Raw genomic sequence first — 139,964 nt, 5'->3', positions numbered from 1 at the left:
CGATATTTCACAGGCAATTAGGGTTGTGAGCAGATATATGCATGATCCTGGAAAGGAGCATTGGCAAGTTGTGAAATGGATTCTGCGGTATATTATGAACACCGTAGATGTTGGTTTGTTCTTTCAGCATGACAAACAAGATGGTCAGTGTGTAGTTGAGTATTATGATTCAGACTATGCAAGTGATTTGGATAAGCGTCGATCAACTAATGGTTATGTGTTTACATTTGCAAAGACACCAGTCAGTTGGAAGTCCACCTTATAGTCAACAGTGGCTTTGTCTACTACAGAGACAGAGTATATGGCAGTTACAGAGGCTATGAAAGAGGCAATTTGGCTTCAAGGGTTGCTTGGTGAATTGGGAATGGAACAGAAGCACATCAAAGTGCATTGTGACAGTCAGAGTGTTATTCATTTAGCAAAGAACCAGATTTACCATGCAAGGACGAAGCACATCTATGTTCGATATCACTTTGTACGAGAGATTCTAGAAGAAGGTGGAGTCATAATCCAGAAGATTCGGACCACTGAGAATCCTGCTGATATGTTGACAAAAGTGGTAACTGCGGTCAAGTTTAAACATTGTTTAGACTTGGTCAATATTGTTACAAATTGAAAAATGAATTTGCAGACACTACTGAAGATTGGATTTTTGAGAGATGTGTGTGGAATTTGTCAAGGTGGAGATTTGTTGGTTTTTTGGCAAAATCCCACATTGGTTGTGTATAAGGAGGAGGGGAAATTCTTTTGTTATAAATAGAGCCCTCCTCATCCTTAGTTAAGCATCCCGCAAATATAAACATTCTTATATATAAACATTCTTTACTATTAAAGGATATTTGTACTCTTTTTCTCTTTGTAATATTTCCTTCATTAGTGAAATATTACTTTAGTAGTGTTCGAGGACATAGGCATAATTTTGGCCGAACCTCGTTAAATTTTGGTGTTCTCTTTTATGTCTATTTAATAGCTATTGTCGGGTATAGTTGTTGTTAGTTATTGTCTTATTAAAATTACTTGTCTTGGTAGTTATGTCTAAGGAAAGTGGGTTTTAAGAGGGATCATTGTGACCCCTCCTCTTTCCTGGGAATCTACCTTGGGGTGATTTTTAGTATAATCGTTTTCACACTAGTCACCTAGATAATAGTTTTCAAGGTGAATTTGTTATTATTGGTGAAAATTAACCCGAATTCCACAACAATGCATATTATGTAGACGTAACTGTTCGAACTCGAGTTCTCTATAAAAATAAAATTCTCTTTTAAGACCGAATCACACAATAGAATCAATTAGGTACATTCATTTACAATAATTCAGTTACATATGTGATCCTGATCATATTATTTTAATTCGTGTGATATCTCAAATCAAATAAAAAAGTAGAATATAAAAAAGTAAAATACATCCTGATCATGTTATTTCAAATCAAATGTAAAAGTAGACTATGAAAAATGTAAAATATACTTACTATTGACTTTAAAAAAATAAAGAGAAATCATCTTTTTTTTTAATTATGGGTATAACTAACTAAAGTATTATAGGACAACTCCCACTTCCCCATGGCACGTTATATGTTATCCAAATGACATAGAATAGAATATACCCTATTGACATGTAAGATGAAAATTGGAAACCCACAGGAACTACGAGGCTTCACGAGCTTTATCATGTTCCACCTAACACCTTAAGCCACCTGTGTTCAAGATTTACCCTTTTCTCTTTTTAAGAACAAAAAATTTGTATTTTATTTTCTTAAAATAAAATAAAATCTTTAATCATAAAAATTGAACAATAAATTACCTTAGTACATACATAGCTTGCTTTAATCATAATTTTGTAGTCATAATACGAATATCCGTAAGCATTTTGGTTTATTAAATAAGTCTGCAAATATTTCTAATCAGGAATGTGACGGTTGATGCTATTAAGAGCATTCTCGAACCGACGGCAGGATTCGACTCTAATCTCCGTGCTCATATCATTCTCCGGTGCAGGATAATAATCTTGTCTAAGTTGAACATCCCTCAGTGTTGGGATTCTCAGCAGGAACATCATCAAGTGTTCATTTGCTGTTCCATGAAAGAAGAGTTTCCTTAGGCTCCCACATTGAGCCAGCAACGCTGCTGCCGGGAGAAAAAGGCTTCTCTGGTTCACATCCATGTCTTGTGCCGGCCAATAGTTGAGCTCGTTGAGGTTCAAAATCTCGATTCCGTTGAAAAAGAACCTCTCCCACAAGCTCAAATCTGGGTACCCCGGTGGAGCTGTGAGAGCATAACCTATGACTCCACTGCAGTCGAGGAGCATCCTCGAAAGACTCGGATAACATGCCAAGAAACGCAGACCCAATGAACCCATGCATGGCCTACGTTCATCGCTGCAATCGCCTTCGATCTTTATTTCTATCTCTTCCAGTGATGGACAATCATCTAAACCCGCCATGGATAATGGGGTGAGCAGCTCACCTACAGCAATCCAAAGGGAAAGATGATTTAGCTTAGACCAAGTGCTGGAACACAACGAGTTGTCGTTTCCGACATCGTGGGACTTGCTTTTCTTCTTCAACATTGTTTCTTCCGAGGAACTAGCTGTCTGGATTTCTAAATTTTTAACACTTCCCCACACACAATCTATGTGGAGTCTTTCAATCCGGTCTCGAATCGGTTCCATTGCCTGCAACGATGAAAATGCGTTGAGGTTTTTGCAGGAAGAGATTTTGACATCGACCAAAGTGTTCCTAAGAACATGAATTAATTTCCATATTCCTTTTGCTGTGATTTTCTTACATCCTAGGACCTCAAACTTGGAAAGTCTTGGACAACCTATAGAAATGGCTTCCAAAGAGTTATCGGTTAAATCGGCTGAATTCTTGATCGACAAAGATTCCAACCCGTGGCATAGGGCGATCCCATCTGGTCGAGAATCTATGCCACTGCAGATTCCATGGAACTGTCCCAGCTTTAATGATTTAAGACTGGGGCACCTGGAAGTAAGCAACTCCAACGCTGGCCAAGCGTCCCTAACATTGTGGCAAACATCGAGAACCAACACTTCAAGCAGTGGCAATCCGGCAAATACATCACCGAGTATAGCATGGCTGATACTTGCATCTTCAGATGTGAAACCGTCGTCGTTCGAATCGGGCCGAACATTGGATAAAGAAGTAGCATCAACAAGGTGAAGTAGTGAAAGGCTAGGACAATTTGATGCAAGAGCCAACAAAGTTTGATCGCTGACAAATCCCACGAATCGGTGGTCGAATATGCATGTTGCCAGCAGTTCACGGAGGTTTGGACAGGAAGCAGTAATGGCTAAAAGCTCATGGGACTTGAATCCCTCAGCTGAGGAATGTTTGAGGATATTAAGCCGAGAAAGAGAAGCTGCAAGAATGGGGTACGCTTCAATAGCCGGAGGAAGATCCTCAGTCCAGCAATGAAAATGCGAAATATCGAGCGTTGAAAGCATTTGACAATGCTCGAAAAGTGCGACAAACTCGGTCCCTAGAGGTAGCGTCGGCAAACGTTGGTGCCAACGTATGAGCTTAATATGTCTTAAGTCAGGCCATTGGGGAGCTAAAAGATGAAGAGTTGAAGGGTTCCGGATATAAACAACCAGAGAAACGACAGATGGAAATGCACGGCGAAGAAGTTGGGCGAGAAGAAGTGGGTTTGGGGAGGAATTGAGAAGAGGGTGTCCCCAGGGGGATAGCAAAGAGAGGTCGAGATCAGTAACGGCTCGAAAGCAAGTCGGGAGGAGGAAGAGATCACGGACGTTGCCGCGGAGGGCGAGGGATTTGCGGGTGGAACGCTCAAGCAAGTGCCATTTGAGACACACAAGGGACATGGCATTGCGAGTGCGAGTATCAACAACTAAGGAGAATATGGTATTGAGAACCACGTCGGGAATGTCAAGAAAATTAGCATTGCTTAAGGTTCCAGCCATTGTTGTTTGGCATATACCGCCTAGGGGGGAGAATGCATATATATAATGTTGTGAATAACATCGGAGAGAGAAATACGTGGAATCTCAAACTTAATTCTATCATTTGGGGTGTATGGCAACAAAGGCTATATCAAAAGACAACTGTATAAACCAACATAAAATCATCCCTATATTCTTACAAATTAGATGATCACATATTCTTACAATATATTTTTAGATAAATACATGTTTGACATTCGAATTTATGTATATTTCTTACTTGATACTAAAAGAATTTTGCCGATATGACATCTTAACTTACGAATAATTATAACTATTAGTGCACCGTTAATGTCATTTGTTAAGATAACATAACCAGTAATAAAGTGTAACATGGTAAAATTATTTAAAAATCTGAAAATAAAAAATAAAAAAAAATTCATTTTTTCAAAAATCAAAATTTTTAAATATAAAATTCAAAATATTTAAAAAATATAATTTGAGAAAATATTTTTAAAAATACTTTTTATTCTTAGATTGAAATTTTCATTATTTTTATAAAATAATTATTTTGGACGTTGTCATTTTAGCGGATGACATTAGTGGTGAACTAATGATTATAACTATTGGCAATTCCATATACCAAAGTAAGAAAAATAGATATCTATATAATAAATATATATATATTTGATCCTTTTAAAAATTATAAATATACATTTGATATTATAGTAAAAGCTTTTTGAAAAGTAAATGTAATAAAATGAGATAATCTAGTTCACTTAATCTTGAATCTACCAACACGAAACAGAGACTTATTATATCTTGTAATTATCATATTATAGTTAATTAATTAATTATAATTTAGATTTATGTAAGATTAATTAAATTATTATATATATATATATATCACTTTATTAATTAACCAAAAGTTCATTTATAAAACTAGCATAGCATATAAGTTCATTGTTGTTGTTGGATGCTTTGAAATAAATAATCATACTTGATGAATAGTCAATTGATTTAGTAAGATGAGACATTATATTACTTAAGCTTTGATTCCTAGTATGAATGGAGTAAATTGAATTAAGAGGTCAATTCTCATAATGGGTATCTTGCTGAATCTGATATGAATTAATCGAATAATAAAAATCATATATTAGTAGTTAAACTAAATAATCATTCATGCATGTAAACAATTAAATGGATGGAGGTTAGACAGAAAATGGCCTCCAATTTTTTTATAGAATAGTTCCATTATTGTACATATGTATCTTTAAAATTGAAGTGAGTGAATATGAATAATGATGGTCAAGAAGCCAAAAGAAAAAGTAGGTACGTAGATGTGTGTGGACAAGAGAGAGAGAGATTGAAAATAAGTAGTTAACTGGTGGGCACACAAAAGAGGGATCTTTCATGTGGTGGGAAAGTGAAGATCAAAAGTGAATAAAAAATTGGGTTACAATTAAAAGAAGCAGTGCAGACATTGGTAACCCTAGGAAGTGCAATGTGAAGGTCGGTCCAATGAAAGGGAGGAAAGAGATGACGAGGAATCTGGATATTTAGGAAATAAAGAGCAATCTTCACATACATTGAAGGAGGTCGTCTCCTAAAAATTTTCAGTTATCATATATTTTAGATATTTTTTATTAATAATTTATTTTTATTCTTAAAATTTTATAAATTCATCTTTTAATATAAAATTCTTCGTTTATCTTTAAAAATCTGTGGGTTATGGGAGTTTTGTTGACTACATATACAGGTTTAAAGTTTATTTCACAGCACAAGTTTCAGACGTGAGAGTATGCCACTTGGCTCCTGTAGTTTTAGTTCATCGTCATCCACTTCTCAATTATGCCAATTCCCTTTATTCCCTTTTTCTCTTTTCTAAGTCTATTTGTTACCTTTTTTTGTGTGTGGATATTTCAACGTCTATATTTCCTTTATTATTACATTTTAGTTTTCCATGGTGAAAAATGTATATAGATAGATATTAATCTTGAAAGTGAAATCAAAAGAGACACTTCCCCTTTATATAAGGAATATATACTTTTTCACTTCTTGTCCGAGAACATTAATGGACCAGTAATGTCAGTGTACAATCTTCAGTTGTCTTTATACATTTCATGATTTTTTAGGGCGTAAAATTAAGTAATCGTGCAAGTTTCAGTCAGATCTTGTTAGATCGGGTAAATCGGATAAATGTTAAATCAGGTTAATTTGATGTTTCGACTCAGATCAGGTCGAGTCCAGATCAAATCAGATCGGGTCATTTTCAGGTTGATTTGACATCAAGTTCAGTTTGAGTTCAGGTCGGTTTACTTTTAATTCAGATCGATGTCAGTTTAGGTCCAGAACAGTTAAAGACCAAGTTAATTCAGGTTCGGATGAACTTCAGGCGGATCTCGTTCAGATCGGGTCACATCATTAGCAGATAAAATTCAAGTAGGATCTTTATCAGATACGGATTGAGTTCAAATCGGGTCAATTTTTATTTTTTGGATTAATTATTTTCGTCTTTCACGAACATTGAATTGCAATTGGTAATTGTATATGATTTAGAGTAAATTACTAAGAATATAAATAATCATAGATCAATTTTATGAAAAATATAAAATTAAGGAATAAATTGAACAAATATGAAATTATAAATAAAAAATTAAATAAATTAAGCAATACGCATTGATTAGGGACCAAATATAATAATTTTAAAATGTGAGGTTGAAATTAATATAGAAAATGAATAAATTATACTCATTTAAAAAGTTATGGGCTAATTACAAAAATATAAATAAGAATGGGTCAAATTCATATGCAACTATAAATTTAATGACTAAATTGAATAAATATGAAAATGAACTAATTAAAATTTAAATAAATAAATAAATAACACAAAAGAATGAAATGAAAATAATTGTAAAATGTGAAGCAAATTTGAAAAATATAGTATATTGCATTCATTTTAAAAGTTAAGAAAAAAATTATATGGTTTATAATATATATATATATATATATATATATATATATATATATATATATAGTTTATATTAATAAGTTATAAAATATATAGTTTATATAATGCCAACGAGTGTTGGCACAAGTGGTTGTGATTAAAAAATTTGAGCTTGTAAGGTCAAGTTCGAATCCCGTCACCGTCACACTTGGTGGACAATATGTAAAGTCCTATATAAATCTCAATTAAGTCTTAGGTATGCCCTGACCCTGGACTAATAGAGTCACCTCTAACCTAAACTTTTGTGTTTATATATATAGTTTATATAATTATATTAAAACTATAGTTATATAATTATAAATAACTATATATATAAATATATAAACTATATAGTTCATATAGTTTACATATGAACTATATACTATAGTTGATATTTATATACTATATAAAATAATTTATACATGTATAATTTGTACTATATAAATTCAAAGTATATACTATATGTATGAATATTATATAGTTGAATACATTAATTAATAAACTATTTATATAGTATATACTAAATATATAAACTATATATATTATATAGTTTACATATGAACTATATATAAAAACTATAGTTTATATATAAACTATATACTATATATGATATTTATATACTATATAATATATATATAGTTTACGTATGAACTATATATATAAACTATATAGTTGAGCTCTATTTTTGACGACTCAACGAGGAAGATGATCGGATCGATGCATGGGTCCCACACATTGGCGACGCGCAGACGAGGTCTCCGTCCGATTGGAATGCGCCTATGGAGAGTGCACCTCCTTTGGATGATGAGATCTTAGCCATTTGATTCAATCTTGATTCAATGGTTAAGATTAGTTCTTGCTTTTTCACTTGGATGCATGATGTGGCTAAATGGGAGCCATTGGATCTAGCTTCTCATCTAATGGCTCACATGAATTTATGTTTCTTTCACATGGATTGAAGCAATAGTGACCATTGGATGAAGGCTAATCGTGGAGATTAATTTGTATTTGTTCATAAGGATTGTTGATGTCATCACCTAAAAAGTACACTACCATAAATGTTTCATTTTGACTTTTCAAAGCATCAAAATTCGCCAAAAAACACACAAAATCAACGGCTAATGATTAAGTAATTTAGGATTTTTTAAATATTTTTTAATATATTTTTTATGTATATATTTGTAACAATGTGGGCTATTTATTTAAGCCTTTGGAAAAACTATGTAAATGGACTATTATTTTGGGTTTTTATTAGTTAAAATGGGCTATACTAATATGGACTATTTATTCTAACATGCAAACTATATAGTATATACTAACTATATAATATAAACTATGTAATATACTAATTATTATATCAAATATAATATGCAATTATTTGATATGAACTATATGATATGCAATGCAACTATTATTTAATATGTACTATATAACATGCTAATTATTATTTAATAGGCAATCACCTAGCAAAAATTATACACTATATGATATATCTAATATGCCAACTATATACTATATACATATTATATATTATACACATGCCCACACATTTATTATATTACTATATTATAATATGAAAACCACCACATGTCACCACTCGGATAAAATAGGCGATGACAGATACAAAAGCTCGATGAAGAAATTTCTAGTAATAAAGTTAGGCTTTTATCCTTATAAAACTTTTGTTATAAGATCTGAGAGCTTAAAAAACACTTTGTTTTTTTTTCATTTTATTGTGATTTTATGGTATTCAATTGTAATAAATAAAATGTTATTCAAATTTTATATCAAATGTTATTTACATTATCAATATCAATTAAATTCATCTTTTTATATTATGTTTTATATATGTTATAATTGATAGATAAATTTTCTTTACATAAATTAAACTATATAATTTACATTTAAAATAATTTTACTAACCATGTTCAATGCCAATAAATTATTCTAACTTGTAATAATTAGAATTAATTTAATTAATAATGTTCAATACATAAATTACTTGATAAAATAAAATTAATGATTTTATTGAAGATTTATAATATGTCAAGTCATGTAAATATCATATCAGATTAATAACAAGTCAGATCATTTACAAGTTAGGTTCATAACATATTAGGTTGAAAACAAGTCGGGTAATACCAGTTATTTACTAGGTCAATCTCGGGTTCGGGTTCATATTAGTCGGATCCAGGTCGGGTTTGGGTAGCATATTTTCGATTCAATTCGGGTTCAGGCCGATCTCAGGTCGTGTGCAAATCAGGATCAAATCCACAATTTCCAGATCCAACCCGAGTTCAGGTCAACATCAGTTCCGACTCGAGTCGGTTTCAGATTGTCACAGCACAGGTCAAAAACATTTTTGACTCGAGTCGGTTTCAGTCAGTTTTACAGGTCGGGTCAATTTTTTACACCCCTAAATTTTTCAGCATCAAATCTGTATTTGTGTTGTTTTCTGTGATACATGCCTCACAAAATTATTTTGGATGGTTGATTTTTGAATATTCATTCATCATATTTATTTTCGACAACAGTTTTAACCTAAAGAATTCAAGATATTCATATCTTTGATGTCACAATCACGAACAATCATTAATTATAATCTTTGTGCAACTTGACAGATGAATTTTTCTATCTTTATTTTTTATGGCGATTTTCATTTGCACTTCGTATCACTTTCTAAAAGTTTATCAAAGCTACTGATATTACTTTCTAAATCCAGTACATAATTAACATTCGATATGATAAAATGGAAACGTTGAATAAAATGTGTGATTCTATAGGAACATTATAATGCAAGATTCAATAAGATTTATGTCTTTGTTTTTCACTTGGAAAACGAGGAGGACACCTAAATTACTTGTATGTATGCCGATTGTCTAATTGTATGGGAAATATTCAAATATATCCAATTTAGTGCAAGACACTTTAAATGCCAGTTGAACGTTGCTCTGATGCTCTGTGACCTGGACACGTCCAACGTACTCGAGAGAAATAGATTAGTTGGATAAGATGTTGATGGTTTGTGACCCAGATCTCACCGTAGATACTTGACAGTAAATGTCATATGGATGTTTGATAATGATATTATGTGACTCAAGTCTCATCCAAATCTTTTCAACCACTCTAACATTGTCAATTGTTTCATTCACGATGGTTTTCATTCGATTAACGTAATCATCGATTTTTTTGTGTTTTTCATTCTCAGCATATCAAATTCAACTCTAAATAATCGTAAACATTACAATAAGAAGCAAACAATGCAGCCCATGCTCTAGCTCGCCGATCTTTAAATTCAATAAGTCTCATCCAAATCTTTTCACCACTCTAACATTGTCAATTGTTTCATTCACGATGGTTTTCATTCGATTAACGTAATCATCGATTTTTTTGTGTTTTTCATTCTCAGCATATCAAATTCAACTCTAAATAATCGTAAACATTACAGTAAGAAGCAAACAATGCAGCCCATGCTCTAGCTCGCCGATCTTTAAATTCAATTTTGTCAATGTATTATAAATTTGAATGTCCCAATTATATTTCAAATATTATAATTCATGAATTCATCCTTATTTAATTATTATAATGTCCTATTTTCAAATTAAATAAATAAACATGCAAGTGAAGCAGAAAGAATTAAGGAGTTTACTAAAAGATAAGGAATCTTACCTATTAACGAGTTTAGAAACAAGGAAATTATGCACCACACAATAAATATATCCTACATTCTTTTCGAATATCACTTTCCTATTTTGTAAAACCCTATGAAAGAGCCTGTTTGCAAGAATTGTTCTTCAAAATTTTGGTTTTGTGTAAGTCGGAGGCGGAGCTATTACAGAACTAGAGGGGGCATGGCCCCACAATTTTTTTAGGATAAAATACACATTTAGTACCTAAACTCTCATTTTTGTTCTTTTTTAGTACATAAACTTTCACTTGTTTCAAAATCATACCTAATGTTTACTTTTTGTTTTATTTTAGTATCCCTCTGTTAAAAATTAAGGTACTAAAATGAAACAAAAAGTTAACAGTGGGGTATTAAAATGAAACAAAAAGTAAACGTTAGGTATGATTTTGAAAAAAAATGAAAGTTTAGGTACTAAAACGAAACAAAAGTGATAGTTTAAGTACTAAACTTGTAGTTTACCCTTTTTAAATTATATATATATATATATATATATTTGGTATAATCATCGATATCTAATTTATTAATCGGTTAATCTGAATAGGGTGTTGCAGAGGTGAGAGCGACACTCCTAATCCAATTTGCACCATTCACAAACGCTAAGATTTTAACTCCTAACCTTGTTAAAGGGTCAAATGCCTTATCTCATTATACCATCTTATTGTTGGTATATATTTATATATATTAAATTCTTTCTTTGGTCCCTTAAAAAGAGTATATAATAAGTTATTAAATTTAGTTATCCAAAAAATTATTCTACCTTAAAATTTGAAAACTATTACTTTAAACTTTAGTTATCATTAGTTAAAAAAGAGTTAACCTTCATTTATTATTATTATTATTATTATTATTATTTTAACTGAACGAAAATATATTATGTTTTGTTATTTTTTTATTTCAAGATAAAAAAAAATTATCTTTTTTTTTAGTTGTTTATCTCCTTTGAGTTGAATACTTCAATCAAGTAATTAAGTGTTCAACTTTTAATTTCATTTCAGTTGAAGATAGTAAAATATTTTAACCAATACACATATTTTTTAAAATAACCTTCAACAAATAATGTTGAGTTCCGCCATCAGTGTAACTATTAACACTGGTGTAACTATTAATTAAATAAACTAAAAAGGAATGAGAGGTCGAATGTATTTTTAAATAATATTATGCAAGAGTAACTTGTAAAGTTGAGTTGGCAATATATAGTATAGTAGGATACTACTTGTCAAGTTGAATAAAACACAATGAGAATGACAAGCAAACATGATTGGATTGGTTCATTTCAGACACATTCCCAGACAGGGTTATGAACAGGTGCAGATCATGAGCTTGATTGACATGTCTTGTCCATATATATTACATCTTTTTATGGGGTTCATTTGCAGTAAATTAAGGGAGATGATTCGTGATTAATTGATGAAGGATTCATGACAATTTATAAGGAATCTCGAAAACATAGGCCAGTGCGATTTACTTTTATTATTTAATAATAATGAACTGCGTACATAAATTATCTGTACTTGCATTTATAATTTCTTTTCAGTCGTTTCCTCAGTTGTAACTAACTTTACAACTGAACAACAAAAACAAAACTAACATAACAATATTATAATATAATAAAACAAAATCAATAAAAATAAACATAAGTGATAGGAAAAGAATAAAAGGAAATTTATCTGTTAATGGAAAAAATCTATTATTAACAAAAAAAATTGTGAATTAAAAATAAAATAAATTCCATTATTAAATAGATGAAAAGATTTTAATTAACAATATAAAGATCTGATAAATGGTAAACCCATAAGGAAAAAAGAATAATGAAAATAATGTACGAGAAATATGGTTCTTCCCCTCTCCTATTAATTCTATCATAATCAAATAGGAGAAGAGAAAGAGTTTAAATTGTAGATTACATTCTTTGACTTATCCTAATCCTATTACGAAATAAAGATAGAATTTAAATTATAAATTACATCTTTTAGCTTATCATTATCTTATTACGAAATAGAGATAAAATTTCAATACAAGTAGGAATGTCATTCATCATTTTTACTTTTTAAGTATCCAAATTTTATCAAAATTATTGGTTTTAATTCTAATATGCATACAACACATATTTTAATTAACAATATTTTAACCAACCAAAGAATGGGGCATATCCACAACAGCATAACTTGGATTAAGACTAAATGGCTTAGTAGAAAATGAGGCAGATTTAGTAAATTGGAAAGGCTGATTGAGTTTTTTTTAATAGTATGCGACGTTACGAGGTAATATTCGTTTAAAATTTTCTTAATCAATTGATAATGTACATCCACTCTGCAGACACAGTTGTTTGAACTCAAGACCTCTAAGGATAATAAAATTCCCTTTTACCACTTAGGTCATTTGCTGAGTTCTAATTGAGCTTGTTTTGATTACATGAATGCCTTCATTGTTACAAGGATAGAGTAGTTTGGCAATAAAAGCAAAACAATTGCTTCTTTTCTTTCTCATATATTTGTTTTTGAAATAATTATTTGTCTACTCTTGAGATAAAGATCATCCAAGGACAAAGTTAGGGAGCTTACAATGGTTTTGGCCCATAAAATTATAAAATTATATAAAAAAATCTCTCTAAAATATAAAATTATTACTTTTTAATTTGTTTATTCTTCTGCAATGATATGATTACGTTTTTAATCTTAATAAATTATAAAGTTATAAGCTAATATAATAATTAAATTGCATTTTTATTCCTACAAAAATTGACAATTCAATTTCGATTCCAACATATAATTTATTTTTTTAGTAATAAATTTAAATTTGGATATTCATCATCTAAATTCACCTTACTTGTATAGATAACATATTTAGATTCGAATATTCTCTTTGCTTTTTAGAGTGCTTATTATTTTCTAAAAAAATTATAAAATATGATTTTTTTAGTCACGTCATATATCCAACATATAACTTAATTATTTTGAATTTTGAATTGGATGGTTTTGGTTGGAATTAGATTTTAAATTTACAGATTTCAATTATATAAGAAAATTGTACACCTGTTGCCATCTCTAATTTAGACAACAAGATTTATTTTTAGAACCCTAAAACAATGAATTTGGTTTTGAGGTTCTTAAAATTAGGGATAGTTGTAGGTATGAAATTAATGCCCCCCCCCCCCAACTATGAATTTTTAGGTTGCTGTCTTATGAGTTAAAGACTTAGGACCATTTGCTTTAATCTTGTGGGAAACCAAAGAGGATGTCTGAATGAATCATGTTATCTTCCAGACATCTTTTTGTGCACTTTTTATTTCACAGCAGTATTTGTTAAATGATATCTCTCAATCATCGACGTTGAACACTAACACTCTTTTCGTTCTTGGTGTTCGAACCCAATATCTTAAGGAATAATAATAATTCCTTAACTACCGAGGTCGCTTGATTCGTACATCTTATTATGTACTTTATCTTATCATCATAATTATGGTATTTTATATTTATTCAAATTAGACTTCAACTCTCAACTACATATAAATAATAATTATGTAAAAATGGATTAAAAGTGGTTATAAAGAATTTCATCATAAATATATCAAATACTTATTTTATATAATACAAATTTATCATGTCATATTTGATATCATGTTTAATATTGTCGAGTCTGGTTTAAAATCTGCGTGACACAAAACAGCATGGACCAGTACTGTTGCTGGTGGATGCCCCAAACTTCAATATCACATAAAAGTGATGGCCCAACTTTACTGGGCTCAAAGTAAACTCTACCATTTTGGATTTATTTTTTGAGAAACTACATATATAGTCACCCACTTATTCATGTGGTTTCGTTTTAATCACTCAACTATTTCTTTTTCAAATCATACCTAACGTTACATTTCGGTCATCCTTGTTAAAAAATTAACAGTGATGTTGATATGTTACCATAAGATAATACCACATCATCATTGAATTTTTTAAAAAATATCACATCAGTAGTTCTATTTATTTTTTAACGGTGAATGACCAAAACATAACGTTAGATGTGATTTTAAAATGAAATAATTGAGTGACTAAAATAAAATTGTAGGAATAAGAGGTGACTAAATACTTAGTTTATCCTGTATATATTGTAGGAACGCAGGCTCTATAGGCAGAGTTTATGTTAATTTTTTAATCTCATAATTCATTTTTCACAGCTGGTCGGAGATTTCATGTTAACATTTAGTTTATGTTAAGTATAATTATTTTTAAATAAATAACCTATTTTTTTTTTATTAAAAATGGGAAAATAATAAAAGAATTGAGTGGTTTCCATACCTATCAAGCCTGACTATAATATCTTAATTTTAAAAGCTATCTTTCATTGTAATTAATTAGGTTTCTTTCTCCATAAAATGAAGGAGACAATTATTGATGCCTTGAAAGAAACAGCTATCCACCCATATATATATATATCCAAATACAAATAAAATTTAAAATAATGAAATAAAAAAATATGATTTTATAATTTGTTTCCTCCCCTCTTTTTATTGAATAAAAGAAAGCTTCGATTGCTACTCTATATGTCCTTGGAAAGAGATAGATAAAGGTAATAGATTATATCAGGAGTAGACCACACATCCCTTATCTTTTTAACACATAGAGAATGTTCTTTGTTGGTCAAAGACTCAAAGCTCAGTGATATTATTTTCTTAGCAAATTTGATAAATATATGAAGAGTGTATCACATTTTATTTATAATGAGTGTCATGAAGATATTTTTAAAATCCTAGTATTAATCTTATGTTAAATGCATAAAATGAAATTATATATAATAATCTAAAAATATATTTCAAATTCTCGTTAGCAAAATCCTAACAAGTAACAAATATATATAGCCTTTTATAGAGTTCAAAGGAATAAACAAAGACCCGGAAGTTCAGAAATAGTGTTGAAATGAAGTCGGCCACAATTGGGGTTTTGCTAAACAACCCCATTGATAAGGTTTGGTTTCCATTTGACCCCGTCATTTATCACTTATCTTTTATGCCATTTCTCGAGTCCAAAAAGAGAATAATTATGGGTAGACAGGTGACTCAAATAAGGGAGGAAGTATTCGTTAGTTGCTTTTATTTTAGGTAAAATGTTAAAATTAACTTTCAATGTTATTAAAATTATCATTTTGGTTTTTATTTTTTTAGCATTTTGATTCAAACGTTTCATTTAAGGAGAAAGGGTTTCTAATATTTGAAAGAATATTTATTTTAGCTCTTATTCTTCTTTTTTTTTTTAAGTATTTTAGCTTGCAACGTTTCATTTTTTTGGGTAAAAAGACCTATTTTGGAGCACTAATCGTGTGTTAATTAACTATTTCTATATAGAGAGAGATTTTTTTAACCCAAATGAAATACTGAGAGTTAAAATGCTCCAAGAAAAGAATAAGGGTCAAAATAATCATGTTAATAAACGTTGAGGGTTAATTTTGACATTATAATTTTATTTTAGCCACTACAACTAGATATACGATATGAGTGAAATTTTGAACTTGAATTAGATTTAAAATTTGAAAATCTACATATAAGATTTAAATTGAGTTAAAATTTGATCTCGAAATAAGAATAAAGTATAAAAAATTGATTAAATTAATAAAATTTTTGTATCAATCGTGAATATATTTAAATTTGATTCATTCCATTCGACTATGATCAAGTTGAATTTGATTTTTTTAGTCAAATTGACTAACTTGTAGGCATAGTGTGCCTCATATACATCTCAAACCCTAAATTAGCTAACAGTAGAAAGAATTAAAAAAAAAGGAAAAAGAAGGGATAAAAACGATGAATTCCCAAGAAAGAGTAAAGTGATTCCATCTCTTCTCGTGTCTGAAGGATATGATGTATAGCTAAACTTTGTCTGCCAGTGACTTATATTACCAAAATATTTTGTATTCGACGTGTGTGTAAATATATAAATGTTACAAACGAATTGAGAATTTTCGATATATAGTAGAATTCATTGAATGTATTTAGTAGTAGAAAAATATTATTTTTCTTAGAAGTTATAAATTTGAGTAACTGTGTCTATAGAGTATGTTATCAATGATTAAAAAAATTATGAATATATATTATATTGTAATCACTCTAAACTATTTAGTATATATATTAAGGATAGTTGTATTATATAAATGAGATATTCATATATCATACATATTTTTTTCAAAATATATTTTTATCACCGTCGCCTTTAAAACAATTCAATAGAAAGTGGTTAATTCAATTTATGTATTGTGTTAAATAATAATAAAAAAGTAATTTGTAAGAAATTAAAAATATATAAAGAAGATTGTGATTAAATCAATCTTCAGACATGAATTGATTTGTTTAAGATGAAGATAAAGGGGATTTGGTCCAAAAACAGCACATGTTATAAAGTACATCCTTTTGCCAATGCGATTGATGTGTGATTAAGCGGACCCAATTTTTATTTATTTATTTATCATATATTAATTAGTAATTTGTTTAATCATTGTTAAGGTGATTGGATTTGGTGAGCTAATTTAGCAATTTTGCCAAAGATTCTTTCGAAGAAAATTCAATGGACCCTCCTTTCTCCATGCTATCACATGTTGCCCACTAACATCTACATCTGAACCATTTATTTGGTAGGGTCCTAGCTTGGATGGGACATTACTAGGATCAAATAGTGTTTTTTTCCATTAAAATTAAATAGTGTTTTATTGACTGTTAACCTTTGTTTAATTTTCAATTTGGTCATACCAATTTTGATTATAGACCCCCACAAGTGAAAAATGGAATTATAGAACATCAAATCAAATCATTTAATACCCTCATTTTAAGGGATTAGCTTGAATTTTCTTTTCTTCTCCTTTATGACATGGTTACTTGGAAAAGAATCTTTAAGACCACTGCACATGTGGAAGGGGAACTCAAAACAATCACTTTCAATTTGAAGATTTTGATCAAGGTAAAATAGAATTTAGGATTTGAGTAAACTAAATTTTGGATATAGTAATAAAGTATGTTGTCTTTTTAACCATAAAAATTAAATTTAAATAATAAAAATCATTATACTTTTTCTCGGATCTCTCGAGAAACAACAATCTACTATCATTTTTTTCGTCTGTCAAGCATTGAAGCCTTTGGAATTCTTTGAAGTTCTCATAATTCCACTTCCTCCAAAACTCTATATCCTCCAGAGGTCTACATCTCCTAGAGTTCCTCGAAGCTGTTAGAATTCTATGTCTACATGCAATCAAAAGTCATTTGATATAATCAACGACAGACTCATATGAACTTTCAAAACTAAATCTGCTGTAAGGTGGTCATATCCGTTCAACCTACCAACATGTGAGTAACCATTATGACTCTAGTCTAACACCGACAATAAAAGTCACTATAAAAATCCTATGCAAGACTCAGAAGGAAGCTAGCCTCTTTATCTTCTTCTTGAATTCCTTTTTCCTAGACTTCACATAAATCATACGATGTTTACCGTCAATAAATCTACTATTAAATATCGATTACAATTCTTTTGTCTAAATAAAAAAGAATAAACCGTTTACAATCGTTAAAACTTAAATATTATCATCAATAAATATAATACTATTAAAAGAGATAATTATGCATTTTGAATATAAACTGAAGTGAAGGTGAAATTTGCCATAATAATTATGGTAACAATTTTAGTCGAAGCATTGAAAAAAATGTGAAACCACAAAAATAACTCTACCATCTAAACCTCACTTTCCAATGAAAATCACAAGCCACATGATATTGCTTGGGGACATTGGAAGATCACAATTCACAATCCCCTCTCAAAAGAAGATTTCCCTAAACCCCAATTCTCCCCATCTCCCTTCTCACAATACCCAATTTTTTAAAACTCTAAACAAGGCCTGTCCCCCCCCCCCCAAGTCAATTAGCTTACTCATCTAATGTTAGTGGCATTTTGGGACTAGGTGTCCCGAGTTGATTGGACCATATGTCATAGGGACCCCCTGGAGGAGGTCTTGTTCTGGCTTACTTGGCAGTTCCAATCATGCACCAACATGTGTCATAAGCTCTCTAACCTATAGCAACATTAAACAATGGATCCAAAAAGGCAAAGTACAGACTACGGTGCAATTATTCATGGCATAGATTTCATCCAAAGCAAGTGAAAAGAATTCCCTCAAAAAAGCAGAGAAAAAGGAAACCTTTTAGCTTTTTTCTTCTTTAATGTGAGTGATTTCCAACTCTCTTTTGAGTTTAGCTAAGGTAAAAGAAAAAGAGATTTCTCTTCTTATATTTCTCTCTTTCATTCCCTTCAGTTTTCCTCCCTCTTTTCTTCTTTATGAGATACCACAATAGAGAGAAAGAAGAGCTATGAAGAACACAATACGGTGCTGCATCTCTTGCATTCTTCCCTGTGGAGCACTCGATGTGATTCGAATAGTACACATCAATGGCCGCGTCGAAGAAATCAGCGGTACTATTAAAGCCGGCGACATCATGAGGGCTTACCCTAAGCACGTTCTTAAGAAACCCTCCTCCTCTGCTGCCGATGAAGGTATGGTCCCGAAAATCATCGTCGTCCCACCCGAAGCCGATCTCCAACGCGGGAAGATATATTTCCTTATACCACTCCCTTCCACACCCGAAAAGAGTCGATCAAAATCGACCAAGAAGAAAAAAAAAGACAATCTCGCCAGCAACAACAACGACAACGGCAGTGGCGGCAGCAGGAGCAGACACCATACTAGTTACAGCCGAAGCAGGAGCAACGCTGACAAGAACAACAAACAACACGATTTCGACGACGAATCTTTTAGTATCGGATCAGTATTTAAGCGAAATACTATCCGAGAAGCTGTCGACGCAAAGGGATCGAAGAAGGGGTCGAGTTGGTGTGTGGAGACCTCACTTAGAGAGCATCTCCGAGTCTCCGAACGATGGTTGATCATCATCAAACTACACAGTGACACAGTGTTATATTACTTACTATTACTGCTGCTACTGTTTTTCTTTTTTCTTTTTATAAAAAAAATGGGGTTTTACAATCTTCTTCAAATTTAAATCTGATTCATTTTTAAACACCCAATCATCCGTTAGGGTTCAATCAACAAGCTGCTTATTTGTTTTTATTTCTGTATTTCTATTAGTTTTATTTTGAGTTTTTGTATATAGGCATAGAATCAAAATAATATTGCAATGCAAGAGGGACAAGGAGAGTGAAAGAAATGAAGCTTAAACCTGGAAACTGTGGTGAGAATTCAGACAACACATGCAGTTGTTATGGGATCTTGAGTCCGGCTGAGTTGCCGGGTTTTTAAGTGTCAAATCTTTTAGAAGTTGTAATTTTTGTAAATGCTGAGACATGATTATTTCTGGGTTTTCATTTTTATTTAGAGTGGAAGTAATAATTGTCCGAGGGAATGAATGAGTCGGATAAGTAATAAATTTGGTTTGGGTTGAACCACCGAGTTTAACTCAATTCATACACTTCAAAGATTAGAATCTTTAAAAGGGTTAAATCCAAAGGTGATTCTTCGTCATTTTGGAAATGATGATGATGCAAGGACTTTGTCACTTTCAATAACGGAAAACTTTGAAACAATTACGCATTATGTCATCAAATTATGGTTTTTATTTTAAATTATTTTTTATTTTTTGAATATTTTAATTTCATCTTTACATTATGATTTTTATTTTAAATTAATCTTGTAACTTTTGAATATTTTAATTTCATCATCAAACTATGACACTCATTCTAAATTGATCCCCAAACTTTTGAATCTTTAAATTTCACCCCCAAATTCATCCAAATACGTTTAACCTAAATTTTAGAGTCATTGCATCACATGTCCTCAAATTATAACTCTTATTTTAAATTGGTCCCTAAATTTTAAATGTTCCAATTTCATCCCTAAACTATAACTATCATTTTAAATTAGTCCTCAACCTTTTGAACATTTCAATTTCATCCCAAACTATGACCTTCATTCTAAATTGGTCCTCAAAGTTTTTGAACATTCCAATTTCATCCCAAACTATACGTATATACTGATCACATCCATTGTTAATGAAATCGTTAGGCCAAGTTATATTATTATATATTTGAAAAAAAATAAAATTTAGGTTAAACTATGGTTGAAATTAATTTAGAATGGAAGCCATGGTTTGAGGATGAAATTGGAACATTTAAAAGTTTAGGGACCAATTTAAAATAAAGATCATAGTTTGAGGATATATGATACAATAACTCTAAATTTTATTTTGTTTTTCAAACATATAGCAATATAGCTCGACCTAATTGTTTTATTAACAAAGGATGTGATTAGCATATACCCATTGAATTGTTCAAAAAAATTTAGGGACCAATTTAGAACGAATGCCATAGTTTATGGATGAAGTTGAAACATTCAAAAGTTTAAGGACTAATTTAGAATAAAGAAAAAAGGGAGATTAAATTGAAATCTCAAAAAGTTAAGGATAACTTAAAATAAGGAATATATTTTGAAGACGTGTGATGCAATTGACTTAATTAAAATTATATTATTGAAATATTTTTTGACATTAATAATTTCTTATTATTTTTGACTATATTTAATTCCTGATTTGATTCAATTTAGTCATATTTTTAGATTTTTTTTATCATTTTAGCTCTTGTATGTCATGTTTCATATAAATTAGTCCTAACATATAAATTTATTTACATATGTATTTTTGTTTTATACTTTGTATTTTTATAATTCATTTTTATCATTGTTAGCATTTTTTAAAAGTTAGTTATTGACTGCAGGTGATTATTTTTTTCTTATTTTTTCATACTATGTCATTTGTTTTTCTTTTATCTTGATTTTTTTTTCAATTTAAATAAGAATATATGTCCTTGTGACTTGTTTTTCTATGTTCTTGTGACACTCTTTTTGTCTGCTCTTGTGACACATTCTTTATGGTTTTTGTACGTTTTTTGCCTAAATTTACGGTTTGTTTTGGTGCTCATACAAAGAGTCTCACAATATTTATTTTTTGATTGATTTCTCGGTTGTCGTATATAGTTAAATCTCCTCTTTTGTAAAGGTTGTCTGTCAATATAATCATAATTGTGTAGTGAAGCAGTCTGCCAGATAGTTTTGTTCACTCACCATTCTTTTATCACTTCTTAAAGCACATCGTTCGATAAAGACAATGAGTTTTATAAAGTTCATTAGGTTCTTTTGATGTATGATGTCATTCTCAAGAGAATGTTTCATATTTTCTTTGGTATCTTTAGGTATATATACGAGTTTTTGGTGATTATTGTCCCTATTTTTTTCTCTATACTTGGGAGTATTGTAATTTTGATTCATTCTATTATTTGTATTGATGAAATCTAGTTGACATTATTAAAAAATAATACTTTATTATTTCAAAGGTATTAATTTTGGGTATTATTGGGTTGCTCTAACATTTTCATGTATAGCCAACTTTCGAGCCTAATTTAGATTTTAGTATTAGATGCATATCATATTTAAAAGTGTTTGATTATATCTGGTCTAAAACGAACTATGACGACTCTAATCTTAACAAACTCTTTAAAAGTTCAATTTTTTTGGGACCGTCATAAATAATTCCGAAAATGATTGCAGAAAGTTTTAGGCAGCTAGAGGGGAAAAACTTGTATTTTGCAGAGTTAATTGATGTAAAAAAAAACTGAGAGAAAATAATTATTAATTCAACAAATGAATAATTGTTGTGTTCCACCAGACAATTTGGAAACCGGTGAATGTATCTTTTAAATAAAAAATATTCCCATCAATTATTGATTGTCCTGCTCTCTTATACAATATTTGGCTTAAAGGGAAAAATAATTAAAAAGTGAGAAAAATTGCAAGTTTATACAAATAAAGTGAGAAAATTTGAAAGTGTATACGAATAGAAAAAAAATAAAGCTACTTATATTTAATCGATAATCTTCGGATAATATTAATAGAGTTGAAATTAATTCAAAGAAACACCCATAATCATTTAGGTTTTATGAAAATATTAGTACTAAAAATTGTTACTCGAATTAAATTTTGGCCCGATTCAAAAATTATGTGATGCATTAATTTAAAAAAAAAATTAAAATTAAAAAATGAGGATCTGTGTCTGATATGGAGGTGATACGATTTGTTGTGTTCCAATATATATATATATATATTATATATATATATGTACCCATGATTTTCATAACCATAGGTGCTCTTTGCATTTCTCTTATAGTTTTACCGCTGACATAATGAACCTGATCTATTCTATCTATAATTTTTATTTATTTAAGATTTTATTTATAAATATATGTGTTATTGTTTTATATTTTTATTTACTTATCATTATCTTGTCTGTTTAGTAACAATTAGATTAAATATAATGGTTCAATGGCTAAACCAAAATAAAGAGTTAAAACAAATGGAAATTATATATAAGATGAAGTACACTGAAAATGTTCCAAAAACTAATACCTTCCTGACCAAACCAAGCCTAACGCCTAATATTAAAGAGTTGTTTTACAGTCATGTCAACCCTAAATTTAGTATTAAAATGGGGGTCCCAACCCATGTTATGTAGGGGCAAAAAAAAATCTTATCCAAAATTTTATTTTGAAAATAATAGTTAACTACTTTATATAGGCTGAAGGCCATGGCCCCAATTTCTTAATTTTGCCACTTGTAAAGATGGATCACGACAACATTGACGATCCATTTTGGAACATTTTATCCACCGTAAATATGTTAATACTTATTAAAAAGAGAATTATAGATATAAATATGGGCTGAAAATGAACAACTAACCATACGTAATATCACTTAAAAAAACCATACACAATATCATATTATAAATAAATAAATAAAGGAATGGAGAATGTGAATTTTTATTATCCTTTTATATAACAATGTGCGCCCCCCGCCGGACGCCGCTTGAAGTTATTGTATTCTGCACCAATGAACATAAAAATAATCAATTTTTTTTATAATATGAGATGATTATTAGATCATATTTATTTAATGAATTTTTAATTATTTGACAATTAATGCTCAAATATCTATATAAATATTATGTTCAAATTTAAAATCACAAAAGATAACCCAAATGTTAAATGGTGCAATGATTAATATATAAAATGTAAAAAAAAATATAAATTTATGGTGAAACCAAAAGTTGATATTCCCTGATGTCATCCGAGTGATACGGGGGTTTTAACTAATCATAAGAAAATTAGTAATGATTTGGGGGAAACAAATTAAATTATAAGGTTTTGGTAATGTTTTTTTTTCATTCATTGAATATTGCATGACATTATATAAATGAATATGTACAAACACATTGATTCTCCCGGTTTACATAAATCTAGTGTGATCCATCAAATCCCGTGATTCAAACTTATTACGTAACATAAATATGATGATTTCAATGGTTAAAGGGATGATTGTTATCATTAGATGTCTTGAGTTCGAGCACGATATATGTAATAGTATTTGAGCGTTCATTATTAAATGATTCAGAGTCTTTCGAATAGATATTATCTTATAATCACTTCATATTAATAAAAAAAAACTTGTTATGTAAAATTTAATATTTATTCCTTCAACCTCAAGAACTTGTTCCAAAGTTCTATTTAATTTAAGGGTTTTTATATGTGGGACTATTATTCCTTTCACTCTATAGAAAAGATCACTTTAATTAAATTAATTTATTTTTCTTCTTTTCTTAGGTGATGGGGATATTTCATTGTGGTTCCAAGCTCCATAAATGACTATGGGCTCTAGCATATCAAAGAATATATATATTAAGATCATGTGATCAACTCTTTTCATTTTGATATTGATTGTGGAGCATCGCTTGTATATATGTTTTAGCTTTGATCCATGTCATGTCAATGAAATGTCACTTTTCATGAACATATTGTAGGCTATTGATTTTCTTTTCTTTTTTACAAATTACATGACATGTAATGATTGAATATAATTTGTTTTTTAATATTTGGCTTTTGATTCTTTTTGGACGTATAAAAATGTCGTTTTATGATTGAATATCAGTAACTTAATTCAGGTTTAAGATTTGTATGCAGCCACAACAAAGAAAAGTATATATACAAGCATCTTCAATCTTTGATTAAAGAAAATGATAATGAGATGGAAGAGAATAACGTCTTCCTTTTCTTGCTGTTTGCGGCAGTGATACCGCGGTTGTTGCGGGAGGTGTTTTTCGATGTGATCAAGGTTACTAAATTCATGTCGTTTAACAAAAGTTCATTTTATTTCAGTTTTTAATTTATTAAAATTCAGTAATTCCACCGAAGTTTGTTCTGTTTAAAATTTTAGTTTTACTCGGTAACATTGTCATTGATCTCGCTCCTCCATTTGACCTCATTTTGGAAATATGTACTTCTTTCCAACAAAACAAGGATCTTTACCTCTCGGATTTGGAAGAGGAAGCTCCAATCACTGACAACGAGCTTTGACCCAATGAGTAAGCCCTTTTTTCTTCAATTTTTTGTTTTTTTATACTAATCAACTCTCTTTTATGTAGATCCTTTTTTGTGATCCCATGTTTCAGCCTCCAATTTCTATATTTTCAGGGTTCAGGGATTGCGTTGACGCTGGATTTATAGAGAATAGATGATAAGGTGGGGTTGTTAGGGTTGTTGGGCATAAGATTAAATTTGAGCTATTTTGTGGATGAGGTTGAGTTTGGTGACGGGAAAAGGGTTAGCTAGATTTTTGGGGGAATAGGTAGACGCAGAGATGAGAGTTGGTTGGGCCAACGAGTCTGGGCTTATGTGAGTTGCTTTGGGACTTGGTTCCGAAGAGGTTGAACGAGCTGGGGCAATTCTCTTTTGGGGGTTTTGGAATCATGAGTTTGAGCCTAGGTGAGTTAGTTTGGGCTTCAGGTCAAGATTTGGGCCTCAAGTCAACCCGAACAAAAATGAGCGCTCACAATTATCGCCCTTTGCCAATTGTAGAGAAATAAGAATACGGAAAAGAAACAGAGCGATGAACTTTGTCTGGTTTTAAGTTTAATCTTGTAGAGATGATCCACTCCTTTACACTCGAAGATGCATTATGTTGAAATGAAGATGACCTATCATTTATACCCGATGGGATAAAACTATGAAGATAATGGTCAGCTCATTCATACTTAATAAGACTTGAAAATGATATTCTACTCCTTTGCACGTGAGGAAGCATGCTTTTATAAATGGTGGTTTGCTCATTCGTACCCAATAAGTCAAGACATGAAGAAGATGATATTCCACTCATTCTTATCCCAGGAAGTAGGATTTTCTAAAGATAATACACTCATACTCTAGAGATGATGAAAATAATATGATCCTTCATACCCAATGATGTTAGATTCTAAATATGATTTGCACCTTTGTACATGAGGATGTCAAATAGTTAAAAATGATATGCTCATTTGTATATGAAGATGTCGTATTCTGAAGATATCGTTCAGAATATTACTGGAAAGAATGAGTTGGTTAGGCATTACAGACAGTGGCAGAATAAGCTGCTAATGCCAAAACTTTTGGATGTTAGAGAACATTGATTATATCAGCTGCATCCTCCATGTAAAATTTAGCTACTTGATCCTATCGCTTTTAGGATGAAACTGAAAAATATCATTGGCAACTACAACAATTATATGTAACATATAACTTATTACAAGGACTAGGAACTATAGTCTCTATATCATTAATTAGTTCATATATCTAGGATGTAACTATATGTAATATAGAACTTATTAAAAGGACACGATTGAAGGTAAGAGAAATCTTAAAGCAGTAGCAGTGTACTACAAGCTAGTACTGCAATAGACTTCAAACGTTGGCTTTTTCGTATAACGCTCCCCTCTGCTGTTGCTTAGCTTGTTCGGTGAATACTAAGCTCATCATCCTGCACCAATCAATGTTCTAGCATTGGGATAAAACCAGTATGTATAACCAACAAGTGTTAAGATTCATCTCACTCTCAAAAAAAAAGTTCGAATCTTAAAAATAAAATTATGGTAAGAGTAATTACCAACCCTAAACATATAGCATACAACAAACATGTGAGATATAGTACGTATATAATAGCACAGCTGCGACGGTACTTAATCTACTATCATTGTCTTCAATTTTTCATTCAGCTCCCATACATACAATATAATTACTCCAGCTGTGACTATCTACAATTCTAAATTCTCATATATATTTTACCAACTTAAATGTGGTAAATAAATTTAAAAGTATAATATTCCACTAACAAATACATAAATAATTTTCCCCCTTCATTAATATATACCCTTTTCCATAATCTTTATTGTGGAATGGAGTGTACATTAAAAAATATTTATAATGTTTCTGTAAACTTCTTCTCCCTTCATTAATATTTAATTATTTAAATTTTTTTTTTAGAAAACCATTTAAATTTTGTTATGTTTTGTTAATGGTTTCCGGTCATTTATTAACTAAAGATGATTGTTATATCTCTTTCACAAATTATTTCCATTATCACTTCTTTATAAGAAAAGTTCGGAAACTTTCAAAAAAAAATTCTAAAATATCGTAAGACTCATCTAAAGGTAATCTCATAATCCCTTCATTTAACAATAGTCTAATCGTTGTCGATCTCATCATTAACTAAGTCTACTATTTAATAGTCGGATTTACTCACTTGTCAACCCATCAATATCCATCAACCGTAGGACTGACACCAACTACCCTATTACCCTGTGTCATAAACATATATACTCGTATAAATAAAATTAAAAAAGAATGGATCAAGAACCACATAACTACTATTCACCGTCTTCTCTAATCTTTCTCTCTTTTTCCTCTAGACAATCATTGACTCTGACTTTTCATCTAATCCATAAAGACAAATTGCCTATGATCACCATCTTCCTACTTAAATCAACGACAATAACATATGATTTCATCAATAAAATATAAAACATTAATAGTCCAAATGTCTCCAAAATTCTTTCAAATTCCTTTTAGTCCTTTAAATAAGCATCCTAATGTAGGGTAAATTATATTTTGACCCAAAATTTGAAAAGATAAATATATATTTTTATCTTGTATATCTATTTTATAATTCATGTTTAGAGTTTATGGTTATTCTTCTAATAATATTGTCTCTAAAATTCTAATTTGGTTCTCTTCTTGAAGTGTAATGTGTATTAACGCAGTGTTTAAGGTGAGGTGCTGTTTTAGCTAGGTGTTGTTAGTGTGTAATGTGTATAAACACAGCGTGTGATCAGATTTTTCTAGATGTTGTTTTAGCTATGTTAGATGTTTGGTTTGTTTAGGGTGAGGTGCTTTTCTTATGTACTGCCATTTTGGCTTTATTATGCCATTGTTTGGCCTCATTATAATATTAATAATATTATTGCTTTGCGGAGGGAAAAACACAGTAATCAACATTTATCAATAAATTAATTATCTCCTTTTTTTATAAAATTTTTAGTTTAATATAATAAATTAGAAAATACCTTTAATTTAAATCTCATTATTTAGAGAGTTTAATATCTCTTATAAATAATTAATTTCTATATTATAATTTCAATCAATCAAATGTCCATGTTTACATTAATTGTGCCATTAATATTTTCATTATATGTTCACAAAAAATGTTAAATAATTATAACAATTAGTACAAAACTTTGCACTTCACTCTTTTAATCCGTGTAATCCTATGTTTTTATTTTGTTCTATAACATGATGGCTATTTTAATTGTTTTGGTCAATACTATAGACCTTTTAACAATAAAAATTTAGTTAATAATCTTTAGAGTAGATGATTAAATGTGAGCTCAATCCTCATTAAGAGTAAAACTTTCTGTATCTTATATAATATTTATATTCAATATTTTCATGCCTAAATCGTTAAAGCATAATGTCAAAAATAACATTTAGCAATTGATTGTTGATGTAACTTTGATCTCTATTTTTTAATTGTTTTAATTCTTAATGTTTTAATTTTGATTAAATTTCTTCTTTTTAATTAAAAATTGTTAGTTGATTAATTGTCAATAATTGTTTCTAATGTGAGACATTGAAAAAATATTATTATATCATATCAATTATTAATTTAATAATTTAATACACTTCGTCAACAATCTCTAGAGCAGGTGGTTAAAAGCTTAAGTTGACATCTCCCCTCTCCCTTAGGTTTGGGTTCAATACCTATTATGAGTAAAATATTTAAATTAAATATGGTTGAAATTAATTATATTTATTTTATGAAAATATAATTAATTATAAAAATAAAATATTAATGATAAAAACAATAACATTATATTAATTCCAACACAAATAATCAAAATATTCTTATAATATCTTATAAAAATATTTTAAGTATGATATAAATTGTATTAGATTAGGTCAAATTAAAGACGTGTATAACGATAAATCTTCACAAAATAAATCAATATCAATTAAAAAGTATCAAATTTCATTCCACATTATATAACATTATTCCATTTCTATATGTTTCAATCTACTAATATCCAAATTTATTAAATCTCGTTTAATTTACATTTTTTTGTATTTTACAAATAAATATTGTCTTCAACTTGAGATATCTAAATTCAGTCATTTATATGTGAAAGTAAATTGTTTTCAAATATTTGGAGCTTAATATTCATATAACTTTTTTTTTATTAATCCACATCAAATATAACTTAAAGTATCTAAATCTTAATACTTTTTTAAGTTCCAATCGTCAAATTGTAATAAGAATTTTTACTTTGACTTTCATTCCATTAATTTTTAGAAAATCAATGAATTAAGGATATGATTATCCAGGTTCAATGGCCATTAAACAAGAAGATCTATAATTTTGTTAACCACTTGTTTTAGAAATAAATAACTCTATCTTATTATATTCATAATAATTGGTTTCACCACAAGAAGATTAATATGTAAAATAACTTTGGACCGCACCATGTACTAGGAGATTTTCAAGCTAATTACAGTATATAATATGTAATAAAAACTTGAATTTTAGTTTTAAAATTCCAAATCAAATTAATAAATTTCACATGAGAGTATGATATATATACCATGATGGACATTCATACACGGGGGCATAAAATCCAACAGAATAAAAAAGAGCCCAAAAAACAGGGAAAAGGTAAAGAAGTGAGAAAAAAAACTGTATTTTGAGGGGTAATCTTTCTCGTTCAGCTATGAACGTAATAGTGAGAGATGGTAAAAGAAAGTTTCTTAAGGTGAAATTACTTATAGGATGCAAAATTTTATGTTAGGAAATAATTTATAATATTTTAAGGAATTTAAACAAATTATTAATAAAAAATATTTAAAATTTATAAATGTTAAAACTTTTAGAGGACGACTACATCCCTTCGGTCCACTGTTGCTAATCATATTAACACTTCTAAGGACTCCAACGGTAAGGGTTAAAATTAGGGTTTTCTCAGCAATGGGTTTAGGGTTTATTTTCCCAATGAATTTCAATTTTGTTTATATTTTTTCTGTAATTATTCAAGAAATCTAAGAGTTTTATTCTTAAATCATCACCATCATCATCATGGCAATGGAGGAGCGTGCATATCAAAGTAAAAGGAATTACCGTAAAAAGCTCTTAGTTAGAGCTAAGAAGGGCTGGGTGCTGCTTTGACGATGAATTAGCCTCGTCCTTCACGTTGGGTTTAATTTGAATCTTTCTTCTTCTTCTTCTTATATGGAATCCCTCTGGCCTTAGCTTGACACTCCTTCACTTCAAGAGTTTTATTCTTAATCATCACCATCATCATCATGGCAATGGAGGAGCGTGCATATCAAAGTAAAAGGAATTACCGTAAAAAGCTCTTAGTTAGAGCTAAGAAGGGCTGGGTGCTGCTTTGACGATGAATTAGCCTCGTCCTTCACGTTGGGTTTAATTTGAATCTTCTTCTTCTTCTTCTTCTTATATGGAATCCCTCTGGCCTTAGCTTGACACTCCTTCACTTCACGCAAGAAAACCCGAATTGCTCCGTTTCCGAACGGGTTATTCTCCTGTGACCCGCCGTGTTCTTCGTAAGCAGCTCTTAGTCGTCCGACGAGTGCATCGAGGCTGCCCCAAGCTTGCCTTAGTGGACAAGTGCAAGGAGCACGCGGGCCAGGTTGTCCGAAAAAGACACATCCATGTAAATGGACCTTTGTCTTCCCGAACTGATCAAGATATCGAAGAAAATCGAGAACGTGGTTGCAGTTACACTGAGATATTGCAACCGGTGGCCTCTGGTTCTTCAAATACTGCCCAAAAGTGTTCCAGTCTCGGCGTTTCTGCGACTCGTACCTGCTCAAAGGAGCTGCCGGCTGATCGGGCTGGTGTTGGTGGTGGAAGTGGTTGTTTCCAGTGGATCGCGACGACCCTTTGCCGGAAACTTTAGCTATATCACCTGACATGATTAATCAGAACCAATCTTTGTTTCAAAATCAACTCTTTGGGTATTTTTCCCAATAAATGATGAAGGAAAAAAAGGAAAGAGAATAGTGCAGATGAAAATCACACCTTTGGGGTCTAACGGAGGAGACATGCTATGGGCCCTCTATGAAGGTGCTTTTGTTCCTTTTTCCCCCCCTCCATTGACACTAACTAACATATAGTTTATTTAATTCATTTTTTTATCATATAATCACCATTATTGTATATTGTCCAATTCTATATTGTCATCATTTTCATTTGATTTTTTTTCTCATGATAATACACTGTTTGTCGTCGATCGTCAGTGAAAGAAAACTTTAAGCACTAGTTTATTTTGACTTGTTTTACGGAAGGTGAAAAAACCCTAAAATATTAGCGGCAGTTAAATATTCACGAAAGAAAATTTACATGGTTTTCTGCTAAAAATTTATTAGGGTTATGTTTTATCCATGGGCACTAGAATTAAAGTAATAATGGAGCAGTATAATTTAGTGGTGTTGGTGAAAATCGATGGTTTCTTGATTTATTCATGAATAATTCTTTGGGTGGATTTGTTTTACAAGTTGATCATGTTTTTGTCTTCATCTGAAACTTATGCTTTTTAAATTTACTCGATTAAGGAGTGAAACTAGGAATATAATCGGGTTGTCCTTACAACAACGCATTGAAGTTCTTGAGCTCTTTGTATAAGGGTAAATTACACAAATGATCTCTGATTATGGGATGTTATTTTGTTGAGTCATTCGACTATTAAAAGTTATAAAACGGTCACCTGACTGTTCATATATTTCAAACTCGTCTTTTTTAATTCCTTTAAAAAATTGACAGTTGTATGAGTTGAACGTTAACATGTTGACTGGAATATAATAAAATATGATCCAATAATTGTTTGAGATGTATTTTCTGTACCGACTCTCTATTTATATTACATTGTCAGTGCTTGTAACATCATACCATCAAGCTAGTGCTTGAGCGCAGCGACAGTTCCAGTAGATATTATTAAAATATAATTATATTATATCTCAATCAGTATATTAACATCCAACTCAAACATTCATCAATTTTTTAATAGAAAATGATCAAATTTGGAACATATGAAAAATCGGGTGGTCATTTTACAACTTTAAATAGTCGGAAGACTCAACAAAATAGCACCTATAGTCGAGCGACCATTTTGTAACTTTTAATAGCCGATGACTCAACGAAGTAACGTCTTATAATTGAGGGACCGTTTATGTACTTTACTCAATAAATAATAAATATAAAAAAATTCAAATATCAATAATCCTCACGTCCCAGTTGCCAACTATTTTAATTTCCAGCCAAATTTTTTAAAAGAAAAGTATCCTAAATTTAATTAAGATGGATCGAAGTTAGATAAAGATTTCTAATTTTTAGATTGAAGTTGGGAACCAAAAAAAAAAACACTTCTCTCATCCCGTAGTCATTTTTTTATGGGTATAGAATTATCGAATTTTTATTTATTACATCCATGATATATAAATTTATACACTACTAATTAATCATATTACAATATATCATCAATATATTTAAAAAATTTAGTAATCGTTAAAATTAGATATAATTGTTAATTTCTAATAAGTGAATCTAGATTTACTACTAATATAATATATACACTATTAATACAAATCTTTTTTTTTTACTTTTAGAAAATAAAACTAAAAAAAGTTAGGAATAGTAAATGCTAGGATTCCAAGCTTTTTTTTATAGAAGTTGAGATGTTTTTTATCTATAAAAATTACAATAGTACGAGGTGATTATAATATAATATATGATTAGATTTTTTTTAAAATTAATCTAATTCAAAACCTCTAAAGAAATATTATTCCATTTCATTATTAAAATTACTTAATAAATTTATTAAAATATATCTATATTAAATTATAGAGTAATGTATAAAATTTATGAGTCAAATAGGAAATTGCATATTCTAGACAGCAAACGCGTTAGCGATCATTGGTTTTCTTAGCCTAAGACCTACCATCATAGCCTAATCTCTGTATTTCGGATCCCACAAATAGCAACCCTAAAATTAGGGGATGAAATCTTGGGGATTTGAAAGTAGCCAAACTCGTTTCCTTTAACAATTTGACGAGGGGTTCCATTGACAGTTTGATATATAAAAATTCTTATAAAAGGGTAAATGATTTATATAGAGTCAGGGACGGACTAACGTTATGGGTGATAGAGATAATGACCTCTTTAAATTTTGATGGTTTAATTATTCTTTAACCATTGATAATTTTTAGATTATTACAATTAAGTCTTTGTCTTTCCCATATTTTTTGATATGATTGTTTTTAGGACACTGACTGTTTTAAAATGATTGGAATTAAGTCTTAACTTCAAATTTATCTGGTTTAATTATTTTTTAAGACCTATTTATTTTAAAGTTAAACAACTTGTCTCCCTCATAATTCAATCCTAGCTTCGTCTATGTATAGACTTCTCTAGGTAAATTTAGAGGAATACTGTGATTTTAAAAAATGAAAAATGAGATTGAAGAGAAATTATTTAGAGAATTAATTATTGATAATTTTAATAAAGTTATTTTGTTATGAATTTTAAATTGTCGTATATATAAGAGTGATCGAAGACAAGATTCATATGTATACAACATCATTAGCCCCTGACTTGTTTTCTTTCTAGCATCTATAACACTTATTTTTTCTTTTTAGATAAAATTCTATATTTTCATTGTGGATCTTACTATTTTTATTCTCCTCCATTTTCATTCTCTAGCAATAAGTGGTGGATCAAAAATTAAAAAATGGACTCAAAATTTTAACATTTTTTTATTAATATATTCTAAAAAATTTTGAGTATGAAAATTTTATTTTCTTTTTCATTCTCATTGACAAATTAAACTAAATTGAACATTTTTCTTAAAATAATTAGTGTACAATTGTTACCCTAGAGAACCACATACATCCGCCTGACCTCTGGACGATTCAATTCTTAATATATATATATATCGAGAACTAAAAAAAAGTTAATGTTTTATAATATCTTTGAATTTGCTAGAGGATCACTGTTCAGTAGTTAACCTTACTGGTTGATTACATGATGCATCTTCCGATTGGAATTTGCTACCATAATTAAGAATTCAACACATAACCTATTATTAGAGGCGATAATGAAGTTGCTTTGGGCAGATGATTTGTATTTGGTGTAAGATAATAATAATAATGCTTCATTCATTATTCATCCATGGGGAAATGAAATTTGAAGACAGTGGACAGAAGGAAATCAAGGATATGAATCGTTTTGATTCGAAATGGAGAGACATATATGGGTGAAGTGGGTCCAAAACCCCAGTATATGCTAGTGAAATAATTATGTATCATCATGCTGTTGGGAATTTGACTCTACCTTTATAATATTGTACCACTTAATTTTGTGGTTTTAGACTCGTCTATTGCACGAATTTGGTCTCAATAATAAAAAGAAATGTTGTTTTTCCTATAGATTATAGGTTTAAACAGCTGTATATATAGGATGTAAACATATATCTTATAATTATCTCATAATAATAAAAAACAACTTATCTAATTCACTATTTTTTTTCCTCCTCTCACGTCAGGTGTTTTTTTCAAAGAGCTTCAAGTTCAATGCATGAATAAATGATAAGAAATCGCCAAAAATGGATCTTTTCTGCATACCATCGAAATGGCAAATTTGGGTTTACATGGTATTTTTTGGGTCAATTTACTTTTAGAACAGTGTTCATGACATGATCTCAGGGTGCATATCTGATATTATTTATTCCTTGTCAAGGATCTTATATGGTTTAATGGGTAAAAGACAAAGGCATGCGGACATGCCCAGCCTCCATTAATAGTTATGTGGATCGATTTTTGTACAAAACCAACCAAACTGATACACACCAAAACAAGAAAGAAATATATAAATTTGTAGAAAAATATGAAATTACTGAATATATATACTCTTGAAATTACTCAGGATATATATTTTCAGTCATAACTATCAGCCCAAAAATGTACGAACTAACTTATTTCAACTTAAGCCTCCCAGGCCTTTCAAATTTTGTAGTTTTTGGGTGGATCATCCGGATTTCTTTAATATCGTTGAGGAGTCATGGAAAGTGCATGTTTATGGTAACCCACTATATATTATGTTTACTAAGCTCAAGAGGTTGAAGGATCCTCTCCATAGGCTTAATAAGGATTGCTTTAGTGATATTTCTAGGAGAGTTTTTGAAAAGCAATTGGATATTCAAAGTTGTTGTTGGTTAACCCCACTGGGAAAATTATTGAGCAAGAAAAGAAAGTTGCAGAGGAGTTAGAGGTTTTGTGTAGAACTGAAGAAAAGTTTTTTAAGTAGAAATCCAGGATCCAATTTATCCAGGAAGGTGATCACAATTCTGCTTTTTTCTCTCGGCGGGTTAGTGCTAGGCAAAAAGCTAACACTATTCGAATGCTCAAGGATAATCAAGGTAATAAACTTGATACTTTTGAAGCTATTTCTGCTGAGTTGGTCAAATTTTTCTCTAACTCTCTGGGTTGTGTTGATAGAGAAGTGAGGTTAGGTTTGGATGACTTGTTGAGGGAAATTTTAGGGGTGGAATTGAATGCTTATATGCAAAGTTCTTTGATTGCCCCTATTACTCAAAAAGAGATTAAAGATGTTGTGTTTTCTATGAATGGGAATAAGGTTACAGGACCGGATGGTTATCTCGCGAAGTTCTTCCAAGTGTCTTGGAGAAATATTGGTAAGGATTTTTTTGAAAGTTGTGCAATATTTTTTTGAATAGTTATCTTCCTGACTCCTTTAATTTGACCATTATTACTCTAGTGCCTAAAGTTTCTGCTCCGATTAAAGCTATTGATTTTGGGCCTATTTTATGTTGTAGTATTACATATAGGTGCATCACCAAGATTATGATCAATAGATTGAAGCAGTGCTTACCTATTGTTATTCTTCCAAATCAGAGTGCTTTTTTGACAGGTAGAGATCTTGTGGAAAATGTGTTATTAGCTCAAGAAATTATGAATGGTTATGGAAGGAAATGTATGTCACCTAGGTGTGCACTAAAGATTGATTTAAGGAAAGCCTTTGATTCTATAAGTTGGGGGTTTATTTTTTAGATTTTAGAGATTTGGGGTTTTCATAACAATTTAGGGGATGGATTAAAGCTTGTATAACTAGACCTAAGTGTTCGGTGGGTTTAAATAGGGGATTGGTGGGATATTTTTCGGGCAAGGAGACCCACTCTCTCCTTACCTATTTATTATAGTTATGAATATGCTCTCTTGTTTGTTGAATTTGGCTGGGAAGCATAATGTTTTTGGCTTCCACCCTAAATGTAGAAGATTGGATTAATTCATATATGTTTTGCTGATGACTTTTTGGTGTTTACCAAGGGTGATATTTCCTCTGCTATGGTAATTCAAAGGGTTTTGGAAGTGTTTTGTAGGATGTATGGTTGCAGATGAATGTATCTAAGAGTGAATTGTTCTGTTCTGGAATAGGGGATTATGATTCAAAGGTTTGTTGAGGTGTCGGGGTTTAGAATTGGTACTTTACCTACGAGATATTTGGACGTGCCTTAGTTGCTATGAATCTTTCCTATGTTGACTGCAAGGGGTTGGTGGGCAAAATTGTGGAAAGGGTCAAAAGTTGGTCTGCAAAATGTTTATCCTTTGCAGGCATGCTTCAACTTATCCAAGCAGTGATCTTTAGTATACAAATTTTTTGGAGTAGGATGTTTTTGCTGCCTTCAAAGGTTATAAAATAAATTATTAATATTTGCAATGCTTTTCTTTGGAAAGGAATTGATGTTTCTGCTCAAAGGGCTAGAGTAAGTTGGGAGTTGATTTGTCACACTAAGTGTGAAGGAGGACTTGGGGTTAAAGACATCTTAGTTTGGAACAAAGCATGCATGATAAAGTGTTTGTGGCTGATTTTATCTCAATCTATTTCTCTTTAGATTGCTTGAGTGGAGAAATACCTATTGAAAGGGTGCACTATATGGCAGTTTCAAGTTAAGGCTAGCCATAGTTGGGCTTGGAAAAAATTAATAAAACTTAGAGATGAGTTGGCTTTGGTTGGGAATGTGCAGGGGACGTATAAATCAAGGGAAGTTTGGGAGCTGTTTAGACATAAACATGATAGAGTGCCTTGGTTCAGAGTTATTCGGGGATGGTTGCCCATTCCTCGCCACTCTTTTATTTATTGGTTGGTGGTGCTGGATAGACTGCCAACAAGACTAGGATGCTTAGACGAGGTTATCAAATAGACCCTCATGTTTGCTTTATAGTGATGAATTTAAGACGTGCGATCATATTTTTGTTGAATGTTATTATGCTTGTCAAATTTGACAATTGGTTTTGCAAGCTTGTAGGCATGATAGATCTCACAATGGTTGGATGTACTTGATTAATTGGTTGCAAAACGTTTGTAAAGGAAAATCTTTACAGGTTACTATCACTCAGTTATCTTGGTGTACGTTTAACTATTATATTTGACATGAGAGGAATAATAGGCATCATGGCAGTGGAGAATGCTAGGTCAGTGTTAACTTTTCTCAGATTAAGAATGATACTCGTCTAAGGCTTGTTAGAAATAAAAAGATTTCTAATTCAAATCCTAGTTTAATTGTTGATTGGGGCTTTTAGTTTCAGACTTTGTTGTTGTTGGTTGTTTTGTTCTTTGATTTTTTGATTAGTTTATTTCTTTGGGAATTGAGTGATATAATGTTTATTTATGTTTGAGGTTTCTTTTAGATGAATAAATGAAATTTATAATAAAAAAAATCGGAGAAAATACTATTGTCCAAGGTTGAACGATACTAATAGATCGAGACATTTATTTATATTATGATTTGATTTCTATAATATTTATATCATTTAAGTTGTTACTTTTCTTTAATATCTATATTACTACGAATTTTATTTAATGTCGGACAACCTTTAGAATCTTTACGAATGAAGGGTCTGATACGGTAGCAGTTCGTATCTTAATTAATTTGACAATTAATTATAAAAAAAAAATTCGTGAATTAAGGGTTAATTTAAATTTCATAATATATCATTGAAAGGGCGGATTTGATGAATTTCTTAATAATTTTAAAAACATCTTAAATATATAGAACATTTTTTCTAAGGAAAAAAGTGTGTAATTGCCATTAATATGCTTTGAAGACTCGTTCATTGAAATTATATGTGTGACACGAATCAATCGGAATTAATTAAGATAAAATCGAGGTAAACAAAAAATATGCTTTGGAATTGAATTTTAGCACAATTGCAGCCAACTCATAGTGAAGTGAAAAAAGAAAATTCTCTAAGAGAACCAAGTTCTTAACTTGACCTATCATTTCATGTTTGTAGTGTTGTTTCCACTCTCTTTACCCATGCTGCAAATCCTCAATTAATTTGACACTTTGTAAGCAAACCAACCTGGATTGGACCCACTTTTGAGACATTTCTTTGAAATGTTAGAATAGTGATGATGTGCCAAAAAGCTCAGCATTGCTTTTCCACGTCATGAACATGTAAGGATGGACCGATGAGATAACTAGACAATCATCTCTAATTTTAAATATTTAATATTCTTTATTAGTAATTTAATTTATACTTTAAAATTTTATAAATTCGTTTCATTTTAAATTTTATAAATATATCTATAACATAAAATTATGTATCAATACGTGAGTCCGTGATTACTTGCTTCTTGGCGCCGGTGGATACTCCATTGATCCCTTCACATGCCAACACTGCCATGCCCCCCTTCCTATTTTCATTCACTTTTCCTTTTACCTTTTTCTTTCTTTCTTTTCGTTAACAATATAAATATATATATATATATAACACCACCCTCAAACACCCTATAACCCCAAACCAAAGGAACTCACTTATCTGATCTGTTTTGTCTTTAGTCGGATCATCTTTGTGTCGATCTAAATGGTAATGGCTACCCAAGAAGCAGGGCAAGGGATCAAGCTATTCGGAACAAAGATTACGTTGCATGATGGAAGACAGGTCAAAGAAGAGCAAAACAAAGTCGATCATCTGACGGTGGATAAGAGGCCGGACAAGGTCATACCATGGCCTAGATGCAAGAGCACGGACACCAAATTTTGTTACTTCAATAACTACAACGTTAACCAGCCTAGACATTTCTGTAAAGGTCGCCAAATGCACTGGACCGCAGGTGGAGCCCTGCAGAACGTCCCGATCGGGGTCAGTTGACGGAAAGCCAAGCTGCCACCGGGTCATTGTATTGGTTGGTTCCCGGAAGGACGTTTGTATGATGAGTGTATTGACTAGTGAGGTGCAACAGTTTGAGTTGGAAGGGATGGTGTTGGATGAGTGGCATGTAGCCGCCACGGATGGTTGTCTCCAGCAAGTTTTCCCGATGAAGCGGTGGAGGACTGCTCGGGTGGTTAACCATATATTGATATTTAGTAGTAGTAGTAGTAGTAGTACTTTTTATCTTTTTTAAACTTGGTTGCAAAAGTTTCAACAAAGATTAAAAATTTGTATGAACTAAAGGGCAATGTAAATACAGGCTGATCTTTTGATTGATTACAGATAAGTTCAAATCCAGAAACCATCACAATCTCAACCAACTGAATGTATAAATTGAAAGAATAAGAACAAATATAATTCCATCTTCTACACAGTCCTTTACCAATCTGTTTTGTCAAACATGTTTCAAATGGAAAAGGAATTGCTGCCAAGTGCATGGATGAAACACACTGACCTTTTTAAATGCAATGAATGGACACTCAAAAGGGTGAGAATTGATTTGGATGCTACGCGCAAATGCCCACCACAACACAACACAACCATCCACACGATGCCAACGCCCCCACATTCCTTGTCTACCTCTCAACCGTCATGTGGTTCACAACACTTGGATATAAGTGCCAGGGATATGCTTCATTTTAGTTGAATTTATATAGACGATAACAGCAGTGAACAAGGAGACATTATTCGAATTCAAGGATCGATAGGGTCAATGATACTTCATTTAAAACTCAAGAATCAAAATAATATTTTATCTTAAGCTCAAAAGTCAAATTACATAAAAACCTCTTATACTATCGCACCACATCGTCAAACTAACTGAAATTTTTTGAATGATTAAAATGTAATAAATCAATAATATAAGTGACCAAAACATAAGTTTTTCAAAATTGATAACCAAAAATAAACAAGACTAAAACAAAAGTGATCATTCTTGATATTTTACCCTAAACATAAACATTCTTCATATTATGTTGCTGCCCGAACTCACACGAGTACCTCTATTTTAACTTCCAGTTCTACTGAACGGAAGTATCAAATACTAAAGGCGCTAGGCCAAGCTTTACTAACTGCGGTAAAGCACCAAATTTTAAGTTCACCTTCAGAATATTTTTAGATCAAACATCAACAAAGATGGTTCCTCGTTCTCGCAAATAGAAAAACTCGACAAGGTTTTACCATGGAAAAACCTCCACTCCTCTACTCTAATTAGATTGGCGCAATTCGGGACGAACGAAATCTGCATCCGGGGGCACCGATATATCAACTGTTGGTCTCAACTGTGCGCACACTTCAATAGCTTCATGAACAGGATCAGAAAAGAAGTTGCTTATCAGATCCTGGTTGATGGGAGCGCCTGCATCCACCGCCACAAATGCCTGTTGAGTTAGGATGTAATCGAAACGTGGAGCCCACTTCCTCGATCCCAATCGTGCAGTCGTGGAACAATTATCAACCATGAATGACACCCCTCGAGCATGCATGAAGGGGTTCAAGGAATCAACAGCTTCAATCACACTTTCATTGATGATTTCGGAGTAAGAGTGCCCCTTCTTTCTCAAGATCTCAATCTGGATTTTCAGAATATAAAGTATGAGAAGGAAAACGAAAAAGAACTCTTTGGAAGATGTAATTTGTCACAAAGACCAGCACTGCATTCAATTGTAGCTCGAAATGATTACCTGGGCCATCATTAGTGCCACGAAAACCCCAGAAGTGAATGGGCACAGCGGACCAAAATCATCTTTTGATCTGGTTGCTCGGACACGCTCACCAACTTTCCACATCCGTGTCTGATCAATTTTACCCATTGGGAAGGCAGGCAGACCCTCCTTTTCCTGTAAAACATTTCTTAATCAGCCATCAAGCAAGATTCTTCTTTGCTAAGAACCAACATTAAGCAATAAAAGATCATGAAATGAGGATCTGTCACAAGTAAACCGAGACAAGCAAGGACATAGAGTTACAAACATACATAAAACCGACGCCCAGCCAACACAACACTGCGAATCTCACTTCCAGTTGCAACATCCTCATAACACTCATACAGGATTTCCATGCAGGGATAATATGAAGCACTGTATGCTTCCTCAAATCGCTTTTTCTTGTCATCTGGCAGTGAGTTGTATACAGCTAGCATACCCTATGGAAACAAACACAAAAGCAGGCCACAATAGGAATCAATTAGAACTCCAAAGAAAGTAGAGGACAGAGAAAGCAACAGATATCACCTGTGTTGAAATGGTCTTCGATACAATTCCTGTTATGCACTCCACGGTATTTTTGTAAGCCAATTCTTCATCCATTCCACTCTCAACATACCTTCTAAACAAGCATTCCACAACTCCATGAACAGCACCTAGCAAGATGCCTACAGAAAGTGGCAAAAATGATGCGCTTGTGAATTAAAAAAGATATCAAATATGCATGGAAGAAAAAATAACATAAACAACTCAGCTCACCCCTCTCCCCAAAAATGTCACTCTTGTACTCCTGCTCTAATGTGGTGGCAAATGTAAAAGGAGAACCAAGGGCAACTGACCATCCCAAGGCCACATCTGTTGCTCTCCCGTCAACATCCTGCTCCAAATTAGACATCATCATTTAGGATGCTTTTTTCGAACAGGTTTAGTTTCAACATTTAATCAGGCAATAAGTGGAACACAAGAATATAGAGATAAAGAACCTGGTGGACAGCAAAACTAGCATTAATTCCAGCACCATTTATCTCTTTTCCTTGAACATAGAGTCTCCTCACAGAAGGCCCCATCCCCTTAGGACAGACAGCAATTACACTGATGTTCTTAGGAAAATCAAGCCCCATTGATTGTAAATGACCAAGAAGAAATCCATGGGAAAGTCCAAGGATGCTATTTGGTTTCATGTGGGAGAAGATCTTTTCGTAATTATCCGCCTACATCACAAAATTTAATAAGTAATGCCTCCAAAGAACAAACCAGAAAGTAACGAGTGTATGAATCATAATGCATGCAAGTGTTTGCGTTTGCAGGGCATCACAATCAATCTAATAGTTTTGGAAACAATTTTCATCAAATCATATATCTGGTCTCGGCAAGATGTCTGCCATGGGTATACAGCATATACAATCAATCAATAGTAACCATAACCAATGGCCAAACTTTTATAATGCATGAAATGGAAAACATGCGAGAAACTTAGCAACCTGCGCAGCATCAGAGATCAACAATAACACGAGATCACTTCCAGAAATAGTTTCATAGATATCCCCCAGAGTTCCATTCTCTTCAGTGAATCCTGCATCACGGGCTTCAGCAAAAGAGCGAGAGCCCTTCCTTAAGCCAATCTGTTATCAAATCATCAAAGTACATTACATTCAGTCAAATCAATTATCAATCATCAAATGCAAAAGGCACGCAGTAAGTTGGAATTTCTTTATTGTTATGAAACAAGAACTAGATTGGAGCTTACCTTCACAACAATATCTGATTTGACCTCTGCAAGAGAATCCCTCAGATTCTGTGCTTGAGCTGGCCCCTAAAACCATGTTTCAAACCGCATTAATGGAGATGAGGTAAATCAAACTCAATATTGAAGCAATAAAATCAACGAGACAAAACAAAAATTTTGGGCACATCATATTCACCACTAAAATCCTTTAATAATCATGTTATAAAATGTAAAATTTTAGTTAAACAGATCTGATCTAAAGATTTGTTTGTTTGAAGTAATTCGTTTATATATATATATATATATATTCTCATTCTCCAATACTTGATTGGCATAAAATGACTTGGTAAAGGTAATCTATTTTTCAAGTCAATGTATGAAAAATGCACTACCATCTGCATTTTAGTAATATATTTTTTTAACTTTTCACTCTAAAGTATAAACATAAAAACAATATTACTTTATGTTTTAATATTAATATAATATTTGAGTATTAATTTTTAAGATATATTAATTATTAAATGTTTAAAAAATATATATTAATATTTTAAAACAATATTACTTAATATATTTAATATTAATATAATATTATTATTATAAATTTATCAATAAATGATATTTTAATAAATAATATTGACATAAATATTATTAACTGAATTATATAATGTTTTATAATGTATTAATAATAAACATAATTTTTATAACAAAAAATTATTTAATACATTTAATTTTTTAAGTAATATTATTTTATAATAAACAATAAATACACTTGTGTAAATTTAGTCTGTCTATTTTGATGTATAATTTTAATTTTAGGAGGTTAGATTTAAAATTTAGGGTTTAAGTTTAAGATTTTAGGATTTAGGATTAGATGAGATTAATATCTTAAATCATATAAATTACTTTTAATATCTATAATTTAAAAACTTATCAAACAGAAAAAATAATTTAGACATCATCATTTAAAATTTAAACATCACAAAATAGTTTTAATATATATTTCATTTTTGGAAATATTTTGAAATCTATTTGGAATGAAATAAAGAGATTCTAAATTAAATGATTGGAGAAAAGTTAGCTTTTTGTTTATTTAACAGATAACGAAGGGGAAAATGTTGTAAAATTATAACCTGAGAACCCCAACCAATGACTCCAATCTGCTTGATTCCCTTGAAAGCATCATCCAGAAAGGGAACAAATGTCGCCCTCCTCTCACTATGAACTGCCAATTGCACAAATCAATCGTTATATGTGCAAAATTAACCAGCTGAGAACAATGGAAGAGAAACGAAATGACTTGATAAGTTATCAGTTAACCTCTTCGTGACCGGCAAGAGAGATCTTTTCTTTCTGGAAAACGAAGGTATTGAAGTCAAGTGACGTCGTCGGAGAGACTGTAGAAGGAGCAGCGTCATCTTGGCAGCGATGGCACCGTTCTTTCGTGAGACGAGATTAGAGCTCAGTGATGTCGGAATCGTCGAACGCCATGACGACGTTGTGAAGCGTGGTTTAAGGACCGTCGATTTGGACGATGAAGGAATCGACGGTACAGAAGGGAGTGAGGACTTGAAGGAAGCAGTAGTGGCGGTGGCGGCCATTATTGAAAGGGATTAAGATGAGAACTGCGAGTTAGGTTTTTATTTGTTTATTTATACACTCACTCTGTATAATTTTTTTAAATTACAATATAACACTTCATTAATACAGTGTGTTTGCAGACTGTGAAATGCCATTTCGATCCTTCACTAAAAATAAGCAAAACCATCCATTTGGATAGAGGAAATAAACGTGAAATGGTTAAATATGGTAACGGATAGAAATGTGATTTGGATTTTTCGTCTTTTATTAGGACGGAAAGTGAGGATGTCCGTTCGTTTTATCCAAGGTTCAAATAAAAATCGACTGTTTAAATTATATGTATTGTTTTAAGTGTATAATATTTTTAATATATATATATTTAATGTTTTCTTTTATAATTATTTTAATATTAATTAAAAAATTTAAATTTGCAATAATTACATGACAAGCTACATTAACGATATATTTTTAGAAAAAATCAATATTCACCCATTTTACAAACGTGACCATACATATACAATTATCTAAATTTAAGTCTTTTAAAATGAATAATATTTTTAACTACCAAGATCATCCAATAAATTCAAAGATACGTAAAAATCATTAATAAATTAAATAATATTTTTTTATTATCGCAGCACAAATAAGAGAATAAGAATTTGCAGTAACTTCTTGTAGAACCATTTCTGTTAATTCAACTGAATTGTGGGGAAGGAGAATATGTGCAAATGTCTTCTCACGAGTCATTTAGAAAATTCACAATTTTATTTTTCTCATAATACACACAAATAAAATAATAACTTGATATATCAATAATAGATATTTCTTCGACAATAAGTTTTAATCCATCTGATCTTTATGCTTTTAATTATTTATTTAAATATTAATTAAGAATATATATTTGTTGATTAAATGTGTTTGTATAAAAAAAACTCTAGCAATGTATGGAATAATAATCCCAATAACTATAAACAATTTATTATAAATATACATATAGATAAAACGAGGATTTGGAATTGCTTAGACTTTAGTAACTGATGGGTTTTGAATTTAGTAAGTAGATACGTCAATGTTTAAGACAAAATCTCGTATAAATTTATAAATATTATCTTTTATCTGACAAATTGAACCTTCATTATAAAATATAATCCTGTTTTTGTTTTCATATGACTTCAGGCAAGGAGTCAGGCCTCTTGCAATAAATTATTGTAAATTGCGGAAGCAAAGTTTCATTTTACTTTTTGTTATTACAATTTATTTAATAAATAATTGAGTAAAGTATATAATTGTTCTCGATTATATTATGTTGTTTTGTTAAGTATTTTCACTATTAAAAATATAAAATGATATATAAATATAGAATGTTATTTTATCAAGTCTTTCTATTATTAAATTTTATAAAATGATCACTTAATTATTTATATGTTTTAATCTCATTTTTTTTGTTTTAAAATTGACAATTATCTGAACTAAAAGTTAATACTTTGATTGAGATATAATAAAATTATATTTTAATGATGTCTACTGGCACTAATTTATAACTTTTAATAGTCGAATGATTAATTTATAACTTTTAATAGTCTGAAGACTCAACAAACTAACGCTCTATAGTTAATGGATGATTTTATAATTTTTAATAATCAATGGACTCAACAAAATAACGTCTTATGTTGGCCAGGATAATTCTCATATTGGTGGAGACTATCCTTCTATGCAAGAATCCATTTTACAGAAAAAGAAAGCTAAAGGGAGGAAAAAGGATAATGTGGGTTCTTCTAGTAAATTGGATCAATTAGTAGGTGGTGGAGGCTGCGACACCCGGAAGCCTCGGGATGCTACTATGGGTGTTGCAGTGCTACTAAATGAGATTAGAACTAAGAAAAAGGATATGGTTGAGAAGGCTAAGAGTAGTGTGACAAGTTCTGGAGTTGGTAATGGAGGTTCCCCCATCATTAGTTAGATGATTATTTGTTTCTGGAATGTGAGGGGCATAAATAATGTGCTCAAACGAGGCAAAATTTTTAAAAGACTAGAGAATCTTAGTGTGGGTATCATGTGTTTCATGGAAACTAGAGTTAGGAGCTCTAATGTCTCCAATGTGGTTGATGCTTTTGTTGATGAATGGAACTTTGAGGCTAACTATCAGTATATTGAAGGTGGTAGAATTTGGATTTTATGACATAAGAGGTTGTCATTTTCTGTGATTGGTGGTTGTGATCAAGCTCTGTCTATTAGAGGTGATATTTCTGGTCACAGAGTTGTTATTACTGCTATTTATGGTAGTAATAGCAGTCAGTCTAGAAGAGGACTTTGGGATTATCTAAGGAGTCTGGAGAGTGAGATTAGCCATTATTCATGGGTGTTGGGTGGTGATTTCAATGTTATTGCTGATGCCCAAGATAGTTCTGACTTTGATTTGGGTTCACACTCTTCAACTGATATGGAAGAGTTCAAGGACTGCCTGGAGGATCTGGATGTGCAGGATCATCCTTTTACAGGGCCTCTCTTTACCTGGTCTAACAAACAGGATGAGACTTATTTGGCTAGGAAGTTGGATAGGATCCTCACCAATTCCCAGTGGCTGCTGGATTTTCCATATTCTTATGTTGAGTTCAAGGCCCCTGGGGCTTCTGACCATTGCCTTGGGTTAATTTGGACTCAGAAAGAGGCTCAAGTCCATAGACCTAAGCCTTTCAAATTTTTCAATGCTGGACTACAAATGAAAACTTCTTGAGCAGTGTGAGGGAATCTGGTCAATGCACTGTGAGGGCAATGCAATGCAGGTCCTATTTAACAAAATGAAAAGACTGAAGCTTGTTCTGAATTAAACAAAAATCATTTCTCTGATATATCTAGGGTAATTGCCAAGAGGGCAGAACTGGAGTCTGTTCAACTCTCTATCATATCTGGTGCTAGCCATTTTGGGGTGGAAGAGGAAAATAAGGTCCATGCTGACTTAGTGGATCTTGAAGTGGTTGAGCTTGAGTTTTACAGGCAGAAAGCAAAGATTCACTGGTTGTAGGAGGGAGATTTGAGTACTAAATTTTTTCATCAAAAGGTTGCTCTCCATAAAAAGAACACTATTAGAGTTATTAAGAGTGAAGATGGACAATGCCATGAAACATTTGATGGTATGGCTGCTGAATTAGTGGACTTCTTTAGAAATTTAATTGGTACTACTGACCCTATGGTTCAAGAGTGTTCTCCTGAGTGTTTGAAGGAATTCTTGAGCTATATTCTGCCTGCTGGTGCAGAGAGGGTTCTGGAGAGAGTGGTTTCAGATAGTGAAATTAAAGAGGCCATTTTTAGACAAGATAAAGACAAGAACCCAGGACTTGATGGGTTCACATCCTGGTTCTTCAAGGTGGCTTGGGGGATTGTTCATACTGATTTCCTCAATGTGTGAGGTATTTTTTCCAGTCCTCCTATCTTTTACCTACCTTTAATGCCACTACATTAGTTTTAGTGCCTAAGTCCTTGAATGCTTGTATGGCTAGGGAATTTAGACCCATTTCTTGTTGCTCAGTGGTATATAAAACTATTACTAGGATATTGGTCACTAGAATTACTCAGTTCTTCCCTGAAATGATCTCTGCTAGTCAATCAGCATTTGTCAAGGGTATAAGCATCACTGACAATACTCTTTTAGCCCAGAAATAGTTAAGGGCTATTATAGAAGAAATCTTTCTTCTAGATGTGCTATAAAGATTATTTGTAGAAAGCCTTCGACTCTATTAGCTGGAAGTTCTTATTGAATGTTTTTAGAGCTATGGGGTTCCCTGCAAGATTCTGTGGATGGATTGAGACTTGTGTGACTACCCCTAGGTACTCAATTGCTCTGAATGGCAGTCTTGTGGGGTATTTTAGGGGTGCTAGAGGTGTCAGACAGGGGGACCCATTGTCCCCATACCTATTTGTAATTGCTATGAATGTTCTCTCCAGATTGCTTGATGTTGCTGCTAGGAATGGGATTTTCATATTACATCCAAAATGTAAGAGAATTTCTCTCACACATCTCTGTTTCGCTGATGATCTGCTGCTATTTTGTCATGGGTCTATGGAATCAGTGTTAGGAGTTAAAAGCATCTTAGAAAAATTTTATCATCTGTCTGGGCTCAAATTAAATGCCCTGAAAACTGAACTCTTTGCATGTGGGGTTAATAGAGGTGATTTAGAGCAGATTCAACCAGTCACAGGGTTTAGATCTTGTAATATTCCTGTCAGGTATTTGGGAGTTCCTTTTGTGACTCGTAAGCTCTCAAGGAATGACTGCACTACTTTGCTGGAGAAAATTAAGGATAAATTGAGGATGTGGTCGAGTAGGAAATTGAGCTTTTGGGGGAGACTCCGACTTATTAAAGTTGTCCTCTTTAGTATCTTTAATTACTGGAGTAGGCAGTTGGTTCTGCCTAAGGGTGTGATTCAAGACATTGAGAGGATGTCCATGAGGTATTTTTGGAAGGGTAATGACTCCCCTATTCGTGGTGCAAGAGTCAGCTGGTGCCAGATTTGTTCTATCAAATCTGAAGGTGGCTTAGGGCTAAAAAGTTTGATTGGTTGGAATAAAACTTGTTGTTTCATGCTTGTTAGAAATATTCTGGTTGGTGAGGGATCATTATGGATTGCATGGATTAAGGCATATTGCTTTAAACTTGATGATTACTGGAATGTTGAAAATAAATCCCACTTTAGTTGGATTCTTAGAAAGTTGATTAATCTGTGAGAGGAAGCCAGAGGTTTATTTGATGCTTTAGGTAGCTGGTCACAAATTAGGGGGAATTGGATTTGGAACAGAATTCAGAGTAGGAAGAGCAAAATTGCTTGGCATAAAGTTGTTTGGTTTCCTGCTCATCCTTAAATTTTCCTTGATTGCGTGGATGGCCATCCTTGATAGATTACCTACCAGGGAGAGACTTTGTAGGTTTGCTATGGTGACTGGTGCAAGTTGTGGACTTTGTGGCACTGATCTGGAATCAGGAATCATTTATGCATGGACTGTCTTTTTTCTAGGGGGTTTGGAACGCTATAATTCAGCTCTGTGGGCTGTAAATTCAGTGGCCTAGTTGAGATCATATGCTTGACTGGCTGGTCAGGAATCTGAAAGGCAAATCCTGTTAGTGCACATTCTTAAACTCTCATAAACTGGTTTTGTTTACTTCATTTGGGAGGAGCGCAATCGCAGATGTTTTAGAGGTGTGATGTGTTCGATAGATACTATTGTAACTACCATTAAAGAGGTTGTTAGAATCAAGTTACATAGACATTACATGAATAGGCTAGATAGTGTTAATAGACAGTTATGTATTGATTGGGGCCTATTCTAGATGGTTTTATGTACTTTGTACCAACTTGCTGCTTTCTTTGGATGATATACAATTTGATTATCCAAAAAAAATAACGTCTTATACCACGAGACCATTTGTGTATTTTGTCCTAAATAATTACGTAGAATATTGGCTTCGATGGAGAGATTCGCTGAGAGCAATAAGTGATGAACTAAATACACTGTATAATATTTGTTTTCTTATACAAATAGAAACATTTGGTTTTATTAGAAGATATGAAATATTTAAAATTATCATGAAATTTAATAATAATTGCAAATGAAATATATAATTAGAATATTTTATATAAATATTAGCATAAAAATTACCCAGTTAAAATTATATAAAGACTATATAAGAAAAAATATTAAAAATCTTTTTAAAAACTTCAAACAAAATATAAATACTAACGAATTCTAAATACATCGATAAACGCTAAATATTCATACCTAATTACAACCTGTAAGGAACATGCAACAAATATAAGCAAATGAGAATCATTGAAATGACCATCCAGCACAGTTAGTAGAGCGTAAGGTTTTTAATCTTGGGGTCTTGGGATCGAGTCCCACGGAAGGTATTTTATAATTCGGAGGTCTCCTACGGAAGTTTCTCTCAACCTGGTGTTGGGAGCAACCTATTATCCTACCTCCCCTTACCCCATTATATATCGGAATAAGGGTAAGCTAGCTTCATCAGAACCATCGCCATAATAAAATCATATCATCTTCCCCAAAGATATTCAATGCCCAATGTCGTAACGGCCCAGCATTAAAGAAGGCCTAAAGGGTCCAAATGCATTAAGTCGGGAGCAAGTAAGTCCAACCCTATTATTTTGGAAATAATTTGTATGTTATATTTATGTATAAATTTAATATTTTTTAAACTTATTATAAATTTTTGTCTATTTTGCTTTAAATTTTTCTTAACAGTAAATCATATAAGTAGTCGCTAAATTTTGTTGAAATAATTTTTTTCGCTTACTAAAGTTTTATAAAATGATGATTAAACTTATTAAATTGATGTCAAATAGTTATTGCATGTTATAAAATAATGATAAATGTTGATAATTTAAGGACTATTTTGTAATAGTTCAATAATTTTAGTAATCTTCAGAAACTTTAGTGATCAAAAGACTATTTTAGCATAATTTAGTGACTATTTGTATATCTTATTCTTTTTTAAATATCTAATAGATCAACTATTAATGAGTTAGGTCGTGCTTATTATTTTATTTATTTTTATTCAAAGTACGTAATATTTTGAATCAAACACATTCTTTAAAAAATGTGAAATATATTAGAGGTCACTAAATAATGTCCAAATGATCTTTTTGGTCATTTAACTTTCAAAATATAAAATGATCATTAAATTTATTAAACTATTATAAAATGGTCATCATGACATTACAAACTGATCATTAAAATTATTAATGTATTACAATTATTATAATATTATGATAATTATTACAAAACGATCATCATGAAAATTTATTAACAAAAATATCATTTTAACATAATTCAATGTGTTGATGTGAAAACACCTTCATAGCTTTCATTAATGTCCTTGTTGGTCCAATCTCTCCACATTTCAGAGCTAGGGGTGTAAACAGCCAAGTCAAGCTCGAGTATTGCCGACTTCAACTCGAACTCAAAAGTTTTAAATGTAAACTCGACTCAACTCAAAAACTCGCGAGCCTAAAATTTTCAAACTTGACTCGAAATATAATATTAAAACTCCTCAAACTCAAAAAAAATTCAAGAGCTCAATTCAAGCTCAATTCAAACTCAATTTAAGCTTGATACAAACTCAAGTGCTCACCACGTGACTACGTAAATTAAACCATTAAGTTTGAGCTTTAATTTATAAATCACTTGTGGAGCACTTGCTTCTATCTTAAAGATGTGGGATATAAGGCCACATGTTGTATGTGGGATATACTGCCAGAACTTCACCCTCTTCCCCGTGCTCTTCACCCTCTTCAACACCCTGTTCATCGGAGACTGCTAAACAAGCTTCATTGAAGCCTCCAACATCAATAATTCAACATCATCATCATCAAGATCAAGGGATACCACCTCAAGATCATCTGGAAAGACATACACAGCACGTGTAACTTAGCAAACATATTTCACCTCAATTTTTGCTTTTATCTGTTTTATTAGCAAACATTCAGTAATTCTTTTATATCTTGAGAAATATCTGATCTAATGCAAGATATTTCCATCTGTTTTTGAACTGTTAATATATCGTTTGTCATACTGTTTAACTTATCTTTAGGTCTTACTCGGCATTGGGGAGATAATTTCTTCTAGGTCCTGTCCTAAGGTATCAACCTATTGAACCATCAAAGACATTATTTGATATACAAAACTGATTTGTCTCCTTCCACTATTAGGTACTTCTGTTGATTGGTTCTCATGATAGAGAGACAAGTGGCTTCTCTGCGTCTTCTTTTGTTACGGCTATTACAGATGCTCTGAATCGTACATATGGAGATTCTCATAATTGTTTAAGAAACCTTGTGAGTGAATGAATTTAGTTACAGTTGATAATTATATCGAAAACATTTTCCTTAATTAATGACCAAAGTACAGGCATGGAGAAGACTCGAGTACGAGTACTCCCTTCAACCAATAATATAAGGAAAACAGAAAGAAGATAGGGTAATCTCATTTACTGCAGTTCATTCTTTGTGCAGCCAAGTCAGTACATCAATACACTTTTGGTGCCCAAAGATGGTGAAATCCCCATAGACATCCAAGGCTTGTCTTCCCAAGGAATCTTTGACGTGGTATGTTTGCCTACAACCATAATCCTATTCTTATCAAACCAATTTCTTACCATTTCTAATGGGAACTGACTCATATGGTCATGCACTGAGTTAGTTCTATTAAGTCAGTTTCTTATGAGGAGAACCAGTCCTAGAACTAGAAAAACCCCACTTCTATTTCCTTGAGTTCCCTGTGGAAGCTAGTCCACTATCTTCTACCTTTCTCCAAACCCCAATGTGGTGGTCTCGTATCATATGTATTTATATTTGAAACTTTAGTACTAATGACTAAGGTACTCCTAATGACTAAGGTACTCCATAACCAAAACACTCGAACAATTCTGTCTTGGCATTTATTTTTATCCACTAATTCTATAGTTTATAAGACCCTATAATTTATACGTATTTTGTATTTAAGTCATTGATTTAATTCCAATTTTGTAAGTTTAATTTTACATTTACGTGAATTTAATTATCATTCTAAAGTTAGTATATTTAGCTTAAATTAGTCCTCACATTTAGATTTCTCTTAATTTAGTCCCTGTTTAGGATTATATTCTTTAATTAGTTGTGTATATTTTTTTTTGCATGTTGATATGTTTATGTATAAGTATGCGATTGATTTATTTAGGAGTCACATAACATTATTTTGCATAATTTGTATGTTACCTTCATGTGCATAACTTAACCCCTATCACATAATCAGATTTAGATTTTAGGGTTTAATGTTTATAGTTTATGGTTTATGGTTTAGAGTTTAAGATTTATTGTAAAGACATTAATTAATCGACTTGGTATCGATTTATGAGGTAAGTATAATTTAGGGTTTATGGCTTATAGTTTAAGGTTTAGGATTTATAGTTTAGGGTTTAGGGTTTATTGCAAGGACATTAATTAAAATTTGAGGTTGTTGTATTATAGAATTTTTAATATATTTTTAAAATTTTATAATTATCAATAGTGTATTTTTAATAATGTAATTTTAAAAAATCTAAAATTATAATATAACATTTTCTGAGCTGCTCACGAGCTTTTCGAGTCGAATATCGAGTAGCTCGATCTGTCTCGTCTCATTTACAACCCTATTCAGAGCTGCTTCACAAAGAATATTCAATTTGGAGGGCAGAAAAAGCAAGAGTCGGTCAAACAAGACTTGGAAAAACATTTAAAGTCTTTGCCGCCTCAAAGTCTTGCAAAAAGGGTCTTTAAAAGAAGTGGCTTTTGCATTTTTCGATTTGCCAATGCACCACTCAATTACCTGGGGATGACATTATCATCCAACAATAACATATCTATCCTCTTTGCTAATGCTGATGCTGTTGAATATATCAAGTTCAGTGGGTGGGAATATGATGCACATTAATATCAGTAGCTAATTTTACCATGTGGAAATCCACACCTATGTTCTTGGGGGTGAAGATTTGCAGATGAAGTGAAAAATGATACTAATTTGGCCATACAGGGAGATGGTTGGAAGGTTCCTGTTTGGCATGCGAGAAAATTCCATATATGTGGTTGAACAGATTGGGATAGGAGATTTCTAAGTGGATTCTGACATGGAATTTTGTTGGCAACCCATTAAGCCATTCGACCAATCTTTTTCATTTTGCTTCTTATTTTCTGGTAAAGCTTTGAGAGATTTGTTAAGTAATGGATGGAGCATGTCAAATTTGGAGATTAGCCTGATTAAGTGGTGCACTAAGAGACGTTTGTGCCCACAATCTTCAACAATTTGTTGCCGTTTTTGTGCTATTATATTTATTAAATATTTAAGGATAAACTATCGACTTATCACTTTTCTTTTACATTACAATTTTACTTATTAAATTTAAAAAACTTAAAGTTTTAATTAATTATATTATCATTTTATCAAGTTTTCATCATTTACATGGTTGATTGTTATATTTTGACTATCGAGTAGTTAATGTTGTTAATTTAATGACATGACATGTAGACTCTTGATATTTAGATATAATACTATTTTGATCATAAACTTTAGATGTAATATCATTTTGACCACTAAACTAAAGATTAAAATATCAATTTTATCACTAAATTTGACTATCACCTTCTTTACTGATCACCGCCGTTATTATCATTATTTGATCACTAATGTTATCATTGTCATTATTTATTTTTAATTTAAGAGACAACACTGTTTCCATGACATGTCCTGTCGTGTCTCTTAGCCACCCTTATATATCCTCTTCTCTTAAAGTTTCTCAATGAACCCGTAAAAGCAGTTCATCATTTGTGATTTGTCTCTTCTCAGACTCAATTATGTCTACTTCTTCATGTTCTAATTGGTTACTTTCTTATAGAAAACTCAAGTTCTTTACTAGAACCCATAGGTATATGCAATCCAAAGCAGCAAGAAAAACGATCCTGTTCATCGTCCTCTGAGCACTCAAACAAGTTAAGAACGAAGAACAACAATGATAAAGCGGAAGATCGTCAGCTAGTTAAGGAAAAAGAAACCGATCTCGATGGTTCCGCAGTGTTGCAAAAAACAGTGAAGAGGCTTAACTTTGGGAGCTGGGAAGAGAAAGAGATGGCTGCTATAGCGATCGAGAAACTCGTTAGAGAAGACGATATGGCAAGTAAGCTGATGGCAGAGCTTGGAGTTATAAATATGCTTGTTTCCATGGTGGCTACTGAGGTGGTCGGCCGCAATCGGGCCCCATCAAGGCGTTGATCGAGCTTGCTAATGAAACTTTTACGTAAGTTTTCCACTACATATTTGTTCATGGGTCACATGTTAATCATATATTTCATAATTCTGTAATTAATCTTTCTCTCTCTCTTCTTTTCCAGCAACGAGGCTTTAATGCTAGAGGCTGGAATATTATCAAAGTTACCGAAAGACATTAACGTTGTGGATGAACAAACAAGGCATGATTTGCAGAACTGTTATCATCATTATCTTCTACATCAATACCCGTTTTTCTCTCAACAAGCCTGAGATCCTCCAATTTCTCATCGCCATTCTCGAGTCACCTTCTAGCTTTGAAACCATGGAACTTTGTCTAGGTGTTATATAACCTATCTGCAGTTTTAGAAAATGCTGGACTTTTGGATCTAATGGAGTCGTCCACACGCTCTTGAAGCTGTCTTCATGCAACGATCTTTCGGAGAAAACACTAGCGGCATTAGGTCATTTGGTGGTGACTTTGATCGGGAAAAGGGCAATGGAAGATAGTTCAATGGTACCAGAGAGCTTGATCGAGATCCTAACATGGGAAGATAAACCCAAATGCCAAGAATCATCGGCCTATATACTAATGATTTTAGCTCATCAGAGCTCTACTCAGAGGGACAAAATGTCGAACGCCGGTATCGTTCCGGTGCTTATCGAAGTGTCCTCACTGAGGAGCGTTTAGCACAAAGAGAGGAATGAAATTGTTGCAGTGGTTTAAAGACGAACGGCAAGCGAAGATGGGACCTCATTCTGGACCACAAACAGGAAGGGTGGCAATGGGTTCACCATTGCATACAAAGGAGGGTCAAGAAGGGAAGAAAATGATGAGTTTGGTGAAGCAAAGTCTTGATAAGAATATGGAAATTATTACTCGAAGGGCTAATGGTGGTGCTGGGGGTGTTCATTCTTCTACTATCAACTCATTGCTCCTCACCACAACCTCTAAAAGCTTCACTTTCTAAAATGTTCTTTTTTATCTTTGTAAAAACACTTCCGTGAACAATTAAAAAAATCCAAGTTAAGACATTTGGTTTTTTAGATAGAGTCATAATTTGAATTTTGATGCTGTGAACGAAATGAATTGAATTAAGAAAATTGTTCTTATAATGAACCTTTATACTACTTAATTTAAATTAGTTAATCAGTAGATTGAATACTAAAAATTATATAAAAGATAATTAAAATTCATTATAAGGATAATTCTCTTAATTCAGTATTTTATCTCATCCTACCAATTGACAATTGAATATATAATTTTCATTTAAGTACCCGTCAAGTAATATTCAATATTTTTAATCATCCTTAATACATATCTGATGAATTAATTTATACGTCTAAATGGTAAAACCAGTGCATTAAATATTAATTGATGAATTCAACAATAAACAAATGAAAAAAAGTAGTGAATTGGATTTTAACCGGGGCCGACTGATCAGGTTTAATTCAGGATCTTCTCTCGTCAATCTTGTCATGGCTTTCGACGCTTAAAGAAAAACCTGTAAGTGTGTTAAAAAGGTTGGATTCCCTCTCTTTTTTTTCTTTCATAATTTAGTTTTCTTTTTAGATCATTCTCAAGTTTGTGCCCAGTATGCATTAGCAAGTTTCAGAGCTTCCTGAATTGTTCATCTAACTTTTTTTTTATTCTGCTAATAACTTAACAGTTTACTAATAATAACCTTTCTACTTGTTGAGCATTTGGGTTTTCTTATTTCTTTAAAATTTTCTGCTTCTGCATGATGATTATATGATTTTTTTTGTTTCTCTTTTTAGATTATGAAATTATTCTTCTTTGGCTCAAGTTTATTTATTTTTGTGGGGTTAAAATTTGAAGCTCCGATGGTTAAATTGAGATTGGCACTTAAATGGTTTTTAACAAATTCTGTCTTCATTGTAGCTTGTATAAAATTTTGATCAGTTGGGTTCACTCATCCTCTTGAGTTCTTCAAAATCCTTGAAGCAGTTCCTCTGTATTTGACTGTTGAACAAACCTTTACCTATTTGAGATACTTTACATTGTGAATAAAAGAATTAATAGCATGTGAAAAGGGACTAGTCTAATCCTTATTGTTTCTTACTATCCATCTTAATATTTGTTTTCTTATACCAGCTTCAAAAATTTCAAAACTCTTGCGACCATTTAATTTGATTCAGTTCTAGATGTTGCAACTCAAAACAAAGATTTCCGGGTGCTTTCAATTGCTACACCGCAATTTCAGAGACTTCTCCATCTGTTTTTCCTGAAACCTTATTCCTTTCCTGGATTTGAACTAAGATCATGAGCATTGCTGGAAAGATGATGTTCCCTCATCTCTGTCTGGGAAATAAAGTTTATTCTACTTGATGTAATGTGTCTTCTTTGTACTTGGATGGAGAATTTCCCCAACATAATTCTTAAACCACGGCGTTTTGCAGTTTATATACTCCCTGGTGCATTAAACCCGGTTCTGTGTCCGAAAAAGTGAACTAACACATCCATGTTTGAGCTCAATATGGATGGCAAATCTAAAGGAATAGCTTGGGTTGGCAACATTTATCAGAAGTTTGAACCATGTGCTTGGAGATGGATGATATGGTCTGCCAGTATTGGTTTGCATACATTCTTTTGTTCTCATAAAGTTAAGTACCGATACCTTTTCTGCTTTGATACACTTTAATAAAGCTTGGCATCAATGTTGCTAATATCTCATAATGTTAGGAAACATTTCAATACGTTGTAGACCAGTTGCAGACGGTGGGCTAATGTTAAACAATTCTGTACAGAACTAATGCAAGAAGTGCTCCCTTCATCTCCTACCAATTTGAAGGAAGAACTTAACTCGTCTCTGGTGCAAAATGCTGATGTAGCCAATGAAGATTGGAACACAAGTGTTGATAAAGAACGCATTAAGAACTGATCCATGCCTCTTCTGTTGAATATGTTGAGGATACACATTTGGGTTTATCTTCAGAGAATGAGTGTGCCTTGGCTTAAGCCTGCGAGAATGAAGCTCAGAAAATTGATACTACTCTAGATGATGCCTTATTAGAATCAAAGGGTATGTATTATATCTGTCGATCTTTTCTGTTGGTAAGGTTGGGTTTATATATATATATAGTATCTCCCGCATGCCCTTTGTTCATTCCCATATATTCTGGAAGCAGTCATTATCTAAGACTCAAGGTTAGATTAAACTAATCTGTTGCATTCTGTTCTGGAACCAAAGGAAGAAAACCACCATGTTTTGTTAAAGTGATTCTTTGTACCATTGTAACGATATTAAATGGTTTTGTTGCAGAAGAGGCTAGCAATAAATCTGTTCTGAAATTGGAACTAGAAGCTGTTCCAGTTCCATTTTTAATAAACTAAAGCTTGAAGAAAGTTGCATTAGTTGACGGTAGTGAGCTCCGTTCTCTTTCTAATGAATTACGAGAACGCCAATCATTCAAGGTAGGATACTCTTACCCTCCTTAGAACTTTCAGTAAATTCAGGCTGCTCTCTAATGTTTAGCTCGGCATGAACATCCGTATCAAGATGCTCCGTTGAATCTAACATTTCATCATGTTTTCTGGAACAGATGAAGTTTCGGGATGCGTTTTCTTCGAGTCGAGGTTACCGAAGCCATACAATGAACAGCATCCAGGATCTAGCAAGGAGAAAAGAAACAGCCTTGAACTATTCAATGATACCACCAAGTCATAATCACAAGAGATGGGATTTTGTGAATCGGATTGGGAGATTATTTAGATAAAACTAAAATGGTTTTGAGAACAAACACAGACAAAGGTTATCAATTCACGAGACTAGAATTTCAATGGAGAGAATTAGGCAGTGAGTAAGCTTGATGGAAAATTGTTTTCCCTCTAAATTGCAGCATTTGCTTGTATTAATTAATCAAGTAATGTTAGTATTAATTATAAACAAACATTAATCAACATGAAAAAACCCATTGGTGGTCTCCTGATCTAATCATGTACCTACCAAACTCCATGAACGGTCCACAGAAGCTCGAAGATTATAAAAAGAAAACATTTTTATTTTACACACCCTTTTTTGTTAAAAAGAAAACATTTTTATTTTATACACCCTTTTTTGTTCACAAAAAATAGGAAAAAGATTAAATATTAAAAAAGCGTTATTTACAGAACACAAAATGTTGGAAACTGCGGGAAAATGGCTGACCCCTGTAGTTTGCTAGGACCCTTTTTCTGTAATCCCTCTCTTCCTCTTTTCCTTCTCAAAATCCCAAAATTACCCATCCATTTGCCCTGTAAATCCATGGCTGCCCATTGCCATTGCTCCTCTAATCCTCGACCTACGCAGCCCTCCTTGATCGTCTTCTCAGGTACCCTTTTCTCCGCGTTTTGATTAATAAACATTTTAAATTTAATTAAAAAAGTCATACGGGGAGGTTTTTCTTCTATGGTGGTTTTAGGTGGGACGGCGTTTAATGGCGTTGTGGAAGAGCTTAAGAAGTTAACAGTTCGAGTTGCTCATGTTCTTCCTGTTTCTGATGATGGAGGAGGAAGTACTGCTGAGATTGTTCGAGTTCTTGGTAATTTTTTTACCCATTTTTAAAGCATAACACTTATAGCGTTAATTTAGATATTTTCAGAAAACAATTCTCAGTTGACATAGGAAACATTAGTTGTTGAAGTTGTATTGACATGAAAGAATTTTGCCTGTACTTGAATTGTTTAATCAGATGGCCTTGTTTTAATTAGACTGTGTTTGGTTCTTACACCATGATTTGAAAATTTCTTTGACTTGAGATAAAAGAGTGTTGCTGAATTAATGTTACAGCTAAAATATATAAAATTTTATTTTAAATTCAGTACGTTATTCTTGATATTGTTTAGGTGGTCCTGCTGTTGGGGACATAAGGTCAAGATGTTTGAGATTGGCTGATGAAAGCACTTCTGAAGCTCTGGCTGTCCGAAGATTGCTTGGTTATCGTTTGCCTATTAATCAGCAACAAGCCAAGTCGGAATGGTAGTGTTTCCCTCTGATAATTTTTCTGTACTACTTTCATTTTAACACTATTGATTAGTCATTTAGATTTTCCCCCTCTTGTTAAGCAAGTTTTGATAATTTGATTGCTGCTTTTCTTTTTCGATTGTGCCATTTTCCATATACTCCGTTTTATTGATAAATGCACTTGCAGGCACAGCCACTTAAGAATTGGAAGAAGATTCGGATAGAACATTCTTTGTTAACTATGTCTTTTAAACTTCATTCTAAACCTAGACATGGAAACTTATTACAAATTTGACAATTCTGTTACTATTTTTTATCTTATTTGGATTTCTTTTTACTTATTAATATATATATTATTATGTACTTGAATAAATTTGTTGATTACGAGTATTATCCGCTTTTAACTCCTATTGCTTCGGATGTTTGTCTTCTGAATTTTTTTCATTTACTTGCTAGGTGGTAAATATGGTGGGAGTATTGAGTAATAGTGTGCTGAGTTGAGAATTTGACAGGTATAAAATATTGGAAGAAGAACATTCACTATGGGAAGGTGTATCAAAACCATACAGGGAAACAATTCGAGCTTTTCTGGCTTACTTTCAGAACGAGGTTAAGTCTTATATTATCATTTTCTATACCAGATTTCATAGCATTTTATCTATTATTCTTTTTTATCAAACATACATGCTTTATTTTGCTGTCTTTGACACATCTAAAGGACATCATCCGTATCAAATAATACTTAACTGTTAACGAGGTTAAGTCTTATATATCATTTTCTATACCAGATTTCATAGCATTTTATCTATTATTCTTTTTTATCAAACATACATGCTTTATTTTGCTGTCTTTGACACATCTAAAGGACATCATCCGTATCAAATAATACTTAACTGTTAACACTATTTGTCTTCTGTAATCTGCTGCATCTCCAATGTTTCATCACTCCTTGGTTGAAAAGATGATTGGAATGGAGATTAATCTATGATATCCTTGTATACAGATTCTGAGAAGGCCTATTGAATCATTCTGTTTCAGTAATGGAAGGTACTTTGTTTTGTTATATTTATACCTTGTCAAGGTTTCCATTTCAGTACATTGAAATTCTAATTGCCCCTTCTTGAATTTCCATGCCTTAAGTTTTCATGCTCTGCTGAGCGTTTGGTATTATTAGGCCTGATGTTGTAACTTGTAACTGATATAGAAACTTGTTTCAATGATTCTTGTCATTTGTTTCAATTTGATTAACAATGCATTTAAGTACTACTTTTTATTTGTTTCTGTGTTGACTGTTTTCCTTTCGTTCCAGCTGGCTCTTTCTTTTTTGCTTTGCTGTTTGTTGAGTGTAATTCGTCTTAAGAGTACTAGTTCTCGTGAATATGTAAACTAGCATTTGCTTTGTTGTTTCATCTTGGCATGGTAGTGTAGATTTGTATCAGAGTACTAGTTCGTGAATATGTAACTAGTATTCGAAGACATTATTACAATCTTAGTGACTTATTCTCCGCTGGATTGCAGCATCGGGAATTTTTTCTTTGCAGGAGCAGTATATTTTTCAGTCATTAGATGCTGCAATTTTTTTTGTTTTCACGGGTTTCAGATATCCAGCAGAAAGTTTGGTCCTCCCAGTCATTTCAACCCAACGACAGGCTCACTTTTAGGATGTCTTAACAGATGGGACAGTTATACGAGGACAATGAAATTTCCCATCCAACCAATGTCAAAGGACCTGTATAAGGTTTGTCAAGTTTAATTCATGATGAAAAGCCTATCATATAAATGTCGACTAATTGCTGCATTCCAAATTCAACTTTCAGGAATAAGATATCATAATAAGTGTGTTGATCACTGCGATGCCTTGATTCTCGCATTCTCTTTGATTTTAAATCTCAAAGATGCTAAGTTATAATGGTTGAAAAGTGAAAACTTCTTGACCTAGTGCTAAACATGTTTTTGTTTTGCTTTGGACTTTGTGGGATGGTGTGGGAATGAGAATATGGGAAGTCTGGAGTTCTTAATGTTGCTCTGCATCTGATATTTAAATGAAACCAGAATGCTGCCTGTTCTGAATTTATAATTTCATTGTTCTGTTTACTCTTTTTTTTTTTGTTCTAGCCTTATTTTTTCCTGAATTGCACCCCCTTATTTCCTATCGTTTGGTGTTCCTGAATTTTTTTTATGTGGGAGTTGAAATCGAGATGTCACACTAAGAAGACTTCGATTTTGGAGTTTTAAAATCCATCCATGGCACCAATATTCCTTGAAATGACCGTTAGTTGGTTTTCTGAATGACGAAAATTCTACTAATGATGTTAAATTTACACTTGTTAGTTCATGCTTGAATGCATCATTTTAAACTGAAACCAATGTTCCACTAATAAAAGTTAGTGCATAAGTTTCTATTGAGCTTCTGATTGAGTTTCAGATTTATCATTGCTACATTCTTACATATAGGTAGATCATCAGTTCCAGCTCTTCCATCACGAATAAAAGGGTATTCTACATGTCAAGTGAGGTACGAATTCACTACACGAGGTAATGATAGATTCTGTAGTTTTTGCTTTGTTGTATTTTGGAATAAGATATTATATATTTTTTCATTGTTTCCCTTCTTATGTCTCTACCATAATGTTCCCTACTTTTAAGTTGCATGGATTGTAATATCCACTGTTAATCTTGCAAATTTGTGTTCTTAAAACATGACTGCAAATTCTACTTGACCAGGTCTTTCCAACTGTCAACCCAGCTGTTCTGGACCAGTTGTCCAATGTGGACTGTATAGTTTATGCTATGGGCTCTCTCTTCACTTCCCTTGCCCATCATTGGTAACACTCTTCAACTTTTTAATATCTAACAAGGACATCCGCATACCTTTTTAATATGCATTACACTTTTATATCTGGAAAGACATACACAGCACCTGGAACTTACATAAGTTCTTGATGTGCAACACAAAATATGTGATTCAAAGGTTCCACATGATGGTAGTTCAGCTGCCACATGTTGTCTCTTTTTCTTTCTAAATTTTTTTTGGTGTCATGAAAACAACTTTTCAATGGATAGGTGCCATGTTGACTGAACGTTTTTGTTGCAGGTTAGAAAATTGAAGCATATTTCACCTGAACTTTTGCTTTTATCTGTTTTTATTAGCAAACATTAAGTAATTCTTTTATTTCTTGAGAAATTTCTGATCTAATGCAAGATATTTCCATCTGTTTTTGAACTGTTATATATCGTTTGTCATACTGTTTAACTTATCTTTAGGTCTTACTCGGCATTGGGGAATAATTTCTTCTAGGTCCTGTCCTAAGGTATCAACCTATTGAGCCATCAAAGACATTATTTGATATAAAACTGATTTGGCTCCTTCCACTATTAGGTACTTCTGTTGAATGGTTCTCATGATAGAGAGACAGTGGCTTCTCTGCGTCTTCTTTTGTTACGGCTATTACAGATGCTCTGAATCGTACATATGGAGATTCTCATAATTGTTTAAAAACCTTGTGAGTGAATGAATTTAGTTACAGTTGATAACTATATTGAAAACATTTTCCTTAATTAATGACCAAAGTACAGGCATGGAGAAGACTCGAGTACGAGTACTCCCCTTCAACCAATAATATAAGGAAAACAGAAAGAGATAGGGTAATCTCATTTATTGCAGTTCATTCTTTGTGCAGCCAAGTCAGTACATCAATACACTTTTGGTGCCCAAAGATGGTGAAATCCCCATAGACATCCAAAGCTTGTCTTCCCAGGAATCTTTGACTTGGTATGTTTGCCTAAACAATAATCCTGTTCTTATCAAACCAATTTCTTACCATTGCTAATGGAACTGACTCATATGGTCATTCACTGAGTTAGTTCTATTAAGTCAGTTTCTTAGGAGGAGAACCAGTCCTAGAACTAGAAAACCCCCCTATTTCCTTGAGTTCCCTGTGGAAGCTAGTCCACTATCTGCTACCTTTCTCCAAACCCGAATGTGGTGGTCTCGTATCGTGTGTATTTATATTTGAAACTTTAGTACTAATGACTAAGGTACTCCATACCAAAACACTCGAACAATTCTGTCTTGGCATTTCTTTTTCTCCACTAATTCTATATGATATGATAACAAGTTTGCATAAATATGGTTTTCTCTACAGTCGTTGTTAACTCCATACATGACCCAAAAGTGGGTACAATTTTTGATCCAGAGTCATTGATATGCTCTTGGCAATGTGTTGAGCAGATACATGAGGACAAAGAATTAATTAGAACTCGAACCTATAATTGGTTTCACGAAGAGCAACATACTTTGAGTACCATTTATCAGATTCTTCTTAGGTATGTAGAATGTGAAAACTATACCTCAGCTACTTGCCCTTCTTCCCCCCCTCCAAGATTAGTACTGTACGTTATCCACAGAAATATTCTAGTGCTGTATTCAGTAAGATACGTGCATATGTTTGGGCATGAAATTTTAATAAAATATCCATAAGAGTGGACATGATAAGCATCTCTGACCATTGTTTACCAGGGGAAAATGATGGAATATGGCATCTGATATTCTTACTTCAATGATTTGCTGCAATTTTGTCACAGGTACATCATTTGAGCAAATGATTTCCTTTCAATTTAGGGATGGGTACATAATTTTATGTTAGAGAGACAAACTTATAAAATTTTAGAAGGATGAATTTATAAATTTTTAAGGAACGAAAATATTATTAATAGAAAATCAAAGAAAATACATAAATTATATGAGAATTTGAAATTTTTAGGGTTGGTTGTCCCGTTAAGGCGTCAACCCCTCTCGATCCATTCCAGCTTCAATTAATTAATAATATCATTCAATGGCTGTATACATCATAGTCCATTGGTAATGGATGATATTCTCAGAATGTAATAAAGTGATGTACGAAGGCAAGTTGCCAAAGTATACACGCTTCTCTTTTGCTAATGATAATTGGTTTTGATTTGAATTCAAAGCCCCTAATTATATACTAGGACTTCTTAGGATTAAAGTGGCCATTGAACTAACTCATGCATGAAAAAAAAGTGAAATCGACCGTGTTTGTCAGAAGAAATTCCTCATACACCGTTTGGTTATTTTGCCATGTACGATGCACCGATCATTGAATAAATGGACCCATTAATCATTGAATAAAAGGAAAAACAAAGAGTATTCAAAATTATTTTAGTCCAATCTATCCGATTGATATGGTAATGTAATTAGTATTGAGTTTAGAAAAAATACTTTAGAAAAATACTACATATTTTATATTTCCAATGTAGCAAACATGGGGTGGTGGCGCAGTTGGCTAGCGCGTAGGTCTCATAGCGTAAGAGTGATCCTGAGGTCGAGAGTTCGAGACCAACCACTTTTGATATTTCTCAAGTGTCGTGGAAACAAATGTAAAAATTGGCCTGAAGAATAATTAAAAGATTTAAGAGTAGAGCTTTGGAACTATCTTTTCCAATTGCTGAAAATGGATAAAATCATGGATCTTGATCAAGTTTGTTACCTTGGAGAAACGATTGGTTTGGTATATGGGAATAACATATTGTTGGGATCCTTCAATTTCATAGATTGGTGTCTTATGGGCTAGAGGACATTGGAACATGTTTTTTCTCTGCGATCGATTAGCAGATTTTGATCACTTAAGAGTTTTCTCAAAGCAATCTCCGAAGGCAAGTCTCGACTCTTTTCGTCCATGGAGGAATTCTAGTAAGGTAACATATTCCTGACTTGATAGGGCATGCATGCATATCATGTTATCATGTATGTACATAGGTTGAGATTGTGATGAAGTTCAGCGATGCCCTTTTATGGCTCTTAAGAACCGTAATCTCATTTTAGTGCATCCATTTCGAATAATAAATCCACATCTCGTAGGTCGTGTTGGAGATATGTTATAAGAAACTCTATTATTGGTCGTAATGGTGTTGGATAGTTGGGACTTTATTGCTTGCAACTGCATCATGCATATGACATGACATTTATACTTGATTTTTTGTATTACTCTGTCTAAATTCTTGTACACGATTCACGTGATTTAATGACTTGATTACACTATTTCCATTACCAATAAGCACTCTTTGGAGACCCCATCAATAAAACAATTATAGTTATCTTGGCATAACATGAACATCTGGAATGGACTGTATCGTGTTCCATTTCACCTATACTTGGTGTAGCATCTATGCCCCATTCAATATATCATCTTCATCATCATCATAGGCCACACTTGTTTTTGGGATACTAATATTTGAACGCCGGCAGATAATGCACAACTCTGCTGTAGAACAATAAATGGAACATAGCTTCTTTATTCCCACTTTCATTGCATAAGCATAAAATAAATGGTACTCCCAGCGTTCCCATTACCAACATGATACAAACAAGACTCCATTCTTCATTTTCGAAAACAAAACTAAGGCTATTTCGAATATGTGCCAGATGACTGAAGAATAATGCTTAGCAATAGCATTGCTGACAAACACAAACATGAGCCAAGCTATCAACATATGTAACTAAACATCCCAAAGCAAAGCATATACATTTGCAAGTAAAACGTTGGGACAAATCATTCATCAGATATCCATAAATGCCAAGTAGAAATTAGAAAACGGCAAGTGATCAAATATGACCATGAAAATGTGGGTTTCAATCAATGAATATTGCACAAACTGAACCAACAAAACAGGCATTGTATCCTCTGAACATCATGAAAGACATCACATTTATGGAATAACACTGCAAATCAGAACACAAATGAGAGAAAGTTTAGCGCTTCCCACTGTTTGGATTCGATTTGGTGCAAAGAACCTTCCGGCCCTTAGCACGTCTGCGTTTCAGAATAGCTCTCCCGCTGGTTGTTCTCATTCTTTCTACGGAACCCATGGGTTCGAGCCAAAGATTTCCGAGACCTGTTCCTCTTGGTTTGACAAAGAGCAGCCTTTCCGGCCCTAACCACCAAGCCTCGCCTTTCTCATTCTTCACCCCATTGTTTGAACCAAAATCAGTCCCCAAAGATAACCCTGCCAACAAAATTCGAAATCAATAAATAACCCAGTTAAAGAAATCAGTAAAGAAACAGAATGGGAATTTTGTTTACCTGAAAAGGAAGAAGGGAAAGAGAGAGATGAAGAGGAAGAAGGGAGAAAGGAGCAGTGAAGAAGGGAAGAGCGAGCTTTGGGGCTGATTGCTGCACTGGGAGAGATGGAGATGTTCTTCTTGAGCCTTTGAGAGAGTAAGGGAAGCTGAAACGATTTGAGTTCTTATGGAATTAGTAGTGAGATGTGAGTGGATGTTATTAGAGACATTGAAGCCATTGTTCTCTGATTTTCAAATTTTCTTATCCGGATATCTTCTAGAGCTACACTGTCACTGCTTCAAATGGCTTCTGATAGAGATGAAACGTGATGATGGGTCGGGTAGAGAGATTGAAGTGAACTTGTAGCTCAGCCCAATCTCAGGTTAACTGAACTTGTCATACGTATTTTTCATTTATTTTATCTTATTTTTAAATATAATAACTACCATTATTACTTATAATCAAACATAAAATTACTAGATTTATTAATCCATTTATCAATTTATTTTTTATTTTATTCAATTTTTAATAAATATATATTTTTATATAAAATACTTTTTTCATTCGCATAACAAAACTTATATTTAAGAGATTAAAATTTAAGCAAAACACATTACATGTTATTAATTATATAATTATATTTTAAAATAAAAATAAAATCATTATTATTATTTAATTATATTTTCATTTATAACTAGCAAAAAAACATCGTTTATATAACCAATTAATATTGTAAATAAAACTATAAATTTAGAGTAAAATCTTATCATACCAGTAAAAAAATAAAATCCCTCAATATTTTCTATTCTTTGGAAGTATGTTCTTAAAAATTGTCATGCTTCGTCAACAAAAATTTAACCATCAGTAACAATATAAAAAAGGTTTATTTTTTAAAAATTGAAACATTATAATTTAAATTGCGAAAAAAAATCTAAAAGTGCAATTCAAAAATTGACGAAAGCTTTTTTTTCATCATGCCAAAAATATATATTTTGTTCTAATTATGATTTTAGTTAGAGATGAGCATGGGTTGGGTCGGATTTTCGTCAATCTGCTGACCCAAAAAAATATACCCTCAACCCAACCTAAATCAGATCCAATTTTTGAGATAAAAACCCGACCCTAACATGAAATAATATATTTATTAAAATATTATCAATAAAAATAAGGATTTAATTGAAAAAATAATATATAGAGACATTATTGAAATTATCCCTAAATATAAAGGTAGAATTATATATTTTCTCGGATCAAGTAAGATTTTTCACCCTAAACCCATACCGACCCGATCCAAACACAACCTCTAAAAAAATTGATCCGAGCCGAACCCGATTTTTTTAAATCCAACCCCCAATCGGGTCAAAAACCCATCGATCCAGGTCCCATGCCCATCCCTAATTTTTGTGCCTTGGATTTTTATAATACTGTTGATAAGTCCAAAATGATAATACTATTTGTTGTTGAAGTGATAACGATAAAATTAACGAGATTAATTTAAATGGTAAGCATTTTATTGTTTAAGCATGTCTCAAATTCGAGGTCTTATGTATACAGAAAATCCCCGTCAGGTGACTCACCCATGACCCACAAAGTTAAGTGTGCAACATGGTCGGTCCGTATTAGTCAGGAAAAAACATAGAGAACCGGGAGGACAAAAAAAAGTTATAACAGTAAAAATAATATTTGCTTGAGAAAGCAGCCACATCTCCAGCAAAAGGAAGGTATAACAAACATACAAATCAAAATGTCCTATAAAGAGCAGTTGATCAAGACCAACATGTGAAGAAAATTGCATACCCTACAGCTTATTAATAGCCCTTCAGAGATAAATGGTACAATTCTCGGCTATGAATTAACAACAGTCGATTTTGCATCATGAGCGAGCATAAGAAAGTGAAGACTGGAAGCTGACCTTAAAGAAACTTTCAAGATCGCAATGGGAAAATACTAGTAGCCAACATAAACTGCAGCATTGACTATGTAACAATCATCATTCTTATCTCCCATTTCTTCTACAACCACACCGCTTGAGCATAGTAGTCCTCCATCCACCACTTCAACGTTCAAGATTTTTCCACTGCATTCAACGAATCAATGGTTTATTTACATGGACGTTCTCATTTTGTCCCCAACGGTTTCGAAATGTAAATGTTCAAACTCAATAACACTGACTAATGCAACAAGTACCAGAATTGACAAAGAGAATTAGGCATGACAAATAGAATAAATGCATATGAACAAAATTGATCTGAGATATGTGATGAAGGAATAAGATCCATTGAAGAAAGCCATACTCAAACACACGGTAGTAGCTAGAAGATGAGAGAAGGCATAAGTCAATTCAGTCACTGAACTCACTGGACTACAAGGGCTGTAAGCTACTTGATACTTGCAAAAATATTGTTCACAATTTCGTGAGAATATATTGCAACAGATATCTTCGTACATTAACAACTAGAGATACTCTATATGATAAAAAGCTAGTAATCAACTAAAAATGATGTTACAAGGAATCTAAAAACTGAGGCACCAAGTTCCAGGGTGTGGATACTCACTAAGGAAACACAGACTTCACCCTCTCAATATCCAATGACTGCTGAAGGGAATGAGGAACTCCTAACTTGATCAGTAATTCATTTGCTCAAACGAGACCCCCGGAATGGATCCTGCACGAATTTCATCTAATTTAATCTAACGGAACACCAACTTTATAAGAGAGTTTTTTTTAATAGTCTAGGGTGATTACAAGATAATATCTGTTCAGAATTTTTCTTAGCCTATTGAAATGACAATGCACACACCCTGCAAATGCAAATGCAAATGCAAATGCAAATGCAAATGCAAAAGCAAATGCAAAAGCAAATGCAAATGCAAAAGCAACGGCTCGAATTCAGGTCTTTTAGGAGAACAATATTCCCTTTTCTCATTAGGCCGTTCAATGAATTCTATAAGAGAAATTCTTAAATATAGCGCGATGCCCAGAACATGTATATCATAAAAATAATCATTGAGAGGAACCATATCAATAGGCTGAATTTAAGTACGTATTTGTTTCGGAATTTTTTGGTCCCATGTGCTTAATGAACACTAAAGAGAAACGAAATAAAATCTAAAATCTTTCAATCTTACTGCAAAAAAGCTGTAAAGCCAATCCATAAATACAGCAAACATATATACCTCTCCTAAATGCCGGAATTGAATTGGAAGAAATAGCATCCCTGCATGCCCTCATTGCTGCTGATGTAACATCTTGCCTGATTCAATAAAATAATTCAAAACCAACAAAGCAAACATTTTTTTATCGGATTAAACCAAAGAAGCAAAACAAAATGGGTGTTTTAAATAATAAAAAAGGGAAGCCAGACGATGGAAGAAGACGAACCCATGTTGATCGTAACCAACACCCATCTCCACAAAAGGAGTTCATTGGTGGGGTTGAGGTGTTGCCGGCGGTGCTTGTGCCTACACTTTGACCTGCTTCCATGGTTGTCGTGGCTCTAATTGGGCGTTGAAATCTAGGAATACGAGGAAGGCCGATGATAGAGGAGAAAAGAGGAGGCTTCAACGGAAGTGAACCGTATGTTTTCCGAGTGGAGAGAGTTTCAGTAGAAGTAAACGAGAACAACTTCGAAACCGAGCAGAAACAGATACTCATCTCCTCTTAAGGCTCTGCCCCAACAAAGACAGCGAATTCTAGAAAATTTCAGCAAAATTTCCAAGTCCAATCTACTTTTTTTCCCTTTAGAGTAAACTACACAATTGTCACCAAACTTTTAAATAATTATTTAATCACTTAGTTTTAAAACTTACAATACAATAATTAAATTTCTAGAGCGCTTATATTATGGTCGTTGTCGTCAGCTGTCGGGAAAAAAAAACTGATGCCGCATGTTATCTTATTTCTCTCCTCTTTTTTATTCTTTCACCACCTCACCATCCTCCAATTTAATCCACGACGAATTTCATGAGTTAATTTTCACCATAACCTGTTTGAGCTGCAAAAGACTCATTATGGGGTTGCTGCATGTAGATCCAAAAGAAAATTATGAACATCACTAAAATTGAATTATATGATCCAAGTACTGTACATTACATTTCAATAGAAGTTTCATGTTTATTCTCTCTTCTTTGTTCATTTGCTCCTACACAGCCACCTTCTCTTCTGTTGTTCACCATTCAACTTTCGTCCGGCAGCTATGCCGTCTTATTCACATGGTATCATTCACCAACAATTCTGAAGTTTTTTCTTCCGCTCCTCTCCGATTCATTGCTTCTGCTATCGTTCTCTTATTGATCGTCACCAACATTGTTTGCTCTTTTTTCTTTCTAATTACTACTTCGCTCTGCTGTCTCATTTATCAGTCCGACAAGCGATGATTGTGTCCTTCACCGATGTCCGCTGCTATCTTTCCTCTTTTTCATGCACTACCACAATCTGTTCGCCTATAATGTTGGTTATTTGTTCACAACGGACTCAATCCTCTGGTCTTTGTGTTTCAAAATTCAATGCCATCAGAGGTTGATTTAGTTGCGCTGATTGAAATTCATGAACTACTACTATTGACAATGTTCTAATCTTGGCCTATGTTCCACTAATATGTATGTTGGATCTGACATGGTTGACCATTTTTTTCCTATTTTGGCTGTTGAGTGTTACATTGTTCATATCAATATGTAGTTAATTATTAAATCTACTTGGTAGCAGAAGTTTATTGAGGAAATGTTTACAATTTGAGCTGGTTGGATTGTTCATTCTTTCATTAGACTACGAGTATGTGTTGATTGCAATGCGTTAATGGGATTATGTGTTGAGTGTTGAAGTTTTGTTAGTATTTGTTGGATTGAATCTCTACTTCTGGTTTGATATGGATCTATTGGTTCAATATACTTTAGTGAAGTTTTATGCTTCATATTGTTGATTTGGTTTTGAGTTGGTCAGTTCATTGGTAATGTTTCATCATCTGATTATTTCTTCTACACGGTATAATATGAAACTTGCATGCTTCACAACCATGTTTGCGTAAATTAAAATTATTTGGAGAGAGTATAGAGTTTAAGAGTCTTGCCCTTCTTAACCCAACAAAATAGGAGTAAGCGGTTTGGGTAGTTAATGGGCTACCTCTTGGTTATAATTAGTAGGATATTGGGTCTAGATTTGATAATCCATTTTGGGTAGTTATTGAATTGTTTTTTCCGCTCAAGGTAAACATATATTCATTAATCATAAATAGTATCAGAAAGGACAACGTTACTTAAACAACCAAGATAGTTAAAGTATAAAAAGTGGTTGTTGTAGAAGCAAAGTGAGCAACGGCATGCGGCGTTCCATTGGCTATTTGTGACTATAAGGTAGTATTTGTTTATAAGTTTTCTTAATAACGGACAATACATACCTAGCAAACGCAGTTACTCGAACCTGAGACATCAAAAAAGAACAACACTCTTTTTAATTACTGAAACCGTTTAATAAATTAACACTCCTCTACTTTTTAAACTAAAATCTTTAAACACATACAACCCCATTCACCGTACACACTAACCACCGGCCATTCATCAACTCTAACCATCATACCGCCTTTCTCACACAAAATCCTACAATTATGGCTGGATAATGGGAGATTGGCTGCAGGTGGAACTGCACCTTTTAAAGAAGAATCATGAATATCTCCAACTAACTCAAAAACAATGGCCCCATTAATCATTCACCCTCCAGAAGAATTTATGTTTAGATTGATCTTTAAGTTTCAATTATAGCCAGTAACGAGAAGAATTTATGTTTAGATTGATTTTTAAGATTCTATTATAGCTTTAAAATCCCCCAACCCACAGTATTATAATCACTTTCACATGCTAAAAACACAAAGTTAAAAGAATATGTTGCTACACTAAATCTTTCTAAGTTTCCTTGAAAAAGCAAAGTTGTTGGCAGCACTTAATATCAAAGGTCCCCCTTCCTTGCGTTATCATCGGCAAAGGAGTTTGATCATAAACTCTAATTTTCGAAATGTCTAGGCAACCAGGCTATGTCCAGTAATCCACCATATAGACTTTATGAAGAATTGACGGAAAAATGAGTTACGGTGATATTCCACAATTCGTATCTTTTGATTTAAACGAATAAGAAAAAAGAGTTGGAAGAGATAATGAATAGAGCATGAGTTTGGAGCTCTCTTCTCTCAGTTTGTTTACGTGGAAGTTTTGGCATCAGGTAGTAGTAGGATGATTGGGTAAGTCTTAGTCCTAGAATTGATTGTTGTTGATGAGTTGACAAAGATAGATCCAACTTTAGATAGGAAACTAATAATGGGATTGACAGCGATCATGTCGAGACTATAGTACGACGAAGGACATAAAACTTCGATGATTGTTGTTGATGAGTTGACAAAGATAGATCCAACTATTAGATAGTCAAACTAATAATGGGATTGACAGCGATCATGTCGAGAGACTATAGTACGACGAAAGACATAAAACTTCGAAGGTTTTAAAAAACTCTGAATAATTCAAAGTTCGATAGACGAATGGCAACGAGGTATTGCTTGCGGAACATATGCATAAAAGTTCTTTTAATGGTGACATTCTCGCAACAATTATGCCCTTTGAATAACTTGTTTGTGATAAATATAGCAGCCGGCATTGTATTCGCAAACATCATTGTTTTTTCCCCCCCTCCTTACAGCGAAAACTAGGATGGGGTTTCGGGATTCTGAAGCTGAGTATGCTATCAGAGATCAATTTTTAGCTAGATGTAGAACTGCAGATATATTTCTGTTGCTGGTTTTGGTATTGAACATGGCACGATCTGGCTTTGTCTCTCAGCTTGGAAAGCCTTCATCGTTTCGACATCGAATCCTCCGGCGAACTGACACAAGTAAACAGATTCGTAAGCCAAAAACAGGAAATCAGGAGCCCTTTTGTTTCAAATTGTAGAAATCAATGAGTTTTATGATTAACCTGATGTACACGGAATGCAAATCTAACACCTTGAACATCAGCTCCTTTTTTCGGGTCCACCCCCAACAGCTTCCAGCTCTGCAGACACTCGTCTCATGTACTTCATCGCTGTTTCACCGACGCTAGCTTGATCTGCAACAATTTATTTATGACATATTAATGAGTTACCAATACCAAATGCAATACATCATGTAGAAAACGCTCGTTTTCCAGTCCGGATATCGGTAAAGAAAGTATATCGGTCCGGGTCCGACACTTACACTCGATTTCAGTTTTATTCTTTTTCCCATGAATTCCACATAGAAGAAACAAGGAAATGTGTTTTGGTTCACGTGTAGGCATGCACGCTTCCGCATTGAACATATTAAATTACCTGACACACAATTCCAGTTCAAGCATCCAATCCATAGGGATATGGGATCCTTGAATCTGTTTGCAGCGGATTCTCTCATCGGGACAGGTTGTAAACCCATGCTCTAGCCTGCACCCCATTAACAACCAAATGAGAACAAATTGTTAAGAAATAAAAGGGATAGTACATTTAAGGTCATTAATTATTAGTTTAGTAATACACAAGTCACATTTTAAAGAGTTACAATTTAGTCACTGAATTAAAGCAGGAGTTTAAAAAGAAACTACATACTTTTCGAGTAGAGTCTGCATTTTCTTGAGAGCCGGAGTGCAAGGTTGCTGGGGATCATCACGAAACGATGACGCCTCGGATTCTAGTTTCTTGAGATCACAATACCCAAACGCCAGCCTCCCGCAACGCATCGGCCTTCTGCTCCGGCCAGTCAAATGTTTTAGCACCGCCCTTTCATCCACCAAAATCAATAACAAACAAACACTAATAATAATAAAAATTATCAATTTAATCTTCGGTATAAATATATGCCCGAAATGAATATACTCATCAAATATTTAAAATATTAATAATAATGTGAATTTAATATAATTCGATCGACATATAATTTATTAAATAATAAAAATGGTATGGATAATGTGACATAAATGTACCAAGTAGGAGAGCTCATCGTCCAGCCATTTAACAAAAGGAACAACGTCTTCAATATCTGTAAATGCAGCATTCTCAACTTCTTTTATCAAAAACCTTATGAATTCTCCTTGTGTTTCCACATCTGTCTTTATCTGTTACCAGAAAATTATAATTATACTAAAAAGAGAAATCAATTTAAAATGTGCTAAGGACAATGGGGGCAAATATGTACGTTACTCTTGAAATTCAAAATCGAAATTCAACAATATTACTTTTTTTTATTGTATTTTTAATATCCCGCATAGGATGTAATGCTGTCTTATCTTAAACATGTAAACCAAAACGAAACTATGAGAACCATGCTGTCGGTGGCATTATCGTAAATAAAATGACTAGAAACTCACCGCGAGCAAGTAAGCCGACCGATTCTCGATCTCCCCGATCATATCCCTTGAATTAGAGGTTGTCGGTAAAGCCTCCGGCACGCTACAACCACCTGCCTCTCTTTTTGAGTCCCTACGCATAAGGGTGATAGAACTCCACAACCTCCGGAACTCTCCTCACCTTAGTCGCTATTGTTCTCGTCCCCTTCGCAGGCGGCGGTGGAGGTGGCGGTGCCATAGCCTTCATAGGAGGTGGCGGCGGGGGAGGAGGTGCAACTTGCTTGACTGCTGCCACTTGTGCCGGATGAGGCGGTGGAGGTGGAGGTGGTGGTGGAGAAGCTTGCTTCTCCGTGGAATCAGAGCTACATGGTGACGAGGATGACGACGACGAAGGTCTCGGAGGTGGTTTTGGAACTCTAGGAACACGAGATCTGATATTAACACTGGTCGACTCAACGAGTTCGTCCGAGTTACTCCTCGAGTGTCTGAGTTTCTCCGTTTCAAGTTCTTCTCTTTTGAACTCCAAGCTCTCAAGTTTCTCATTATTCACAGCACTGAAAACAATGGAGTTGGCACATTTATTGTGATTACTATTTCTCTTCAAATTCTTAATCAGATTTGATTTCGCACTAATTTCCCCTAACCCTGAAACTGCTGCGAAGACGAAATCAATTCGTCGCTCTCCGCCTTACTATTACGTTCAGAGCAAAACGTGGCCGTTTTCTTCAGCTCCAGTATCTGTTCCTCCATTTCCCTCACTTTCTTCTCCCTCTCCCCCCTTTCTTCTTCAACCTTTCCCTTCATCCTCCACCTCTGTTTTCAACTCTGGTTTCTGTTTCTCAACTCTCCACCTCTTCCAAAGCTCGCTCCAGCTCAGCGTTTTTAAAGACGATCTCGTTTTCCAGGACGGGAACAATGGCCACGGACTCTTTCAAAAGCTTGTGCTCTAGAAGCTCTGTTTTGAGCCTGGACTCTCGTTCCCTTAACTCTTCGACCAACAGGAGGAGGTCGGTGATATCAGGTGGACGAGGTTGGACTTGGGCTGAGGATCGAGGGAAGTAAACGCCGAATGAACGTGAGAAACCTGGCTTGTGGAAGTGTTGGTTTTGTGTTAGCTGAGCTTGGAGATGAGAATGGTTGTTTTGATGGAGCTTCATGCTTTGGGGTTGAAGATGATTTTTGCAAACCCATTGCTAATCTGAGCTTACCAGCCACCATTGTCTTACAGTTTTTGTATGATTTGGGGTTGGATACTTTAATTTGTGATGTGTAAAAAGGGAAGGATACCAGAATAACGTCCTTGCCTGGTTGGCTTTTGAGAGTGAAGCGTTAAACTTGGGAATTTGTGAAGTTTGGAAAACAGGGGATGAAAGAAAAAGGGACGTTGAGATAACAAGAGAGGGAAACAACTCCAAATTAAAGAACAAGAGTTAGAAAGGTACAAAATATGGAGGAACGGTCATCTTTGCTGGATCTAGTTTGAAAAAGGGAAAAGACAACAACAAAAATAAACTAAATGCATTTCTAAACAGAATTATTCAAATATCATTTTATATTTAATATAATAAAATTAACTGACTTTATTCTCATATGTAATGAGGTAAGAGAGAGGTAGGGTAGTAGCTTGGCCCCCAACGCTAGATTGAGAGTAACTTTCGTGAAAGACCTCCAGTATGAATTTCCCATCGTGGGACTCGTCCCACCTCAAAATTAAGAACCTTGTGCTCTACCAACTGAGCTGGACAGGCAATTCTTTATATTTAATATGTTTTGATTAATATATATATATTGAATATGAATAGAGGTTGAAATTGATTCATTAGATTCTCTGTATAATGTCTTAAGTAAACTATTTAGCATGGTTTCAATCATATTTGCGGCCGCGTTTTCAGTTATTTCGAATTTATATTGATTGCGGCCGTCACGGACGCTATTGCGGTCGTTTGTGGGTAACTCGGACGGCGACGAAATCGCTATATCACAGCTGAAATCGCGATCGCATGCCGTTTTTTGAAATCCTGTTATTTAGACGTTTAAAAAAAGTGTCGCATGCAATAAGAAATCAGTTTTAGCCTTGTAATCAACCACTTAATTAGCATCTTGTCAGATCAAGTAAAATTAACGAGTCAAGTATTATAGATGTTAGCGATGGTTCTTACCAAAGTATAGGGGCCTTGAAAGAGGTGGTGAGAGGAGTTTAATGATATTAACGTTGTTAGTTTTGAACCATAACATGTTGGAAGTTATACAATCAAGCGAGTTCTAGAACCTCATAAATTCTTCAAAGTTCAGCATAAACAACCCCAAGATTTTTTTTTTGAAAATCAATAAAATTATAAATGAATTTTTTGTGAATATAAATTAACTGAACATACATCCATTCAAATTCGTTCATTTAATAAATGAATAAACAAATTCCAATTCATATTTATTTATTTATCTTAATTAACAAACAATATACTAACGATTTACAAGTAGTTGGCCGAGTGCTCTATTAATTTACAATCCTATTAAAATAACTTGTTTTTGTCAGATTTTATTTTTTTTAATTTTAAATGTATATAGTTTTAAATTATTTTTCTAAACTTAAAACTTGGTCATAAATTTGTTTGACCCGATTTAATTCAAAAAAATTTAAATTAAATTTGAATGCTAAGATAGAAATCATTAACTCAACCAACTCGACTAAACCTAAATTTGAAGTAACGTCTAAAATTTTTATCTTAGTATCTACTAGATGAGATGACCTAGCTATAGGTTAGGTACCATAGCATATATTCATTCCCTTACCAAGTAAGGAAATTTTGTAATCATAGTCACGCTCTTGGCTGAAAACACACACGTAAAATGAACAACAATCATAATTACACATTCATGGTTATTATTCTTGTGAATAGGAAGCGGTGAAGGTAAAAACAAAACGAACGAATTTAATTAGTATGTGAAGGTAACAAAGCATCTCGAAATGAATGAGTGTGGTCCTTCTTTGAACCGCCTCGAGGGCTTGCTCTTGGTGCCCCAAAGCTCTCTGTAGATTTCACATGTAGAGGCCAACGAAGCATGAGTTAATGCAGATCCCAGCAATGGCTATGGGGGGCTCCCTCCATATCCACTGTTTTAACATGGAAATTTGTACTGAATAATGGATTAGGGTTTTGGGTCTTTCTTTTTTCTTCTTGTTGGTAGCTAGTAGTGGACCAACTTGTCACATGTTTATGAATCTATGACTGTGACACCCAATTTTCCCTTGAGAATATACGTCTATATACATGTTCAATTATATTACTAATTGCCCCACTTAAAAGAAGTGTAATTAGTTTTCCCCAATTGCAAGATTCATGTTCAGCTTATAGTAAATTTGCTTTATTTCTCTCTCTTAATATAAGTACGGTCCAATTGCTGATATGACAGAACCCATAATTTTGAGGGCCATTGTCCCTGAAATTCACAATAATGGAATTTAAATTTTTAATCGGTGAAACGAAGACAATTTTATAAGAAGAAACAGTGTTTTACATTCATTCCACACATGGAAACATAGGGTATCAGAGATATATTATATATCATGCCTTAAAGAAGTAGGAGATATTAATTTTACATCGGAAAAGAAAAGATCTTAGAATTTAAAATCATTGGCGCTACATAACCTATCATACATATTTTTTAGAAAGCGTAATGATTATATGATAAGTAATATCAGAATAATCATTTGACAGTTAAATTCTATGTCGAATGCCCAGTGAGTAGGATTATGCTGGACAACTGTGATGAAGGTGTCACGAGAATTAATGGAAGATAATGTCCACGTCTTGAAGAGGTAAGAGATCTTGCGTCAAATTTTGTTTTCTAAAATTTAAAAGTGATGACATTGCCCATTCTATCTAACATATCTTTTAGGAAAAAGATTATAATGATATTTTGATACTATATCATCTTAGAAGCTTATCCCTCGTGTTGGTTTATCTTCGGTGAAAATGTGATGGCTAAGGACTTGTAATCCCATGCTCCATTATTTATAACTCTTGGGAGTGTATTGGAGGAGACCGAGGGATGTATCTATTTTGAATGTGTGATCCACCACACAAAACTAGAGGTCGTAGATTCATTGTCCATTGGGAGTAATCTAAATGAGATAGAGTGGGCTGGCTATACAAAGAATTATTGGATCGTTTGTTAGTTTAATAAAACGATGGATTTTGGTTTATCAAGTTTAACTTGTCAACTACACTATTTCATTTGGCGATTAACCTATATTCTGAGTTCATATTAGAAATGATAATTTTGCTAAATTATATTAGTGGGGATGAACTCAAAATTTTATATTAGAGGATAACTTTTAAAATTTTAAGAGAAAATGTGCTTGTAATTAACATAATTATTTGAATAATGTGAAAATAATGATTTCTACTAAATAATTTATTATTATTTCGTAATGTATGAGTCGATTTGACCAAAAGTAAAAGTTTAAAGTTCTAAAAGAGATACAATAAAGGTTTAAGTGTTAAGATAATTAAACTAATACATTTTAAGGACTAAAAAGATTATTCTACCAATTAAATTTTTTTATGTTAGAGTCGAAAATATCAAATTATATATTTTAGTGGTAAGAAAAATATATGAGAAAATAGCTTTGTTTGCTTTTATATTTTTAACAACTTAAACTGTACTCTTCCTAAAAAACGAAAAGAAAAACAAAATAAATAGTATAAATTGTTATTTAAATGTATGGTCTAATGGATCAAGTTGTAGTGGTACAAGTTTGAATTTTTCCCTTATCTTAATTGAGTGTTGTTTGGGTTGATATGAAATATTATTTGGTAAGAATATAAATTTTTATAAATGATTTAATTTAGTAATTTTTTTTTGTAAATCTTAAATCTAATCATAATTTTACTTATAGGGGAGCAAAAAAGAGATTATATGAGAAAAAAGAATGGTCCTAGTAGATCTAGAACTTACAACCTAAGAATATGATGTTAGAAAGATGAATAACTTAACCAATCAACCAAATATATTTGTTGATAATTTAGTAATTCTTGAATATTATAATGATAATAATATCAATCAAATTAATATTCTGTTATTCCATTTAACTTTTAAAAAAAATATTATTTTAATCCTTTAATTATATATAATCCCATAATTATGCCCTATTTTATTGTTCAATTATATTAGAAATTTTGAGAAGCATGTCAAAATTTCTGAGAAAGTGAAAGTTGACATTCTAAATAGTGACGTCCTGAATATGTACCTGTGAGCGTTTATTTTGCCATCCATGAAAATCATGGATTTGTATAATTTGGAAGAGTATTCCCACTAATTTTATTTCTCTCTCTTTTTTCTTTTTTAAAAATATAATAGAAATTCGTGTAAAATGATTTAACGTTAGATTTACAAAATTACGATTACATCCTTTTATTACACCCAATTTTGGGATTAGTCTCTGTAATATAATTTGATTATTTATTTTATAATTTTATTGGTTACTCTTATTGATTAATAAAAAATAAAATCTCGAACCGAAACCAATATCTAATAAATTCAAACATAAAATCGCAATAGAGTAACAAAAAAAGGAAAGAAGAAAGACGACACTTGATGATTGGATGTGGGGAAGAAAATGTCAAATAATTTTATAACAAGACATTTAGGGTTTTCTTTTTCTTTTTCTTTTTGCTAATACAAAGCAAAAAAAAAACACTTAAAGGTTTGGAATGGAATAGCTTCTTGTTATTGAAATACTTAAAAGTTTGGCATAGTCTCTTAAATAATAAGGTTCATCATCACGAAGCTTCAACGAAAAGGGTCTCTCTGATGCTTTTTTTAGACATTAATATATCAACTAGAGATTCAAATAGTGGCCGCGATCGTTTTTCGGTCATATCTCATTTATCGCCATAGCAGACATTATTGCGGATATAACGGGTATATCAAAAGACAGTGCTACCGCTATTTCGCGGGAGCTATCACAGTCGTATACCACTATTTAAAACCCTGATATCAATCACGTCGTTTACATCTCTCCTGACTGGTCGACAAATTATCTCTCAAATACATTCTAGCATCAATCTTGTAGTATCAACAAAGGGAACGTTACGTACATGAATAATGCGAAATTTCTTTTAACAACTGCACAACCTCCAAGCTATTTGTCTCGATCATAATTTTGAAATATCCAGGCCTCGATGTATATTCTAACGCATCACGAATCACCCACAATGCAGCAATCAACATCGAGTAATTTCCAAAACTTCTGGTAAAATCAAATAGCCATTCTCCTTGAACATTCCGAAACACGTCTCACAATAGCCGCACATTTACTATACGAACAGTTCCATCAACATTTGTTTTAATCCGACTCTCCATTGGCCTCTCTCAAGTGCATGTATTTCCATCAAGAGTTTGACGGGATGATCTCCCCTTATTATCTCCTCCCACCAAGAGAATATTTTTTTACACAAAACATGAAAGATGACAATGGATGACATGTAATCCTTTTTCTCTTAATATTTTTCTAAACCAATCAATTTCCTAATCAACCAGCCATGTCGACCATTGCAATCTAACTCAACGGATATACAAGTAGTTTTAATGCGTGTACGTCATGCGTAGAAACAATAGAAAGCATGAATTTCTATTTGATGATTTGGAAAGTTATATATTTATAGGAGTATTTCCTAAAAGGTTAAATATTTATTTTAAACTTTAATCAAAAGGTTATATATAATATTTAAATTCTAAATTCTAAATCTTAAATTTAAAACTCCAAACTTTAAATAAGACAATTAGTATTCAAAAAGGTAGATTGTGTAAAAAAAATTTACTATCATATTTTTTAATTAAACAAAATAAAAAATTATTTAATTCATGAACCGTATAAATTTTAATTTACGCAAATCTAATTTTTTAATGCTAGACTCTAAACTCTAATGAATTCTTTTATTAAAAGGTGGCGAATTTAACAAAATCAACATTAATAATTTAAACTAACTAATAGTATTATGAAGATTATAAAATTAAATAAAGGCTAAATCCTAAACTTAGATGAAACCATTTGACTCATTAAATTTGATCATCTCATCAATATCACAAAATAGTTTATGTTTAGAGTAAAAATCAAGAATTCAATATGAAAATTATATAAATCTATATAATTTTAGTGTCAAATTCAAATATTTTGAACTAATTTTAAACTTTAAATATTTAAATATATAATGTGAACATAAATAATTCTAAAATTGTAACAACCCGGAAAATTTGAAAAGAAAAAAATTTTAATTAAGTAATTTGACAAAATTTGATGATTAAATTGAAAGTTTTTAAAACTTGTAGTCTGTTTTAGAGTTTAAGAAAATTTAGGGACTAAACCTTGAATTTACCTAAAAAATGCCGACAGGTTTTGGTTATAATTGCGTGAAATTGGTTTTGCGTCCCCCAACTCCTAAATTCTAAACCAATTTCCGATGTCGTCCGACCTCCGATTGTCATTTTGAAACCACCATCGCGTTCGTCATCGAGCGAGGAACAAACCCCTTAAATTAATTGAAGTGAAACGCTGCCAAACGCCGTGAAATTCAAGTCAAAGTTTCGACTTTTTTTAGCACCACCGCCGAAAAAATCCTAAATTCATCGTCGATCGTTGCTCTGTTTTCGACACCTCCCGCACCATCGTGTTCCTTGTGTCATCCTTGGTCTCTGTCGGCAGCGGCGCGTGAGGAGGTGAAGCGGTCAAAGTTTCCAATTCGTTGAAATCAAGCTCTCCACTATTCGAAATTTTGAACTGAGCTTTGTAAGTGCCTCGAAATCGCTCAAAATAATTTTTAGAAATTTTTCTGTAAATTTTATGACGTCGGAGGAGGTCCCACGCGCCGCCACTGCGCGTGGGGAAGACTCGACCATAGTTTAAAACCGGTTTGACCGGTCTGACCGGTTCTGACCCGTTGACCCGACCCATTGACCGTTGAACATTTACCGGGTGTTATTTTTGTAAATATTTTTAAAAAGGTTTTATTTTCGTAAATATTTTTAAAATGGTGTTATTTTCGTAAATATTTTTAAAATGGTGTTATTTTTGTAAATATTTTTAAAAAGATGTTGTTTTTGTAAATATTTTTAAAAGGGTGTTATTTTCGTAAATATTTCTTAAAAAAGGTGATAATTGTGTAATATAGTTGATCATATGTTGACCTCCTTTGACCAGAACTTTGACCGACATTGACCGGCCATTAAACGGCCGTTGACATTTTCTGAATATACTTATCCTGGCATTTTTTAACGTCCTGAATCCGTTTTTGGGGCCTGTTTTGTCAAATTCGAACCTGAAAGTCTTCAAATTGTCAGTCAAACCCGTTGACTTTGACTTTGACCAAGAATTCAAATTTTTGAAAAGTCATATTTTATGTTTTTCGTCGTCCTGAATCTGATTCCGAAGTCCGTTTTGCCAAATTCTGACCCGAAATCCTCGAATCGAGCTTGTGAACCCAAAAGGCTTAGTATTTTAGCATTTTTGATTATTTATTTAAGATGTGGTTATGGAATTGATTTAACAAGATTTTATGAAGGTACTCGAATTGATTTAACAAGATATTTTATGAAGGTACTCGTGTTTCACCTGAGCGAGGATCAGTTAGGTCCGGTGTTGTCCGTTCGTCAGATCAGCCCGAACCGTGCAATACGAGACTTACCCGTAGGTTTTTGTAAATTAATTTAATAAAGGTTAAGATTATTTATATTATGATTCCAATATGGATTGTTCCAATTCGTAGGATCTAGCGCTGCAGCAGGTGATCGACAGACCCAATAATAGGCTTCCCTATCTGATTTCTCATACTATTACAGGTGTGTTTCCTGACAGTGTTACATTATTATTGTTTAAAATATATATCTGAATATTGTGTATATGATATCTGATTTACCGCATATTTCTGATATGATTTCTGATTACGGTATTTTATACCGATTTTCTGAATATTGATTATTCGATATCTGAATTACTGTATACTACTGATTTGACTTCTGATTTCCATATTTCTGTATATGATTTCCAATCATGAACACTTTTATGTTTTAAAGAAGTAATCATTGTTTTCATTCAAATACATTCATGTTCATTTATGTCATTGGGGGTATTGTTGAAGGAAGTATACATGCAGGTTCCTTGGATGTGTGCTCAGGGCCTTACTGGTTGTGTAGGATGGGTGTGTGGTTCTGGGGAACCTACACAAACAGATTGTGAAAGGATGGGGGTACTGTTCATGTTTTCAAAACATATTGCATAAACAATTTTATTGTAATATTTTATTAGTATTTTTATACACTGTATGGAGTAAAATGGGCTTTTTAGCTCATTCTGTAGTTTTTATCCTTTTTCAAATAACAACATACCGTAAGCTAGAAGATTTGGCATCATGAGAGATCAACTACTTTATATTGTACGAACGTATATCTCTATATGTTTTCCAGTTGTGTTTGGTGACATGTATTTGTTATCGTTTTGGATATATCTGTATTATTAATACTTTGTTATATATTATCTAATGTATTATAAGTTATTTAAATAAAGAATCTTTGAATGAGACATGTGACTGCTTAGGTTTGGGTCTAACGTTTAAAACCGGGTCTAGGGGTTACAAATCTTAATACTAGAATTAGCCTAAAAATCAGTTCTTAAAATACAAACATTTCCTTTTATCATTCTTAATCATTTGTTGTGAGAGTTAACTGTGTGATTTATTCCTGGAAAAAGGACCATTTTCATCTTTCATTTTTCTGGGTCTAAGATCGTAAAATTAACTTGCAGAGGGTCAATAAAAGTTGGCCTTCTGGTTTCATCATCCAAATAGTAAAGTTATGGACATTACTTCATTGGGAGAGTCTAAACCAATACTCTTCAGCTTTGCAAGGCCTATAAATATCCAACTTTTCTTTGCATGAAGAGCACATCACACATCCACAGCTTCACCGATCACATAATTAAAATGTAAACCCCAGTGAGGTTTTCGAGTTGCAGAGGTGGCTTTCGAGATCAAACCTCATGCAGACCCATTCGCCATTGCTCAAAACGAACCTCTTAGCAGCAGCAACACGTCCTGGTTTCCATGGTACCTAGGGAGCTCATCCAAGTGTTCCCTAATTCTTCCATGCAAAGGTCTACGAGCCGAGCAAGCAGTCATTTCTGCGACCTTGAACTTGAAGTTGATATGAAATGGGAAAGACTAGAAGAGGGCAAGGACGAAGAGAAGGATGACGAACGTGAGCAAACACCAAAGCCGGCTCCTCGCAAGCAAGAATCAAGGTTATCAGTCATTTTGCTTGACCAAGGGCAGTTCACTGTATACAAAAGCTCTTTGTGGTCTGCTTGACGCTTAACATCATTGCCTTGGTGCTTGCTGCAACAGGACATTTTCCATATGCTAGAAATAGAGCTTCCCTTTTCTCCATTGCCAACATTCTTGCTTTGACACTCTGCAGAAGCGAGGCTTTTCTGAGACTAGTCTTTTGGCTTGCGGTCACAGTGCTGGGAAGGCCTTGGATACCTCTTCCAATCAAGACTGCAACTACATCTATCCTCCAAAATCTTGGTGGGATACACAGTAGCTGTGGGATTTCTTCCGTTGTGTGGCTCGTATATGCCTTAGTTCCTACACTCAAAGATGGAGAAAATACTTACCCTGAGATCATCGGTGTCGCGGCTGCTATTCTTTCCCTTCTCTGCCTCTCATGTTTGGCGGCATTCCCTCTGGTCCGCCATCTCCATCACAATGTCTTTGAAAGGATTCACAGATTCGCGGGATGGACTGTTCTTTGTCTACTTTGGGCCTTTATCATCCTGACAATCTCTTATGATCCACTAACCAAATCCTACTCAAAGGAACTTGGTTCAAGATTGATCAAAAACAGGAATTCTGGTTCACAATAGCCATCACAATCCTAATTATCATCCCATGGTTGACAGTAGGACGTGTTCCTGTCAAGGTCTCAGCTCCTTCAGGCCATGCATCCATTATCAAGTCCGAGGGAGGAATAAAATCCGGCCTACTAGGTAGGATCAGTCCCTCCCCGTTTTCGGAATGGCATGCTTTTGGAATCATTTCCGACGGAAAAACCGAGCACATGATGCTTTCCGGAGCAGTTGGGGATTTCACGAATTCCTTGTCTCCAACCCACCGAACCATTTGTGGGTTCGAACAGTGCACTTCGCTGGCTTGCCTTACCTGGTCAACATGTATGACAGGGTTTTGGTGGTGGCAACAGGGTCAGGGATCTGCGTGTTTTTGTCATTCCTGTTGCAGCCATGCTCGGCTAATGTGTGCGTGCTTTGGGTGGCCAAAGGCATTGAGCAAAACTACGGCAAAGAAATCAAAGAAATGGTCAGTGAACACCCTAAAGAGAAGGTGATCGTCCACGACACAGCGGTTTTAGATCGTCCAAACGTGTCGCAGATGAGTGTTGATGCAGCGAAGAGATGGGTAGCTGAAGTGGTCATTGTTACAAGCAATCCGAAGGACGCAGAGATGTTGTCAACGCTTGCAAGGCCGCTGGAATTCCAGCCTCTGGTCCCATTTGGGACTCGTAAATTTCGACAAACGATATAATTGCACCATTAATTTATGTTTTATTTTTTATATATTAATTACATAATTGATCAATTTCTTTTAAGTTTTGTATATCTTTTAATGAATTCAAAAAAATAATATTTTATCACTTTCAGTTTTATTTAATTAAGATGTGGTCATTGATAGTTGACTGTTCAAATTTATTAAGATAATATCACTCTTTTATATTCGAAGATGTTGGATTTGTTAAAGATAATCTTCTCCTTCATACTAAAAAAAAATATGAAACTTTTAGTAAAGCTTGCTCCTCCAATTTGAGGCAATGAGATTTAAAAAACTTTGGACTGTTTCATCAACCTAAAGTAACGAGAGATGTCTTGTTCTTTTAGCTTAAAGCATTGAGACTTTATATATTACTCCATCTTGAATTGATAAAAATGACTTAATGAGATTAGTGTTACTTTCTTAAAAAAGAACACTAAAGCTGGGATTTTTGGGATTTTAGCAGCTTTGGATGTTGACATATCATTTTTCCAAATCCATACAGAGTTCTGCAGTGCGGCGAGTTAGGATGTGGCTAAATAACGACGGAAATAAGTGCGGTATAAAATATTATCAAAAAAAAGCATAGCATTTTATGTTAGATGAACTTAAAATGTAATATTTTTATAATATTTTTTATTACAACCTAAAATATTATATTTTTCACAATATTTTCGATGGCAACCGAAAATGTGACTTTCTTCGTAACATTTTAGGTTACAACCGAAAATATTATGAATAATATCACATTTTAGGTTACATCCAACTTAAAATATTATTTTTTTGGTTCACGCCCAAATTTACCAATTTTTAGTCTTGAATTGGGTTTTCCTTTAAAATTCCGTCCAAATCCATCTTAATTAGTAGATTAATTTTCATTATTTTCAAAATTATGAGGCTAGACTAAAAAATCAAATCAGGTACAGTACTTGCATAATTCCCCAATCCAGTGAACATCTAAATGAAACCCTCGAATGACTCATGGAATTTGATTTGTCTCAATCTCAAAGGGGACGGGATAAGAGGGGTGGTTGAGAAGAGGAGCCATTGATCAAAGCCAAGGCTATATAGCGATAAGCTGCCTCCGTCAGATGAATTCCATCCCAATTTGAATAAATTGAAGGATCTTGACATGCTTCAGATCCCGCGTGACCGCACCTTGCTGAATTATTGAAGTTATATGGACCACCCCCTCCACAGCACGCTTTTAGAGTCCCACCATAAAACCCTGTTCATTCCAATACACCCATGTCACACCAATCATTTTAACTCATCTACGATAATATAAGCTAATCCTTATACAAGTGATTGAAATGAAAATGAAGAAGAAACTAACCGTGATGTAGTGGAGTGTGAACAAAACGCATGGCAGCACCATAATAATCAGCGTACATAATCCTGACATGGGGATACTTTTGTCTCAACATATCCAGGGCCTTTTTTATCTGAGAATTATGGTATTTTGCGAAAGCATTAAATGCCTTTAGGCAACCATGGCGGTCATAATCTTCCTTGTTAGGGCTTTCAAACAAGGTCAAGTAAACAGCTGAGCAACCGATGGGAAAATTCCCTGGCACCATCAACTCCGCCGCACCTTCCTCTATCAACGCCTACAAAAGTACAAAATCCCCGGGAAAAAACCAAACTTTAATGGCTTAAGCTTCACAATTCTTACTTTGGTCTAAACTCTAAACTTACACTGGTTGCATCAGTAATTGCTCCAACGACCAAAGGGACCATAGATCGAAGCTGTTTACTGCCTCCACCGAGAAAGAAGGCGTAATTATAATCGTTTCCACCGATCTCTCCGACCATGAAAAGTGATTTCTTGAAGAAATCATCACAAGCTACGACAAAAGAAGAAAGAAGGTTGTTCTGAGAAGATTTAGTAAAAATAAGGGGAGGTGAAATTTTAAAGACGAAAATAGATTATTAATAAAAAAAATATAAATAATATTTAAAATATATGGAATTTAAAGTTTTAGCTACTATTGTTCCACCGGTTCTCCTTCACTCCATCCCTCAGTGGAAGAATTGAAAGACATGGAAATGATTTAACTCACATTCTTTATCAGAACAAAGGTCGGACTTGAGGTCCCTGAACCAATTAAGCTGAACATTCAGGGAATTATTTGTCCATAAAATCGAGATGTTTCGTTCGAAGAAAAACTCAGCATCAAGTGCAGTAGCTCCGGCGAATGCAAAGTTCACTCCATGTTGAGCACTTTGGCCTTGCTTTACCGCTAGGTAAGGTGGCACATACGGCAAACTAAATGCCTCAGCTGGTTTATTAAAAAAAACGAAGAAAACAACATAGTTAGGAGAATGAAATCTTGGTTTTCAAGCTGTTTATATATATATATATATAATGTGATGAGTATTACCAATGAAATCGATGATAAGACGACCATCGGAGCAGCGGCCGGTTGCGTGTTGAAAGAAGGTTTTGCCGTAAGGTAACTGTCCGATGACCGGAAACGCAAGGGCACCGGAGAGAAGGAGATTGCCTGTGTCGCTTAGGGAGTCGCCGAAGTTGAAAATTGACTCATAATTTTGGGGGATTGATAAAGCTAAGCCCAAAGTTAGGAACAAGATTACGAGGAATAAAATTTTGCAGTTCATGGTAAAAGAGTAGACAAAGGCCAAGTGGCGACTACCGAATGTGAACTTGCATAAATTATTTTACTTGAAAGATTATATAATTAAATAAATTTTCATAACTCAAATAATTTATGTTATTAAGCGACATAATTCAATAGCATTGAATTGATATTTGGGGGGGGGGGCAGTTGAGGATTTAAATGCCGAGAAATTAAGTGACAGAAATCAATAGCATTAAATTGATTTGGTAAGAAATCAAACTTAACTCGTGAATCTATTGCTAGCCCAACGAAATGAATTGTACACCGCAAAATGCGTTTTATTTTGTTTCTTTTAAATGAAAAAAGAAGCAAACATTAATTATTACTCCATAAAAGATAGTCTCAGCAGCTACATAAATTCATATGGTAACAAGCTCTTTTTGGCAATTAGTTAACCAATCAATTGTACCAGCTTTTCTCTTTTGAAGATCAAATCCGTAACAACATTGGCAACGCCACCTACGTAGGCCTTTTAATCATTGAATAATGAATATGTGAACCCACCTGGCTTATCACCCGAGTAAACATCATTAATTTGTTATAGGGATGTAAAATACTAATCCGGTCTCTCAAAATGATTTCATAAAAATTGAATTTTATCTAAAAGGTAAAAATAAAAAGGAAATAAATTAAAATTAAAGGAATTTAAAACTTTTTATCCATCTCCAATTTTTTTCTTTTAACTATATTATTATTTATACCATAAATATAATTTTAACCATTTCTAATATCAGATAGTTCTAATATGTTTTACGAATCATTATGGATATAATATAAATAATTTTCACATTAATACATATATTTTAGCCACTCAATATATAGGAGGGGAAGGGCTTGCCACTTTCCATAATGGAATTGCGCCAACTCGACTTAAACAATAATAATCGACCTTCACTTAGTATATGAATATATATTATAATATTTATGCTTGGAATCAACGGCCTATTAGCTCAGTTGGTTAGAGCGTCGTGCTAATAACGCGAAGGTCGCAGGTCGAAACCTGCATGGGCCATCTCTTCTTTAAATTTTATGCTTTTTATGGTGTTTGCTTACTTTTATATATAATTCGGGTAAACTAGAAATATGTTTTAGAAAATTGTCGTTACTCCTTCAAGTGGAACACCCTTTGAGGTACTGTTAGACTCTCCTCTCTTGTTTTTTTTCCCTTCGTCATCTTTTGTTTTACTTTCCCATCATCAAGCTTGTTTTCTTCATTTCATATAAACATTTTAATTGCGGGTACTACTGTTGGAGCTGGAATCAGAAGGTGGATAAACATAGTCGGGGGACGTGCCTTGTTTCGACCTTCAGTGTTTCTGCTTAGGAGAATTTCCAATAGAATCAACACTTGGTGAGTAGGTGAACAATGTTTCGATTTTTTCCATTTTAGTTCATCATTTAATTTCAAATTAATTCAAGCCATCTATAACAAGCTTATTCTGCTTTTATACTACAACCATCTCTTCAACTGAAAACAATTATATTCAAACCTGCAACCTTCAAAAAGATGTCAAGGAAACTAAAACCGAGTCAGCCTCAACTATTTATATAACAAATGAAATTCAACCTCATATTCGAAGAAAATACAATCTTTTAATCTTTTAAAACATTTTATGATATATTTCTAGTCATATTAACTTTATTTTTACGATTCATGTTTCGAGTTTGTGATACCAACAATGACATCTCTAAAATTAGAATCATATTTTCATAGATATTTGGATGTTCCTGGGTTAGTAAAACTATGATTCCTGGAAAGTGGGCAGTGCTCTGTTTCTACATACAATTTCCATAAACATCTCACATTCATTATTACTTTCACAACTCGATTTATGGAGAGTCATTGTACTGATTACAATCATCTCAGAATAAAACTTGAGACCATCTGCTTAAAATAATAAAATGAAATAAAATACTTAAGTGATTTTATTAAGATTTTCTAACTTCTAGTGGAAAGTCTTAAGTGGATCATCTTGGTCAATATCAGTAATAAGAGGGAGATCAACTGTCAGCTTTCCCAGGCTTATGCCCCCTTCATTCAGCTTCTTCATTACCTCTTCAAACACAACCTTGTTGCCTTCCCGTGTGAGTTGCAAACCATCACTGCATTTATACCAACATCATAATTATTCTCTATAGAGGTCTCGGGTTCGAGCAATTGTGTTGCAGGATGTATGTGCGTTATCAGTAGTTAAAAAAGATTCTGAAGATATACTAATAATAATAATAAAAATGCCTTAGATACCTAAGAAATGCTTTGCACCAGTCAGGACACTGCTGCATCCGGGTCCAGAGATCTACCACTGGGACCCCACATTCTCCAGCAGCTTCCATACATGCCTTGGCGAACACACCGGCGGCTTCGTTCGTCCTCTCGGGCAAACCCGATGGATTCTCGGCATAAGGATATCTGCATCAAGAATGTTTGCGTGCATAGAAGTATTGAGCATATGGTAAGATGCGAAATGCAAAGTGGATAGAAAATGTTGAACAATACCTAAGACGTTCATCTTCATCAATTGGAGGAGTAATTAGTATAATGAGTGTGTTTGGCCATCTCTTTTGAGACCACAAAAGAGGAGATGAAAAGCTATGAGCAGCAGAAGTTGATATAATGAGTAACATACACTTGTTACGTCTTCCTCAATTGGAGACGAAGTTAAACTGCTAAAGAATACCAGGACTCCAGCCTACACTAAAATATTCCAAGTACCTAACAGACAAATAGAAAAGGCTTTAAAGCTTGGCAAACAAGTAAAGTAGTTTCTTTCATAATGATTGAAGCTGTTATTCCTCCTCCATATCGGTTATACCTCCGCTGCTTTATCCTCATCCTAGTGAGCTTTGGGATCTCCATAATTCCTCCAAAACTCTCTATCCTTCGGAGTTCTAGAATTTTTTTTATTCTTTATAACTCGTAAATCATTGATTACAACTTTTCACCAAAATTAAAAAAGAGGTGAACTGTCAAAAAAACCAACCTAACTCAACTTTTTCTATCAATAGGAAACAAATATAATATTGAGCTTTTAGTGGCAACGCAATATCAAATAAACTTTGAGATCAGTGCTCCAACTTTATTTCTCGAGAGGCACAACACTTGTGATTTTTGTCAACAGTCAACATAAAGATTGTAGAAATATATGCATACAAGGGGCTTCCAATCCAACCAAAAGAAAGGGCTGCATTAACAACAAATAGCATGATTGCCTATAATACGGGGCGCCAACCCTATGAGTGGTTTCGCGTAAAGAATACTAGTAGGTAGCTAGCATCCTATAGCTAGAAGATTAAAACAAAGGGATATATTGATATTAGGGTTAAGCATTAGCCAAGGCAAGTGGGGAACAATAACAGCGACAACTGGGCCTTAGCCACCCACTCTTCATCTCTTGCTTTTTGGATATTCAAAGGCCCACTTTGCCAACCAATATCAATAAGTCTCACCATTCAAATCATCTTTCTTTTTACCTTTCCGATCTGAATTGGAATTCAGCCTGATAATATGATAAGCAAATCGGAAACAGTGTTGTGTGCCATCCAAATATTAAAATTATACGAAAGAAAAAGAGAAGCACTCAAGAAAACAAACAGTTGCACAATTTCACCACCTAATTCAATTGTAGTATTGTTTGACAAAATATAATTTACAAGTTTAATTTTTTATTATTGGAACTGAAATTATAATTTTATATAATTTACAAATGTATTTTACTTTTATAATATAAAAATAAATGTTTTATATTTTCGCAATTTATGTCACTCAATTTTACATGCTATAACCCCAAAAGAAAAGAAAGAGATTCTAAAAATAAATAATATTTTACATATATTTTTGTAATTTTTATGATTAATATTTTAATCATTTATCTGTTGAAATTTATGTTATATATATTATACAAATCACGTTTTGAATAAAATAGAAATATTTAAGTATTTATTTTATGTAAAAACTTTTCAACTGTTAAATATATTAGCAAATAAAGTGTTTTGAATCGATATGATAGATATATTATATTAATTCTAAATTTTATATGCATAATAACTAGAATAGTACTAATAAACCCAACATTAAATTATTAATATATCAATTATAAAAAAATTACAAACATATATAAAATTTATTTGATTTTGAATTAGATAAGTAAACCCTTGATTCAGAAAAATGAACGTATAGAATAATATAGTTTTACGGGACTTATCAATTTATGTCTGTTGACCTATTTTTTTTAAAAAAAAAATCATTATTATTTTAGAAATTTAAGGAGATTAAATTATTCCAAATGAAACTGCTAATATTTGATTGATTAACTGTTACCAAATTTGTAGCAGACAAAGAAAATTCTAAAGAGGTGATGGAACCTTGAGAGAGGAGACGATAGAGTGGAGATTCTGCTTGTACTCATCAACCGGCAAATGTTGGAAAGCAGCGTATCCATCGGGAAGGGAAGCGTCATTAGCTCCAAAGAACACGGTCACCGCAAGCGGCGATGCTGAACCCTCAGAACCACCGCTTTCCGCCGCAGGAAAAACCCTATCAAACACCTGAAACGCCCACCTTGTATTGTACCCACTGTACCCTCTCAGCACCACATCAACCTGCAAATATCAAACCACAAAATCTCTTCAATATATATACAAGGGTTTAGAGGTTTCATCACAAACCCTCTTCAATATCACACCGCCATTAAAACAAAATTGATATACCGTGCGAGAGAAATGATTTGCAAGAGCAGCACCCCAACCGCCATCACAGAAGGAAGCCTCCGTGATGGAGTCTCCAAAAAGAAAGATCGTTGGCCTCATGTTTAGAGCAAAACCCAAAGGGAGGAGGAATTGCCTTGAATTTGACACAAAAAAGACTGCGTATGTTATTAAATGCACACCAACTTATTTGCGTATACAGACAAGAAGTCAAGATTAAAGAAAGATTTTCGGTCTTGGACAAAGGCAATAATTAAACAGTGAACAACTTGTTCTGCAATGACCAAAGCAGCATCTTTAGTTGAACCGACAACAAGATTAGAGCTGGTTTGGACACTGATCAAGTTTCAAAGACAAGTGTTTTGAGTTGGAATTGACATGAAGGAATGGGTGTTAGACTTTACATTAGATTCTCAGGGCACTGATCCTTTTACCTTGAAGAGCTTTAATGGCGAATGGGGGCATTCATAATTATGGTGGGCCAACATGCCTCACCATGCTCATGTAATATCGTCAAGAAATTTCGTCAATGAAGAAAGTTGTGAAAATGATGAGCACTTCAAGTTTATGTAAACTTCTTTGGCATGATCATTGCTGTTGTTGTTTTTAATCAGAAATTTAATTTTATTAAAAAAAATGTTGTTTTAACCATTGATGAATTCGCTTTTTATGTTAATTAAAAGATTAGAGAAGAAAATGAAAGTTTGATCTCAACTAGATTTTTTTTAAAGTAGTAAATTACAAATTTTATTCCTAAATTTTCTTCTAACTCTTATTTTAGATGCTAAAGTTTAAATTTTTTAATTCATTTACTAATTTATTGAATCATTCATGTTTTGATCGCATTTTCATTAAATAATTAACGGTGATATGACATGGTAGATGGTATCAAAGCGACATCGTTTTGGATAAATCAAATTTACACCAAAACTTTATTATTTTGAATCTATATAAAATATCATTTTCTTTATTTTCATCATTTCTCTTTTTTTTTCATCTTCTTATATCATCCTATCTAGCTATTTTCCCATATTATAACCACCACCTGTTGTGACGGCCATCGTACCGGTAATAGCCGATCATCGTAAATGGTAGTGGTTCTTTAGATTGTTTTCTTTGTTTCTCAATACGATAAAGATTGTAGAGGAAAGAAAATTGGTATTTTTTATTTATAGGATTCCGTATAATGAGTAAATTTCGTCCACTTTGTATGCCTTAAACTTTTACCGCCATTTTGATCGTAATTTTGCTCAATAAGAAAATGCATTAACAATAGATAGTTCAAAAGACAAAATTTATGTCTAATGTGGAAGATTGACAATATTATTTCGTAATTTATTTAATTATTTTTTATTAAATAGAAAACAGATCGGTGATGTCACCTCGCAAAATCTCCAACTGGACCAGCCTACTTTAATTTTTTAAATTGCAAAATGAATTGAATCCGACTGCATGGAAATAGATCCATATGCTTTTCGGCATTATAACTTTTACTATTCTTTATTGAATCATTGAACTCTGCAGTGATATAAGTATGTAGTCTAATACATTGACACCTAAATCAGTGTATGTAGTCTAATACATTTACATTGAGAAATAAAAATGTTGAATTTGTGATTCTTTTTTTCAGTTTCAAATTGTAGAGGAGTGCACGAAATTGGATAATTTTTTTCCAATTCTAATCGAGTCAAAACTAACCAAAAAATCGCAATAAAATTCCGGTGTTGATTCTGACTGGAGAAGGTGATCGGAGAAACGGCAAAGTGAAATCAAGATGACAACTAAGGTTCTTATAGAACTATAATTAAACATTCTAAACAATACTCAATTAACTCTTTTTATTGATATGTCATGTTATTAATATGATCTGAGTTAATGTATTAGTGGTCAATTTGTAATTAACTAATAGTACAAGTGAAACTTAAGTAGGCAAAATTAGAAGAAAAATGAAACAAAAGTGACCACCACTATAGTTTATCCTTACTTTTTCCGAAGGTTTGAAATAAAATAATTATGCTTATATTGATTAGGTTTCAATTGGATCGAATTTTATAAGAATAAGTATTTTTAATTGAGTTCTAAAATAAACGAGTCAGCTTATATTTTAGATCACTGAATGATTAAAATTATTTTTAATTAAATTATATCATTTAATCTTTATTATAATAGATTGGATTATTTATGTTAACACCGTCGAAAAAACTGGATTGAACTTTAATATAGCGTCGTCAAATTACATTTCATTGATGATTTTAAATATACATATACCTTGATATGCAATTTCTTTTGATGATTTTATGTTGTTTGAACAACAACATTTGTTTGTTTGCGAACGCCAACAAAGCTACTTTAATGCCCATTACCCATTTTTTTTATATTAACCGCCAAACCTTATATGCATTATTTTATAATTTTCTTAAAAATATTATCGATTATTAATTAGTTTAACGGCGATTAGAGCTTAAATATTGATATTATGAATGAAACAAACTAGATTGAGAATATCACTCTCATAATAGATCTTTATAATATCTAGTTAAAATTCAAATAATTAACCTCTAAATCAGATATTAATCATTATATTAAAAATATAATCTTAATTTAAAAAAAAAGTGATGTAAATGAAAATGTGAGGATTGGCTTGATATTGAGACTCAATTCTGTTAAATTCTCATCATAAATGTTTACGCATGCTTGTTTGCAATCAATATTCCACTCAAAAGCTTGCTACTTAAAATAGGAATATCATTTGAGTTTTAAAAACTTGCTAATTAGGGTATGGAGTCCCAAAACATTAACTATATTGGACAACATATCATAATTCGTCCCAAAACTGTTGAACATTGAAATGAGTCTGTCGAGGTCAATGTAGACATTGCTGTATTAACAGTGGGGATGTAAATGGGCTCCAGAGTGGGTATATGTTAACATTGAAATTTGAACTTTTTATGTAGTTTGTTATTTTGATGACGGTGTTAAAATTTTTTGTGTTCACATACACAAAAAATTTCTGTTATAAGTATATATATATTCATCTTAAAAAATATTTTTGGATCTACCACCGTGTATTAATATATACAAGTGACAACATCAAGAAGGTGGTCGATTGGAAAAAAAAAATAAAGGCTAAATCATGGGCTAAGACCAATACCATTCCTCTTGTGTGCACCGGCATCACTCTCAGGCATTGTTTTGAAAACCGGATCGGTCGGTTCAACCGGAAACCGTTGCCTAGTCCCGGTTCAATCTAGATCGGTTGAACCGTTATTAGTGAACCGGCCAGAACCGCTGAACCGTTCAAACCGAACCGGCTGAAAACTTGGAAAAAACGAAAAAAAAAATCGCCAATTTTGTTTTTTTTTTAAATTAAACCAAACGACGTCGTTTGTTAAACGAGCCAAGTCGAACTCGAGTATTGTTGAGCTCGACTCAAACTTGAAAATTTTAAAAGTAAGCTTGAACTCGAAAAGGCTTGAACTAAAAAAAAATTTAAAAGTTCGATTGAAGCCTAAAATTCGAGCTTGATTAAAGTGAAAGAATAGTTCACTCAATGCTACCAAAAGGCTCTATGATTTTGAATGTTAAATTACCTCTATTATTTATAGAAGTTAGTTGGGATGATCTTCTATGTTTCTTAACCATGTGGGATTATTTTTTTTAAAAAAAATTAAACCAAACAATATCATTTTGTTATGATTTTTTTAGCCCTAAATTTATTTTTTAATTATAGTTATATAATTATATTTATTATTTAATATGTTTTACCTTAAATATTATGTTGTAGTTAATTTGAATCATTTTGTTTCATTTGATTTTATGGTTTTTAACTTATATATGTTATGACTTGCTTTGAATATGAATTGTGATATAAAAAATTATTTTTTATTAAATGTTTTTGGTATTTTTATTTAATTTTTTAAATAATTATGACGTTGTCCGGTTCTTTTGACCGGTCAAACCGGTTCGACCGGTTGAACCAATGAATCGGTAACACGGCCGGTTCGCTAATCGATCCGGTTTTGAAAACCATGCTCTCAGATCTTAATGGCGGTCCCTGTCGTGGGGCTGGCTGCTGAAGGCAGTGGATTTGCTATCCCCGCGCTAAAAAGCTTCGAAGATATGGCCATGTCTTATAATCATTCTTTCTTTATGGTATGAAAAGATCATTATTATTTTTGTTATAATATTTTTCAAAAATAGTATTTTCGTTCATTATTTATCCAGAGTCTTATACTCTTCAAATGATTACAACCTTATGATTAATTCTATAACGATCTCACATGATTTACTAAAATCAAACTTATTTCTACAGTTATAATCATCATATCATCATATCTATAAATAGACATCATCATCATAGGTTTGAAACGAGCCGCTCTCCAGCTTGACGACTCCTGTTTGGTACCCGAATAGTTTGGTCTCCGCATATTGAGGTTGAGCTGCTATTTCAAGAGGAAACTCAGGCCGACTCACGAAACTGAATGATATAATGTGTACATTTATATTATTTTTATGGATCTTGAATATTATAAATGCGTTTTTACATGCTAATAATTTGTTTTATATACATGTTTTTCAATAAATAATGTGTTATTTTTTTGTATTAAATCATCAAGTGGTTTTAAAAAGAAAAAAATTTGTATATTTAAATTATTTTGTGTATAGATTTATTTCAGATGTTCAATTTTTATAATCCGAGATGACAAAAAAAATTGAAAACAAATAAAAATAGGAGCTGGGTGGGATGTAATCTGCTTGAGAGTGCCCTACAATGAGCTAAAATATCCAAACGACATCGTTTAGAAATCAATATATAATAAGCAGACGGCACCGTTTGGTAAAAAGAGTTAAATAAATGGCCCATGCAGGTTTCGAACCTGCGACCTTCGCGTTATTAGCACGACGCTCTAACCAACTGAGCTAATAGGCCGCTGGTTCCTTTTGCATATATTATAATATATATCTATATACTAAGTGAAGGTCGATTACTATGGTTTAAGTCGAGTTGGCATTCCCTCCCTGAAAACTTAATGGATGAATAAAACCTCTAGTAAGTTGGATATATAATTTTAAGCTCTCAAAAATACAACAAAAATATTTGAGTGAAAGAAAGAGTTAAAACCCACTAGTGTAATGGTAGGATTTTTTTAAATTAATCAACTAACTAGATCCAGTATTGTAGAGGAAGAGCAATTCTCTCAACCTAATATGTTTTATTCGTAAAAATCAGAATTTGAACATCTGGCTTTGTTTAAAAGATCTAGTACATCATTTCATTAGACCAACTGATTATTGATTATAATGGCTAAAATTTTAATAACGATTTAGATTATTAAATTAGTCTGATTTGGTTAAATCAGGCTAAGCCTATTGAAGTCGGACTCCTTATATTTATTTGGGAACCTCTAAATGAAGTTCGGCACGCTCTTAACAGGGATAGAGCTGGCTGAGTAGAGCTTATTCACACATTGTTTAACAGTGTATTATTGTTACCCAAAAAAAAAGATACAACTCTTTGCCGCATTGCCTGTTTAAATCGATTGAGAACCTTGGTTCCAACAGCCTTGTAACGTTATCCATTTCACATCATGGACAGGCTTTCTTTATCTCTTTCCTGATGATATCTTTTACACGGTTTACATTTTGTGGGGTTGTATGTACAGCCTTGAATTTCTTACGACCAAGCATGTATCATTTGTCGCGGTAAGCATCAATGAAGGCAACAGTTTTATTGTGCGACCAACAAGCCACCTTGGGTTGGTGCTGTTCGAAAGGTGGTTCACGTGGATATAGTGAAGGTGGTGGGATATTTCGAAAAAAAAATAGAAATTAAAAATCTTTTGGATAAATTAGATATAAAATCATTGTTCAAAGACATATTTGATGTTTTATCGACCAATTTGCTACTTTTGAAACTTCAGTAGAGAAATCTAAAATTTACTCAAACATTAGTGATCATTTGTATAGTTTGCCCTTTTTTATTTCATATATTTACTATGTCACATCAACAATATATTAAAGGTCTAACATCTTATTTAAATAAAAACAAAAATATCAAATATTAATTTTTTGAATTAAATGAAAAAATGCACAAAATTTAAATAAAAATGAACAAATATTATGTGCTAGTGCATTTGGTGCACGTGTCATCTTCAGCCCTCGCCGATCCCAACCAGCAATTTGCATGCGGCGCCAACATCGCACCTGCAGTCACACCTGCATTCACACTTGTATATGATATTTATATATATATATATATATATATATATAGAACGAACACAAATAAAAATTTAAGATGAATATTATAAATAAAATAGATAATAAATATTAAGAAGTTCAAAATTCAGATTAAACACTTGTCTACTCTAGAAGACTATAACATACATCGATTATTGGACAGTCCTTTACCCTGGCATCTTTATACTTCAGTTTTCCCATTTGGAGTCGTGCTGCATTGAGTGGTGAGAGTTAACAAATTTTAAAGAATCATGGTAGTAATTCAATCGACTAATCCTAAACCCAAGTCGGATATCTCCACGATTATAACAGGCAGTCAGCATCAGGATTTTAAATCACGGTCGTGGTCGCGTTTTTGGTTATTTCGAATTTATAGTGATTACGACCGTCGCGGGTAATTCGGACGGCGACGAAACCGCTATATCACGGTCGAAATCACGATCGCGGACCATTTTTTGAAACCCTGGTCAACACCTCTTAAAATTGTTCAACATCCATGTTTCTTTTTCTTTGTTTTTTTTAATTATTTCTCTAAATAAGCCATTATTTCTCTATTCAACATTAGCTTTTTCAAAGAACTTGTGTCTTAGAAGATAGTATGGATAGGTGGGAAAGTTTAAGGAATGACATTTAATTTAATGTTAAAAAGGGCGAAAATAAACGCAATTAAAAGTATTTTAAATTATATTTAATATATAATATTATGTTTTTATCACACCTACCCCGAGCATTTGTTTTATTGCTCCAAATTGATTGAATTCGAAAACAACATTCAGTCTGCAACTGGCTTTTTTTTTTTCAATTTTGTTGCACATCCGTTCACAATTTTAAATACATTGGGACCGTATTAATATCTGCAAAGGGGAAGTCGGTGACGATCGTGGGGTTTGGCAGAGGGAATGCATTTTTCCCACAACCTCCCCTTTTTCACTTTCTTTTTCATGTATCAAAAAAGATAATGGAAAAGTAATATATTCATATACCGGAATAATATACATTGAAATATATACACATATAATGCAAATTTAAAAGACATAATTGCATTTTGACATACTTTTGTTAATTATTATTATTTTTAATTATTTTTAAGTATATTACACATATGATATGACTATTTAATTATAATATTTAAATGATATTAATCAAATATCAATATTTGATGAGAAATTGATTTGATGATTAATAGAATTGATATATTTTTATATTTTATTAATTTAATTTTTTCATAAGATAATCACCAAATTATTCACTCCAAATTATTGACGTTTTTCTCGAAAAATCACCGGTGATCGGTATATTTACCGATCTAACACCGGTCAGATTATATTTCTCGATCTAACACCCTTAGCAGTAAAGCGCGCCCCTTGCACCGCGTTATATATTGATTTGACGCCACGTAGGGTATAGCGCGCCCCCTGCACCGCGCTATAGACTGACAGGGATACACGTGGGTATAACGCGACCATGTGTATTACGTGAAGTCAAATTAAATTATAAAAATTTGGTGAGCCAACTCCTCCCTTATTATTTAAATAATTAAATATGCAAGTTGACTCTCATTTTATAAATTAATAAAGCTCTCTTACCCTCCAATTTTCATCCCTTTTTGGTTATTTCCTTTTTGTCTTTAATAAATAATTAGTCAAAAATAGAGAAGTGAAACTTTCCGATACCAGATCACGATCATTATGAGATTCTTGAAAGGTTAATTTCTACTCTTAACCTTTGTATATACATAAATTGCAATTTTAATCCATTCTAGTCTTCATATTTTCAAATCTTCACTTGTTTTGATTTCACATTAAAAAATATAAAAAACAATTTTATTAAATATTACTTCAAATTCTAATTAAAAATAAAGTTAAATCTTATGAAAATTATACTAATAAAAAACATGTAATGATTAAATTTAACTAGTTTAATTAAACTAATAATTATACTAATAATTAAGTCCTTGCCCCTCGCAAAATTTACTGATTTAATTAAATTTTAGGATCATTTTATCTTTAAAATCAAATTTTTACTTATAATTTTTTTTGGTTTAATTCACTCTTTAAGTCTCTTCAATTTTAAAACTAGTAAAATTAAATCATGACTCCTTTAAATTTTATTATTTATTAAATTTTAAAGATTTTATAGAGAAATAAACTTAATTATCTCTCATCATTCGTAAAACTTATAGAGAAATAAACTTAATTATTAAGAATATTTTTTACATAAAAATTATTCACTAGTTAAATTTAATCATGACTAATTATTTATTAAAGACAAAAAGGAAATAACCAAAGAAGGGATGAAAATTGGAGGGTAAGAGAGCTTTATTAATTTATAAACTGAGAGTCAACTTGCATATTTAATTATTTAAATAATAATGGAGGAGTTGGCTCACCAAATTTTATAATCTAATTTGACATCACGTGTATCCTGTCAGCATATAGCGTGGTATAGGGGGCGCGTTATACCCTACATGACGCCAAATCAATATATAACGCGATGTAGGGGGCGTGCTTTACTGTTAAAGGTGTTAGATCGAAAAATATAATCTGACCGATGTTAAATCGATAAATATACCGGTCACCGGTGATATTTCAGGAAAAATGTCCAAATTATTGAGGTAAAATAAAAAATAAAAATGAATGAAGAAAATAGTGAGAATTGTATTATGAATTCTAGTTACCCAAAGTCTAACATTCAAAGAAGTACACTGCCTCTTCAATGACTAGTTTAAAGGGCGAGTCTTTCAGCCTTGTGGCAATGCCATTCTCCCACGTTTTTTACCAACCCCCGCCCTCTTGAACGCCGCCAGTCCACCAACCCCAAACCCAGAAAAAATGAAGCTCCAAGTCTTAGAAACCGCTCTCCTCCGCCCCTCCGCCGCACCCTTGACAGAGGACCACACCCTTGCTCTCTCTCACCTAGACAATGATCACTCCCTCAACGTCACCTTCCGTTACCTGCGAGCTTACACCAACACCAGCGTCACCACTGATAGCGACCCTTTCCACGTCATCCCCTCCGCTATCTCCGCCGCTCTCCACCACTATTATCCTCTTGCAGGATCCCTTCGCCGTGCCAGCAACGGGAGGTATGAGCTTTTTTGTCGGGTGGATCAAAGCCTACCGCTTGTCAAAGCCACCGTAGACTGTAGATTAGAGTCTGTAAATTACCTCGAGGATCCCGACATGAATTTGGTTGAGCAGTTTGTTCCCGACCCGATCCAGGAAGAAACGATGGAAAATCCTTGTACTTTACAGTTAACGGTGTTTAAATGCGGTGGCTTTATTCTTGGGGCGGCCATACATAATTCTCTATGTGATGGACTTGGTGCGACCCAGTTTTTCTGTATGGCAGCTGATATAGCTCGTGGGGTGAACCAGGTGAAGTTTCAGCTGGTTTGGGATCGACCCACCTTGTTGGGTCCGAGGAACCCACCGAAAGTTGAAGCTCCTGTTCGTGAGTTCCTAAGCTTAGAGAAAGGTTTCAATCCTTACACACAGTATATCGGACATGTTGTGAAGGAGTGTTTTTATGTGGAAGATGAATGCTTGGACCAGCTGAAGGCTTTGCTTTCTGGACAAAGTGGTCTGGGTTTAACCACGTTTGAAATTTTGGGTGCTTATATTTGGCGAGCCAAGTAAGTTCAAAAAAGTTTGCTAATTTTCTCATAATTTTTCACATAAATGGGTTTTTTATTGTTGATGATTAAACAGGGTGAAAGCCTCGAAGATTCAAGGTGATGAGATCGTGAAGTTTTCATATTTGATGAACATCCGCAAAGTGGTAAAGCCGGCATTACCTGCTGGCTATTGGGGCAACGGCTGCGTCGCAATGTACGCCAAGGTCAGTGCCAAGGACTTAATCGAGCAGCCTTTGTGGAAAACGGCTGAGCTAATAAAGAAGAGCAAAAGCAATGCTAGTGACGAGTTCGTCCGATCTTTCATCGACTTGCAAGAACTGCACTACAAAGACGGCATCACTGCCGGAAAAGGGGTGAGTGGTTTCACTGATTGGAGACATTTAGGCCATTCGGCGGTGGATTTCGGTTGGGGAGGTCCGGTAACGGTGTTGCCACTTTCAACCAATTTCCTTGGGAGTATGGAGCCATGTTTTTTCCTGCCCTACGCCTCATCAAATAATACGGGAAAGAAGAAAGGGTTTAAAGTGTTGGTAAGCTTGCGTGAGACTGCCATGGCTGATTTTAGGCAAGAGATGGAGAAATTCAGCCGGAAAGAATTTACCGAACTCTGAGCTGTTTCCTGAATCCGATACCTGATGATAGCATTGAGCTTTATCTTCGCTTTTCTTATGAATTGTTTGTTATTGAGCTGCCGATATCGAGTACTGTATTTGTTTCTTTGAAACCTATCAAGATGAAGGTGATATTGCTAGCTATTAAATGGCTAATCTGATAATCAATTAGTATTTGATTTAGTTGTGTGGAGAGTAAAACAAAGAGATGATAGACTGACATGAATGAACAAATCTTATTTATAATTATTTTCTACAATGCATAGTTGGTGGTCGCTGGTAGACCACTGAAGCAGCTCTTATCAAAATACCAGCAGTTAAACCCCATATTAGATACCTCTTATTCTCGAACTCGTAATCGAAGAAGTGAAGAAGATACTTCTCTCCCATCCATTCTCGCTCTTCCACGCTTCGGTTTTCATCCTGAACAAAGCAAACCATAAACAGTTAAAGAGAAGAAAAAAAAAGGTTAAAACTAAAAACAAGCATAAGAGTTGGAGTTGGAGTTGAAGAGAGGAACCTTAATGAACATTTCCAGTGGAGCATCAAATACCGCATTGACTTCTGCAGGATTCGGAGTAGGCTTAAATGCCTTTCTGTCATGAAGTATACCAATAACAGGAACTACTCTTAGGAGATGCTGCACGGAAAACCAAAAAATTTTAGACAGACAATGTAAAGTTCTCAGATATAATAACTTGCTCAAGAATTTGTATTTGGTCAAACAAGCTTAGGTCAATAAATTTGCTGCACACTTAACAGTCTATCTCTTATTACATAGATTCTTCTTCGCTTTAATGCTAAGTTTTGAATGTTGAGTTTTAGACAGACACTCTAAAACTTTCAACAAATATTACTTATTGATAAATAGAACAGAAAATGTCACAGTCATCCAAATGAGAACTGATTCAAATCAAACTAATTCCATTCACCAAGTAGATGAATGGTTGATGAAGATACTGGAAAAGCCAAGAGGAAATATTTCAACACCTTAGACAGAAACGGTTCAAGAACAGTTATCACATTCACAAGTGAAGGGTCCATCCCAATCTCTTCTTTAGCCTCCCTAGTAGCTGTATCACCATCATCTTTGTCCCCCTCATCTGCTTTCCCACCAAGCAATGAAACTCCCCCTGCAACAAACCCTCAAAGACACTAAGTCAATAACCATTAAGTCCACATTTGGTGGTTACACAGAGGAAAGATAAGAGAAAACAAAATCACAATCTTATACATGTAAACTCCTAGACTTAGGTGAATCTAAAGCAACTAATTCAAGTGAACTGAAACACCCAAACTTTCTTAGGAAACCAAAATATGATAGTATCCAGCAAAAAGGATTCAACTGATTCTAACTCAATCAAGGATTCAACTTCATATTGATTTCAAGCCTTAATAACATTAGTTGGTTGTTCCTGACATTCAAAAAGGAAAACGTACTGCAATGAGCCTTCTATAGGTAGAAAACAAATGTTATTAAGCGAATACTTCTGTTCTGTGGCTTGAATTTTCTTACGAACCAAACAAAGGATATTAAAAAAGAAAAAGAAAAACAATCACCAGAGTGACTGTAGTCAAATTTTAACATTTGGATCCTAACATATAATAAAAAATATATACCTCAACTCAATCCAGTAACTTTCTAGTAAAATCATCATTCCCTTCCCAAGAAATTTTAAAATTTTCATTCATCAAAAATTCCCATCAACCAATCAAAAGCTGATCCGAAATCCCACGAGAGTAAACAATTCGCGGAAACAAAAACCAAACATTTCATTTAACCATTAACTTCCCAATCTTAAACCAAACCAAATAGAACGAAACAGACCCGAATGACTTGATAATCTGGAAGACCTTTTGGTCAATATGACACGCAAATCCCCGGCATCCCCTTCAAAGAGACAGATCAAAACAGCAGCTCTTTTGGATCTGAATTTATCCGAGTTTTGAGCTACTTGGGTAGCGGATTCTTGAAAACCCACTTGGGAAACAACTTTCTCGGCGGCTTCCTCGATGGTTCGCTCGTCGTTGTCATCCCAGGACGAAGATGGAGGCTTGTAATGACGCAGCTGCTGGGCTAACGCCAGGAGTCTCTTCGATGGTGAAGGGATAACTTTGACAAATGGCGGAGCAAATAAAGGTAATCTCTTTAGAAGTGAGAAGATCATGAAGCCAGGTTTTGCATGGTACAAATTAGTCTAACAAGGGAACAGAATTAATGATTCTTTCCTGTTTTCCTGAGAAAAGAGGTGTTTCAGTTCATTTTTCTTTTTCCTTTGAAATTTTTAGGGTAAACTACATAGGTTGATCACTAAACTTTTAAGCATTATCAATTTGGATATCAAACTTTTAATTTACTTTCATTATAGTCATTATCATCAATTGTTTTTAAGTAATATTAACGTGATACGTTAAAGTTTTCTTTTTCAAAAAATTATAAGGTTACAAATTTACAGCCACCTTCAAGGTCAAATTTTTAATGAATAGAGTGATCGTCAATCAATAGAAAAGATATATTTAGCCAGACGATTAATATAATTTATTTCAAGATGATTTGGTAATTGACAATAATAGATAAAAAAATTAAACTTTTAATTTCGATTAGGATTTACTATGAATTTTAAAATATTAAAAGGTTTTTTTTTGACGAATTTGAAACAAAGGAAAGAAATTGAAGAAACAAAGTAGTAGTTTGGTGATCTTTTTTACTAGAAAATCCATTGAATAATAATAGAAATGACATATCATTGTTTTAGGTGACATGACACATGTCACACCATCACTAACGATAGTGTGACACATACTATGTATGTGATACACACTATATTATCGCTTATGGTGATGGGGAAGACATCATGTCATCACTTATGGTAGCATAATGCATTATACATTATCATTTTAAATGACATAGCACATTTTGTGTCATCAAATTTGATAACATTAAACATATTACGTCAATAATTTGGTAACGTAATACATATCTCTATAGTTGACATGACATATATCATATAATTATTTTGGGTGACATGACATGTAACGTGTCAATAAATAAGTATATGTTAAAATTTCATGTTGCGGATATATGTTGATAATTAATTAACCAATTATTTCTATTTAATATTAACTATTTTAACCGAAAATTAAAATTTTAGAATAAAATACTCTAAAAAAAGAATTAAAATAGAAACATGTGTGTTAATTTTGCTATTATATCTAAAATAAGGTAAAGAAACCATCGATAGCTGATACTTTAAGAAACGTCATATTCTTGACTAATGCCAACACCTCTTATTTTTCTTATAGAGCCATCGGTTAACTACTGGAGTAGATACCTCCTCGGTGTCGCTCTAAGGGAGATGTCCCATTCAAAAATCATCATTTTTTAACCTACAAGTTCGTAAAATCAGTAAATGGACCAACAATGGATCTTCTCCTTTTTCCAACTTGTGCATGATTAACTGGTGATTTTTAAAAAACCATGGTGCTCCTTAGAGCACCCTCAATAGATCGACCTCGTAATAGAATTTGAACGACATCTTCTTCTCCCTATATTTGTGATGCAAATACCACCCAATGGATGTCACAAGTTGACATTTATTTTAATATTTTAAATTTCAAATAATCAAATTTTGGGTTGTATTATTTAACAACGATCATGTAACACATAAATAAAGTAATATAAGTAATTAAGGGGATTGTTGTTATTTCTTAGGAGTATTGGGTTCGAGCATGACGTATGTATACTTCCAACTATCTGACAATGAACGTTCAAACGTCCTTCGTGTTCGATCCCCAAGACCTTTAAAGATAATAATCATTCATTTAATCATTAAGATTGTTTGGTTGTGCGTGAATATATATTTAAATATAAATGAATCGGTAACCTTTTAATTATCATAACAACAAAAATATGAAGTGAATTAAGACTCAATCCAAGGTCGTGTTAGTTAGTGAAGTTTTCTTCCTTGGGTTCATCGAATAACCACCGTTTTTGCATAAGACTCAAACTTTCTTTAGTTTTAAGCGTTTAATCTCGACCTTTCAAGTTTATTATATATTTTTCTATTTTTTAAATGTTGAAGCGTGCGGCCTTATTTTATATATATCTTGCCATAAGTTTAATCTTATTCTTTAATCAAGATGGTACGTGGATGCTTGTATACCAAGAAATTTGGATTTTTACAGATTACAAATTGATATGAAACATCAGTCACCGAATAAATAGCTAAGCCTTCAAATGATTAGACCAGCCATATAAGTCAACATTAAGGCCTTGGAATAAACAAATCCACTCCATTCTTTATTGTTTGAATTCCATTTCTTCTCCATGAATTAAGCAGGCCGGTTGATTCAATGACAAGTTTCTTGCTGGAACTTGACATAGATGATAGGATAAAGATCCAAATCACGCGTATTCAAAGGTTTATATTTCTGAATCATCATACGGTTGGAGTTAAATTGATACTAAGATGGCTATAGAAAGCAGTCGCCATGCAACATTTAATCAGTTGATATTAGAGAACGTATGGGCAAACTTCATCGGTGGAGAAGAAGCAAAGACAAAATCAACGTCGAAATCCTGGGAAGGACTGCCATGCCTCGATGGGAGACAGGGTTCTTCAATGGGAGCCGACGCCTGGGAGGGTCTTCTTGATGGGATTATTCCTTTAGGTCAATTCTGTAACGATGGAACAACCAAAGATATAAGCCCTCGAGGTGTTAAAGTGAATCCTACTAGAGTTGAGAAGGCGGCGACGAGATACTACCGGGGAGTGAGACGAAGGCCGTGGGGAAAGTACGCCGCAGAGATAAGGGATTCATCCAAGAAAGGAGCTCGGTTGTGGCTCGGAACATTTGAAACAGCCGAGGAAGCCGCTATGGCGTACGACAAAGCTGCTTTGAGAATCCGAGGCCCCAAAGCATATCTTAACTTCCCACTAGAGATGGTTCATGGAGCCATGGGAATTGACAACACAAAAGGCATTGATTACTTGGACCATTGTTCGTCGACTGCTGCTTATCAAGGTCTTGGGAATAACCCGAAAACGGTGTGTAGAGGTCGGGAGGAAAACGGTGAGGTTGAAGAGCCTAAACTAAAGAAACTGGCAACTGGTGAAGAAGATGTGTTTGAGTTTCAGGATTTGGGGAGTGATTATTTGGAGAGTATGCTGTCTTCTTTTTAACACAAACATTAGAAAGATTACTACTAGTACTAGTAGTGAATTGCATGCATTATTTGTCGTCGGGAATGTATGTATGGTCTAGGTTTTTATTGCTATAAACATTCAGGATTCATTACAACGGATATACCACAAAACAACTGGATTTTCTATTTCGTATACTCTCCGATAATTATCAAAGATGGCAAACTTGATACTAACCGATTTATTCAACATGAGATCTGAAATGGACCAGAATATGACGTTCCAAACTTGATCCAAAACTAAAATAAATCGAATTAAACTAAAATTGATTCAAATTTTAGTTGGATTGACATGGTTCTTCTAAATTCAACTCAAACTAAAAACAACTTGAATCAAGGCCGGTAATCTTTACCTAAGTTCTATGTGCTCAACGAAGCTGTAAAAAGAGTGTATATCTTTATCGATTTCAATGTCGAGCAATGTAAATGCATAAGATTGAGCTTTTTCTATTAATGAATTCATAGTTCAAGATTTGATTGTTCCTAGTGAGACGGATTTGATGAATGCATCAATGTAAAAAGATGAGTTTTTATGCTTTTAATCAGTTTATAACTTAGGATTTGATTGGTCATTTTTAGACGAACTTAATGAATGTTGAGCTTACAAATTGCTTTTAACGATTTCATAGCTCTAATAAAGTGATTTATATTGAGATAAACTTGATGAAATCACATGTCTGAGTGTGAAGAACTAGCTAGCCACCTTTCATGACAAATTTTGGACCATCTTTCTAGAATACTTATCAACATCCCAAGGTTTATATGCTAAATCAAATCAAGTGAGTTCTACTTTCTCACTCCGAACGTACTACGTTTGAAAGATTATGTTAACTTTGAAAACAACATTTATTATTATAATTACATCAATTCAAACAAAAATACTTTTAAAATAACACATTCTATCGCGACATAATAATTATATTATTTTTTCCTTTTATTATTGTCATTATTATTTATGATAGTTAATTGTTTTGCTACGGTACTTTTATTAACATATAGTGAAAACTATTGTTCCCTTCTTTTTACTATATCACAGTTAAAGGCGGTTAGCACAAGTTTTTAGCGACAACGATAGTAGCGGTGGCTTTGCTCATCCATTATTTCTGTCTTTTTTTATTTTTCAGTCTATCGTTGTTCAGACTTCAGTTATGTTGTTTATAGTTGTATTTTAACACATTTATAATAATATTTTTTTTAATTTTTTATAAAGGATATCATGATTATTGGTATTTTCACATTTTTAATGTAATTTTTTTAATTGGTCTTCTTCTTTGTCTATAGTTCTATGAATTTCTTTAATTGCTTATTTTCTTGATGTTTGGCTTCTTCGTTCGTTTATATGACATTTCTTTGGCTTTCAGATATATGTGTTGGTTAGTGTTTGTTTAGACAGGTACTAATTTATTCATTAGCCATGAGCCTATTGCACTGACCGGATATTTCAATGTTTACCCGATTTGTAATCTCACGATGCCATCACTTGGTTGTGTTTTCCTCAATTTGTACTGTTGAAAGTAAACAAAAAATTTATCATATTTAGGTAGCCAACTTTTGTTGAATTTTTGGATGGTAAAACTATGCAATTAGTCATTGTAATTTAGGGTATTTATAAGATTAGTCCTTAAAGCTTCTACTATAAATACCTAGCTCATTTAGCTTCAAAAACATCCCAAAGCATTCTAGCTTTCTTCCAATACTAGAGAGAATTTAGAGAGTTTCTTGAGAGTTGTTTTCTCCTTTTTATCAAGAGAGAATTATCATTGTTTTCTCATTGGTAGATCGAGAGAGGTTGTAATTCCTATTTTCTCATAGTGAAATTCTTCTACCGTTGCCCGTGGTTTTTACCCTAATAATTTTAGGGGTTTTCCACGTAAATTTTGTGTCTCTTTTATCTTCATTTTTATTTTCTCAAGTTATCAGTTGCGATTTTGCTCTATCCGATAGCCGTCTTCCGCAACAATTGGTATCAGAGCCAGATTTGAGTGTGTAATATATGCTTATTGTCTTTGTGGTTGCCACCAAAAGGTGGATCCTCCAACATAAGAAAGTAAGAAGGTATTACCCATTCTTTGAAGGTTCCAGAGAATTATTCACGATAGTGAAATAGTAGAAGCTATCCGTAAAAGAAGTTTATGGCAACAAAATTTGATATTGAAAAATTCAATGGGAGAAATTTCTCATTGTGGAAATTGAAGATGAAGGTCATCCTAAGGAAAGACAGGTGTGTAGCGGCTATCAATAAAAGGCCGGTGGATTTCGCAGATGACATCAAATGGAACGAGATGGACGGGAATGCTATGGCAAACTTTCATCTAGCATTAGCAGATGAAGTATTGTCAAGCATCGAGGAGAAGAAGACAGCTAAGGAGATATGAGATCATCTCACCAAATTGTACGAGGCCACGTCGCTCCACAATAAAATTTTCCTTAAGAGGAAATTGTACACTCTTCGTATGCCAGAATCTACTTCAGTGACGGAGCACTTAAATATACTGAACACCTTATTTTCTCAGTTTACATCCTTAAGCTGTAAAATATGAGAACAAGAACGTGCTGAACTTCTACTTCAAAGTCTACCGGATTCGTATGATCAACTCATCATCAACTTGACAAACAATAATGTCACTAGTCTAGTCTTTGATGATGTTGCAGTTGTTGTTCTACAAGAAGAAAATCGGCGCAAGAACAAGAAGACAGACAAGTAAATCTGCAACAATCAGAAGTGTTGACAATGATGACAACGATGAGAGGGAGATCAACAGAATGTGGCCAAAGCAGCAGTCACAAACATGGTAGATCGAATTCGAGGAGCAAGAAAAATTTAAAGTGTTACAACTGTGGAAAGAGGGTCATTTGAAGAAGGATTGTTGGAGTCTAAATAAAAACTCCAATCCACAAGGCAATACCGCAAACACTTCAGATGATGGAGATGCTCTATGCTGTGAAGCGTCAACCACCGTGGAAGGAAGAAAACGATTTGCAGATATATGGCTCATTGATTTGGGAGCAACATATCACATGACCTCAAGAAGAGAATGGTTCCATCATTATGAACCTGTCTCGGGAGGATCTGTGTATAGTTGCAATGATCATGCCTTAGAGATCATTGGCGTGGGAACCATCAAATTGAAGATGTATGATGGAACAATTAAAGTTGTTCGAGATGTACGACACGTGAAAGGCCTGAAGAAAATTTTAATATCCTACGGATTGTTGGATAATAATGCAAGCAAGATTGAGACACGGTCCGTGGAGCGCTTGTGGTGCTGAAAGGCGAAAAGATAGCAGCAAACTTGTACATGCTGAAGGGAGAGACTTTGCTAGAAGCAGAAGCCTCTGTTGCCTCATGTAGTTCAGATTCGGCAATGCTATGGCATCAGAAACTTGGACACATGTCAGAACAAGGAATGAAAGTCCTTGTGGAGCAAAAGCTACTTCCAGGCTTAACAAAGGTATCACTTCCTTTGTGTAAGCATTGCATAACAAGTAAGCAGCACCGGTTGAAATTCAACACATCAAATTCTAGAGGCAAAAGTGTTCTAGAATTGGTTCACTCTGACGTATGGCAAGCACCAATAACGTCCCTAGGTGGAGCAAAATACTTTGTCTCATTTATTGATGACTACTCTAGGAGATGTTGGGTGCACCCTATTAAGAAGAAGTTAGACGTGTTTTCAACTTTCAAAAACTTCAAATTGCGGGTGGAACTTGATTCTGGAAATAAGATCAAGTGTTTCAGAACAGATAATGGAAGAGAATACACAAGCGAAGAATTTGATGACTTTTGCAGGAAAGAATGCATCAAAAGACAGTTCACAGTGGCGAACACTCCTCAACAAAATGGAGTGGCAGAGCGGATGAACATAACCTTGTTAGAAAGAACAAGAGCAATGTTGAGGGATGCAGGCCTAGAAAAATCATTCTGGGCAGAAGCAGTCAATACCGCCTGTTATTTGGTGAATCGAGCTCCATCAATTGCAATAGAGCTGAAGACACCAATGGACATGTGAACTGGTAAACCAGCTGATTATTCAAACCTCCATGTATTTGGAAGTATTGTGTACGTGATGTACAACGCCCAAGAAATTTCAAAGCTGGATCCAAAATCCAGGAAAAGCAAATTATTGGGGTATGCTGATGGTGTAAAGGGGTATCGCTTGTGGGATCCCACTGCCCATAAAGTGATCATCAGCAGGGATGTTATCTTTGTAGAGGATAAACTACAAAGAAAATAAGACGATGATAGTGCTAAAAAGTCAGAGACTACACAGATACATGTGGAAAAGAGGTTGAAGAAGGAGATTCTTCTGAAGCAGAACCAGCACATTATGAACAAGAACCAGAGAGTTCTGAAGCTCCAACAACTCGTCAATCAGATCGTGTGAGAAGACGTCCCAATTGGCACTCAGATTATGTTATAGAAGGTAATATTGCATACTACCTTTTAACAGAGGACGGTGAGCCATCAACATACCAGGAGGCAATAAACAACTCAGATGCTTCACTGTGGATGATGGCGATGCAAGAAGAAATTGAAGCCCTTCATAAAAATAATACATGGGACCTTGTGCCACTACCACAAGAAAGGAAGCCAATTGGTAACAAATGGGTCTTCAAAATCAAGCGAAATGGTGACGATCAAGTTGAGAGGTATCGTGCAAGACTGGTGGTCAAAGGATATGCTCAAAAAGAATGTATTGATTTCAATGAAATATTTTCTCCTGTGGTTCGACTAACAACAATTCGAGTAGTTTTGGCAATGTGTGCTACATTGGACTTACATCTAGAGCAGCTAGATGTTAAAACAGCTTTTCTTCATGGAAATCTTGAAGAAGAAATTTATATGCTCTAGCCTGAAGGTTTTGAAGAAAAAGAAAAGAAGAACTTGGTTTGCAGGTTGAACAAATCTCTTTACGGTCTAAAGCAGGCACCGAGGTGTTGGTATAAGAGATTTGATTCTTTCATTATGTGCCTTGGATACAACAGACTTAATGCAGACCATTGTGCTTATTTCAAGAGGTCTGGTGATAACGATTTTGTTATTTTACTGTTGTATGTGGATGACATGTTGGTTGCAGGACCCAACATAGATCATATTGAAGAATTGAAGGCACAACTGGCTAGGGAATTTGAAATGAAGGACTTGGGATCAGCAAACAAGATTCTAGGGATGCAAATTCACCGAGACAAAAGTAATAGGAAGATTTGGCTTTCACAAAAGAATTACTTGAAGAAAATCTTGTCACGATTCAGCATGCAAGATTGTAAGCCAATTTCTACCTCTCTTCCTATTAACTTCAAATTATCCTCCAGTATGAGTCCTAGCAGTGAAGAAGAGAGGATGGAGATGTCTCGAGTACCATATGCATCAGCAGTGGGAAGTTTAATGTTCGCTATGATATGCACAAGACCAGACATTGCACAAGCAGTGAGAGTGGTTAGTCGGTACATGGCAAATCCAGGCAAAGAGCATTGGAATACAGTAAAGAGGATTCTGAGATACATCAAAGGGACCTCAAATGTTGCATTATGTTACGGAGGATCAAACTTATTAATCAATGGGTATGTAGATTCTAACTATGCAGAAGATTTGGATAAAAGCAAATCTACTACAAGATATGTGTTCAAAATTGCTGGTGGAGCTATAAGCTGGGTTTTAAAATTGCAGTCAGTTGTGGCTACATCCACAACAAAGGCAGAATATGTAGCAGCTACACAAGCCAGTAAAGAAGCAATTTGGTTGAAGATGCTATTGGAGGAGCTTGGGCACAATCAAGAGTATGTCTCTTTGTTTTGTGACAGTCAAAGCGCCTTGCATCTAGCAAGGAATCCAGCATTTCATTCAAGGACAAAGCACATACGAGTTCAGTACCACTTCATTCGTGAAAAGGTGGAAGAAGGGACGGTAGATATACAGAAAATTCATACCAAAGACAATATAGCAGATTTCATGACGAAGGCGATCAACGCGGATAAATTTACCTGGTGTCAATCCTCCTGTGGTCTGTCAGAGACGTAAGCAACATGATGGTACAAGATAGAAAGAACGGTGTGAAGATATGATTGTTCCAATCAAATCTTCAAGTTGGAGATTGTTAAAAGTAAACAAAACATGGGCGGCTAAATGGTCATATTTAGGTAGCAAACTTTTGTTGAATTTTTTGATGGTAAAACTATGCAATTAGTCATTGTAATTTAGGGTATTTATAAGATTAATCCTTAAAGCTTCTACTATAAATACCCTGGCTCATTTAGCTTCAAAAACATCCAAAGCATTCTAGCTTTCTTCCAATACTAGAGAGAATTTAGAGAGTTTCTTGAGAGTTGTTTTCTCCTTTTTATCAAGAGATAATTATCATTGTTTTCTCCTTGGTAGATCGAGAGAGATTGTAATTCCTATTTTCTCATAGTGAAATTCTTCTACCGTTGCCCGTGGTCTCTATCCGATAGCCGTCTTCTGCATCATGTACCACCACTTCTTTTCGACGGTCTATCTTTTTTCATCACCTGTTCTTTTTATGATGGTATGATGAGACTACGATTAAAGGGGATTGATTTATAATTCATCTGCTTTGGATACTCAACATGTTCTTCTCTTCTATTTTTGGTGCTAGAAGACATTAGAGTCATCCATCTCTATACATTGTTGTCTCACCGTTATATTTTACTTAAAATTGTCCTCATTATATCTTAACTATTGTTTTATATTATACTTTTTTATGATTAATGCAATCTACATGCTTATTTTAAAATTTATTTATTTATTTTTTTCATATTTAAAGTGATTTTAGTCGGTTATATTTTAAGAAAAAATTAGATTTCACATTTATTTTTCGTATTATTTCATATCGTAATTTGATTGTTTTTCTCAATGTCATATAATCATGTTGTCTCCCATAATGTAGAATACAGGTCCACTGAACAAACCCTAAAGCAACTTGTTTTTATAAAATTATAACCATCATTAGTCCCAATGATCTCTCCCTTCACCAACACTTAAACCAACTAACGGCGGCACCAAACCCACTTTACTCACCTATATTGTAGCCATATCCTTGCACTCAAGACAAGATAACACACCCTGCAATCATTCCACTTTGAAGTTGGATGATCGGATTGCACCAGCTTGTTAAAACCCCCTTCCTCTGCTTCCCTTCCTTTTATCCTTCACTATTGCACCCATTGAAAGCAACAAGGTCCCAGTACAGAAGAAATGAGCACAGCAAGATTCATCAAGTGTGTCACCGTTGGTGATGGAGCAGTGGGAAAGACTTGCATGCTCATTTCCTATACCAGCAACACTTTTCCCACGGTAAATAATGATGGGAGATGGTTGAATATTTTCATGTATGTGGGGAAGTGATAAGCATTGGCTTTCTTCTTTTTTTTGTGGTTTAGGATTATGTTCCGACGGTTTTTGACAACTTTAGTGCCAATGTGGTGGTCGACGGCAGCACGGTGAACCTCGGGTTGTGGGACACTGCCGGTAAGTTGATGAATTCGCAGCTTTATGATCAATGGTGTGGAGTGAGTCTGAGTTTTGTGAATTGCAGGGCAGGAAGATTACAACAGGCTAAGACCTTTGAGTTACAGGGGAGCCGATGTGTTTCTGCTGGCGTTTTCCCTGATTAGCAAGGCCAGTTATGAGAACATCCACAAAAAGGTAAGTTTGATGCCTCTGTTCTTACTGTTTTCTTAATGCTCCCTTTGACACAACGACGACTGGATTCTTGGCTAACAGTGGATTCCCGAGCTCAGACATTATGCTCCTAATGTCCCAATTGTGCTTGTTGGAACCAAACTAGGTAAGCTGACCTTATCAACACATTCTGTTTTTTCAAAGAAAAATTAAAATTTTCTACCTGCTCCACAAACTGTACTTTTATTCATCTATTGAGGTCTTCGATATTCTTAGAAGTATCTGAAATTCAATATCTTCCGGACAACTATAGTTTCTTGACGTGATTTTTATCAATCCCATTATCGGTTAAATTTATCATATGACGATTAGATGTACTCATCCGACCGACTTATAAATAATCATCATCACCTTAAGTTCGATATTAACATTGAAAGTCTATATGTAAATTATCATGCAAAATTGAAGGATGAGACTTTTCTCTCAACGTCTCTCATTGATTATCATTTTATCTATTCTCTATTTCCTTCATAGAATCACCGTCTATAATTCTCTACTTAAACTAGAAAGGGTAAACAATCAAACACCGTGGTAATTTTATTTCTTCCATCAGTAAATATAAATCATGTTTTACATTTGATGCTAACCAAATGCAGATTTGCGAGATGACAAGCAGTTCTTGAGTGATCATCCAGGAGCAACAGCAATAACAACATCTCAAGTAAGTTTTCGAAAATTAAACATACTCGTGTCGGGCACGGAATCGAATCCGGAACTCAAATACATGTTGGAAACTTGGTGAGCAGGGTGAGGAACTAAAGAAAATGATAGGAGCAGTCACTTACATTGAATGCAGCTCCAAGACCCAGCAGGTACCCTATTTCCAAAAATCCAAAATCATCTTAATCTGCAAATGTCTGAAAGGCATAACATTCCCATTTGTTCTTGTTCAGAATGTGAAGGCTGTGTTCGATACAGCAATAAAGGTAGCTTTGAGGCCACCAAAACCAAAGAAAAAGACTCGCAAGAGAAGATCATGTCTTTTCCTTTGAATCCCAAACAACATTATCAAAAGCTGTCTGCAGAAACAAGGACTATCTGCTATAACATTTACCACTACTTCTTTTACATAAATTCCATATGAATATATATACACAAAGCATATATATCGATTAAAAGTTTGTAATCATCTTTGCCATAGCTATCTTTTTTCAAGTGAGGCACGTTTTTTGTAATTTTCTGAGTAATAATTTAGATTAAAAATTTTTATGTGTAGTGTACTCAAACAAGTTGTCTTCATGTTATAAGAGTATCGCGTTATTAACGAGAAAAATTAATCAATGTTATAAATTCATAAACGAAAAATAATCAAAGTAAAATTAATATGAAATAAAATATCTATAAAGTTGAGATTCAATGTAGTTCACATTTTTTATCTCCGCGGATAAGAAGAAAATAATATATTATAAACGTAGAGATCACGACGAGTTTAAATACATGATATCTTATCTTACGTATCTCAAAAAATCTTATATATATCAAAGTCAATGTCGTAAAACATTCTACCAACATCTAAATAAATGTAAACAAGTCTGATTCTTATGCAAGCTAAATATGCTGAAGCTTCACTGTCAAATCTTCAATAACTTTATTTTTTATTTAATATCCGTTGAATTATCATTAGATCGATTAAGATTTTCTCCCTTACAATTAAGACATATATGGAGATGAGATTTAACGTGATTCAATCTTGTCTACTTTCAAATATTTGAAAAATAATAATCTATTGTAAATGTAGAGATAATAAATGAATGATACAAATATATGATATTTCACGTATCTCAAAACCCAAAAGATATACCAAAACTTCATGTATCTCAAATCACTCCCCTAATATCATACAAAACTATGTATGCAATGTAAATCCCAAAATTTATAAAAACTATGAAGTAATTATATATCTCCAAAAAAATTCTTATAATTATAAAAATTTAATTATGCTTTCTATTTATAGAGCTAAATACTTGATCATTAGGAATTTTTATTTTATAAAAATTATTAATTAAATAAACTTAATCATCAAATAATATTTCATTAGTAGAATCACGATAAAAATCAACTTAATTTTTAATTAGAATTTGAGTGAATATCTAACTATTAATCCAATTTATTGAATAAAATAAATTGATTAATTGTATATTTTAAGAATATATTCTTGGAGATGATATCCTGTTATACTGGCTGTTTACCAAATTAAAGAATTTAATCTTGAATGGAGATAATTTTTTTAAAAATAAAAATAAAATCGCACGGAATTTTAATATGTAATTGTTACCAAACAAAACAAGCCATTTTGCCCTCCGAAATCACGGGAAAAGTGGTAACTCGCCCCAGCTGTTCTAATATTAGCCATTTTCCTCAAGCGTTTAGCTGTATCTCTTGTTCTTCAGGGATTCCAAAACCCAGAATCCTTCCCCCATGAAGGCCAACTTTTACAAGTAATTTATCCAAATAACAAGCAAAAACATCCAAAACAAAACAAAGGGCGTTTTTTTCTTCCTTTTCTTGTTTTGTTTTGTTTTTGTGTTTCTTTTTAAATATACTGTGTTTCTTCAATTGAAGACAACATCGGACAGCAAAAACAGGGAACAAGAACAAGAGGAGAAAGAGGCAAAAAAAGAGAAGAGAAATGGGATATTACAGAGCTGATGAGGACTATGATTACTTGTTTAAACTGGTGTTGATCGGGGATTCTGGTGTCGGGAAATCCAACCTTTTGACTAGATTTACAAAAAACGAGTTCACCCTTGACTCTAAGCCTACCATTGGAGTTGAGTTTGCAACTCGTAATATCCGTGTCAACATTAAGGTTGTTAAAGCTCAGATTTGGGACACTGCTGGGCAAGAAAGGTCTTCTTTTTTGTTTTCAATTCAATTTTAGATGAGATTTTAATCTGTGTTTCTTTTGTTTTTGATTCATTTGAGGATTCGGGTCCTTTTATTTGGTGTTCTCCCTGCAAAATAGGGAATTAATGGTGTTTTATTCTAATCTATCTTCTTCCTTTTGATGAAGGTATCGTGCAATAACCAGTGCATATTACCGTGGTGCTCTTGGTGCTTTACTAGTCTACGACGTGACCCGTAATTATACATTTGAAAGCATAGAAAGGTGGCTCAAGGAACTCAGAGATCACACCGATGACAACATCGTGATTATGTTGGTCGAAAACAAGTCGGACTTGCGCCACTTGCGAGCAGTTTCGACAGAAGACGGCAAGGCTTTTGCTGAAAATGAGAACATTTATTTCATGGAAACATCTGCACTCGAGTCTCTCAATGTTGAGAATGCATTCTCGGAAGTGCTAACCCAGATGTATCATCTTGCAAAGAGGAAAGCTCTTGAAGTTGGAGACAACCCGGCCTTTTTGCCAAAAGGCCAAACGATTGATGTTAGATCGAATGACGATGTGTCGGCCATGAAAAAAGCCGGATGTTGCTCGTCTTAAGTCGGCTTTGAAAATTTTATGCCCTTTGTTCACGTCTATGTTTGGCTTTAACTCTAGGGCTTAAAATCAATGGTTTTATGTTGTTTTCATTTGTCAATATCACACGATGCTTTAAATGATAAACCCATCATAACTATTGTTTTTGATGAAATGCCAAAATGATAGATTCCTTTGAGCTTGTGAACATCCTCTCTCTTAAAGTACTTGATACTCATTGCCTACATATATTCGGGTATAAAAATGGAGATATAACCCACCAAAGATCGGACACATATCCAACACTCGTATCCAAGTTCAAAATCCAAGTAGATAGCAAACTTTGGAGGGTGTAACACATAACCTAAAGGAAAATTTACACCGCAATCTCTAACAAGATAGAGCATCAATGAACAAATGACTTAAAAAGAAAACAACACAGAGTCTAAAGACGCCATTTTTCATCAATATCCAGTCACACTAGTAGCTCAAAAGCACACCACAATCTCTTCCGATTTCAGTGGCTTTTCTTCCTGAACAAAATGGCCTCTCCAACGGTAAGTTCATTCTGGATCAACAGTGGCAAAACCAAAGATATCCAGTGTCTATAAAGAAACAAGTTGGCAAAATTCATAAGAATGAACAATTAGAGTTAGGGCCAGCCAGCAGTAAAAATGATGTCCTTTGAGCAAAATCAGCATGTTTTGCAGCGCCTCTCAAAATTCTTCTCTTGATCAATTGTTCTACTACCCAAATTTAGGTGGATACAATGAATTATGAAATAAAGCAAAGAGGAAAAAATGAAGTGGAAGATTAAAGCATATACTAATATCAGAAAGACTGGAAACAACTTATTCGATAGCTTGGGATTAAGTGCACTGCAACCCTGAAATATGAAAGCCATTATTAGATTGATGGGCATTCAGTCAAGTTCAAGTCTGTCCTTTTCAAGCAAGACTATTATGCTGCGTTCACACTTGATCAGCAGAAAGCATTGCCCGATCAAGTCTGGTGAGGTGGATTTCTAGAATCTGCTGTGGTTATGCTGTGCTGTAATAAGGCTATAGTAGAAAACATTGCCAGACTGATTATTTGTTTTTGGGGTTTTTGGTGTTTCTTTTAAGCATTTTGTCGAACACTTTTCGGGCATTATAGTTGTCTTCTTTGTTTTCAATTGTTATCTACTATATTTCCAATAGCCATGAATAGCAAAGATGGGAATAATTGAAATAACGATTTGGTTTTAGCTTGTAATTCCAATTCAAATAATAATTACAAAACCTAGTATCCAACATATCAAATCACACTCAAAGCTCAAACAAACTAGATGTAGAAAGGAAAACTAATTCAAGCGCTGCAGTTATCAACTCAAATACCCAAATTAACCGACTGAATAAAAAGTAACTAAGAACTTGCCAGAAGACTGATGAAGGTCGGAAGATCACTTTGGATGGTCATTTTTGTTAGAGTCGGAGTTGAAAGAGGGAAGAGGATTAGAGCCTTTAATTACCCAACCGAGGGCGAAAAAGGAAACCCCGGCAAGAATGGCAGTGCCCCAGGCGTGGGAGTACCATCGACTGTACTGCCTGATGGCGTACCTCCATTGATCTCTGAGTGTTGATGGGTCCGGGTTTGATAGGTCGGTGGGTTCGGATAACGGAGCTTTTTATGGCCCGAGAAATCGGAGGCCGTGTTGTGTCCTATCTCTGGGATTGATTTCGGAGGTGGGTTCCGATGGGACTCAGGTTTCGGATTTTCTGACATGATTGAAACAACCAGGGGAATACTAAGATTGAAGACCCGACTCTCAATAACGAAGATTTATATATCACCTCGAGGTTTTCAAGCCACCTGTAAGTTGAACACACGTGGCAGATAAAATGTAATGATCTGTATTTGAATTTTTTTTAATAATTGAGTATGCTTAAAACTTTGGTCTTTGGATATAAATTTGATACAAGTATTTTATTTTTTTATCTTTATTTTAAATAAAATTGTTTTAACCCTATAAATAATTACCACGGTTTCCATTTGTAACCAACCAGATAACTGCAACAAGTTTCTATTTGCAACCTTCATTACATACGTACAAGGAGACATACCTCTAAGTGTTCTCAAACTTCAAACCAAAACTGTTAATAACAAAAGAAAAACACCTGGATTATTGATGCCATCAACATTATTACAATGAGCTCATCTTATAAACCAAACCAAGCAATGATCATCGGAGTGGTCTAGCCAATGCAAAGCAGGTATCCGGGTTAACCGACATCAACAACTCAATGACAACAATCTCATTCGGAAGTTGGATATTAAGACGAGGTTCGATTAAACCTGCTTGACACGAGCATAACATGAAAATATTAGCCCAAGCCAACTAGCAGCAGGTTACATAAGAAATGTAAGTTCTCACCAGGGGAAAGTTTCTTCCCACCATATAGCTCTTTTGTTAAGGGGTTAACAGCCCAATGATTGACACCCACCCGACTTGTAGGTTGTAACCCAACTATTTTCCCATCTGTTGATAAAACCACCTAGATGCCAACCAAAGGGACAAACAAGCAAATTAGAATACAGGATGCCATCCCATGGCAAGCTTGATCACATTTTAATTGAGACCCGAAACCTGGATTGCAACCATTTTTCAGTTTTAGTAGCCAGCAAAGGTGATTTAATAGACACCATTTTCAGTTATAGTTGCCAGCAAAGGCGATTTAAATAGACACCGACAGAAAGCTCAATAGATGGATTAATTTTTTTCCACACAAGATAAAGCATGTCAGTGACTAAAATCGACTTAAGCTTGATCCCACTTTCTCATTTCTCCCTCTTTTCTTTCTAATACCTTGTATATAGCTAGAAAGCAGACGGAAAATAAAAGGAAAAATTTAAACCAAGGAGTTTACCTGATAACTAGCAATATCCTGGACTGATGATTTTATATCATCCATTTTCTCCACATCAGCAGAATTAGTTGAAGCTTCACTATCAGAATATACTTGATGAGGTACTTTCAAGTAGTTTGGTATTTCACCAATCCAGGCACCAAGATTGGTTTCTGTTGCTATGTCATCAGGCCAGACAAAAGCATCCTTAATCTTTCGGATTACCAATACACAAAATGTCCCCAACTATCCATATAAAGTCAATATATTAGTTTTTACATCAAATGCAACTTTCGTTAATAATAATAATAATTGAATATAACATAAAAGATAAAAGAGAACTGAAATTTAATGTTTTAGACAGTCAGAAATAGGAAATACACGTCCTTCCTCAAAGAGCAGTAGATCATGGTTTTAAATCTTGGGAAATAATTTTTTTTGGAAAATGAGACCTGCTTCTTGCCATATGAGCTTGGTTAGGCATTGCTCTAACAATAGTGCAAATTAATCAGCAAGCAAAACTAGCAACAAGATGAGTCCTGATGACTATGTCTTGAAATTCTATCCTTTTTGGTAGTTACTTTACTAGGCATAGTTCATGGCCTTCCTCAGAGTTTCTCTTCTCCGATGATTGGGTTGTTTAGCTATTAATATTGTTTCTCTTGTTGCTAATCTTGCTTCAATAAGATTCCTCTTCAGTTGAAAAACAAAAAAAGGGGCCCTATCAATTGCATTCCTAAATCACATGAATCTTTTGAAAACCTGTATAAGGTCACAAAGACTCTAATAACATAGAAAATTTATAGGGAAACTTGTTTGCCTATTCTAATCTTAATATTAAGTTACCAAGCATGGATACAATAACAATTACACATACAACTGACAATGAATTAGTAGAAAGCTACATAGTAACCAGTGTATTCACACCTTTTCAGAGTCTACAGATTGAATTGTTGTATGCTCAGTAATTGATGACGATGGAGACCTAGATCCTCCAGGGTACTTTCCTCCTTTGCCTAGCCGAGGAAAACTAACTTGACTAAGAGTACTGATGGTAATGAGAACAATTCCACTTGCAATAGTGGCAGCTACTACTTTGAAGAAAGATGAGCTCCTCTGTAAGAAAAAGAAATAATAAGACAAGGCCTATGAACTTAGTTCAATTCAAACAGCAATACTTTCTCAGCAGGATCCTTCAACATCATAAAAGGCCAAACACCTCAGAAAAAAATCCCACAAAATAAGTGAAGGAACGCAAAAATTTCACAAAAGTCAAATATAGAATATAGTTAATGAAATACTAACTATTAATATTGAATATTTTCCATGAGATTGTTTCAAACGCCCTTCATAAGTCTAGCCAGAACTGGGTTTATTAACGCTTCTCCAAGCATTATCAATAATTTTACACATACTTCCACAATAAAAAGCTTTGAAACTTGTTTAATATTTACTTAGCTGATTTATTAAATTGCAAATGATTTCCAATCATCTTTCATCTTAAAATTTCTAAACACTAAATACTGGGAGCTCTGCCCATGGGAAAACTTATGCTTAATAAAACCAAACAACAATAAAGCTTCAAGCTTTAACATTTCAATACCTTTGCTTTGGACAAGCTGTTGTAATTAGCAATCATACCAAAGTGGAGTTGTTTCTTGGGCAGTGTGTAGATATCTTCATAGTACATATCTAATATATCAGCCAGTTCAACCTACAAATTTTTGTAAGCTAGCATCAAAAGGATAAGATGAATATGGCATGGTATAAAACTAAATAAAACATGAAACCTACACCTTAATTATAAAAAAAAGAATTATAGATGGCATGCAAATCAAAAGAACAAACACCAAAAGGAAGGAATAAAATACCATTTGGGAGTGTGTCAAAAGAACTTGCCACTTATTCTCGTTAGATTCTCTCCATCCTTCAAATTTTACACCCTTAAGTGCGTTTGCATCTATTTCTAGCCAATATGCAGGTATAAAGTCACTTGTCCAAGCACTAAACTCATGACCACCAATCTTTTCCAACTTAGACTGCAAAGGTTGAGACCACCAATAGTTTTTCCGCCTCAAATCCATACCTTTGAAACTCTCTTTACTCGAATTAAAACTGTCAAGAAGACTCTTTGCATTTTGAACTATCTCATCTTCAAACACTTCATATATAGCAACAGATGAATCTTTTGACACGATCTTTTTCGACTTCCAAAACCAGCCAAAGAAGTTAGAGGGAGTTTTTCCCAATAAATGTTCCAGGAAATGTTTTTCAGTGCTCTGTAAAGCCAAGATGCAAACAACTTCACCAAGCACAGAGATAACCGTTTCTTCTGATGACCGGAGAGTGAAAGATGTCGAAACCTGCTAATAGTAAATGCATAACAAGAGAACTGAACCCATCAGTATCAAGTGGAACCTGCAGAAAAGACATTAATTATGGGATTACATGAAAAAATCCGCCATACAGATAACCCAAAGAACACAATCCACAAATAAGAAAATAATGAAGCGTATCTAACCTCTCTTGGATTCTCAAGGTCTTCTATATCTCTTTCAGTTCCAGGTGGAAACAAGACCAATTCGAAACTCAAAAGTTGTTGCATAACTACTTGCCTAAATGTCATTGCCAGTATGTTTTTCGATGATGTCCCAGCTAAAACATCTTCAGAGAATGACTTTTTCAGCTTCTGAGCATTCTCTTTAACTTTCCTAGCCGGTAAAAACTGTTCCCAAAGAAAAATAAATAAAGACATATTTAATAACTAATTTATTATTTTCACAAATGGAGGGAATGAACTTACCAATCGCGTTGAAACAGTGGCGCTTTTCGAGGTGGTTCCTGGGTAAACAGTTTCAATAACCATAGCAGGGACACCGGACTCGACGTGTTCAGTAGCGGCTCGGCCTCCATCGGCGGCTGCAGCCGTTAAAGCCTGGTCGTATCTGACGGCTCCGACCAGGGTGAGACGAGCGAGGTCGTTTTCGTAGGTTCGAACACAAGGGAGCGTGGTTCCATCGGATTCGGCTATGAATTTTAGGGCTTCCTGTTCGGTGGACGGAGGCAGCCTCGGAGAAGAACAGGAGAGGATAAGGAAGGGAATCTTGGGGTTGCGGAAGGGTAATTTGGGGGGAAATGTGAACTTTGTAGGGGAACGAGAGGGTAATTGGATTAAAAATGGAGGGGACAGTGAGTAAGTGAACGCCATTGATGGGAGCAGAGGGCTTTAGGGATTTTAGGAGGGTTTTCTCGTTGTTTTTGAACGTTGAAGGGAAGGCGCATGTTAGCAAATGTACACGTGGCTTGATTTGGGAGGGCCTCGGCTACTGTGTTCCATAAAACGTTGCCGTTCCTGCAGCTTGCATCTTCTCTATAAATTGAGAGGAAAAAAGTCTGAATGGCTCGTATCTTTCTCGTCCCTTCACTTCGTAAAAGCATTGGAAATTTAGGGTTTGCGCTCCTCACGGTTATCGAGATTGCCCTCTGGTAAGTGTCGATAATTCTATTTGTTCTCCTTTTCGATGAAATTCTATTTTTATTCGTTAATTTTTTTTTTTTTGCTTTTATAAATCTGGTGGATACATTCATCGGTCGGGATTGTTAGCCTTTTGAAATTTTCTTAATTTTTTATGTGTTTGTCCTTACGAATAAAGGAAAATCAAAGATATATTTTAATTATTTGTGAGAAATTTGAAAATGAAAATTGAATTTTGTTTTACTGCTTAATTGAGTTATTTATCCCGGGAAAAATCCTGAAATAATTAATTAGGGCTTAAAGTGAAGAATCTGGTTTTGGTGAGAAATTCTTTATATTTTTATGCTCATTTTGTTTGTGAATTGATATGCTGAAGGAACTGAAGCAGCATGGGAAGAGGAAATCAAGAGCAAAGCCTGCGCCTAAGAAGCGAATGGATAAGCTTGACACTGTTTTCAGCTGCCCTTCTGTAATCATGGAACAAGCGTTGAGTGCCGCCTGTAAGTATAAACTTGTTTTATTTGTTTTAAGATATAATTTTGAGACAATGCCTCCGTTGCGATGTGTAATCTTGTTACCTATTTTTGTGTTTGGTGAATATAAAAGGAAGTACTATGTGAAAAATGAGCTACTGTATCATAAGAATTTACTTAGGGGTTTGTGATTGTCGGTACTAAGCAGGGAAGGGTACAGGATTTTATGTTAGAGGAGTGAAAATAAATTATCAGTAGAAGGGTTTCCATCCATCCCTGGTTACTAAGTATTTGTGTTTATCTGTTTCAGTGACATGAAGAACTTGATTGGTGAAGCCTCTTGCAGGATACGCCAGGAAAGTTTCAGTACTGTAATAACAGGTACTTGTGGTACTGTTAATTTTGTGCTGGTAAAGAACTTAAGATTTTTGTAGTTGTGATGGGAACAAGTGGGAGCCTTTTGTTTCTGTATTTGCAGCTTTGACTGAGCCAATAGAAATGTAAGTGCTTATCAATGTGGTGTTTTAGGGTTCACTCTTTGTTTCTCTTGTGTGATCTCTCTTGTGTTTATTCTTCTTTTGACTTTTCAGATACAGTGAATGGATTGACGAATGTGAGCGGGTTAACAACCTCGAAGAAGAAGAAGAGGATGTGGATCAGGATGAAGGTTATGTGCCCAGAAAACGAGTTTCAACAGCTGAATGGGATGATTAGTGGTAGCCATGTACCCTTTAGAACTTTCTGTCTGTAAATTATGTTAGTTTGCTGTGGGCAATAGTTAGTGTGCATGTATGCACATCTAACAGCATCTTATGATATGAATAGCCTAAGTGATCCATTACATGCCACGCAAACACTCTATGGAAGGGCTTTAAGATACTATTTTGTGTTGTACAATCCAATTTATGTTGATGCAATGCAATTATGTGATACTATTATGATGATGTTTTCGAGATGCTATTATGAATGATGCAAGTTTCCAGGCATTGATCAATTGATAATGACTGAAGAAATGTGTTTTTATTGCAAATCCTATTACAGAGGAATATCTTTCATGAGAAACTGAAAGATTTAGCATACAATATTAAAGTCCTAGAAATATATGATTAGCTTCTGTTGTCTACCTATATTTGAATCTGGAAAATGGAGATGGACTGATGAAAAACAGCCATTTCTCGTGCTTGTAACCATCTTATAGAAGTTAGATGAGCTCCAGGATTGTCTAAAATGGCAAGTAATGTTCCAAAAGTAAGAGCTTGACTTTGGTTTTCTGATAATGATGAACTGCAAATAGAAGGCCAGTGAAAATGCATAATCTCAACACTTCTGTAACTTAAAATGGTTCAGCAGATTCGGATTTCTTCTGTTAAGTTGGATGCCATCTAAATCAACAAGAAGATAATCACGCTGCTGGTCAGTTAACTTCTCACTTGGCGCCACTGCATCTGCAGTGGAATAAGGATTTCCGACTCCAATCTTAGCATTAATCTTAGCCCTTCCTCTGACACAACGGTTATTATGAGAAGGGGACTCCGGTGTGAGCCTTCCAATCTGCTTATGCAGATCGAAAACTGTATCATTCACCGGTTTTCCTTTTGCACTTTTCTTACCATCAACAAGCTTCAATTCCAAGCGGTATAAGGCACAAGCATCAAATTTCGTGATCTCACCTTCATAAAGGTGCTACTCGAAATAGTTCAGTGGTTTTGGATCCATGTAGTATGATCTCTTCAGTCCTCCGAATTCATTCATGACTTGCTTTCTCGACTAGTGCCAGCCACGTCCGTTGTAATCTGGCAAGGACCTCTGCTTTCTGTTCCCACTTTCAAAAGCCCTCCGAGGCTTGTCAAAAAAGAGCCATTCCCTAATCGATTCAGCATCAAGAACCAAAATGTCAAAAAGCTCTGCAATCACAGGAGAACACTAGTTAATTTCACAAAAGTTGTAAAGAACATTGTGTGTGATTAGAGAATATATTCCACTGCGACTGATAAAAGTTGCCACTAGAACCAAGCAAAGCAATACTGATAAGACGTACCAGGAGCATTCTATGGGACTTTGCAGTTGCAGCTACCTCACATTCAGGTATACCCAAATCTTATCCTTGTGTCTTAGCAACGAGAGCAGCAAAGAGCAGACTGTCCTTGAGGCCTAATCCGCCAGGTCGCAGAACAGGAGGCCCTTCACTCATTGCTAAAGAAACATGAAAGGTACTACAGTAATCCTGAGACCAGTCCAACCCTTGAACAGGCCTTGGACAGTCCCAAAGTGCACACTTTGCACCTAAGAATGCAGATGGCGGCAGGCAGATACTTGGCAGATAGCTACAAGCAGGAATGGTATCCTCCCTAAAGAAACCTGTACCGTTATAACCTGTATAGAAGCGTTCAAAATCTTGATGCAAATTAAACTGATGATGGTATTCCAGTTGAGTATCCCCTTCCAAGTTGTTAATTGGCATGGCAGAGACTCGTGAAGGCAACTCTTTGCATTGGTTGACTAAAGGAAAGCCATGCTCATGTTGCCCAAGATTCACTCCATAACCCTGTAAGAACATGTTGATTATAGAACTTGACAGTGAATGTCTTCATCAACATGAAAAAATGCCCTCCGAGGCTTATCGAAAAAGAGTCATTCCCTAATCGATTCACCATCAAGAACCAAAATGTCAAAAGCTCTGCAATCACAGGAGAACAGTAATTAATTTCACAAAATTGTAAAGAACATAGTGTGTGATTAGAGAATATATCCCATTGCCACTCAAAAGTTGCCACTAGAACCAAGCAAAGCAATACTGTCATTTACTTGATAAATATCAGTTCATGCCTAAGAAACATGCCAGGCTTAGTCTTAGCACCTAAGCTCAATAAGGTAGGATGGCAATAAAGCAATTGACTTGATAGGGCATCTATAAAGTAAACTATCAACATCTTAATTGGCTCAATTTAGATTACTGGAAATTCTGAAGGAACAATAATTTACCTCAATTAAATCAACGTGATTTTAAAACAAAATGTTAACAAGAATATTTACAGGGGGGAAGTGATTATTAGACAGAAAATATGATAAGCGACTGTTGGTGCTGTGCAAAGATGTCTTGGAATGAAATTCACTAGTAATGCCTGTCTTCCTATTCATCAGGTATTCAATCAATGAAACATATTTAATGCTCTAATGAATATAATGCATCCTGCTGATAAAAAGACCATATATAATACATCTTTTCACAGCAACACCCACTTATTATTAAGATATCCATACATCATTAACCACGACCCTATTAAAGCTCAGCTTGAAGAGAGTAGCAAGCATATTGTAGTAATCTACTCTACTCTGAAACATCATTTGAGTGCATATTGTAGTAATCTACTCTACTCTGAAACATCATTTGAGTGCATATTGTAGTAATCTACTCTACTCTGCAATATCATTTGAGTTAATAAAACGAAAGAAACTAGCAACATAAATTTCCATTGTCTCTCTCATTTACCATGTTTGAGAAACTAAAAAAATACTTTGAACATATAATATAAAGAAATAAAGCTCCAAATCCTTTGTTTAGGAGAGGTAACCAAGTTGGCTTAACCATGCCAAACAACCTCGTTTACAGTCAAACCATTAGCAAATTCCAAAAGAAAAATGGAACACAGAGAATTCAAGAAGAAAAAATCACCTCTTGCAAAGCAGCAGAATCTCCTGCTTGCAGGTTTTGATCATCAGGCTCAAGCTTTGGCACAGCCAACATACTAGTTGCATCATCTTCCTCCTCGCAAACTGTAAATCCACCCTGTTCTTTGCCTAGTAATGAAGAGTTTGTGGGATGCTGAGTTGCAGTTACTTTTTGAACCTTTCCTCATTAGGATAAAGGGCCCTCAACAGCTCCCACCAAACCCTGCAATCAAAAGCGCAATGAAAACACAATTTATGATCAACCCAGATGAAAACTGAATCCAGTAATCACTAATCTTAATCATAAAATTAGAAAACTGAATATTAGTTTCCAATATTATTGAAATCATGGTCAATAAACTTACATCAAAGCATAAAACCAACACCCCAAAAAAATGGGAAATTAAGTAAAACCAAACACAAAATCTGAAACATAAGTAAAAAGAAAAGCAACCCAGTTTCCCAAATACATAAAAACTGGTATTACAACAAGGCAGAGTGAAATCAAAGACAGTTTGTAGAATAAAGATAGAAGGAAATAGTTATCTTAGAAAGCTAACCGTCAAGTGATCAAAGACTCGGGGATTCCTCAACTTTGTAAGGGGACGGAAAGTAGATTGAGAGACGAAGGAAAAGAAAGTGCTGGGAAATTGCGAGAAAGAAGGAACAATAAATATTCGATGAAACAAAACCGTTCAGTGTTCATTCAGCCAAATAAAATTACTAGAACAAAAGATGCTCCTTACCTCCATGTTTTTCTTTTTCTTTTCTCATTTGGGTTTATACATATATATATATATTACAATCAGGAAGATTATTTTAATCCATTTTTTCATAAATGGGATTGAATCGAATGCATTTTCCCCGGAAGAAAGAAAGAAAAACGGTGTTCGTAACGACGTGAAGCGGGAAAAGTTCAGTAGCAAAGTTTTCTTTTTCTTTCACTTCTTGTTCGAATATAACTTATCTAATTATACTTTAATTTGATATTTTTTATTCAAAATTTTATATTATATTAACCTCTTACAAAATTAAATCGAGTATATGTTGTAAAATCCTATAAAATTAAGAAACTATAATCGAAATATATGCAACTAAAATATAGTTTTTTAAAGCTAAGAAATTAAAATATAAAATAGTGGTAAAATTAAACCATGACATTGTAGTAAATATGATGGACTTTACCTAACCAGAAAATTTTAGTGAAAAAATATAATTTCAAAGCAAACAACAATTTCAACGACAGAGCTCTGATAAAACTTTTAGCGAAATTCTAAGAAAGTAATCCAACTTAGGTTAAAAACGACGGAAATAAGTGTGATTGAAATGTGATCAAAATAATATAATATTTCAAGTTTGATATAATTTAAAATGTGATTTTTAATAATACTTTTTTGTTAATATTTTAAGTTGCAACAAAAAAATTACGAAAAATGTCATATTTTAAATTGTATCTAATTTTTTATCATATTTTCTATCACGTTCATTTCAACCATTTTTTAACCTTAAATTTTAGATTGTATCGCATAACTACCCAAAATTTTATTGTGCGGAATCTCATAATGACAAAACATTACTAAGACGAGATTATATTTTTTAAAAGATATGTTGGAATTATATTTTTAGTGACTTATTAGAGCAAAATAATACTTTCAAAAATTTGAATGTATTAAGTGGTTTCAATAGTTAACAGAAAAAAAAATTATGTTTGAATTCGAACAATTGTATTTTTAAGGTATATATTATTAATAACTAACAAAAATATAAATAAATATTATTTTATATTCATCACATTCTACTAAAAATTTAATTTCAAAGACTTTTCCTAACAAAAATTTGTAATGCTGTAATTTTACAATAATAAAATAATATTTTTCAAAAGCAAGGTTATGTGTACAACAAATTATTTTAACAAATTTAGTATAAAAACAAAGGTGCTGATATCAAATATATTTCTATTCAAAGTTTATTGTAATTTAATTTAGGTGTTTAACGTTACAAATGTTACCATTTTAAGTGTAATAATCGTAACGACTGTTAGAAAATCTTGTTAAGTGATACGTGTTGTATTTCGGTAATTTTAAAGATTTTATTTTTAAAAAAATTTAAAAAAATTATATTTAAAGATATTAATAAAAAAAAAATCTGCCTCCCTCTCCCTCTTCTTTCTCAACAACTACAGCCCCCGCCATGGCAGCTATAGAGAAAACAAGTCCGATTCCAATCTTTCGGAGGCTTGTGATTCCTTGGACATTGTTGGTAAGTTTCCGGGTCAATGAGACGAACAGTTTCTCGTTTTCAATGTAATTCTGCGGAAATAATGTATGTGTTTTTCCGGGCCAAAATAGAGATTTTTTTTCCTAAAATAAAATATTAGAATTAAAACACTACAAAAAATAATAAGAGTTAAAGTGTCTATTTAGTCAAACGTTATGTTTTTTCTTTTAAAATGAAATCTTAATGGTACAAAAAATAATAAGGGGGTGTTTGGTTCAAGGAATGTGGGATTCCCATGGATGGGAATCCCACATTCCCATGTTTGGTTGGCTGGGAATCTCATTCCCGGTAATGTTTTATTACCAATAGTAGATTTTTTTGGGAATGTCATTACCTCCCTTTCCTTAGGTATTGTAACATTATCGGCGTTTTGGACTAAAATGTCCTTAAATTTTTATTTTTTTTCAAAAATATCCTTCTTCTGTCATTGAATAATAAAAATTCTACGAAGGTTAAATTACAAATTTATCCTTAAATTATTTTAGATTTACAAAAAAAAGTCTATAATTAAAATTTTATATGAAGTTTAGGGGTTAAATTTTTTTTACCCTTTCATTAAATATTTTTTATATTTTTAATTTTGTAAACAAATTATATAAATATTATGAATTTAATTTTTTAAAGAAAATATATAAATATTTTACAATTTGTAATATTATACAAATATATAATAAGGACAATTTGGTCAAATATACATTCCAATAATCTTTTATTCCTTTGACCAAACACGGTAATCTTACATTCCTGCTAAACCAACCAAACACAAAATACAACATTCCCAGTAATCCTATTCCCTGGTAATCTTTTATTCCCACTGGTAATCTTACATTCCGTGAACCAAACGCACCCTAAGGATCAAAATGACTATTTAACCAAATTTTAGAGGATTTTTTTGACATTGTGCCAAAATATTAAACGACTTGAACTAAACCCGTTTTAGATATGAAAGCGGTGGGAGCTTTGGGCCCTAACTGTAAGAATGACCCATTTTGAATGAATCTAAACAACTTATAAAAGCTGAATGAAGCTTGGAAGTCCTTAGAAAAACAACAATGATAATTGAAACTTCATAATAAATTAATTCCAGTTGCTCCACAAAAAGATCATAATAAATTATATATATACTGCTGATATGTTCTTCGATAAGGTCACAACTCAGAAGAGGTTTTTTTATACCAGAACGTTAAAGCTAGCACTGTACTTGGATTATACAGAATACAATCGAACGACACCGTTTTGCTCTATTTATTGGATGAAAATTTGAATCGAGTCAATTTATAAATTCTCTCTGAGAACTCAACCGGTACGAACCGGTCCCAATAACCCGAGGCTTGAATTCAAGTGCAGTTTTGGCCGCTTCTTAGCCGTACGATCAAATTGATATAAAGAGAGTATTGCTAAATGAGTTAACCTGAAGCGGGTTAACTGACAAAGACCGGTCTAGTTCCTTTTGGCAAGTCTCATGTGGGTCCTGTTACACCACTTATATTACGCACGTGTCCAGAAACATATGGGCATACGAGTCAGATAAGTGAAAATCTAAAACCTAACCAACGGACAGTTCTGCGGTGCAACACTTTAGTATACGGTTAAAATAAAATATTATTAGTTTTATTATTATTTTAAATAATAAAACTTTTAAAAATGATCAAAAAAATTATTATTTTGATTGGTTTTAATTACCTATATAAGTAAACGCAATAAAAAAAATTCGATCAAAAAATGATATTTTTATTAAAGTATTACCTAATACATAATTTTTTGACTAAATTTTTTTATCGTATTTACCTATATAAATAATTATAATCAGTCAAAATAATGATATTTTCGATTACTTTTTACCAATTTTATTATTTAAAATAATAATAAATTTAACTTTATACTAAGACGTCTCACGTGAGTATTTCCCCCAACATCACCAAACCGTGAAAGAGAAAGTTACTTAGAGAGCACAACTTGAAATGCCGACACTGCCCTCCATCGGACGAATGAGGAGTCGAGGGTCCGGATACGTGTACAGTAAAAAAGAGGCAGAGCGTGGGGAAGCATGAAGGCGCGTGCGGGGATGATTGACAAGACTTAAAGTACGATGAAAGGCTGAGACGAAGAGCAGAGAGAAAAAAGAAAAGCAACAGCCACCTGCGTAAAGTCGAGGGTCTCTCTGGGTGTCCTGCAAACTTAAGTACTTAACTTTAGTCATATGAGCCCCACCTTTGTTACTACTCCCATTTCTCTGCCGCACACGCCTATGCCACTCTATCACTCCACGCGCTCCCTTTCACTGTCCTCGCATCTTTGTCTTTTTGCATTTTATTTATTATTTTTCTGGTTTAACGACAAAAGTAGTAGTATCTTTGTCTTTTGAAATAAAACTTCAACAAGTATTTTTTTCTTCCAATAAATCCACAAAAATTGAAGGCATTTTTCTTCCTTAAAAGCAATGGTTACCATGTGTGGCAATACACTCTGTGAAACGAATCGAAATGGAAGTAAAAAGCTAGACACTATGTTACTTGTGAAACTAAACACAAGGTTGAAAATTGATTGACTTTTTAAAGTACCAAATAAAAATTAGGGTAAATTATAGAGTATTTGTTATAGGGGTAAATTAACAAAGTATTCAATAAACTATTCGTATAACGTTTGTTAATTAAAGTAAATAAATGAGTATGAACAAATTTTTTGTGTCCATCTAATAAATGAATAAACACGAACAAATGTATACTCGATTTATTTTTATTCACAAACACGTTTATTGACTATTTTATAAGTTCATTTACTGACATGTTTATAAGTCTGTTTACCCTTTTTTTATTTTTTTACATTTTAAATATTGATGAAAGGGACTAAATTGAATACAAAATAAATTTGAACTTCAAATTGTGAAACTAAGAAGCTTAAGGAGTACTATTGTAGTTTCACCATTTTTTGTTTGCTGGCAAATGAAAGGGTAATAATAGAGTGTCAGTTACTGGGGATATTTGAACTATATAAATAAACATGTTTACGAACAATAAATAAATATATTAGAAAACATATAAATGATCATATTTGTAAATATTAAACAAATTGAATACGAACACCTTCAAAAATAAACAAGTGAACACAATATTAAAATTTTAAACGAACACGAGCTAAACATGAACACCTTCAAAAAAACAAACAAACAAACACAACTAGAAATGGCAATGGGTCCGGTTGGGTCGAGTTGTTGGCCAACTCAACCTGACCTGAAAATATATACCCTTCAACTGAGCCCGACCCAACCCGATTTTTTAGAGTATAAACTCGATATGATCCGGTCTAACCCGACATAAATTAAAGACATAATTAAATACATATAGAGAGGGGGTATTATAACAATTTTTCTATAAATTTATATGAAAATACTCTATTATCCTCGGGTCGAGTAAGAGGATTTTCACCCTCCACCTTAACCCAACTCAACTGACCTAATTATATATAAAACTTGACTTGAACCTAATTTAAAAATAAAAACCATCATATAGGTTTGAATCAGGTCAAAACTCATTGGTTTCAAGTGAAATTGACATCCTTAAACACAACGTTGTTCGTTCAAGTCCGATTCATTTACATCTCTAGATTTAAATAGTAACTGTGAAATCTATTTGATCAAATTCAATTATTGATCCTTATATTATGTCTAAATTATGGATTTGGTATATGTTATAAAATTTTATTACTTAAATCTTTATAATTTGATTATATTGTCCATGTATCATTTTAATCATGCCTGAAATTTTAAATTTCGAAAAATATGAGATTAAAATAGATTAAATTGATGTATATATATCATATTCATAACATACGTATTACAGGAACTAACGAAGGAATTTTACCAAGATCAAACCTCAAATTTAATGAAATCGTTACAGAGAGTAGTGAAAGAATTTGACCAAGATTAATCCTGAAGCATAAATTAAAACTGAATGACCACCATAACAAAATGAAATGAAAGAGAGGCGCCCATTTACCGGAACTAGAGTGAGCGCCCAAATGAAGGATACTCTAAAGTACAATTTATTAATATAAGTCTAAAAAAATTAGAAACGAATGGTACTAGTAAAAATTATCAAGAGCGTAATTTTTAAGTTAGATACATAATATTTTAAGTTAAATAAAAATGTTATAAGTGTATATAATTTTTTTATAAATTCTAAAATCACTGTTATATAATATTTTTATTATAATAAAAAATATTATAAATTTATATAATGTTTTAAGTTAAATATGATGATATTTAAATTAAAAATTGTTTTAAATTAACTTTAAATCGATCGTGGCACAATCGAAACCGAAATGAACACCCACTCTAATTATGAACCAATCTTAGTGCGGTTGGTGAGGGGCTAAACATTAAAGTGGGCTTTTTACCGAAATATCACAATTAGACTAAATAATTACATGTAAGGTACTCTCTCCGTAAATATTACTTATCTAGCACTCTTTCTAACACGCCGACAATAAAGCACCGATTGCCATCTGCGCTTTCGCGGATCACTATTCGCATCTTCGCGGGGTTCTGACACGTATGGACGGCGCGGATCATGCATTATGCACGTTGAATTCTTGGTACTCCATTATTACCTGAGCCTGAAAATTAACTTTTAAACGCTCTCTCACCCCTATAAATAACAACCCGTCTGAATGCAAATATCGTCACACCAAAATTACTTGTTTATTCTCACTTCTATTATTCCTTCTATAAAGCTAAGCAGATTTTGTTATTGTTTTTATAAGGTAAAATTATTTTTTATTATATTGTATTTATTTTATATTTAATTATTCGAACAAATTTTATTGTATTAATTATTTTATATTATTTTTTGCGGTTGTAAAATTGGAAAGCGAGATCATACCTCAATACATTTTATCGATACGGTAACAATATAAAATTGTGTTATTTAAATCATTTTGAAATTTTTAAAAAAAAAAATTGGATTCGTTTATATTTTAATTCATATACTATTTATTTAATTAGGCATATTTCTGCTATTTTTTTAATATATAAGGTTGTCAATCGTTCAAAATCTCAAAATAATGTGTATTTCAGCTATTGTTTACCATGGTGGAGAAATTCAAGAAGATGAAATTGGAATCATCTTCGCATCAAATCATCATTTCATAATATCATTCAAGAGAAACATCATTCTTGAGGAACCGATCACTGAAGGTTCACGTTGAAAGTACTAGAAGACTGTCCTCACTTCAATACAAATTTTCAATCGCAGTATTTTCGTTAACTTATACAGCATTCGAACTCTCTAACGATGACGATGTTGCTATGATGCTTGATTCTCATAATCAATATTCAGACGCCGATGCACATATGTATGCGACATTTATTGAAGTATATGCGGTTCATGGTATGTCTTTATGCTCCCACTATGGGTTGACTCGACAAGTTGATTAAGTTGACAGTCCAACTCAAGTAATGTGTAATGATTTTAACTCGTCAATGAGAAATCCACATCATGGTGTAATCCCATCAAGTTCAATGGGGAGACATTCATCAGTAACTTTTTATGATCTGCACCGATACGGCTCCACAAACAATCCGTATAGCAACATCACTTTCAGTTCAAGGGGAATGCATTCATATACCAATTCCTTTGACCTGAATATGGAGATACTCTCGACACAACAATTTGTGCAGTACCCATTTAATACGATGCCTTCAAGTTCCAGGGGAGATATTCAATTGCGAGCTTCTTCGACCTCAATATCGAAATGCCTTCAAGTTCAAGGGGAAGACATTCAACTACCAGCTTGTTCGACCTAAATGTCGACATCGTGGAGGAACCCTCATTTTCACCAGAATAACCTCTTCGTGAGCCATATACGGATGATGCTGAGACTGGACTATTCGTTCAGCCAGAATCATCGCAGTTCAACATGGACTCCAACGATGATGATGTAGATGAAGTTCCCACACATACGGTACACACTGAACCTCCAATAC

At 33.4% G+C, this 139,964-nt stretch overlaps 12 protein-coding genes, 3 long non-coding RNA genes, 2 other non-coding genes and 9 pseudogenes across 20 annotated transcripts; 13 read left to right on the top strand and 13 right to left on the bottom strand.

The window, feature by feature from the left end:
* Positions 1 to 1,861: 1,861 nt before the first annotated feature.
* LOC120217799 (F-box/LRR-repeat MAX2 homolog A-like) lies at positions 1,862 to 3,939 on the bottom strand. Its single transcript, XM_039214872.1, has one exon. The coding sequence runs from the start codon at positions 3,937 to 3,939 to the stop codon at positions 1,897 to 1,899; it is 2,043 nt and encodes a 680-aa protein (XP_039070803.1). The 3' UTR covers positions 1,862 to 1,896.
* A 14,829-nt stretch (positions 3,940 to 18,768) lies between these two features.
* LOC120217692 lies at positions 18,769 to 19,946 on the top strand (annotated as a pseudogene).
* A 10,401-nt stretch (positions 19,947 to 30,347) lies between these two features.
* Positions 30,348 to 31,008, bottom strand: LOC120217451 (protein LIGHT-DEPENDENT SHORT HYPOCOTYLS 10-like). The gene has a single exon (XM_039214540.1). It carries the CDS (start codon positions 30,965 to 30,967, stop codon positions 30,389 to 30,391), a length of 579 nt encoding a protein of 192 aa, XP_039070471.1. The 5' UTR covers positions 30,968 to 31,008; the 3' UTR covers positions 30,348 to 30,388.
* A 7,909-nt stretch (positions 31,009 to 38,917) lies between these two features.
* Positions 38,918 to 39,473, top strand: LOC120217394 (annotated as a pseudogene).
* Positions 39,474 to 40,372: 899 nt separating this feature from the next.
* On the bottom strand, positions 40,373 to 44,322 carry LOC120217690 (annotated as a pseudogene).
* Positions 44,323 to 51,758: 7,436 nt separating this feature from the next.
* Positions 51,759 to 52,530, top strand: LOC120217688. Its single transcript, XR_005525170.1, has 3 exons — positions 51,759 to 51,939; positions 52,010 to 52,135; positions 52,313 to 52,530. It is a non-coding gene; the product is annotated as an uncharacterized LOC120217688 (long non-coding RNA).
* Positions 52,531 to 54,561: 2,031 nt separating this feature from the next.
* On the top strand, positions 54,562 to 56,044 carry LOC120217687 (annotated as a pseudogene).
* A 1,759-nt stretch (positions 56,045 to 57,803) lies between these two features.
* LOC120217689 lies at positions 57,804 to 58,942 on the top strand. The gene is made up of 3 exons (XR_005525171.1): positions 57,804 to 58,117; positions 58,358 to 58,509; positions 58,638 to 58,942. It is a non-coding gene; the product is annotated as an uncharacterized LOC120217689 (long non-coding RNA).
* Positions 58,943 to 59,216: 274 nt separating this feature from the next.
* LOC120217393 lies at positions 59,217 to 63,544 on the top strand (annotated as a pseudogene).
* Positions 63,545 to 66,662: 3,118 nt separating this feature from the next.
* LOC120217447 lies at positions 66,663 to 67,406 on the bottom strand (annotated as a pseudogene).
* Positions 67,407 to 68,841: 1,435 nt separating this feature from the next.
* On the bottom strand, positions 68,842 to 70,850 carry LOC120217686. Its single transcript, XM_039214759.1, is given in 5 exon segments — positions 68,842 to 69,193; positions 69,672 to 69,750; positions 69,753 to 69,782; positions 70,294 to 70,370; positions 70,499 to 70,850. Coding segments are annotated over 5 exon segments (342 nt in total). The 5' UTR covers positions 70,525 to 70,850; the 3' UTR covers positions 68,842 to 69,063.
* A 2,935-nt stretch (positions 70,851 to 73,785) lies between these two features.
* On the bottom strand, positions 73,786 to 74,441 carry LOC120217685. Its single transcript, XR_005525169.1, has 2 exons — positions 74,071 to 74,441; positions 73,786 to 73,978 (listed from the first exon to the last, which is right to left on the bottom strand). It is a non-coding gene; the product is annotated as an uncharacterized LOC120217685 (long non-coding RNA).
* LOC120217392 lies at positions 74,440 to 76,668 on the bottom strand (annotated as a pseudogene).
* Positions 76,669 to 85,379: 8,711 nt separating this feature from the next.
* Positions 85,380 to 87,025, top strand: LOC120217391 (adenylate-forming reductase 03009). The gene is given in 9 exon segments (XM_039214505.1): positions 85,380 to 85,462; positions 85,464 to 85,549; positions 85,552 to 85,788; positions 85,791 to 86,177; positions 86,262 to 86,342; positions 86,345 to 86,596; positions 86,599 to 86,736; positions 86,800 to 86,949; positions 86,952 to 87,025. Coding segments are annotated over 9 exon segments (1,488 nt in total).
* A 1,026-nt stretch (positions 87,026 to 88,051) lies between these two features.
* Positions 88,052 to 89,708, bottom strand: LOC120217439 (GDSL esterase/lipase At5g45910-like). The gene is made up of 5 exons (XM_039214530.1): positions 89,432 to 89,708; positions 89,110 to 89,329; positions 88,746 to 88,887; positions 88,384 to 88,657; positions 88,052 to 88,275 (listed from the first exon to the last, which is right to left on the bottom strand). The coding sequence occupies exons 1-5, from the start codon at positions 89,667 to 89,669 to the stop codon at positions 88,052 to 88,054; spliced, it is 1,098 nt and encodes a 365-aa protein (XP_039070461.1). The 5' UTR covers positions 89,670 to 89,708.
* Positions 89,709 to 90,628: 920 nt separating this feature from the next.
* Positions 90,629 to 90,701, top strand: TRNAI-AAU. The gene has a single exon. It is a non-coding gene; the product is annotated as a tRNA-Ile (tRNA).
* A 927-nt stretch (positions 90,702 to 91,628) lies between these two features.
* Positions 91,629 to 94,537, bottom strand: LOC120217448 (GDSL esterase/lipase At5g45920-like). The gene is made up of 5 exons (XM_039214537.1): positions 94,397 to 94,537; positions 94,052 to 94,288; positions 92,187 to 92,251; positions 91,935 to 92,099; positions 91,629 to 91,792 (listed from the first exon to the last, which is right to left on the bottom strand). The coding sequence occupies exons 1-5, from the start codon at positions 94,493 to 94,495 to the stop codon at positions 91,636 to 91,638; spliced, it is 723 nt and encodes a 240-aa protein (XP_039070468.1). The 5' UTR covers positions 94,496 to 94,537; the 3' UTR covers positions 91,629 to 91,635.
* Positions 94,538 to 99,249: 4,712 nt separating this feature from the next.
* On the bottom strand, positions 99,250 to 99,323 carry TRNAI-AAU. Its single transcript has one exon. It is a non-coding gene; the product is annotated as a tRNA-Ile (tRNA).
* Positions 99,324 to 103,411: 4,088 nt separating this feature from the next.
* On the top strand, positions 103,412 to 104,957 carry LOC120217683 (spermidine sinapoyl-CoA acyltransferase-like). The gene is made up of 2 exons (XM_039214757.1): positions 103,412 to 104,264; positions 104,341 to 104,957. The coding sequence occupies exons 1-2, from the start codon at positions 103,462 to 103,464 to the stop codon at positions 104,876 to 104,878; spliced, it is 1,341 nt and encodes a 446-aa protein (XP_039070688.1). The 5' UTR covers positions 103,412 to 103,461; the 3' UTR covers positions 104,879 to 104,957.
* Positions 104,958 to 105,027: 70 nt separating this feature from the next.
* LOC120217684 (nudix hydrolase 15, mitochondrial-like) lies at positions 105,028 to 107,112 on the bottom strand. The gene is made up of 4 exons (XM_039214758.1): positions 106,707 to 107,112; positions 105,869 to 106,011; positions 105,399 to 105,518; positions 105,028 to 105,301 (listed from the first exon to the last, which is right to left on the bottom strand). Exons 1-4 carry the CDS (start codon positions 107,044 to 107,046, stop codon positions 105,125 to 105,127), a joined length of 780 nt encoding a protein of 259 aa, XP_039070689.1. The 5' UTR covers positions 107,047 to 107,112; the 3' UTR covers positions 105,028 to 105,124.
* A 2,229-nt stretch (positions 107,113 to 109,341) lies between these two features.
* On the top strand, positions 109,342 to 110,061 carry LOC120217470 (ethylene-responsive transcription factor ERF091-like). The gene has a single exon (XM_039214557.1). The coding sequence runs from the start codon at positions 109,348 to 109,350 to the stop codon at positions 110,059 to 110,061; it is 714 nt and encodes a 237-aa protein (XP_039070488.1). The 5' UTR covers positions 109,342 to 109,347.
* Positions 110,062 to 117,268: 7,207 nt separating this feature from the next.
* LOC120217682 (rac-like GTP-binding protein RAC9) lies at positions 117,269 to 118,806 on the top strand. Its single transcript, XM_039214755.1, has 7 exons — positions 117,269 to 117,393; positions 117,480 to 117,567; positions 117,635 to 117,744; positions 117,823 to 117,886; positions 118,377 to 118,441; positions 118,527 to 118,592; positions 118,674 to 118,806. Exons 1-7 carry the CDS (start codon positions 117,295 to 117,297, stop codon positions 118,770 to 118,772), a joined length of 591 nt encoding a protein of 196 aa, XP_039070686.1. The 5' UTR covers positions 117,269 to 117,294; the 3' UTR covers positions 118,773 to 118,806.
* Positions 118,807 to 120,276: 1,470 nt separating this feature from the next.
* On the top strand, positions 120,277 to 121,253 carry LOC120217681 (ras-related protein RABA1f-like). The gene is made up of 2 exons (XM_039214754.1): positions 120,277 to 120,630; positions 120,794 to 121,253. Exons 1-2 carry the CDS (start codon positions 120,410 to 120,412, stop codon positions 121,224 to 121,226), a joined length of 654 nt encoding a protein of 217 aa, XP_039070685.1. The 5' UTR covers positions 120,277 to 120,409; the 3' UTR covers positions 121,227 to 121,253.
* Positions 121,254 to 123,285: 2,032 nt separating this feature from the next.
* LOC120217680 lies at positions 123,286 to 127,324 on the bottom strand. Of its 4 annotated transcripts, none has more exons than XM_039214750.1 (8): positions 126,891 to 127,324; positions 126,609 to 126,812; positions 125,959 to 126,453; positions 125,691 to 125,801; positions 125,015 to 125,203; positions 124,109 to 124,333; positions 123,616 to 123,736; positions 123,286 to 123,539 (listed from the first exon to the last, which is right to left on the bottom strand). In XM_039214750.1, exons 1-8 carry the CDS (start codon positions 127,293 to 127,295, stop codon positions 123,424 to 123,426), a joined length of 1,866 nt encoding a protein of 621 aa, XP_039070681.1. In that variant the 5' UTR covers positions 127,296 to 127,324; the 3' UTR covers positions 123,286 to 123,423. The 4 variants fall into 4 exon arrangements, with proteins under 4 accessions (XP_039070681.1, XP_039070682.1, XP_039070683.1 ...); XM_039214751.1 differs by having other exon boundaries at positions 123,286 to 123,536; XM_039214752.1 differs by having other exon boundaries at positions 125,959 to 126,450.
* LOC120217390 lies at positions 127,298 to 128,891 on the top strand (annotated as a pseudogene).
* Positions 128,892 to 129,028: 137 nt separating this feature from the next.
* LOC120217389 lies at positions 129,029 to 132,456 on the bottom strand (annotated as a pseudogene).
* Between the last annotated feature and the right edge of the window lie 7,508 nt (positions 132,457 to 139,964).

The sequence above is a fragment of the Hibiscus syriacus genome, unplaced genomic scaffold (genome assembly GCF_006381635.1).
Source record: "Hibiscus syriacus cultivar Baekdansim isolate YM2019G1 unplaced genomic scaffold, ASM638163v2 tig00110187_pilon, whole genome shotgun sequence".
NCBI lineage: Eukaryota > Viridiplantae > Streptophyta > Magnoliopsida > Malvales > Malvaceae > Hibiscus > Hibiscus syriacus.
The sequence above is the reverse complement of the archived record's forward strand: the minus strand, read 5'-3'. Positions and strand labels throughout refer to the sequence as shown.

What these genes read in the sequence shown, in the direction of transcription:
- LOC120217799 (XM_039214872.1), bottom strand. Translation starts at nt 3,939, where the DNA reads ATGGCTGGAACCTTAAGCAATGCTAATTTTCTTGACATTCCCGACGTG.
- LOC120217451 (XM_039214540.1), bottom strand. Translation starts at nt 30,967, where the DNA reads ATGTCAGGTGATATAGCTAAAGTTTCCGGCAAAGGGTCGTCGCGATCC.
- LOC120217439 (XM_039214530.1), bottom strand. Translation starts at nt 89,669, where the DNA reads ATGAACTGCAAAATTTTATTCCTCGTAATCTTGTTCCTAACTTTGGGC. An exon ending in TCTTATCATCGATTTCATTG is followed by an intron (nt 89,330 to 89,431) that starts GTAATACTCATC and finishes TTAATAAACCAG; the next exon opens with CTGAGGCATTTAGTTTGCCG. An exon ending in CAATTACTGATGCAACCAGT is followed by an intron (nt 88,658 to 88,745) that starts GTAAGTTTAGAG and finishes GTACTTTTGTAG; the next exon opens with GCGTTGATAGAGGAAGGTGC.
- LOC120217448 (XM_039214537.1), bottom strand. Translation starts at nt 94,495, where the DNA reads ATGAGGCCAACGATCTTTCTTTTTGGAGACTCCATCACGGAGGCTTCC. An exon ending in CTATCGTCTCCTCTCTCAAG is followed by an intron (nt 92,252 to 94,051) that starts GTTCCATCACCT and finishes TTGTGGTCTCAA; the next exon opens with AAGAGATGGCCAAACACACT. An exon ending in GATGAAGATGAACGTCTTAG is followed by an intron (nt 92,100 to 92,186) that starts GTATTGTTCAAC and finishes TTCTTGATGCAG; the next exon opens with ATATCCTTATGCCGAGAATC.
- LOC120217683 (XM_039214757.1), top strand. Translation starts at nt 103,462, where the DNA reads ATGAAGCTCCAAGTCTTAGAAACCGCTCTCCTCCGCCCCTCCGCCGCA. An exon ending in GCTTATATTTGGCGAGCCAA is followed by an intron (nt 104,265 to 104,340) that starts GTAAGTTCAAAA and finishes ATGATTAAACAG; the next exon opens with GGTGAAAGCCTCGAAGATTC.
- LOC120217684 (XM_039214758.1), bottom strand. Translation starts at nt 107,046, where the DNA reads ATGATCTTCTCACTTCTAAAGAGATTACCTTTATTTGCTCCGCCATTT. An exon ending in CAGATTATCAAGTCATTCGG is followed by an intron (nt 106,012 to 106,706) that starts GTCTGTTTCGTT and finishes GGTTTGTTGCAG; the next exon opens with GGGGAGTTTCATTGCTTGGT. An exon ending in CACTGGAAATGTTCATTAAG is followed by an intron (nt 105,302 to 105,398) that starts GTTCCTCTCTTC and finishes TGCTTTGTTCAG; the next exon opens with GATGAAAACCGAAGCGTGGA.
- LOC120217470 (XM_039214557.1), top strand. Translation starts at nt 109,348, where the DNA reads ATGGCTATAGAAAGCAGTCGCCATGCAACATTTAATCAGTTGATATTA.
- LOC120217682 (XM_039214755.1), top strand. Translation starts at nt 117,295, where the DNA reads ATGAGCACAGCAAGATTCATCAAGTGTGTCACCGTTGGTGATGGAGCA. An exon ending in CGGGTTGTGGGACACTGCCG is followed by an intron (nt 117,568 to 117,634) that starts GTAAGTTGATGA and finishes TGTGAATTGCAG; the next exon opens with GGCAGGAAGATTACAACAGG. An exon ending in ATGAGAACATCCACAAAAAG is followed by an intron (nt 117,745 to 117,822) that starts GTAAGTTTGATG and finishes CTTGGCTAACAG; the next exon opens with TGGATTCCCGAGCTCAGACA.
- LOC120217681 (XM_039214754.1), top strand. Translation starts at nt 120,410, where the DNA reads ATGGGATATTACAGAGCTGATGAGGACTATGATTACTTGTTTAAACTG. An exon ending in GACACTGCTGGGCAAGAAAG is followed by an intron (nt 120,631 to 120,793) that starts GTCTTCTTTTTT and finishes CTTTTGATGAAG; the next exon opens with GTATCGTGCAATAACCAGTG.
- LOC120217680 (XM_039214750.1), bottom strand. Translation starts at nt 127,295, where the DNA reads ATGGCGTTCACTTACTCACTGTCCCCTCCATTTTTAATCCAATTACCC. An exon ending in ACAGCTTGTCCAAAGCAAAG is followed by an intron (nt 125,204 to 125,690) that starts GTATTGAAATGT and finishes TTTTTCTTACAG; the next exon opens with AGGAGCTCATCTTTCTTCAA. An exon ending in AGGATATTGCTAGTTATCAG is followed by an intron (nt 123,737 to 124,108) that starts GTAAACTCCTTG and finishes GTTGGCATCTAG; the next exon opens with GTGGTTTTATCAACAGATGG.